Genomic DNA, 141959 nt, shown 5'->3' with positions numbered 1-141959 from the left:
AGTGTAAACATAGCATTATAGCTAGATACATTGATTGGTGGTTTACAATCAAATGGGTACACTGAGAACACAGTGTCTCCACTGTATTTGAACCAGTGTCTTCCTAGAGGTGACGATTGATGAACACGTGCTATTGGAAGTGTTAAAGACAGGTTATTGTTACCCTGAAGGCCTACTCTATGCCCCTAGCTGTATCTTTGGTCGCAGCTTACATTAGCACAATCCTCCGTTTATCTATTCCATTGTCAATAGTAAATGCTGTTTAGTTCAAAAGGTTGTCTGTGGGGTCACCTATACCATAAAACGACATGCAATTAGAACCAATTTAGGACCGTTTGACTCATGTTCATCACATTTGCGCTCTTCCTAGTTGAGAGTTATTGAATATGAATATAACAGGTGAAGGCCGAGTGTTGTATTCACACAAGTCACACACAGTTTATACTGGCATCTGGTGGAAAGATAAGTGAATTACATACTCAAAGTTTACATTGTAACAACATTGTAGGCTATGCATAATACGTTTTCATATATCATTGCAAATATGAAGTGAATCATTAATTGATCACCTACGCCCAGTAGCGTACATGCAACGAACGTCGCCGTGTGTGCCAAGTGCGTAATTGTTGCGCCAAAACCAGGTGAGCGCAATTATCAAGCGCCTACAACATTAATCTTTGAATGGTCACTAGTTTGCTAACAATAGTGTGTCCACGTGGCGCTCTGGACAACGGATTTTTTTTTCCTGCGGCTATGGTCACGTTGAACATGGCACAAATTGCGTGGATGTTTTGTCTATTTGTATGGATTTTCTTCTGCCTTTCCATTCACACAAGTATCAGCGGAAGCTGATTTTAACGTTGACAGATGGGGTGGTCAAGAGCATCAAGACTGCCAATTTGCGGAGCGGCACCTCCCGGGCAATATACCAGTGCGTGAGGTGATCAGGCCTCGGATAGGGGAAGACGATGCCATCGGTGCCCCTCGGTCAGAACCACCATACTACTTCCTTCCATTGTTTCAGCACTCTGCGGTTCCCGTCGTCGATAGGGACTTGTTCAGACCAGTCCTCGAGAAAATACGTTTCCCCAGTATCTTGACCAACTTCTTCCTTCCGCCACAAAATAGTCCAGAGCGCAACCACTTCTCTCCCGTGCGTAATCCGCGTGGAGTGGAGGTGTGGTGCGGGTACAACCAGATCTCCGTGCGCATCAACAGAGGCCAGCTCAGGTTTAGGTGTCTGGCCTCCATGCTCTTCCTGGGCACTTGCCCCGTCACCCCACTTTTCTTTTACTTCCATTATGACCTGAATGACGGTGGCAGTACTCAAACGGTAAGATGTTTTGGGATACATTTTGCCCTCACTATCCATTTGGAGCACACTCTAAACTGACCCTAAAATATCTACTCTTTATTCTGTTAATGACTTCCAGACCATGAATGGCCAGCTGGTGTACTCCAGCTCACTTACCTTTTCTCCAGAACCACAAGGGCCAATGATAAGAGCCATACCTCTCAACCTCCTCATTCAGTGCATATATAACCAGTATAGTGCCCAATAGACTAGCCTACAGTAGACATTTATACTTCAGTCTTACTACTGTGTGAATGAGTGTTTTTTGTTGTTGCCGTTAACCATCTATTTCCTTAAGATTCCACTACTACAAAGTTGGCTATGTACCTGAGGTGCATGACCGCACTCTCTTGAAGAGTATGAATGGCAAACGCATCTTTAGGCTCACTGCATGCAATGGTAAGTAAACATGTCCCATTACAAGAGTTGGCAAGTTGATTTAAGGTGCAGAGAATGAGGGGAAAATATTTTTCTCAACATCTAGAGAGATGGGAACAATTGTCAGAAGAGAGCTACATGCTTGGGGAGCTAATGTACTTCAAAGCCTACGCAGCTTTTGTCCCCAGAGATGGGTGTGTTTGTTGATTCCTGCTTTGTTACGACATCCAAGGACCCACATACCACACCCCGCCATGAAGTAATTCACAACTTTGGGTAATCAAACACTTAAGTTCTCACACACTGATGTAGCTATGATGTAGCTATAGCATTTGTATCTATTCTAGTGGTGGGTATATCCGCGTGTGTGTTTTAGATGTATGGTGGACAGCAAGCGGAAAGGCAGTCAGTCTCTGTTCTCCCGAGAGTCAAATGTCCTGCGTTTCACTGTGGATGCTTTCCTGTTCCCACAAATCATGTGATTTTTATGGTAAACGTTTCCACAACGGTAGTGAATAGTGATTTATATCATCCGTACTCTGTTCCACAGCGTCTCTACCTGCACTGTACTATGACTGTCATGAAATCCACTTCAGAGCGCAGCGCCAAATCCCGTACAATAGCACAGTGGGAAGGTAAACTGTCTTTTTAGCGTCTCAACAGTAACCTCGACCAATCTGATCTATTTCTATATCCAGTGGTGGGAAAAGTACCCAATGGTCATACTTGATTAAATGTAAAGATACCTTAATACTCAAGTAAATGTCACCCAGTAAAATACTACTTGAGTATTTTATTTTTAATATACTTAAGTATCAAAAGTAATTTTTTTCAAATTCCTTGTATTATGCCAACCAGACGGCACTATTTATTTATTATTTATGGATAGCCAGGGGCACACTGACATCATTTACAAACAAAGCATTTGTGTTTAGTAAGCCTGGAAAATCAGAGACAGTTGTGATGACCGCGAGTTCTCTTGATAAGTCTGTGAATTGGAACATTTTCTGTCCTGTTATGCTCTCGAAATGTAACCAGTACTTTTGGGTGTCAGGGAACATGTAGGGGAGTAAAGCGTTTTTTTTCCCCCGGAATATCTGTAGTAAAATAAAAAGTTGTCAATATAGATAGTAAAGTACAGGTATCCCCAAAAAGTTGTACTTAAAAGTATTTTTACACACTGTCAATCATTCGCTCAATAATTACGTCACAAGTTACATAGACGGTGGTCATGATCAGTGTGTAGGACACTGATAATAATAAAATCATTAAGTCATTTAGTTGTCATGCATTGTTTTTTGCACTGGTTAAGTAGAGGTTTATTCACTCGAAACCAAACGGAAGCTAACGAAACAGGGAGAGACCTACATGAATTTGTCCAATAGAAACTTGTTACTCCGAACTGAAATCTCCGTTGCAAAACGTTTTGGACTAATGATTACACCCCTGGTTGTTATGTCTTGTTAGGTGGGAGGAGCTGTATTGCCCTCCCTCTGTGTGATTCTGTCTGTGAAGTGTCAGAGTTCTGTAAGTATACAACACAGTTAATGCTGGACCACCTTTTTTCTCTTTAATTCATCTTAGATGAATTAGTCAATACAATGTATGCTGATCTGTAACCTGTGGTTCTCCCTGATGTAACCAGGGCCAGCCTTGAAGTATCCTTCAGTGAAAAGCCTGATCACCAGTGAACCCTGGAGAGTTGGAGGAAAGGGAGAAGAGTTTACCCATTCAGGCTGAGGAGAGACAGCCAGACAGCGAGGAAAGGGTGAAGGAGACCTTGGTAGTCACTTATAAAGAGGAGGAGAAGGTGAAGTTTAAAAGTTTGGCAGTCACTCCTTGGGAGGAGGAGAAAAACATGTCAGTCGCTGTTATGAATAAGGTAGAGGGGGTGCAGTAAGGGATAGAAGTGAGAGAGGGGGTGGTAGCCAGAAAATAAGGGGGTGTGGAGGAGCTGATTGGGGACAAACGGCGCTGAGAAGGAGGTGGTGGAGGCTGAAGAGAACGGCACAGGCCAAGTGACAGCAAGTGTAACTTTGGAACATGTACCCGAGGAGGAGAAACCTGAGGGTACAGAGGTGGAGGTAAAGATTGGCAATATTCCTGAGGAGAATACTGTGGTTAAGGAGGTAGCTCAGTGGAACATGTTGAGTGTTGTCACCACAAATGCTAAGGTGTCAAAGAAAGCTAAGGAGCAGGTTGCTGGGATAGAAGGGTCAAAGGTTGAGAGAGTGTCGGTTGGACAGATGCCTTTGGTGGACGAAGCAGCAGCGTTTCTGCAGGGGTTAATATCCTTCCTGTTTGGCCCTGTCCGGGGGTGTCCTCGGATGGGGCCACAGTGTCTCCTGACCCCTCCTGTCTCAGCCTCCAGTATTTATGCTGCAGTAGTTTATGTGTCGGGGGGCTGGGGTCAGTTTGTTATATCTGGAGTACTTCTCCTGTCCTATTCGGTGTCCTGTGTGAATCTTAGTGTGCATTCTCTAATTCTCTCTTTCTTTCTCTCTCTCGGAGGACCTGAGCCCTAGGACCATGCCCCAGGACTACCTGACATGATGACTCCTTGCTGTCCCCAGTCCACCTGGCCATGCTGCTGTTCCAGTTTCAACTGACCTGAGCCCTAGGACCATGCCCCAGGACTACCTGACATGATGACTCCTTGCTGTCCCCAGTCCACCTGGCCATGCTGCTGCTCCAGTTTCAACTTCCACCTGACTGTACTGCTGCTCCAGTTTCAACTGTTCTGCCTTATTATTATTCGACCATGCTGGTCATTTATGAACATTTGAACATCTTGGCCATGTTCTGTTATAATCTCCACCCGGCACAGCCAGAAGAGGACTGGCCACCCCACATAGCCTGGTTCCTCTCTAGGTTTCTTCCTAGGTATTGGCCTTTCTAGGGAGTTTTTCCTAGCCACCGTGCTTCTACACCTGCATTGCTTGCTGTTTGGGGTTTTAGGCTGGGTTTCTGTACAGCACTTTGAGATATCAGCTGATGTACGAAGGGCTATAGAAATAAAATTTGATTTGATTTGTTAATGGAGCCTGCCGAGTGGAGAGAAGATTACCAAGGACCAGCCCTAGAGGAGGAGCTGGGGAGGTTTTGGAAACCATCCACAAAGGTTAGTTTTCATATAGTCTAGTCAATGTTTCAATGCCGCCTACTTGAGTTTCAATGTCAGTTTCAGTTGCAATCATTTCAAGTGTTTGTCATACCAGCCATTTTAAAATTGACCTATTTCTTCTTTTCAGGACAAGCTTGCTGTGCTGGAAACTTCTGTCCCTATTGGAACATTGACATAAATTAACTTAAATATTTGATAAGAATTACACCTAAGTGTCCTTGTAGGTTTGAATATTAAATTACTCTTGTTATAAGCTCTGAACGTTTCTATGGTAGCTGGACATTTGAGGGATTTATTTTTGTGTGGGTGTACAGTGGCTTGCGAAAGTATTCACCCCACTTGGCATTTTTTCTATTTTGTTGCCTTACAACCTGGAATTAAAATGGATTTTCTTTGGGGGGGGGTGTTTGTATAATTTGATTTACACAACATGCCTACCACTTTGAAGATGTAACAGGAAAAACAGGAAACTTGAGGTTACATAACTATTCCCCCCCCCTATAAGCGTGGCACACCTTGCCACTGGGCTTTTTGCCTATTCTTCATGGCAAAACTGTTCCAGCTCCTTCAAGTTGGATGGGGTTCTGCTGAGGTACAGCAATTTTTAAGTCATACCACAGATTCTCAATTGGATTGAGGTCTGGGCTGTGACTAGACCATTCCGAGGCATTTAAATGTTTCCCCTTAAACCACTCAAGTGTTGCTTTAGCAGTATGCTTAAGGTCCTTGTCCTGCTGGAAGGTGAACCTCCGTTAGTCTCAAATCTCTGGAAGACTGAAACAGGTATCCCTCAAGAATTTCCATCTATTTAGCGCCATCCATCATTCCTTAAATTCTGACCAGTTTCCCAGTCCCTGCCAATGGAAAAACATCCCCACAGTGTGATGGGGATGATGTTCTCTGGGTGATGAGAGGTGTTGTGTTTGCGCCAGACAGCGTTTTCCTTGATGGTAAAAACCTCAATTTTAATCTCATCAGAGTACCTTCTTTCATATGTTTGGGGAGTCTCCCACATGCCTTTTTGTGAACACGAAATGTGTGTGCTTATTTTTTTCTTTATGCAATGGCTTTTTTTTTGTTGGCCACTCTTCTGTGAAGCCCAGCTCTGTGGAGTGTACGGCTTAAAGCGGTCCTATGGACAGATACTCCAATCTCCGCTGTGGAGCTCTGCAGCTCCTTCAGGGTAATCTTTGGTCTCTTTGTTGCCTCTCAGATTAATGCCCTCCTTACCTGTTCTGTGAGTTTTGGCAGATTTGTTGTGGTACCATATTCTTTCCATTTGTTTATAATGGATTTAATGGTGCTCTGTAGGATGTTCAAAGGTTCAGATTTTTTTTTATAACCCAACCCTGATCTGTACTTCTCCACAACTTTGTCCCTGACCTGTTCGGAGAGCTCCTTGGTCTTCATGGTGCCGCTTGGTGGTGTTGCAGACTCTGGGGCCTTTCAGAACAGGTGTGTATGTATAGAGCTAACGTGACTGGTCATGTGACACTTAGATTGCACACAGGTGGACTTTATTAAATAATTATGTGACTTCTGAAGGTAATTGGTTGCACCAGATCTTATTTAGGGGCTTCATAGCAAAGGTGTGAATACATATACACGCACCACTTTTCTATATTTTTTGAATATTTTCTAAACAAGCAAATTTTTTTTTTCATTTCACTTTACCAATTTGGACTATTTTGTGTATGTCCATTACATGAAATCCAAATAAAAAATCTTTTAAATTACAGGTTGTAATGCAACAAAATAGGAAAAATGCCACGGGGGATGAATACTTTTGCAAGGCACTGTATATTAAAGATTTAAACAGAATGCCATAACTATTTTACACACAAGACTGCAGAACTAGGGTTGCAAAGCCACAGGTAATTTACCAAAGTTCCTGGAACATTCTGTCATTTTGGTAATTAACATGTAATCTATGGTAACATTTTCATTTTATACTTGAATAACTTTTTTAAATGCATTCGTAGTATTTTTTAAGTGTATATTTGGGTCCATATTGTCCATGAGTTTCTGGTGGATACACCTTATGAGAAAATAGCCTAATGAATGAAAAAATCTAAACAATGGCATTATTTTCAATAAACTCTGCAACTCTTCCAACTTGATTGTCTTTCACAACTGCCACCAGTTGGGTGCAAAAACATGAACAGAGATAAGTTTGTAAAATAAATAAAGGATATTTAATGCTGAAATCCTCATATTAAATACCAATGGTATTCACTAAGTTAAATGGTTTATATTGAGGAAAATGTTTTACAGCTTGTCATTCTATTTATTTAAATTTTTAAATCATGTTCTTATTCATTTATCTATTTACATGTGACAAGGCCACACAGAGGGCCAGAGATAGACCCCTGTGATAATCAGAAGTACCCAAAAAGGCCACTAGAAGTCCTGTGATAAAATTCCAAAGAAACTTGAAATTACCCAAATTCTGGTAGTTTACTGGTAAACTTTGAAGGTTACCAGTAATATACCCTCCCATTAAAATTGTATTGGTCCAATCTAGCATTTGGAACTAGAAACAGAGCTGCCATGTCTTTCGGAGCCACCTTGGTCGCTACATGCAACCCTAGGCAGGACTGATGTAAAACTCTGTTTCAAGCTATAATGTGGGGATGGCAACAAGTGGTGAATGAACAGTGCCTTTCAGATGCAAATGTTGATGAGCATATGTAAATTGCATAGTACAGTGTGGGAGAACTTGCTCTCTCTCACACACACACACACAAACTTTACTCTTTCAGCATAGTTGGCCTACTTCTCCAATAGAAATCCGAGATGACGCTTGTAGGCAATGTTATGGCGAAGTGTGCTAGCTAAGCTCATGTACAGAAACTCGTCATCAGGTCTTATTCGATCACGCCGACAGCTTAAAATGGTACGCAGCATCATCTGGATATTTGTGCAACAAAAGTTCAACATTCACCTTCTACCATTTCTGTCAAGCCGTCTAAGCATACAGTTTGACTCATACGTTCGATAAATCCAACATATGCACCATACAGAACGCCCTGCAATGCTGCAAGGCAAACGCAGCGTTCCATTGGAAATTAATAATTCTGGTGGACCAAAATGCAAGACGCAGTCGGTGTGATCGAGGTGTAACTGTCGTCTTGCGCTGAACTGCACATGTGCAGGCCGTCAAGTCAAATGCACTCCTTAAAAAAAGGAAATCTTGTCACTTTCATGAGGTTGGCGTAATAACATGTTCAACTACTTAAGACATTGGTTCAGATCTAGATTGTGTCTTTAGATTTTGAGAAAATTAACTAAGGAAGAATTTTTCACTTCTCATTGACTTCTCAAACACCAAACCCCATCCTGTTCTGCTTTGTCTGTTTCGCAAGCATTCCCGTAAGTCTCACAATGATGTGCCTCTGGGTTTAAAAACGTATTGAAAATCAGGAGGCTGGTGGGAGGACCTATAGAGGGATGGGCTCATTGTGAAATACAGTACATTGAACAAAGTCAAAGGTTGTTTCCATGTTCGAAACCATTCCATTTATTCCCAGTGGTGTGTATTCATGGATGCAAAGGAAAGCCAGGTTCCCCCCAAAAATACCCCAAATCTCACCGGAGAACGCATCCGAGTGAGCTAAACAGCACTGTCTGTCTCTGTATGTGTAGGCCATTTTTCTGATGCTGTCTGGTCCAAAAGAGTATGAAATTAATTGTGCCAGGAACATTGAATGCAAGGCAAGCCTTTTGTATAAAATAATAGCCAATCAGTATAGAGCTCAACTGTGAGTGGTCCTGGCGCACACATAAAAAGTGTCAAGGGAAGCCCGTTTGGATTTGGCTTCACTCCAATCACATTGCATCGAGAGCAAACATTGACCAAAACTCGTTGTGCATCTTATTGTATTGTTGTCCTCTGGTGGCCAGAGAGGATGGAAGTTCAATGTGTAGCTAGTTGTAGAAGGCTAATGTTAACTAGCTAACATTGCCCATGAAATGAAATTAGGCTAGCGAGCAAGCATTTTAGCCAGGGTAACCTAGGACATCAAAACATGAAAGTGTGTACTGTATGACAGAGTGATAGACCGTTTCATCAACATGAGAGGAGGATGGCATTGGCGTTTCTCTACAAGTAGGGTGAGTCAATATGTTTTTTCTATTTGCACGAACGCGCATGGCCACATCATATTTAGCTTATGTTGATTGGACTAAATTGTTTTTGGTATCTTTTAGCTGTCACTGTATTAGACAAAGCAGAGGTGATTTGATAATGTTGAAGGTGAAAAGGTGCTGGAATAGTGGAGGCAGCTCATGTTTCCTTTGCGGCTTGCGGTAACTCACCACGGTTCTAAATCAATAGTTGTTTAGTGGTCCTAAAATGTCAGAATCAGTAACTTGCTTGACCATGCTGTAGGTCATGTAACGGATTGTTACATGCAATATGATTTGTGGACTGCACCAGACAGAGGTTGAGACAGAGGTTGCTTTCTGGTTTTGTGATGAAACAAAGGTGTGGTTGAATTTATTCTGCCACTGTGTCTTCTTATTGTCTTGGCCTAAGGCATATATATCACAGTTGCAAGGCATATGAACTAACAGGTTATAGAGCACAATGCAATTATCACAACACAGGTTGTAATATGGCTTTTTATTCTGGCTTGGCTTCCCCAGTGATTTTACCCACGCACCGCTACTGTTTATTCCATTCCATCCATTAATGTGCCCGTCCTCCTATAGCTCCTCCCACCAGCCTCCTCTGGTGGAAATGTCTAATTATTTTGTATAAAGGGATATGTGAAAGATATTTTCATAAACCTCAAGACATTTTTCCATAATAGCCTAACCATGGATAGGTGGATGTGGTTATCCAGGTATCTGGGGCATGGAACACGAACAAGGAAGTAACGCAACATGTAAAACAGAGTGAGATGATTGGTATCAGTCACCTCAGTAGATGGAGAGCATTTCAGCCTCTGCTCTAACAACTCTCTCTTACTTAGAAACCAACAATGTTGTTTCTTGTGGTGATGGTGTCATTTCACCTGGTGAAACAAAGTGACACATGCTCCTCTTTACCACGACTGAGCCTGGATGGAGACTACATTGTGGGGGGACTATTCCAGCTGCATGAGAAGTATGGAGGGACTGGTCCAGCGACTGACACTGAAAACAGAAAACCTGAGGTGCTTCAATGTCACAGGTAAGGCAAAGTCTGCTTTCACCACTGGGGGAAAAAAACATACTGTAAATGTCAAACTTTTTTTGTTGCACACATGGACAGTAAAACTATGCAACCTTCTATATCCCAGGTTTAAATTTTCCTCAGCAAGCTACCAGCAGATTCAAGTCATGAGGTTTGCTATTGAAGAGATCAACAACTCCACATTGCTGTTGCCTGGTGTCAGCCTGGGCTATGAGATTTTTGACTACTGCTCTGACTTGCTCAGTTATGGGGCTGCTCTGGAATTTCTGACCCAAAAGGGAAGAGGAGCCATCCCCGTGTGGAACGGTACAAACTACAGACCTAAAGTCATCTCAGTCACTGGCCCGTTTGGAAGCAGCCAAACCATCAGTGTCGCCCCTCTGTACATGTCTGAGATGATTCCAATGGTAAGTAGTATTTTATGGCACAATATAACCTCATGATGGTGCTATTTATACAGTAGCTGTCTTGTGTTTGTACTCTTCAGGAATGGTTCTGTAGAACACTGCAATATAAATGTACCTGCACTGTAATGCTTGTTCAAATAAGACAATCCTTGTTCTCACAAAAGCATTATCGTTTTGTGTTTTACTTCAACAGGTGACTCATGGGGCAACAAGTGTCCAACTGAGCTCAAAAAACAGATTTCCCTCCTTTTTCCGAACCATTCCCAGCGACAAATATCAGGTGGAGTCTATAGTCCGTATACTCCAACAGTTTAACTGGAACTGGGTGGCTTTCATCGGTGGTGACAATGACTACAGCAGAGATGCCTTGACAGTTTTTCAGGATAAGATTAGACCAGCTAACATCTGTTTGGCGTACCAAGACACCATTCCCCAAAACCAATCCTTAATAGGGCGTCTATTCAACAACATAGCCATGTTCAATGTCCAGGTTATTGTAGTCTTTGCCAATGTGGAGTTTGTCATTCCTTTCATCCAAAAGGCCATAGATCTCAGAGTGAAGGAGAAGATATGGATCGCTAGTGAGACATGGTCCATGAACCAAGAGTTGATCAAGAAGAGTCAGATTGAGAGGATAGGGACGGTCTTAGGTGTCACTGTACGGAGGCACAAGGACCTGAGAGGATTTGATGAGTTCATTAACAACACAGTAAAATCCAGACATGAGAATGCATGCACTGACATGGACTTGAAGGAAAGATGTGGTCAGATTTGCTCAGACTGCAACTCCACCAGTGCCCAGACAATTATTGGAGAGGACCCGACATACAGCTTTGTCATCTACTCTGCAGTGTATGCTGTGGCTCATGCACTCCACAATGTTTTGCGATGTGGGACACGGAACTGTGCCAACTCAGAATTCATTGCTTATCCTTACATGGTAAGTGAGCTGCATCTCCTTCAACATGAAGCCTTATGGTCAACCACATCACCAAAAATATGATTATTAATTGACATGATCTTTTATTTGACCATTTTGTGTTGCATTCCCAGGTCACTGAGGCACTAAAACAGGTCAAATTCAAATTGGACAATCAAAGTATAGAGTTTGATGAGAACGGGGACCCACCGGCTCATTACGACATTGTACACTGGGACTGCAAAAATAAAACATGTTCTAATGTGGACATTGGCTCATACCTTACCAACCCCACACCAAGCTTCCATATTAATGAAACTCTCATACATTGGTTTGAGGGCACAAAGGTTTGTACTACATTCTTCAAAAACATGCAAGTATACATTATACACCATCAAAACACTGTGGTATTCAAAGGATTGATAACTGATGCTGGTCTTTTCCAGTGATATTTTAAGCTGTTCCTACTTCTTGCAGGCTCCAGTTCTGCAGTGTTCTAGTGAGTGTAAATCTGGCTCCAGAAGAGTTCAAACTGGCTTCCACACCTGCTGTTTTGAGTGTGAGATCTGCTCTGATGGAAAGTACATCAACCACACAGGTACTGAGCAACATGACTTTCTGTTTTTGCCTAGAGTTTTTTCTGGACAGGTCAAGAGGTCAGAAAGAACACCTATGAATCATATGACAAGAATGATTGTTATCTGTACACATATTAGAATCTGTCACCGACGTTCTCTTCCCTTCCTCTCCCAACAGCCGATCCCTACAGCTGCATAGCATGCCAAAAGGATGAGTGGGCCAGGAATGGCAGTACCTCATGCACTAAGCGCTCTATAGAGTATCTGCATTCTGATGCTCCGTTGGCCATTTTTCTGATGTTCCAGGCCAGCTCCATCATCCTCATCTCAATGGCCATCTTGGTTCTGTTCCTTTGTAAGAAGGACACCCCTGTGGTAAAGTCAGCTGGTGGGAGGCTCTGCTTCTTCATGTTGTGTTGCTTGTCCATGTCCTCTATCAGTGTCTTCCTCCACATCGGCAAACCCACCGAGGCCATCTGCACCGTACGCAATTCTGTGTTTGTAGTCTTCTATGTGGCCTGCCTGTCCTGTCTCGCTGTTCGCTCCTTCCAGATTGTCTGTATCTTCAAAATGGCCGCCAAACTGCCCAAAGCGTATGATTTCTGGGTCAAGCATGGTGGTCAGTGGATCACTATTATCACAACCACTGTCATAATGCTGTTTCTGTGCATTTTGTGGATAGCCATTGAAGGACCCAAGCCCAATCAGATAACATTGTATAGCGAGATAATTTTGGATTGCACATATGGAGTCATCCCCATCTTTTATGTGATAGTACTGTTTGCCGTTTTGCTGGGTATTGCATGCTTTAGTTTTGCCTACATGGGAACTGACCTGCCCAAAAACTACAACGAGGGTAAATCTATCACTTTCAGCTTGCTTATCTTCTTCATCTCTTGGGTCATCTCTCTGACGGTGCACCTGTCTACCAAAGGAAAGCACACACTCTCTGTCAATCCTTTCTCTGTGCTGTGCAGTCTGTATGGTATACTCTTTGGTTACTTCTTTCCTAAATGCTATATCATTATCATTACACCTGAGCGTAATACAGCAGCCTATTTTCAAACTGCAATCCAGAGTTACACACTTCAACCTAGATAATGTACATATGTTGAGACATATTGTTGTGTGGCACTAGAACTGCCAGTTAGTCCTGTGATGTTTCTTTTCAGTCAATATCTATATTTTTTAATCCCATACTGTTTTCCTCCATTAAAGCATTTGAATTGTTTTCCCATTAATAAAACACTTTCTAAATTATTGTTTGTGTCCAATCAGATGACTAGGTTAAAAACAAGTAATAGCGAGTATCAAGTGCATTTATTATTCAAAATCCTTTCAAAGTTCACCCACTCACTCTACAAGAGTACAAAACTACTCTGCATTGTAGCAGGGATTCACCATATTAAAACAGGATGACTGAAATAAGTATTATGAAATATTATGGCACGCTCTATGAAGTGCTTAAAATAAGCTGTTGAAGTTTGACACGGCTGTACAACAAGCTGGGTGTAAACTAACAGCACCATGCCTGTAATTGTTTTCTCATCTTGTTTGGAAATTCTTTACGTGAAGTTAGAGATGAGTACAGAGGCTAAGTAACACTAAAGTCCAACTGAATAACTGAGGACTCTGTGATAAACCAAATAAAGGCTGATTTAGTTCCATAGAGCCTCCCTGTGGTCAGTTAGTTTCCTTGATTGGAGGCAGAGTTCAGACGTCTTTACGAGTTTTTCTGAGGGACCTTGATCGTTACCTGAGGTAAAGAATAAAATATGTTTTGAAGCTTTGACATTAACACATTTTGTGAACATAAGTAGCTGTATCTATGAGATGTTGCTGTTTATTACGTATGCAACGTGTGGCATTTACGTATGTGGCCCAATGGGGCCTGAACATTTTCTCCTACAGTATTGTGGTGGTTATGGGGTCCTTACCGTTTTCACTTCAGTGTAGTTGTCCAGGCCATACTCTCCCAGCTCACGACCGTTACCAGAATATTTGTAGCCACCGAAGGGGGCTTGTGCTCCAAACACATTATAGCAGTTAATCCTTAGGAGAAAGAAATGGACAAACCACATACACAATTATCGTATTATAATGGGCCAACTTCAGCCAACCTCTGGACCTTAATACTACGGAAAGAAATGGATCATTTGAGAGACATAATGTAAAATAAACTAAGCTAGAAAATCAGCATACCAGACAGTGCCAGCGCGAATTCCGCTAGAGATGTAGTGGGCCTTGTCGATGTCTTTGGTGAAGACAGCAGCTGCCAGGCCGTACTTTGTGTCGTTGGCTCTCTCAACCACCTCCTCCAGAGTCTTAAACTTCAGGATCTGCATCACCGGCCCAAAGATCTGAACACAGACAAAGGCAGTGTTATAGAGGAGAAATTCATTTAAAGAATAGAATCTAAAGAGATCTGTTCTCTGAATCCTTATGTAAGCTTGCATCCTTATGTAATACATGTATCACTAGCCACTTTAACTATGCCACTTTGTTTACATACTCATCTCATATGTATATACTGCACTCAATACCATCTACTGTATCTTGCCTATGCTGCTCTGTACCATCACTCATTCATATATCTTTATGTACATATTCTTTATCCCCTTACACTTGTGTCTATAAGGTAGTAGTTTTGGAATTGTTAGCTAGATTACTTGTTGGTTATTACTGCATTGTCGGAACTAGAAGCACAAGCATTTCGCTACACTCGCACTAACATCTGCTAACCATGTGTATGTGACAAATAAAATGTGATTTGATTTGATTTTGAAGAGAACATGTTACACATGTATGAGCTTGTCTGGCTACTTTCCTTAGAGCTAGAATACTTCATTGAAACAAATGTGTTCTCCTCGCCACAGTTTAGCTAAAAAGCTAAGGGATGGAAAAAAATATAACCACTCAAATTCATAGACAGTGCTATGGATGCAAGAACTGACCATCCGTGATATCCCATGTATAGTTTTAACCATGTTTGTTTACATTTGTTGTTCACAAACACTGGAGTAAAACAAGCTTATATTGTAGGTTCTGATGGGGTATGAACTAAGCTCATGAGGCATTTATATGTTTTATTCTGTAAGAATCAAATGGGTGTACAGTTGATTTCGGGAAGTTTACATACACTTAGGTTGGAGACATTAAAACTAATTTTTCAACCACTCAACACATTTCTTGTTAACAAACTATAGTTTTGGAAAGTAGGTTAGAACATCTACTTTGTGCATGACACAAGTAATTTTCCCAACAATTGTTTCCTCAGATTATTTAATTTATAATTCACTGTATCACAATTCCAGTGGGTCAGAAGTTTACATATACTAAGTTGACTGTGCCTTTAAACAGCTTGGAAAAGTCCAGAAAATGATGGCTTTAGAAGCTTCTGATTGACTCAAATGATGTCAATTAGCCTATTGGAGGTGGATGTATTTCAAGGCCTACCTTCAAACTCAGTGCCTCTTTGCTTGATATCATGGGAAAATCAAAAGAAATAAGCCAAGACCTCAGAAAAACAATTGTAGACCTCCACAAGTCTGGTTCATCCTTGGGAGCAATTTCCAAATGCCTGAAGGAACCACATTCATCTGTACAAACAATAGTACGCAAGTATAAACACTATGGGACTATGCAGCTGTCATACTGCTCAGGAAGGAGATGTGTTCTGTGTCCTAGAGATGACCGTACTTTTGTGCGAAAAGTGAAAATCAATCCCAGAACAACAGCAAAGGACCTTGTGAAGATGCTGGAGGAAACAGGTACAAAAGTATCTATATCCACAGTAAAACGAGTTCTATATCAACATAAACCTGAAAGGCCACTCAGCAAGGAAGAAGCCACTGCTCCAAAACCGCCATAAAAAAAGCCAGACTCCTGTTTGTAACTGCACATGGGGACAAAGATCACACTTTTTGGAGAAATGTCCTCTGGTCTGATGAAACAAAAATAGAACTGTTTGGCCATAGTGACCATCGTTATGTTTGGCGGAAAAAGGGGGAGGCTTGCAAGCATAAGAAGAACACCATCCAAACCGTGAAGCACGGGGGTGGCAGCATCATGTTGTGGTGGTGCTTTGCTGCAGGAGGGACTGGTGCACTTCACAAAATAGATCATCATGAGAAAAGAACATTAGGTGGATATATTGAAGCAACATCTCAAGACATCAGTCAGGAAGTTAAAGCTTGGTCTCAAATGGGTCTTCCAAATGGACAATGACCCCAAGCATACTTCCAAAGTTGTGGCAAAATGGCTTAAGGACAACAAAGTCAAGGTATTGGAGTGGCCATCACAAAGCCCTGACCTCAATCCCATAGAACATTTGTGGGCAGAAGTGAAAAAGCGAGTGCGAGCAAGGAGGCCTACAAACCTGACTCAGTTACACCAGCTCTGTCATGAAGTATGGGCCAAAAGTCACCCAATTTATTGTGGGAAGCTTGTGGAAGACTACCCGAAACATTTGACCCAAGTTAAACAATTTAAAGACAATGCTACCAAATAATAATTGAGTGTATGTAAACTTCTGACCAACTGGGAATGTGATGAAAGAAAATAAAAGCTGAAATAAATCATTCTCTACTATTATTCTGACATTTCACATTCTTAAAATAAATTGGTGATCCTACCTGACCAAAGACAGGGATTTTTAACGAGTATTAAATATCAGGAATTGTGAAGAACTGAGTTTAAATGTATTTGGCTAAGGTGTATGTAAACTTCCGACTTCAACTGTATATCATTCATTTACAAGTTCAAAAATGAATGTAGCAACTAAGGATTCTAGCTTCAGAATAGCCACACAAATATACTTTAGACAACCAAAATATACAGGCTTTTCTTTCCATTTTCATGGGTTCTGCCAAGGCAGCCCCAGGAGCCAAAATGGTGAATCTTGACAGAGTGCGTTGTTAATAAAGAAAATGCCATGCTGTACCTCCTCACGGGCGATCGTCATGCCGTCCTGGACATCTCCAAAGATGGTTGGTTGGATGAAGTAGCCACGGTCTGCAGCCACCCCTCCCCCGCACATCAGCTTGGCCCCCTCACGCTTCCCACTGCTGATGTAGCCCAGAATCTTCTTGAACTGTTCCTCATCCACCTAGATAGGGAACCGTTTTACAGTGCTCGTAAGTGGGTGCCTTATTAATGTGTTAGGGAGAGAGCTATAAACCAAACCAGACTACATGTGCTTGTGTATATGTATGCATGCAAGTGCGTTTTTGTAGTTGTTTTCTGATAAAGGCTCTGCATTTGGAAATGCTGGTACCACAGTTATTTCAGTACAATAGAGTGTGCAGCTCTTATATTTTTATCCAGTGTCTTATGTTTGGGTGTGCGTCTTCAACTCCTACTCTGCTCGTCTGGGTGTGCGTCTTCAACTCCTACTCTGCTCGTCTGGGTGTGCGTCTTCAACTCCTACTCTGCTCGTCTGGGTGTGCGTCTTCAACTCCTACTCTGCTCGTCTGGGTGTGCGTCTTCAACTCCTACTCTGCTCGTCTGGGTGTGCGTCTTCAACTCCTACTCTGCTCGTCTGGGTGTGCGTCTTCAACTCCTACTCTGCTCGTCTGGGTGTGCGTCTTCAACTCCTACTCTGCTCGTCTGGGTGTGCGTCTTCAACTCCTACTCTGCTCGTCTGGGTGTGCGTCTTCAACTCCTACTCTGCTCGTCTGGGTGTGCGTCCTCAACTCCTACTCTACTCGTCTGGGCGTGTCTTCAACTCCTACTCTACTCGTCTGGGTGTGTGTTTGTGCAGTATTTCTAACCTGCGGTCCCTGCTCAGTCTTCATGTTGAAGGGGTCTCCCACCACCCTGCTCTTGGCCCGCTCCACACTGCGCTCCATAAACTCATCATAGATGGTGTCCTGCACGTATGTACGGGAGCCGGCACAGCAGCACTGGCCCTGGTTAAAGAACAGGGCAAAGTGGGACTGTTCCACCGCCTCCGCCACTGCAGAAAGAGAGAGAGAACACAGTCATACATAGCCGATATGTTTCCACTTGACGTTTTGCAGCATTGGACTCCATGAAATTGACACCTGGCCTTGGGGTGAGTAGCTGCCGGAAGTGTTGTGGAATCCAATGGGCTGCTTTAGCATTAGCTAGCCTAGCATGCTGACGAAAAAGGCAGTTTAAAAAACTAGCAGTATTTCAATCTTCTCGGTTTTCCATGTCGGATAATGGGATAATTAGGAGTACTGTGACATCTTCCATCCCTGGACTGAGGTATGTTTTCTAGCCCTATCCTGCATTTGTCACTGCGGTGCAAACATTATAGCTGAGCAAAGTTTTGACTTGAAGCGGAAGGTGTATAACCTCAAGTCAAAACACATCAGCTAAGTCAGACACAGCAATCAAACAAATAAAGACCCACAGGCAAACATGCACATGCCTTCAGAGGAGGCTGGTGGGAGGTACTATAGGAGGACAGGCTCATTGTAATGCTGGAATGGAATAAACAGAACGGTATCAAACACGTCAAACATATGGAAACCACGTTTGACTCCGTTCCATTACAGTCATTACAATGAGCCTGTACTCCTATAACTCATCCCCCCCAGCCTCCTGTGGTAGATGTCCTTTGTTGTAAAAGTAGCAGCTGCCTGCTGCAATTGGTACTTCATAACTAAAACGGACACCACACTTTGCTTAAGATATTGCTAAATGATCTGTAACTGACTATCCAAATGAAGGGTTCCCATTTTTAACATATTTCTAACTGGATTCCCATCCCAAAAGTAGAGTCGCCTCAAGCCTTACTCACTGTTGGCATCAGACATGATTATGTTGGGGCTCTTTCCTCCCAGCTCCAGAGTGACCTTCTTCAGGTTGCTGGAGCCAGATGCCTGCTGGATCAGGTGACCTACCTGGACACATAGAGCATGGAGCTGCTTAGACAGTACAGGGTTCATTCTCATACACACACTAATACACCAAAACACATTGGCCCTTTGAAAGCAGTGACTCAGTTCTTTGAGATGCCTGAGGTATGGGCGGTCTGTCTTACCTCAGTAGATCCTGTGAAAGCCACCTTATCCACATCCATGTGGGAGGCGATGGCAGAACCAGCAGATGGACCCATACCAGGCAGGATGTTCACCACACCTGGAGGGAAACCAACCTGAGAGGAGAGAGAGAGAGAGGAGATAGAGAGAGAGCTTAAGGAATGTGGTAAGGAGGGTGTGTGTGTGTGTGTGAGTGTATTAGTGTACCAACCTCCTTGATGAGACTGGCCACATACAGGGCAGTGAGGGGGGTCTGCTCAGCCACCTTCATCACCACAGTGTTGCCTGTAGCCAGAGCTGGCCCCAGCTTCCATGCCTGCATCAGCAGAGGGAAGTTCCACTGAGGGAAGATAGAGGAAGACAGTGAACGGTAGAGTGAAGACAGACCATATCAAACGTGTGCATAAACTCATGCAAAGTACACAGACATAAATCCATGCAGGCACTCAACACATTAAAGTCCAGGCTGCCACTATATTAACACAACACAGCCTTGCAGCTCTACCAGGTTTGGAGGGAGGGTGTCGCCTTAAATTACATATTGAGAAAGTATATTGAGAATGTTGCTTAAGATTCATCAAGGAGGTCCATCTCTAACCCCTGAACGGTTTAAGATTCATCAAGGAGGTCCATCTCTAACCCCTGAACGGTTTAAGATTCATCAAGGAGGTCCATCTCTAACCTCTGAACGGTTTAAGATTCATCAAGGAGGTCCATCTCTAACCCCTGAACGGTTTAAGATTCATCATTCCGTCCCTGGAAGGGGTGCGTCACCTGAGTGGGTTGATTCACTGATGTGGTCATCCTGTCTGGGTTGGCGCCCCCCTTTGGGTTGTGCCATGACGGAGATCTTTGTGGGCTTTACTCGGCCCTGTCTCAGGATGGTAAGTTGGTGGTTGAAGATATCCCTCTAGTGGTGTGGGGGCTGTGCTTTGGCAAAGTGGGTGGGGTTATATCCTTCCTGTTTGGCCCTGTCCGGGGGTGTCCTTGGATGGGTCCACAGTGTCTCCTGACCCCTCCTGTCTCAGCCTCCAGTATTTATGCTGCAGTAGTTTGTGTGTCGGGGGGCTAGGGTCAGTTTGTTATATCTGGAGTACTTCTCCTGTCCTATTCGGTGTCCTGTGTGAATCTAAGTGTGCGTTCTCTAATTCTCTCCTTCCCTCTTTCTTTCTCTCTCGGAGGACCTGAGCCCTAGGACCATGCCCCAGGATTACCTGACATGATGACTCCTTGCTGTCCCCAGTCCACCTGGCCGTGCTGCTGCTCCAGTTTCAACTGTTCTGCCTTCTTATTATTCGAACATGCTGGTCATTTATGAACATTTGAACATCTTGGCCATGTTCTGTTATAATCTCCACCCGGCACAGCCAGAAGAGGACTGGCCACCCCACATAGCCTGGTTCCTCTCTAGGTTTCTTCCTAGGTTTTGGCCTTTCTAGGGAGTTTTTCATAGCCACCGTGCTTCAACACATGCATTGCTTGCTGTTTGGGGTTTTAGGCTGGGTTTCTGTACAGCACTTTGAGATATCAGCTGATGTACAAAGGGCTATATAAATAAATTTGATTTGATTTGATCAAGGAGGTCCATCTCTAACCCCTGAACAGTTCCTTCACTCACCGGGATGATCTGGCCACACACACCGATGGGCTCATGACGGGTGTAGCAGAAGAAGTCTCCATCGATGGGAATGGTCTTCCCCTCCCACTTATCTGCCCAGCCTGCACAGTACCTGTGCACACACAGACAGTAAACACTTGGACTCAAGAATCCTCAAAAATATTACACCTTTCAGATACATCAAAAGGGATTTGGGGGATGTCAATATTTCTCAACTGCATTAAGTACTCACTACATTCCATATTCAGTAAGTACCAGGACAGTAGACTCAGTAGGGCTACCAAGTATAAATGTTTATTATGAAATAGATCTGCAGCAACTATAGTTTCAGATATCAAGAGTAGAAGGAAATGTGTATTTTTTTCTAAGAAGGAAACTGTAAATTAGTCTATTTCCAATCCATTAAAAGGGAAACAGACAGTAGATTGAGATAGTGATTGGATCCACAGTGAGTATACAGTAAGCAGTCTAGGTCATGGTGCTGTGTGCCAGCCAATCAAATAAGGGAGGTTTGGCAGCCTGCAGTCACATTCTTTTAAGAACTAATTCACAGTCAGTCTCCCCCTCTTTCCCACCATTCGGTCTCTGCTTTGCCCTACAACTTCACACACACTTGAAATGTAACAAACATTCAACCATATAGCATAACGCCACATCTGGCACTTAAGATTCATGACAACTCATACATTTTGGTTTGCAGAAAGTAATAATATATGTATTACATTTGTAAAGCCCTTTTCAATATACAGAATAATATCAAAGTGCATAAAATAAAAACCAAATAGAATGTTAGAAGGCAACTGACACAAAGAACACAGCTGACTACAAATGACAAGGTCACCAAGGAGCACAGCTATAAACAGAAAGCCTTCCTAAAGAGAAAGGTTTTTAGGCCCGTTTTAAAGGAGCCCAGAGTCTGGTGCCTTCAGCTGATCCGGAAGGGGCCTTCCAGAGGCCGGGGGCAGTTGAGCTGAAAGCCTGATCCCCAAGGATAAAATGCATGCGTGCATTTCACTGCTCTCACACATACACACTGCAATGTATATTACTGTGACTGACCTGAGGCACTTGACCACCATGGGCACGTCCACGCTGTAGGATACGGCATAGGGCTTCCCATTGTCCAGGGTCTCCAGTTCCTATGGCAAAATAAGGTCAAAGTGTCAGAGTTCCGCCATGGCCTAACTGATGAAGTTTGATTGAGGACAGATAGTAGCAAGGCTGTATTCTGTATTACGTAACATTGTCAAACAAAGGTGTCATTGTACACGGATGATTCATGTTTTCTTTTAAGTCCACAATTTGGATCCCTCCACAGCCTCAGAGGATCTAGATGGCAGCATAAATAGTACCTGAAAAAGCCATATCTCAGACTGGCCATTAAAAAGAAAATATTAAGATGGGCAAAAGAACACAGACACTGGACAGAGGAACTCTGCCTAGAAGGCCAGCATTCTGGAGTCGCCTCTTCACTGTTGACGTTGAGACTGGTGTTTTGCGGGTACTATTTAATGAAGCTGCCAGTTGAGGACTTGTGAGGCGTCTGTTTCTCAAACTAGATAGACACTAATGTACTTGTCATCTTGCTCAGTTGTGCACCGGGGCCTCCCACTCCTCTTTCTATTCTGGTTAGGGCTAGTTTCTGCTGTTCTGTGGAGGGAGTAGTACACAGCGTTGTACGAGATCTTCAATTTCTTGGCAATTTCTAGCATGGAATAGCCTTCATTTCTAAGAACAAGAATAGACTGACGAGTTTCAGAAGAAAATGATTTGTTTCTGACCATTTTGTGCCTGTAATAGAACCCACAAATGCTGATGCTCCAGATACTCAAATAGTCTAAAGGCCAGTTTTATTGCTCCTTTAAATCAGCACAGCAGTTTTCAGCTGTGCTAACCTAATTGTGCTAACATAATTGCAAGAGGGTTTTCGAATGACAATTAGCCTTTTAAATTATAAACTTGGATTAGCTAACACAACGTGCCATTAGAACACAGGAGTGATGGTTGCTGATAATGGGCCTCTCTCTGTACGCCTAAGTAGATCATCCATTAAAAAGAAAAATCTGCTGTTTCCAGCTACAATAGTCATTTACAACATTAGCAATGTCTACACTGTATTTCTGATCAATTTGATGTTATTTTAATGGACAAAAAAAAAAGCTTTTCTTTCAAAAACAAGGACATTTCTAAGTGACCCCAAATTCTTGAACGTTAGTGTATATATACATACATACATACATACTTTGTTTTTTACCCAAAAAATATGGGGGATTGGAAACAATGCAGACAATTACATTGCTGGAAGCCATCTGCAATAATAAAGCTGATCTACCCCCTAAAAAAAAATTATTAAAAAAATGTCAATACCTTCCTAGAAAGATCTAATAGATATCCAGTGTTGTACGCAGAAGCATTAGAATCCAAAGCAAGACAAAAACCCGGGGAATTAATTGGCTCATCGCCAACAGAGTGAATCAAAGATTGTCGTTGTCCACGCACCATTTATTTGGCTTGGCAAATGGGAACAAAAGGGTATTTGTGGTCAACATAACACACACGACAAAACGTATCTAGATACAACATTTACAACCACATACAGTTCATGTTGAAGACATTGGACTGAACTTACTTAAACAGATTGGCCAGTTTTACAAGTACTGACGAGTCACTGGCTTGGCTCTGGACAGAATCCCTCTCAAATACACACCATATCCATATTTAACATGTAGGTGGAGCCAGTTCAGTGGACAGAATCATTGCTATTTCCAGTCCTGATGGACCTTGCACCCCTAATAAGCCAATCTGACAGTAGTTAATCAAGTTCAATCTAAATACTGTACTAACAATCATACTGTCTTGTAATACACCACACACACTAAGAAGCTTGTTTCTCTCTCCAAGAACCAATCCCTTGCGTAAACAAAAGGAAATCTGATTTTAGCAGGGCCTCATTTACCAGGCAAAGTAGGGCAGCTTCCTATGCTGAAGCTGTTCATTCTTCTATCAAAACAAGCCCAGAGAAAACTCTTTCACGACTATAGCCTTCCCCCGTTTACTTTCACCAAACAACACCAACAAATATGTTTTGTGTATGTCTTGTAAGAGCAGCACTAAGGAATTATTTTATTCCACTTCCTCAGCGGTTTCTCGGTGTTGATCATGTGACCTAGCCGTGACCCTGCGTCTCTACCTCTGCCATGTGACTTCAGCGTGGGAGCTGCTCAGGTCAGCAACCTGTGGAATACAGGACTAACAGTGACTCTGCAAAATATGGCGCTGCTGTTTTACAAGCCAAATAAATCTATCTGAACATACTTTTTTTGAAGATAATATTTCTGAGTAAAACGTTTCCACCACTGGAAGGTAACATTTGTCATCAGACAAAGCACTGTGCCACACAAGTAAACTCTAATACAACCCAAACAACTGCTTTCTTTGGCATGGGTGCCAGACCAGGAATGTTGTGCATCTAATTAGCCGCTCATAACACCACTTCAGGTGAATCATTTCCATTGACCAGCAGTAATGGGACGGCGTCACTGACCGCTAGGTAGGCTGTGTCCCTCTCGATTGCGTCTGCCAGCCGGCTCAGGAGCAGCCCGCGGTCCGACGCGTCCATGCGTCGCCATGGTGACCCAAACCGGAAGGCCTCCCTGGCAGCCTTCACAGCCTTGTCCACATCTGCCTGGAAAGAGGGAGAAGGAGGCCAGAGGGAAAACAGAGGGAGATGAAAAGACAAGCAAACCAAATCAGAAATATTAGATTATATAATTTAAAAAATGGAAAACAGAAAGGAAAACAATGCACACTGCTGCAATTGTGCTCTAATTACACCTGTTGTTACAGTTAACTTTTTCCATGTTTATTTTACCCTCTCGTCCACCTACCACACCGAATTGTCATGTTTCTGCTTCAGGCAACTTGTTGTTGTCTTAGCATGGCAAGGATGTAGTGTTGTTGAATACAGAAACAGCGAGGGGCCTGTTCAGATGCTTTGAAAAATGCCACCTTCCTTCCTCCCTTGAGACAGTCATTACAACTGAATAGGTCCAAGCTATGTAGGCTAGTGGAACACCTGCTTTCACCTATCCAATTATATTAGATCAGTGATTACTCCAAGGAATCGAGAATGTAAGTCTTGTAATTAGACAGAACAGCTCCAGGTTTCAAGGCAGTTCCAGCCACTGACCTTGTCTGCCTCTGCCACCTGACAGATGACCTCTCCTGTGGCTGGGTTGATGGTGGGGAAGGACCTCTTGCTGACTGCATCCTGCCACTCGTTATTGATGAACAGCTGTAATGAGACAGAGGAGATTTGATTAGGCTCTATGTTTAGATTACATATGTTATCACAACTCTTTGATCCAATAGACTGAAAATAAATTGTAGCCAGTATAAACACTATTGTCCAGTTACATCCCATTACGTCCCTTCAGTTTTTAATTTGTGCAGTATTGTAAGATACTGTCTCTGACATAATATTACAATGGATGAGAAGTCTCTTCATACATTTCTCCAAAACAATTGAACAGAAACACATGCATGTACATTATGTGTGTTGTGGCTCTCTATGTACAAGCTGGTCTTTCAACTCTAGCAAACGTTGTATTAATGCAACCCAGGAAGGTTTCTGGCTGTCTGCCACATTACAGTTTTGCATAACACCATCATACCAACAATTATCTAGTGTATATGGAATTCAGTTGACCCAATGTATCAGATAAGTACGTTCTCACAAGGTTCAATCAGGTCAAGTGTTTTAATGGCAACAAGAGTTAATAATAATGCAGCTAGTCCAAAAGATATTGCAATTCTCACGTATACCTAGTTGCCTTGCAATGAATTGCACATGACAGAAATACACTAAACCGATCATTTCAGTAGTGTGCAAAAATGATAATAGCTACTCAACAGGTCATTCAACAGGTCAATGCTTATCGCTTACCTTGTTATAATGGACTTCGGGCTGTGCGCTTGGAACCGGGATGGCGGCCGCCGAATACTGACAATTGGAAATGCCAGAGATCCGAGGAAAAGTTCGGGATAACACAACTCGAAGCATGGTTCTTCTTCAACACAAATGTGTTTGTCAACCAGGGAGAGCGGAGAGCGGGCTTTCACAAAGTATTGTACAGTGAAGTCGATCGTCATCTGTCACCCGCCCCCAAGAGCATGCGTAGTAGAGCCTTCCTTAGATTACGTTTTCAAAGTGAAATGTAGGCTATAGTGCCTGCATCAATATCGTTCAAGTTCATAAAGAGTGAAACAGTGGGGTAAAACATAACATAAATTAAATAAAAATAGCAAATCAGACGTCAAAAACACATTTTGTTACAATATTTCACTTCATCTTTGCAACAGCCTCCCCAACATCCAACATAATGGAGAGTAAACTATTAAGGGAAACATTAACAAAGCAATATTATAAATGAGGGCACATTTTCAACACAAGAAACCATGAGCAAAAACAAGCAGACAGGGTATATGCACACCCTCATTCCCAGTGGTGTCAAGTACTTAAGTAGTGTAGGAGTGTGCCCATGGCTATCCATACATTTCAAAAACATTGTGCTGTCTGGTTTGCTTAATATAAGGAATTTGTAATTATTTATACTTTTTCTTTAACTTTTGATACTTAAGTATATTTTAGAAATTATATTTACTTGTGTATACTTAAGTACTGTATATTTAAAACCAAATACCTTTATGATTTTACTCAGGTAGAATTTTAGGGTGATTATGCAACTATGGGCACTATTATGTCCTCTGGTCAATTTTGGGGATTTTATCAAAATAAAACAAATACTTGTATGTTAAGTTCACATTGGAATCACCCCATCATTTTTTAAACATCTCTCTATCAAGTATTCTAGCTACTTTTCAGATGCATTTTATTCTTCAATTTCACTATTTTGCCCTTGTCCCTGACCCAGACTTTTAAGCTTCTACTATGTCTTTCTATGAGAAAACATTAATAATTACACATTATATAATGTTATGTACTACAGAAAGAGTCAATTAAATTAAATCTATATTAATATTTGTGAGTATGCCCTTTATATTGTTTTTTTACACAAAATAGACCTGTCCTTTGGGAGTGGTGTCCTTTCCACCACTGAGGACAAATTCCTCATTAATAAAAAAAAATCAAGAGAATGTTAATTTAGTTACCATGGAAAACATATTGTGACACTGACCCACATGGCTGCAGTGGACAGTTGTTCCAGATGTGATGTTCAGAAGTTGAAGAAAAATCGAGGTAAATATTGCTTGTGTAGAGAATATTTTAATTGTCAGTCATTTCCAAACAGGCTTTAATTTCTTTAATTTGTTATTCTTTCATTTGATATTTTATGTATTTAGTGTAAATGATATGCTAGCTGTAATACTAACCAAAGCATGCTAAGCAGTCTGTTAATTTTCCCCAGAAACTGTAGAAGTGTCATTTGCATCACAGTCATTTCCAAACTTAATTGTGGTGAAAATTACAGAAAGTGGTGGAAATGAGACTAATCCATTATCTTATTCGTTTTTACTTTACCTTTTTATTTTTTTAAACTTTAGGCTTATTTAACCATGTTTGAAATTCATTTAATCTAGAAAATGCTCCAAGGGGTGCACAAGTTGAAAACTAAGTAGTATTTGTGTTTATTTTTAGAAGATGCCACATAAAACAGCACAGAGGTCACAGACATAGAAACAAAATAAAAAATGATCCTATACGATACCAGGGACATGAGATGGCAATGGAAATGTAACCAACGGAATAGAAGACAGACTTTAAAGAGAACAGTTGCAATGGATACCTACCTATCAGCCAACACACCACCTCAGTCACCAGATGACCTGCAGCCAGAACATGAGACCATCATACCTGCCCCTAACTCACCTGCCCTGATACCCCTTCCTCATGGTCTGCAACAGGAATGAGAAGTCGAATACTTGCTGGAAGGAAAAAGGTTGGAAGAGATCTCTCAAAAGCATACAGAGATCTTAGTATGACAAATGTCAAACTTGATAATGCTTTACGGAAAGCTGAGAAATACACAAAAAGTATGATCGACTGATGAACAAAATGGAGAGACACGATTTCCCAAAGACAAAACAGAAAATGAAGGGAACTCAGAAGAACTTGAGAACTTTTTGTTTCAAAATACCATCCTTGTAGAGTTAACACAAAAGTATTTTTTTTAAAGTGCAGTGCCAAGGTCAAACAAGTGGCTTCAAAAATTCTCATGGGCAACATCCTGAGAAAGTATGGCCTGGTGAAAGCCGCAAACAGAGATTTTTGCTTTTCAGCAAAAGCAATGAGGGCACATGAAAACAGGCCATCAAGTCTTCAATCCTCCAGGAAAAATCAGTGTAACAGAATTAGCACAGCCACAGAAGAGAAAAATCACTAGATTCTATGAATGTGATGACAACTGCAGAGCAACAACAGGGAAAAAGGACACACTAACGAGGAACAAGAAGAAAAAGCAGAAGCACTTCTTGAATGGCACAATTCAGAACCTTTATCAGATGTTTGAGGGAATATTCAGAAATTCCAATTTCCTACTGTGAATAATGCAAAAAACGTCCTTTTTGGGTTGTCAAGCCAACAGTCCAAGATAGGGACACATGCCTCTGCAAAACCCACGCCAACCTTCAGTTCATGGCGGACAAACTACAGCATCACAAAGTGATAAGCTGCAACAACAATGAGAACCTTAATGAGTCTTTCTGCTGTGAGAACCTGAAGAAAGACTGCATGTACACAGAGTTCTCCCTTTGCCAAGCCAAAGAGCTTAAATATCTGAAGAGCTGGAGAGAGAGAGAAGGAAAAACAAGGAGGGAAACATGGAAAAGTTCACTGTACATTTGACAGTTTAAGAAAAGGTGTGAGGCACACTACATATTCTACTGGAGGACTTCTCCAAATGATTGAAAGAGAAGTTGGGGAAACACATGTAGAACTTTTGACACCAATACTCCAAACTGAGAGAATTAAAAGATAATCTGCGGAAAGAGGAGATCATCGTGCATATTGACTTTGCAGTTCTGAAATAGCATTTTTGTCCCCTCCAGTTTTGTCCCCTCTGAGAGGTCGGGTATGCTTTTTGGATTGTTTATCCAATTGGATAAAACAAATTATAATAATTATTCCCCCCCCCCCACATCTAAAACCAAAGTTTGCCACTGAGAGAACTACCTGCATAAATACACCGTGAAATCCAAGCAGTTCACTTTGGTTATTCTCACATGCAGGTGACCCTCCACACCTGTGTTGGACATACCACAAATGATACCGTTTCATTTTGCTCACTGAGCTCTTCTGTGCGGATGACCCCTTTGCAATCTGGGCTTATCTCTCAAAACCACTGACCTACTTCCTTAAGCTCTGCCCACTTTTGGAATCTTACTTTTTCAACCATGTTCTACAATGGTTGTTGTTCAAAATGTTTGCAATAAAATATTATTTTCATAAGTTTATTTTTTACATAATGTCATTTCCACTACACCTTGTCATTTCCACCACACCCATATTTTTTGGGTAAATTAGTATATTGTGTATAATTTACATTGATTTATTTGTTTTAGATAGGGAAATCATATGGTTGTTATCATCATATGGTTGGTATCATCTCACAAAAAGGTTGAGTGGAAATGTCTTATTTTATGATAAATAAATATTTTCAGCTGTCACAAAGGCAAGTTTATACATTCAGGCATTGTGTTGAATTATTTACTTTAGGAAAAACTTAAAAATATAATAAAATAAAAATAATATTCTATGCAAGTTAATGTACAAATGTATAAGAAATGTGTTGTAAAATATTTGTATGATATTGTATTTTCAACTAAAATGGATGTTTAATGATGTGATGGAAATGACATTTGTCTATGGCTGTCTGAGAAAAATTACGAAAATATATAAATTCCTGAATAGTACAACCGCAAGCCATGATCAGATATTATTTCTAGACAAATCAAAGACGATTATAATACAGGTAAAATGGTGTTTCAAAACATTTTAATTTGTTAAAAATTGCTGGGCCAAGGTGCCTGAAGTTGCAGAATCACCCTTTACTGGGTGACTTTCACTTTTACTTGAGTCATTTTCTATGCATGTATCTTTACTTTGACTAAAGTATGACAATTGGGTACTTTTTCCAACACTGCTCATTCTACAGAAAAGTAGCCAATCACCTACATCGTCCATAGTCCAAAGGCCGGCAAATGGTGATATTGAGTTGTTTCGTTTTACCGTCCTCCACCATACTAGAGTGCCTATAATTCCTAGGACTGTTAGTCCCAGATGTGGCGTTTAGCCAATCAGGTTGCAGCGGTCTGTTGTTTAACCCTGGCTGAAGGCTGGCGCAACATCTTGAAGAAGCATTAGCCGCTCTAGCATGGTAGTGGAAAATAGTGTTTCATGAAGAAAGTATGCTTATTTTCCCCGTTTTTTTCTCGCTTTCTTGCCATTAAATCGAGTTAAGGAGGACATCGACAACTTTGCAACCTGAATGATGAATGTTTAATGTATGAAGCGGTCCACAGGGGATACATGTGTGTAGCCGGCTGCATGCATTCCCTTTGGATGGTAAAATGAAACGACTCAATATCGCCATCTGCTGGCCTTTGGGCTACACCTGGCTTAGCTGTCACGAGAACAATGGGCAGGTTAGGGATGGATCAGAATTTACAGAATCGTTAATTGGAGGAAAATGGGGGAGGGTCATGCTTTTTCAATTTCAGTCAAGGGGAGGGTTTAGTATTTTTTAAATCTAGTCCAGGGAAGGGCCGTGTAATTTGTAATCAATTACATTTCAATATTTCTCAGTGTTTTAGAATTAGTTGCTTATTAGGTTATAGATAGCCTATCAATGTGTGCCAAGTGCAGCCCCCCATCTCTGATTCTTAGCTGGTCATGCAATATCATGGACGCGTGCGCAACTATAGGGCAAGACAGGGTTGGCTTAGATTGGTGACAACATGTAAACTATATATAGTCTCCCATGTTTATTGAAAACAAATACATTTGCACAATGAGGACTTGTCTCTCAAATACATAATTACAGTTGTTGGTTAGCCAGCTAGCAAAATATAGCCCTATTAGCATTGACAGGAAATCAGTAAAAACACCTCAAAACAAGATATGGTATCAAGAACAAGATGAAATTAGCTGAAACAAGCCACTTATATTCTCCACATGGCAGTTTGTCATTGTTGCTAGCTATTTAGCCATCCAGAACCACAAAAACTCAAACTTCTGCCCCATTAAGGGAGTGAACATGTACATTGTTTTTGTGCAGTTGTCAGCTAACCAATCTATAGGCTATTTAGTGTTGTCTAAATCAAATTATCCATAGTCTATAGCCTATAGGCTACAAAGTGCAGTTATATTTCTGGGATGGTGCAAATACAACTAGGCTGCATTACACAATGTAATGGATATTCAAACCCTGAGTCCCGGCCTGCTCTGCTCTTGCTGATCAAAAACCTTTTTGTGTCCTCCCTAACCAATGGCTGTGCTGTGTAGGCCTAAGGTGGCAGTTCAGGGGGAGATTCCAAAGGCTTCTTCAGAAAATACATTTTGATTAGGCCTAGTCTAAAAAATAAAAAAGCACTCTTGTGCACGGACTGGCCTATAGACATCTCATGTTGCTGAAGGTATGCAAATTCGAGTAGGCACAGTCTTCATTTTAGACTTTACTAACAACAAGAGGGCTTTGTGTTGGAGCATATTTCTTCCTATTTAAGAAATAAGAGATAGGTCTACCTGTTTGACAGACAACATTAGGCTATAGGCTGCAATATCCACAGATTTTGTAGGTCAATTCCTCCACCCACCATGCACTCTTTAAATAGCCTACCTCCGTGTCAGTGAAGGGCTGTTAAGTTAAAACCAAGACTCGAATTGAGGGGGTATGCCATAAGCCTACCTTTTATTAAAGAAAATGGTAAAAAGCACAGGCCCACCCCTTGTTAGCTTAAGAAGAAGAAAATAAAACAAGGGTTTAGGTAAATATATTTAGCTGAAGAGAGGGCCAGTCATGTTCATTTCAGAGAGGTACGAGTTTCTCCATGTAACCCTTATTATAAATAGCACGCACTCCCTTAATGGAGCAGAAGTCTATGAGTTGTTGTGATTCTGGATGGCCAGATGGCTAGCAACAATTGTTATGGGTGTAAGATGGCACAGTGATGCCATCTGTTGGTAAATGTGACATGAAACTGCCTTGTGAGGAATTGTAAGTGGGTCGTTTCAGCTTGTTTAATCTTGATACCATATCTTGTTTTGAGGTGGTTTGACGGATTTCATGTCAATGCTAATATGGCTAAAATGAGCTAGCTAGCTAACAACTGTAACTACACTACCAATCAACATTTGGTGTCACTTATAAATGTCCTTGTTTTTGAAAGAAACACATTTTTTTTACCATTAAAATATAAAATTGATCAGAATTAGATTGGGAACTAATTCAGGCCACCATAGACCTACATATACCTAGACATACCAAAACCCCATAAAGAAAACAAAGATAACTAAGGTCAGGGCGTGACAGTAACCCCAAAAAGGTGCGGACTCCCGGCCGCAAACCTAAACCTATATGGGAGGGTCTGGGTGGGCATCTATCCTCGGTGGCGGCTCTGGTTCTGGACGCAACCCCCCTTCTTTACCCTGAGTCCGCTCTTGTAGCACTGACCCGTGGATCATCGTTGGAGGCTCTGGACTGCGGATCCTCGCCGTAGGCCCCGGGCTGGGGACCCTCGCTGAATGGCCCGTCGCCGGACGCTCCGGATTGGGTACGGTCGCCGGACGCTCCGGACTGTGGCCGTCGCTCCGAACTGGGTACGGTCGCCGGACGCTCCGGACTGGGTACTGTCGCCGGACGATCCGGACTGGGTACTGTCGCCGGATGCTCTGGACTGGGTACTGTCGCCGGATGCTCCGGACTGGGTACTGTCGCCGGATGCTCCGGACTGGGTACTGTCGCCGGACGCTCCGGACTGGGTACGGTTGCCGGACCGCCGGACGCTCCGGACTGGGTACTGTCGCCGGACGCTCCGGACTGGGTACTGTCGCCGGATGCTCCGGACTGGGTACTGTCGCCGGACGCTCCGGACTGGGTACTGTCGCCGGACGCTCCGGACTGGGTACTGTCGCCGGACGCTCCGGACTGGGTACTGTCGCCGGACGCTCCGGACTGGGTACTGTCGCTGGACGCTCCGGACTGCCGAGGCGCACTGTAGGCCTCGTGCGTGGTGCCGGCATTGGTGGTACCGGGCTGGGGACACGCACCTCAGGGCGAGTGCGGGGAGCAGGAACAGGGCGTACTGGGCCCTGGAGGCTCACTGGAAGCCTGGTGCTGGCGGTACTGGGCTGGTGACACGCACCTTAGGGCGAGTGCGGAGAGGAGGCACAGGATACACTGGACCGTGGAGACGTATTGGAGATCCAGAACATAGAGCTGGCTCAATACGTCCTGGCTGGATGCCCATTCTAGCCCGGCAACAATGTGTATAAACCCTGGAATGCTAATGCCATGTAATGGCCAATGAGAGGCTTTGAAGCTACTGGCTGCCATATTGGTACTCCCCAGAAGGAGCAGTCCTCCATAGGAATTAATGGAATTGTACTATAATTTGTTTAAATGTTTCACGGACAAAATGACATGTATTTAAGTATTTCTTTGTTCTAGTGGGGACAGTAACATTTGTAAAACAGAAATGCTATCAGGAATATTTTTTTATATTTTTATTTTGAATTTTCAGGTTCAATTCACTTAATATCATTTAAAAGTATGCATTATGGTGTCTGTAATAGAATATACTTGTCAAAAACAAATACAGACATGAATAAATACATTTTATAGCATCGAAATGGCTGCGTGGTGGCTTCAAAACAGCCCCCCTGCCAATATTGAATTAACCTTAGTACTACATTCGGGAAGGTATGGTAATCCTTGAGGCATAGTAATCCTCTATCTGCTGTATCTACGGCCAGGAACAAGTTGTTTCACCCCACCCCAGACAAGGGTGCTGGTTCTAGGCTGAAGCAGTAGCCCGGGGTGCCCAATGTTCCTATGTGGGAAGGTGGGACAGAGGTGTGGAACTGTAACTGAACTTGAACTAGGAGGACCGTGGACGGGACCTCTAGAGATCATTCAGCTTCTGCTACTGTGATGCCTAGTCACTTTAACCTGCCTTTATGTACATACATGCAAATACCTCGTACCCATACACAGTGTTATGTTTCTGCTACTCCCTGTCTATAGCTTCATTCTTTTGTATTTTATTCTTCTTGTGACATATAAAATGATATTTGATTGATTTGATTGGATTTGGTCAGCAGTACTCTGCAGAGTGGGTTAACTACACTGAGTGTACAAACATTAGGAACACCTTTCTAATATTGAGTTACACCCCCTTTTGCCCTCAGAACAGCCTCAATTCGTCAAGGCATGGACTCTACAAGGTGTTGAAAGCGTTCCACGGGGATGCTGGCCCATGTTGACTCCAATGCTTCCCACAGTTGTGTCGAGTTGGCTGGATGTCCTTTGGGTGGTGGACCACTCTTGATACACACGGGAAACTGTTGAGCGTGAAAAACCCAGCAGTGTACTACCATACCCAGTTCAAAGGCACTTAAATATTTTTTCATGCCCTTTCACCCTCTGAATGACACACACAATCCATGTTTCAATTGTCTCAAGGCTTAAAAATCCTTATTTAACTTGTTTCCTCCCTTTCATCTAAACTGATTGAAGTGGATTTTTCAACTGACATCAATAAGGGATCATAGCTGTGACCTCGATTCACCTGGTCAGTCTGTCATGGAAAGAGCAGATGTTCCTAATGTTTTGTACACTCAGTGTATACTTTGTGACACCAAGTTGTTTTGGTGTAGTAACTGTATGTTCAGTATGCCACCTGGTGGCGTAGATGTTTAACTGCAGCATCAAATACAACATTACCACAGAAATGAATTAGTATAGAGTACCACACCGTTCATTTTTCCCATAGGGATTTTTGAAACACTTAAAATAAGGGCTGTGTGTTGTGTAGGCATACCCTGAGGTAGTAATCTCTGGATTAACTATCTAATGTTAGCTAAATGTAGTAAATAATAAATTGGCTACATTTCTTTAAATTGACAATCCTGTGAACTGTCTTGTGCAAGTTTTAAATTGGCACAATACCTGTTAGAAAAGGTGTCAGCTAGATATGACCTGCAGAAGCTTGCAGGGATTTGCAGTCTTGCAATGATGTCTACTTTGATGATAATTAGCATTTTCGAAACTGAGAGTAAATAATGCCGAATATATTGATAAAAGTTGTTCGAGAGATATTTACATTGTTTTAAAAACGTCTTGCCAGGCAGGGTAAGCCTACATGAAACACAGCCCTTATTTCCCTATGGGAAAAATGGTGGAAAAACGATTAGAACCATTTCCCTGTTTGACCGCTAGGTTTTATGGGTGTTACAACACCTCCACTGTGGGGCTCTATTACACAGAACCTTTAGAATGGTATTTACTGATGTATGAGCAAGTCTGTCTGTTAATGAAATAAAATAAACACACCTGTGAAAATACATACTGAATGGGTGGGGGATGAGATCCCATAAATAAATCCTTTGTTTAGATTCATTTTTATTATTTGATTTATTTATTACATTACAGATCACATCACATCACAGTACACCAGTCAAAAAGTTACATATAGTATAAGAAAGGCATATACATCTCCATGCTGATGCTTCACCCCTAGATGGCGACATTACCTTCTTTTTCCTTGTATAGCAGCACCAGCTAATGTCCATATAAATACCTTAAGAGGTTTGCCAATAAAAAACTTTCCTAGGTTGAATATACTGACCATGATGTCTATGATACTGACCCAGAAAATGGTGTCATGCACTGTTCCATTCAAATTCACTTTATCCTTTCCACACGTTAACAGCTCCCTCAACATAACTTTCAGAGCCAGAAGCATGTTAAAATTAAGTCTCTTTTATAAATAAATTAATAATTCCCTTCAACTTTCCCTTTTTCCATTTACACATTGCTGATATCATTTCCTCTGATTTTACATTTTACCTCCAACGTCCTACATTCATTCTTCCCTTTCAACCCCTGAAGGAGTGTGAAAACTCACGTGTTGGGGATATAAGACTAGATGCCCTGAAGTTAACACGGATAGGTTGGGAGACCTTAGGTAAGTCCTTAGTGATTTCGAAAATCTCCTGTTTATCTGAACATACTCCTTTGGCGATCGTCTCAAATTCCATGATAGACTTGTACTCTGATGGAGAAGGTGATCTGTACAGGTCTTTGGATGGGACGGCTTTGCTGGGAGTGAAGATGGGCACACGGATGGCGTTCTTGTACGGCAGCTGGTACTCCTTCAGCATTCCACCCCTTGTGCCCATCTTGATCCTCTGACTGGGGTTTCTCTGGACCAAGAAATGAGCCACCTGTTTCTGCTTGTAGGTCTCCTTTCTCGAGGAGTCGTTTTCAAACAATGTGGTCCTGGAATCAAGCAATAGCATTTTTTAAAGAGCAGTTTGAAAGTGTCCTGCTGTTGTTGCTGTTCTTAGACACTTTATTTGTAAGACCAATATAATCTTTGTGAAAATGTGTTCATTTAGTGAATGATGATAATGAATTTGTGGCACACATTGAACATGACCCCCAGCACTCGGCTGGAACAGTGATTAAAAGCTAAATTTGATGAAACTCTCTATCATGCTAATATACATACTGTTGTTCTGGTCTTGTTTCCATCACCAAGTCCAACCAAGTGGCCTGGTAGGACTCCTTCTTCTCCTGGTCCTTCTCCTTTACATCGCAGTGGGCATTTACCAGATACACATCCCCACTGTTTAGACTGTTAATCTTGTGTGTGTAGAGCATAGTGGAGACAGAGATGAGAGAGTTGACTGACTACCTGTTAGATGTGCTAATCTATAGGCTTCTCTGGGACTTGATTTTGGATGGAGATGAAGGACAGTTGGTCTGTGTGTGCGGTTGTGTGTTGTACTGTGGTTCTCCAGAGCCTCTTATAATGTTAAGGTTCTATTTTTATCCTACTACATCATACCATTGCCAATGCTGTCACCGTGGTTGGCTCAGGTTATTTGGCGTTTCAGGTTGGTTTACAGCTGTCCTGTGAGGAAGGCGACCAGTGGAAAGAGTGACGAACACCACTTTAATTTCATTGAGTTGTATTAGCGTTGTATTAGCCAGTCCAAACCACACAAAGAGGTTAAAGGTCAGTCATGCTCCTCAGACTTCTCAGATATCTCATAGGGTAAATGCTTCAGGATATTGCTCAATGTAATAGGACCTCTGGTGGCAGAATTGCGCACATAGTATACATTGTATTTCATCTTTCACCCAAATGTCAGAGCCAAAGTACAGGGAACATTTTCACCTTCATCTGAATGTATTTAACATTCATTCATCATCTATTTTTCCCCCCAAAGAATTGTACAGTTGTATAAATAAACCTAGGTGGAGACTTAGAGTAATGTTCGGAGTCCATTGTTCTTGTATCACGCGTCAAAGTTGCAATTATCAGTGCATGTATTAGTGGACAGATTACCCAGGTATTCCTCAGTAAGGGTTGCCCTGTAGTTATATTAGTACAATAATTCCATGTGATGATGTTGAGGTATAGATCCTGGAAATGCTAGCATGCTATCTGGAAGTTTTGCAATAGATGGACCTCTCTTTACATTGTCCTTTAACAATACTTATTTTGTCACTGAACAGATTTGACCAGATTTGAGTAGTAAAGAATATATTTAAGATATTTTCAACATCAGGGCCTTTTTAGCGATGCCATACGTGTTATCTAGATACTTTTCTGAAGAAAACAGAGAATTGTACAAGTTTATGTGTCTTTATTGATCACCAATCATCACTTTAGACAAACAATATGTTATGCTACATTTGTCATAGAACAACTGTGGGTCTCACAAGCAAGTTGTTGTGTATATAGTGCCTTTCTGTTAAATGTGATCTTTACTTTACACCATTTTAATAACAACATGGTAGATTAATCATCGAAACTATGAACTGACTATTTAGATGTGATCATTTTCTTCTAATCATAGTTTTAGGGAGGAATACAAATACCAATCAAACTACACTGAACAAAAATATACAGGTACAGCTCATATGGGGAAAATCAGTCAATTTAAATAAATAAATTAGGACCTAGTCTATGGATTTCACATGACTGGGCAGGGGTGGTCTGTGGTTGTGAGGCCAGTTGGACGTACTGCCAAATTCTCTAAACCGACGTTGGAGGTGGCTTATGGTAGAGAAATTAACATTACATTTTCTGGAAACCGATTTGGTAGATATTCCTGCAATCAGCATGCCAATTGCCCCTCAAAACTGTGGCATATCTGTGGCATTGTGTTGTGTGACAAAACTGAACATTTTTTGTGGCCTTTTATTGTCCCCACTACAAGGTGCACCTGTGTAATGATCATACTGTTTAATCAGCTTCTTGACATGCCACACATGTCATGTGGATGGATTATCTTGACAAAAGAGAAATGCAGGGATGTAAACAAATTTGTGCATCAAGTTGAGAAAAATAGGCTTTTTGTGCATATTTTTTATTTCAGCTCATGAAACATGGGACCAACACTTTACATGTTGCATATATATATATTTCAGTATACATTGATAAATCATGGCTGATGGGTCTATGAGACAGTATAACGACCTCTTTAAGATTGAGGAACATCAAGTGCCCATTGGGGAAATGATTTGGGGTCATTCTGTAAGGTGCATGGTCAGGTTTCAGAGTCATTGCCAGATCAACACAGCCTCAGAAACAGACACCTTGGCTGTCAACCTCGGCAGCTATTCCCCAGCCCCAGCCACTTTCTGAAGCTATGTCCCAGCAAGCCTCTGCGCTATTCACTTTCCGTCCCACTGAAAAGGACACTATGATGAAACAGCTTCATGCCATGAGTTCAGCGGGTAGGCATGTGAGCAATGATTGATACAGTGATGGAAGATTGACGATGCCTCCCTGAACTGACATTCTCTGCATACCTCAATACCAACTTTCCCTCTTTCCAGCTTTGAAAATGTACTATCGATGATTCAGGAACAGAACAGCCAAAGTTGATTATGTCATAATTCAGTGCCACATGCCATTGTCAGCAACAGGTGCTGCAGCTGTTATCATGCATTGCTCCAGGAAGCTACATTGGTGTCATAAAGCTTAGTACTTCAAATACATCAGCAATTCTTCAGCCCAACTTCACATGGAAAATGAAATGAACAAGCTGTCACAGGCTATGGCGTAGGTTCTTTGGCATTACCCTCTAGCCGTGAGGCTGAAACTTAGTAAGCTGGTATTGGGCAATGACAGTTAAGATTCCTCCCAATGAGAACAGCCTGTTCTGTTGAATCCATCAGTTCCCAAGGAAAATATGTTTGATGCAGAGTTATCATGGCACTGAAAGTAAATGAGCAAAGGTTCATTTCAAACAACAAGAGAGCAAAATGTTACTTCTGATTGAATCTAAAATAATGGTTATCTGTTTCCTTTCCGCATATAATGCTTTTTATAACTTTATAACATATAAAATATGATGCATCACCCTCCAGGTAGGTTGAATAGGCTAAGTAAGAATTTTGTCCACAAATGCACTGACATTTCTATTATATGTAAATATTTTATGATTAGTGAAAGCAATAATGTAGCTATTTTGTTAGATACTTCACCCTATTAGCAGAAATCGTATTTTTTTCAAAGTCATTTTAGCTGTCGGCTGTGGCATTAGCTGTTCGGTCTGAACTGATTCAAACTGATTCACAAATCATGGGAATGTATGGTGCTTTGCAGACTGACTCCCAGAGGCCGGTGTTGCTAGGCAACCCCCTGCACTTGGGGCAGGTGGAGCCAATGTGAGAAACGTACCATTAAACATTTGTGCTATGAAACAAAATAAATACTGCACGCTGACCCACAAACATTATTTGCTAGATTCATGATAGTGTTGTTAGACAAAGCAAGGAAAGTAAACTTCAAAACTTGATGATGTTTTATTGGAATTTGCAGCTGTTGTTGGTAAGTAATGAATCTGCTAGCTTCTGCGTTGACTTACTATATCTTTAATTTTATGATATCGCTGATTAAGACATTTCAATTAGGTCTCAATGGTGAAGAAACTTGATAGGGTTGGTGGACATAGATGGAGAAAACAGGACATACTCCAAGACAAGATCCAGTGGGATAATCAGAAGAGTGAAATACATGTGTGATTAAGTTAAAGATGCAGTTCGGGATCTTATGCACAACACATTTGTGACATTGTACGAATTGGATTCATAAAATTTTTATACGAATTGCAAAAATGTAACATATCTTATGAAATGAATGAGAAAGTACACCATTGGATTCCATAGTTCACAAAAAAACGTAGACCATTTTTGGCTTGTGAGCACCGCATTCAAAACTACAGGCTGAAATAATCCAAAAGTTCTGGAGCATCACTTTAATGTTTCCCTGATGACAAACTGAATTATTCAGCTCCATTGTTCCTACAAACCAACGTCAGTGGGCGTGGCGTAGCGTTTCGACGGAGTAAGGACTTCCGGTAGCCAGGTATCTTTAATGTTGTACGATCATGTTTCAGTGGTCGTCCACTTAGGGATACATGATGGAGGCTACTTGGGTGAAAGAAACAGCTGCTGATGGGACAGCGTGAATATAAGTGTTTTTCAAGTAAAAGGTTTTCTAGTAAATATTTATTTGCTGAAGGCAAGTCTAGTGCTATGCTGCAAGACCCAATACCCCCATTTCAGGAAAAAGTGAATGGGCAGCACCTTTGACCAAAATTAGAAGGTATAGAATGCAGCCGAGATTGTACGCAATTATTGTGATAACATGTGACCCTCCAAACACGACAGTTACTGTAGTGCACTGCCTCTCATTTGTTTTTTTTATAACCTGATAGGCCTACTACCTAGTCGCAAGGTGTCTCAACTCAAGACTTCTCATCTTTATGTGTCTAGATGTCTCCAGACATCAAGATGAATATGATGGCTGAGTCCTATGCATGACATTTAGATTTTTGTAACCGATTTTTGTCCCCAAAATTGGCTACAATATGATACACTGTAGGCCTATGCTTCGTAGAACCATTCCTGCCATCTGCTGGTGAAACCAATCAATCACATAATACAGCCATGATCAGCATTTATTTGTGACATTTCATCTGTAGCCTTTTTACGTGAATTTTGTGTCTCTAATGTACAACTTGAATTCTCCCCTTACAGTGAAAAATATAATAATGTAAGAAACGTCATAATTTAATTGTACAAAGTTGATACAGCGTTATGATGCATGTATTATCTGAGCTCGAGGACTATCCATCTTGGAATAGTACCATTATAAAATACATCAGGTTTTTGGCTACACTGTCTACGCTTGATAACAGCACCTGCAAATAACAACGGCCAATATTTCCCCGGATAATTACTGTATATGGGTGTTGTATCGAATACGGAGACAGACAGGATGTGGAGCTGAAAGAAAGAAAGAAGGCGGAGAATAGTTGAAAGTCGTTGGAAACGTCGCAAAATCCGAAAGGATTGCAATGGAATTATGTCCTTTATTTAGGAAAAACTAACAAAGAAAGGGTAAGTGTAATTGATGTAACTTTTCTGTCCTTGTCTAAACAAATGTTACATTTTAAACTTATCGAGGCCCTTTCCAAGGCATTGAGACAGGGATATTTACTAGTCGCACTTCCCGAAGTTGGCTGCCAGACATGGGGGACAAATGGAGTTTCCGAATTCCCATTTAGGGGAAACATAGGAAGGAAATATACCTATTCTAAGTATTTTTCTATGTATTTTTTCTTAGAGTAATTTTCTTAAACCTTTGATAATAGGTTTTATTCTGAAGTAGTTGTTTTTTACATTAAGAATGAAAAATCTGTGTTAAAATTTTTTTTTTGTGATTTGTGACCAAGTCAAAACATTTTACTATTCAATAGCCCTTTCTCAGTACTATTTTTGTTAGTAGCCTAATTTGGGAATCGAATATGTTTTTTGGCTGGCTGAACTATTCTAAGCTACTGAACATAATGGAAAAAGTCATGAAGGGGTTCGTATGGTTCGCTATATGCCAATCGTATCGAAACATTCGATTGTTTGGTGAAGTCATAATAATAATCATTACATCAGTTTTGATTGATTTGTTTATTTCTAAAGCAATTATCTCCACAGCTCAAACACATGTAAACTAAATAAAACAACAAATAAACAACCATACAAAAGTGCAAATGGCTATTGCAGCAGATTAAAAAGTGAAATAAGTGATTTATGTTCTGAGGTACTGCAAATTATACACTTATTGAATGCAAACTGCATGCATTCCAGACAGTGCTTTCTGTGAATGATTACCTGTGTGAGATTAGATGGCATGGCATGCTCCAATCAGACATTGTTACATACCAAGCTTCAAGCATGTATCAACAAGCTGATGTTGTTATTAAATTAGTCTGCAATTCAGTGTGCAATTCCACCACATAATCTTTTCCCCACTGCAGAAGAGACTGGACAGAGGTATTTCTCACTAGCAATAATCCACTCAGATCAATATGAATTATCTGTGTGTACCCATTATTTAACTAGGCAAGTCAGTTAAGAACAAATGCTTATTTATAAGGACAAGTTTATCAGTAATTTTTAAAATATTGACGTTAAAGGCCCAATGCAGTGAGATAACGTGATTTTCCTGTGTTTCATACATATTTCCACATAATAAGGTTGGAATAATACTGTGAGATTGTGAAAATTATGATAATGCCCTTTTAGTGTAAGGGCTGTTTGAAAACACCGACTGAAATTTCAGCCTGTTTTCATGGGATGGAGTTTTGGCCTGCCTGGTGATATCACCAGTTAATAGACCAATAAGAAAGAGAGTTCCAAACCTCTCTGCCAATAACAGCTAGTTTTTAGTTTTCCCCTCCCCACTGAGACCCCTCCCAGACAGTCCTAGCAAATATCTTCACTAAGAAGCTAATAATTTTTGGGGGACCACTTTATTTGAAAACAATCACAGTAAAGGTACTTAATTGTTAACCAGAAACTATTTGATATTGAGATAAAAACTGCTGCATTGGACCTTTAAATGCTTTGGAACCAAACTCCATACTAGCCCTTCAAAACACACCAGATAAATTATACTCTGTTCTTTTTTAAAGCTTGGGATTTCCGAACGTGCCACCGTGCTGATGCCGTGGTGGCTGATGGGGAATGTTTTACCTGTCGTTACTCCTTTTGTCTCCATGGATAGGACCCCAGCAAGCCTAGAGGAATGTGGATGAAGAGTGATCCGGCCTCCAACATAAAGTTATCCCTCCACTGAACCAAATAGAGCTGTTTATACACAAATAATTTTGCCTAGCAACTGGCTGCCACCATAATGATACCTAGGCTGGTCTGGGTGTGCCTGGCACTGATAGGGGCGAGGAGCTGCCACGCCCACAGTCTGTTTACCTGTGAACCCATCAAGGTGCATCGCTGCCTGGGGATGCTCTACAACATGACCTTCTTCCCCAACATGATGGCGCACTATGACCAGGACATAGCAGCCAGCAGGATGGAGGTGAGTGTTTCTCACTGTGATAAAACCCTTAGATTTCCCATCAGACTTGGAGCATAGAGGGAAAAATGACTTTGCAGTTTGTTACAGATGTAGGATCTTAATTTGAGCCAATTTGCTACAGCAGGAAAATTATCCCAAAATAATCCTGCAGCAACAGGAAATGTGAATTATTTATTATGTTGATTATAATTAATGGACATTTTTGTAGGGTTTGATACATTTTTCGTAAGGGAAAGTCAAGTCTAAAATGTCAAAATGGAAATTACAACCTACAAAAGCCTTTTTAAACCTCTAAATGTGTGCCATGAATCCAACAGGTGCAAAAGGATCATTGTGTATTAAAATAACTAGTTTCAAACCATTCTCTATGAACCTGCTAAGATGTAGAGGAAATGCAGTCTTTTAATGGATAAATATTTTCTTAACTTCTTGAACTGCACTGTTGGTTAAGGGCTTGTAAGTAAGCGTTTCACGGTAAGGTCTACACTTGTTGTATTTGATGCATGTGACAAATAAAGTTTGATTTGATAGCTGAGTATTGAAGCTTGTGTGTCTTAGCATTCTCAAAGGTCTTCCATCCTCTCTCACTGTAGCTGCAGGGTTCAGTTCAGTAATGTAGTTTACGAAAGTTCAATCAGAAGACTGAACGCTTGTTTAACTTCATCCAGTAAGCATAACATAATTCGCTTTTGTTTCCTATTCCACAGGCATATTGGGAGTGAGTACAAACGTATCATCGTCAGCATAGCGTCTTGTTTCTTCTCTTTCCTATTAGCCATGTGTGGAATGTCATTTACCTAATAGCCTATAAACACGGCACAAAAATGCACATTACTCATGCTTGCTGTTTAACCTATGGACTCACTTTTGCAATTATCACCTTCCTCTCTCTCAACCAATGGGTGTATATCTAGGAAGGTATTTATATGTCAACTTACCCTCGTTCTCTCACTTGCTGTTTTTCAGCAACAGTTTTCGACAGCCATCCACCTCCCCACCACCACCAGCTATAATATCCTTAAGGACCGTCACTGGAACTCCTTTCCCCCAGTGGGGGGGGGGGGTTCCGATGTCAGCAGTCCCGGCTACCTGCCATCATTGCCAAAAGAGACCCTACTGTTATGTTTTTTTTACACAGAGCAGCACATAGGTCAGAACGCAATCATGGTTACATTAAGACATCATGGAGTCGGCGTGAGATATGGGTTGGAAAAGATACCTCAATGCAGGGATGGGATATACCTCAACTTCAATAGAGGAGTCACTACCGTGTGAATGTTCTCTTTTGCTTTGAAATTGTACTCCAAATGTTACCTTTATCCACACTGATGCACCAAGAAGATTGAAATACTGCTAGTTTTCCCCCAAAAAATTCATTTTTGACCTCATGCTAGCTAGCAGTAGTCACCGCAGCCATTTTGGAATGGCAGTGTCAGCCAAACAGCGCCTTTTGTTGTTCATTCTATAATAGCTGCTGTGGCTACTGGTAGCTAGCATGAAGACAAAAAATGGCAGTTTTCCAGGAAAAGTAGCAGTATTTCAATCTTCTTGATGGAACAGTGTGGATAAAGGTCAAATTTTGACTACAATTGTATATCCTATCCCTGCATTGAGGTACATTTTCCGACCCGTATCTCACACCGGCTCCACAGTGTTTTCATGTAACCATGATTGAGTTCCAACCTCATTGTAAACAAGCGTAACGGTATGGTCGGTATCCTTTGGTAAGCTGCCATCACATCATCTGGCTTTGATGATCTTCTCTCAGAGACAAGGCCATTCCTCAAACTATTTCATAAAATGTCATATTGCATTCCATCTTTATGGTTAATTCAGTTAAGCCTGTACTCTATTTAAATCAGTGTGGGGCAGACAGTGATATGCTGGAGGACTCTTTGTGTGATGTATATCTATCAGGCTGAGCTGAGGTGCTCCTCTTATTTCAGGACAACCTCAGGGAGCCACAGGGAACTCTGGGTACTTTGTTGTGTGGGGCGTCCTTTGATTTAGGAGAGGAAGGGGAGGGAGACACACCTACCTCACACAAAGACTAGCCAGCATTCCTTCTACACTGTACTCTCTCTCTCTATTTCTACCCCCCCCCCCACTTCCTTTCTTTGTCTTTCACTCCTTCACTTCACTTAAAAATGTCAGTGTTAGGTATCTAAAGTAATAGATACATGCAGTACCTACTGCTGACAGACAATCTGACCAAATGGCCTGTTGGAAAGTGTGCCATAATGGGATCTAGGTATTGTTATGAAGTTGACTCTCCTGTTGCTCTTCTGTTCAGTGTTATTTGATAGGATTTTCCGGGATGAGGACTAGCCCTTTCCTTTAGGGGCATTGTTCCTGTTACGATGTCAATGTGCCAATATTCCTCTAGTATTTGGCAGCTTAGTGGTAACACTTTCAGCACCTGTAAGGAAATAGACCTAAATAGAGTGAAAACTAGTATATGTTTTTAGTATACATTACATACTCAAACATTGCATTTGGAAGTTAGGATGCCATATTGCGTAGCCAGCCCTTTCCTGCAGTCAAATGACCAAATCGCCGTCTAGTAGCCTTATGGGTGAAATGTTATACATATTTTCATAATTTAATAATTAACAAACATGTTTTTTTTTAACTGAAGGAAATCCGGTGTTTCTATGTCAACCTTTTTGTTATATTTCAGTTTTCTGTAATGTATATAAAGTGTAATATTGGGATGCAAAATTTAAATTGAATACATTTCAACTCTATATCTGACATGGTACAGGTGTTTTTGTTTTTTAAAGCCCATAACCATGTGTGTGAGGTGTATACTTTTGTTTCAAAGTAGATTTGTTTAAGGTCTTACCAAGAAACACTCTGTGTGACCCTGATTTAGCCCACTGCAGTAAAAGGTTCATTGAGTCATTGTTATCCATAGTTGAGGGACCTTGAGTGGAAATCCACAGTAGAGGGATCATTCTTTTTGAATGAGGACATACAGAGGCCCCAATTCCAATACATAATACATGTCTAACTATTTACAGTGGCTCCACAGAAAAATACAAGAAACGGCAGATTGTAGACGAGCTCTTTGAGATGGAGTTTGGGACCTCCGAGTTTGGGACCTCCGAGTTTGGGACCTCCAAAGAAGTGAAACAAGGACTCATACAGTCGGAGAGCCAGTTCCCCAGCCCCAGTCTAGATCTGGGCTGCAGCCAGCCTGGAGCTGGGGAAACCGTCAGGGAGAGAACGTTGAATAGTGTGGTTGTTAGATTGGTCCTGTGCTGATGGGGAAATGTTGCTTATACAGTGTAAACATGGTCTGGATTCACTGCCTACAACAGTCATAGTTCTTTCTGCATAACTGCATTTGTAAACTGAACAGGACTGTTTGATAATATGGTGTATCTGATCCAAACCAAGTGGCCCTTAGATTAAGATGGCCACATGATACAGTCTGTAGTCTTTGAATGGTCCAGTTATACTTGTTTTGTTGAATGATTTGCGGCATTCGTTACAGATGGTATCTTAAGATTTTGTGATATGGTCATTACTTCGACAAGATCTGTTTATTTGGATAAACTCTGTTTAGCGTCACTCAACAATGCCACATATAACCATTCATGCTTTGGTAAAAATCACTGTGAACTCGAACGGTTGTTAGATCAGAGCTGCAGTTTTAGTGTGATGGAATGGATACTGAGCAGAAGCCCAACAGTTCCATCCATTCCAGTCAACATCCCTCTCCTTGTTTCCAAATAGTCCCAGAGTCATTTCCTGATGCCCCCCCCCCCCCCCCCCCACTCAAATCTGTTGAAATGAAAGAAACTGAGACAGCCTGTGAAAGGAATCCTTTGTGTGGCACCATAATACAGTGCATTACAGCCTCTTATGTACTGTAGCCTTTTAATCTTTTGCAACCAAGTCACGTGTACAGGAAAATAAAACTATTCTATTTCTGGATCTGCCCATGGCAAGGGAACTGCATGGACTGTATTGTGGCCGTGGGTGACAGTATTAACCTCACGTTGACTGACTTTTAATTACAAACTGTTGTGATGTCTAGATGAATCTAGTTGAAATCAATATTGGTTGTTGGATTAAAAACATGTCTGACCATTTGTTCAGCTCCATTCTTACAGGTACAGCTACAGTGTTAGTATTTACTAGGGTAGCGAAATTCAGGTCATTTTCACAGGTTTTCCCCAAATCCTGGTTGGAAGATTCCTAGAATTAGGACAGAAAGACACAAATCAAGAAACTACAACCAGGACTTCTGGAAAACCTTTGAATTGAGGAAAATATACTGGAATTTTGTAACCCTAGCATTTACTGTATGTTCTTGATCCATAGATAAATTCTGATCTCCCTTTCGCTCCCTCATTCTCCCTCTTTCTTTCTCTCTTCCTCTTTCTCTCCCTTTCTCTCTCGCTCCCCCTCTCCCCTTCCCTCCCTCCTGTCTCCTTAGCCCTTCATGCCGTTGGTCAATCTGCGCTGCTCTCCAGACGTACATCACTTCCTGTGTCAGGCCTTTATCCCAGCATGCACTGAGGACACCAAAGTGATCCAGCCATGTCGTGACCTGTGTGAGAAAGTGAGGTCAGACTGCAGGAAGGACATCGGCACCTTCGGCATCACCTGGCCTCCGGAGCTGCAGTGCGACAGGTAAATGTGACTGACTGAGTTTAACTCAATTCTCCAGGTCTCAGGCAAGGTTACTCATCCCGTGTGCAAGGTTCACTGAACCACAACATCAGTTACATACATAGGCGTGTTGTACTGTGCCAAGTTTTATAGATGAAAAGGCACATACATGTCTGACATTTTTCAGGTGACCAAATAGTAAACGTTTATAAACTGCTTGAAAACAGACAGTTGACCAGTTATTACATTTATCAGCACTACGTTTTGAAATGGTATTCATTTAGTTATGGTTTTGACTCTTTACCCTACTTTTTCTCCTCTAGATTGGAGTATTGCCTCTACTCTCCTGATGGCTCAGTCCTGCCACCAACCAGACTGACCACACCCAAGACCTCTCTGTCTGCCAAGAGGGACATGGGCTTCTGGTGCCCCCTTCAGCTGAAGACCCGACCCGGCCAGGGATCCACGTTCCTGGGTGCCGGGGACTGCGCTCCCCCTTGCTCCAACATGTACTTCAAGCCCCATGAGATCGAGTTCGCCAAGACCTTCATCGGGGTGTGCTCCATCGTCTGCCTCTGCGCCACGCTCTTCACCTTCCTCACCTTCCTCATCGATGTCAAACGCTTCCGCTACCCCGAACGGCCAATCATCTTCTACGCCGTGTGCTACAGCTTCGTGTCGCTCATCTACTTCATTGGCTTCCTGCTGGGGAACAATGCATCCTGCAACAAGGTCTGTTTATGTCTGTGTCTGAAATGGCAACCAATCCCCTGTATTGTGCACTACTTTTGACCAGTTCCCCCAGAGCACTATGGACCCTGGTCTAAACTATTGTAATACAGTGCATTCGGAAAGTATTCAGACCCCTTGACTTTTTCCACATTTAGTCTTATTCTAGAATTGATTTAATTGTTTTTTCCCTCGTCAATCTACACACAGTACCCCATAATGACGAAGAAAAAACATTTTTGGTTAAAAAAAAATTGCTAATGTATTAAAAAAATATAAATATCACATTTACATAAGTATTCAGACCCTTGACTCAGTACTTTGTTGAAGCACATTTGGCAGCGATTACAGCCTTGAATCTTCTAGGGTATGATGCTACAAGCTTGGCACATCTATATTTGGGGAGTTTCTCCCATTGTTCTCTGCAGAACCTCTCAAGCTCTGTCAAGTTGGTTGGGGAGTGTCGCTGCACAGCTATTTTCAGGCCACTCACGGACATTCAGAGACTTGTCCCGAAGCCACTCCTGCATTGTCTTGACTGTGTGCTTAGGGCCATTGTCCTCTTGGAAGGTGAACCTTTGCCCCGTTGGAAGGTGAACCTTTGCCCCAGTCTGAGGTCCTGAGCGCTCTGGAGCGGATTTTCATCAAGGATCTCTCTGTACTTTGTTCCGTTCATCCTTTCCTCGATCCTGACTAGTCTCACAGTCCCTACCACTGAAAAGCATCATGCTTCACCGTAGGGATGGTGCCAGGTTTCCTCCAGACATGATGCTTGACATTCAGGTCAAAGAGGTCAATCTTGGTTTCACCCGACCAGAGAATCTTGTTTGTCATGGTCTGAGAGTCCTTTAGGTCCCTTCTGGCAAATTCCAAGCGGGCTGTCATGTGCCTTTTACTGAGGAGTGGCATCCGTCTGGCCACTCTACCATAAAGGCCTGATTGGTGGAGGGCTGCAGAGATGTTTGTCCTTCTGGAAGGTTCTCCCATCTCCACAGAGGCACTCTAAAGCTCTGTCAGAGTGACTATCGGGTTCTTGATCAACTCTCTGACCAAGGCCCTTCTCCCGATTGCTCAGTTTGGCCGGGCGGCCAGCACTAGGAAGAGTCTGGGTGGTTCCAAACTTCTTCCATTTAAGAATGATGGAGGTCACAGTGTTCTTGGGGACCTTCAATGCTGCGTAAATGTTTTGGTACCCTTCCCCAGATCTGTACCTCGACACAATCCTCCTGTTTCGGCGGCTCTATGGACAATACCTTTGACCTCATGGCCTGGTTTTTGCTCTGACATGAACTGTCAACTGTGAGACCTTATCTAGACAGTTCTGTGCCTTTTGAAAGGCTGTCCAATCAATTGAATCTACCACAGGTGGACTCCAATCAAGTTGTAGAAACATCTCAAGGATGATCAATGGAAACAGGATGCACATGACCTCAATTTCGAGTCTCATAGCAAAGGGTCTGAATATTTATGTAAATAACATATTTCTGTTAAAAAATTTTAATAAATGTGCAAAAATGTCAACCTGTTTTCTCTTTGTCATTATGGTGTATTGTGTGTAGATTGATGAGGAAAAACATGAATTTGAATACATTTTAGAATAAGGCTGTAATGTAAAAAAAAAGTGGAAAAGGTGAAGGGGTATGAATACTTTCCGAATGCACTGTATGTAAGGAATAGGGTGCCATTTGGGACACAGCCCATGTCTGGTGATATATGTCCTGTGATGATATCTGAAGTCATATAGCTATATATTGTGATGTTTATATGTATGCTAGGTATACCTCTTCTTTTCCTAGAAAACTTCTCTACGGGACATAAAAGTTATCATTCATTCGTTAATCTATTTAATCATTCATTCATCCCAGGCGGTGCACCCGGCTGCCATGGACACGGTGGTGCTGGGCTCCCAGAGTAAAGGCTGCACGTTACTCTTCATGCTACTCTACTTCTTCTCCCTGGCCGGCATCGTCTGGTGGGTCATCCTCACCATCACCTGGTTCCTGGCCGCCGGGCCCAAGTGGAGCTGCGAGGCCATCGAGAAGAAGGCGGTGTGGTTCCACTCTGCCGCCTGGGGGATCCCCGGAGCACTAACTGTCATGCTACTTGCTCTCAACAAGGTGGAGGGAGATAACATCAGCGGGGTGTGCTTCGTGGGGCTCTATGATCTGGATGCGCTGCGGTACTTTGTGCTGGCGCCACTGTGTATCGGGGTTGTGGTTGGGCTGTCTCTGCTCCTGGCTGGGATCGTGTCGCTCAACAACGTGCGTCAGGTGATCCAGCACGATGAGAGGAACCAGGAGAAGCTGAAGAAGTTTATGATCCGTATCGGAGTGTTCAGTGGTCTGTACCTGGTGCCCCTGGTCACTCTGCAGGGGTGTTATATCTATGAACAGAGCCAGCGCTCCACCTGGGAAAACACCTGGATCAATGACCGTTGCCAGGAGTACAGCATTCCCTGCTCACACAAGGTAACACACGCTCAGCACTAGAACTTTTTCATAATAATTTGATATCTCTATGAAGATATGCCACTGCAAAATTAATCTAAAATTAATAGTTGTTAAAAATCATTGCTGTTCTTATGCCTTCTTTCAGCCACAGTAAAATGTATGAATATATTTGGCAGATGTTTAAATGGAAATGGTGTCATTAAGCAATAAGGCACGAGGGGTGTGGTGCTCTACAACATCCGTAGAGGACGACCCTACCTCACACAGGAAGCGGCGCAGGTCCTAATCCAGGCACTTGTCCTCTCCCGTCTGGACTACTGCAACTCACTGTTGTGCCATCAACCCCCTGCAACTTATTGAGAACATTGCAGCCCACCTGGTTTTACAACTTTCCCAAGTTCTCCCATGTCACCCCACTCCTCAGCACACTCCACTGGCTTCCAGTCAAAGCTCGCATCCACTACAAGACCATGGTGCTTGCCTTCGGAACACTGCCTCTCCCTACCTATGCTCAAGCCCTACACCCCAACCTGAGCACTCTGTTTTGCCAACTCTGGTCTCTTGGCCAGCTCCTGCTCAGCCCAGTCCAAGCTCTTCTTTGTTCTGGCACCCCAATGGTGGAACCAGCTTCCCCCTGACAGCAGAGTCCCTTCCCATCTTCCGAAAGCACCTGAAACCCTACCTCTTCATAGAGTATCTTAAATAATCCCCCTCCCAAAAAGGATAATAATAAAATAATCCTGAAACAACACAATTGTTCTTGAACCCCCCACCTTCTTTCTAGCTTTGCTGATAGCTACTTTATTGAGCAAAAGTATACTTACTGTGATATGTGGTTGTTCCACCTAGCTATCTTAAGATGAGTGGAAGTCTCTCTGGATAAGAGCATCTTCTAAATGACTCAAATGTAAATGTACACTACCAGTCCAAAGTTTTAGAACACCTACTCATTCAAGGGTTTTTCTTCATTTTTACTATTTTTGACATTTTCGACATCAAAACTATGAAATAACACGTATGGAATCATGTAGTAACCAAAAAAGTGTTAAACAAATCAAAATATATTTGAGATTCTTTGCTTTGATGACAGCTTTACACACTCTTGGCATTCTTGGCATTCTCTCAACCAATTTCACCTTGAAGGAGTTCCCACAGTTAGCTGCTTTTCCTTAACTATGCGGTCCGACTCAACCTAAACCGTCTCAATTTGGTTGAATTTGGGGGATTGTGGAGGCCAGGTCATCTGATGCAGCACTCCATCACTCTCCTTCTTGGTAAAATAGCCCTTACACAGCCTGGAAGTGTTTTTGGGTCATTGTCCTGTTGAAAAACAAATGATAGGCCCACTAAGCCAAAACCAGATGGGATGGCATAATCGCTGCAGAATGCTGTTGTAGCCATGCTTGTTAAGTGTGCCTTGAATTCTAAATAAATCACAGACAGTGTCACCAGCAAAGCACCCCCACACCATAACACCTTCTCCTTGCTTTACAGTGGGGAAATACACATGCGGAGATCATCCGTTCACCCATACCGCGTCTCACAAGGATATGGCGGTTGGAACCAAAAATCTCAAATTTGGACTCCAGACCAAAGGACATATTTCCACCGGTCTAATGTCCATTGCTCGTGTTTCTTGGCCCAAACAAGTCTCTTCTTATTATTGGTGTCCTTTAGTAGTGGTTTCTTTGCAACTATTCGAACATGAAGGCCTGATTCACGCAGTCTCCTCTGAACAGTTGATGTTGAGATTTGTCTGTTACTTGAACTCTGTGAAGCATTTATTTGGGCTGCAATTTCTGAGGCTGCAACTAATGAACTTATCCTCTGAAGCAGAGGTAACTCTGGGTCTTCCATTCATGTGGTGGTCCCCATTAGAGCCAGTTTCATCATAGTGCTTGATGTTTTTTTGCGACTGCACTTGAAGAAACTTTCAAAGTTCTTGCAATTTTCCGTATTGACTGACCTTCATGTCTTAAAGTATTGATGGACTGTCGTTTCATTTTGCTTATTTGAGCTGTTCTTGCCATAATATGGACTTGGTATTTTACGAAATAGGGCCACCTTCTGTATACCACCCCTACCTTGTCACAACACAACTGATTGGCTCAAACGCATTAAGAAGGAAATAAATTCCACAAATGTACTTTTAACAAGGCACACCTGTTAATTGAAATGCATTCCAGGTGACTACCTCATGAAGCTGGTTGAGAAAATTCCAAGAGTGTGCAAAGCAGTTATCCAGGCAAAGGGTGGCTATTTGAAGAATCTCAAATATAAAATATATTTTGATTTGTTTTAACACTTTTTTTGGTTACTACATTATTCCATATGTGTTATTTCATAGTTTTGATGTCTTCACTATTATTCTACAATGTAGAAAATTGTAAAAATAAAGAAAAACCCTTGAATGAGTAGGTGTTCTAAATCTTTTGACTGGTAGTATATGTCTAATATTTCACCGCTAAGGGGTTGGCCATATACCACAAACCCCAGAGGTGCCTTATTGCTATTATAAACTGGTTACCAACGTAATTAGAGCAGTAAACAGTATTTTTATGTCATACCCGTGATGTACTACGGCTTTCAGCCAATCCGCATTCAGGGCTCAAGCCACCCGGTTTATAACACTGTAATGTCTGTTGCAGACTACAGAGTCTGGTCGTCCAGACCTGTCCCTATTCCTAATTAAATACCTGATGACCCTGGTGGTTGGGATCTCAGCTGTGTTCTGGGTCAGCAGCAAGAAGACCTGCTCAGAATGGGCCTTCTTCTTCAACAGGACCAGGAAGAAAGAGTAAGGACACTTCACTAATGCCTGTCTCTCATCTGCTGAAACAAATCATATTCTTCCATGGATTGTATCCCAAATGGCACCCTAAGGCAAAAGTAGTGCATTATATAAGGAATAGGGTGCCATTTGGGAAGCAACTTGGTTTTTTACAGTAAGCAACATTCCCAGATTGCAGATCGATATAATTCTACTGTGTTCTAATTATATTTCTCTATCCAGCCCCATTAGTGAGAGCCGAAGAGTTCTCCAGGAGTCCTGTGAGTTCTTCCTCAAACACAACAGCCGTGTCCAGCACAAGAAGAACCACTACAACCCCGGCTCCCACAAACTGAAGGTCATCTCCAAGTCCATGGGCACCAGCACCGGTGCCTCAGCCACAGGCAACCACTGCACCTCAGCAGTGGACAACCATGAGGCCATCCGGGGCCAGGCTTCTTTCTCTGAGGCCAGGGGCTCATCTGATGCCTCTGCCAGGGAGAAGCTGGAGAGGGGCAGCTCCACCCGTGGCTCCAGGCTGGGGGAGAGGGACAGGGAGAGGCAGCCCAGTGGACAGGCCCTGTCTGGAGGGAAAGAGAGGGCAGAGAGACGTAGTAAGAAGGGCAGCTCCAGCAAGGTTAGCAGCCGCTCAGAGAGCTTCCACAGAGTCCCAGAGGGAAGGTAAAGACAGATACTTTCACCCTTTTGCTCAAGTACTTTCTGACCTACACATACGTACTTCAAAAGGTTTTGTCCGCTCCACTGTTTACAGGTTGTTTTTTACAAACTTGTCTTGTAGGATGACTCCCCGGAGTGAACAATCAGAGACGAGACAGATGCCCAGTGGACAGCACCTGGCTTTAAGCCACTCCCACAGCGGCAGTGCGAAAGGCTCCGTCCCTCACCTGGTTCGCCAGTTACCAGAGGAGAAAAAGGAGAAGGACAACAGCTGCTGAGCCCAATCAACAGGGTCCTATGATACTTAACACCAACAGAGACAGGCAACTCTGGTCCTCAGGGGCTGGACTGAGTGTCTGCTGGTTTTTGTTCTTCCTTTCAAATGAGCAACTGATTTAGCCTGTCATACCATACCAGATGTGTAAACTCTCAGAACAATCAGTGATATTAGTGGATCGATTTAAGTACCAGAGGGAGAAGAGAAAACCAGCAGGAAGTCGAGAAAATTCAGAGGACAGGAGTTTTCCTTCACACCACAGAGACAGGAAGGAAGAGACTAGGTGGGCCACTAGGGTCCTAGAGAGTTCCCTTCAGTGACCGACCCAACAGGTGTAGCTACTGTACATCAGTCAGCTTGACTGGATCACTGGCCACATCAAGGTGAATGATGTTAGAGAATCATGCAGCTCTTCGACCAATGGTTGCATTTCCCTGCTGTAAAACAGTCACTTCGGTTGACATATTGTTTATTTACTTATGAAAGCTGTACTTTTCTGAGGGTAGATTGATATGTAAAGTGTGTAGAATATACACTGGCAATATTTATGTAAACTATTTTATTTTCTATCACTGGACTAGTCTTTACACTGAGTTTAAGCGCTTGAAAATCTGAAAATCGTGAAGGTTTCACCAAACACCAGAACTTCAACGATATCTAGCCTTGGTGGTTAAATCTATTTTATTTTTGTATTCAAATGGTCAATGTCATGTGAATGTAGACAATTCCATCATGAAACAATGAGTAGCAAGCATAGCAGTTCTGTAATTAAAGTAATTGCAGTAGACAGGAGGTTCTCACTACCAATACACTCAGTATGCTACTCTACTTTCATTCCATTTCCAATACAGTGTTTTTCAGTATTTTTATAAATAGTTACATAAGCATTTTTCAATTTAGCTGACTCTCCTCGTAAACTTCATTTCCTGTGAATCTGAGTGGAGCATGTGTTTTGTTATACTACAGTTCCTTGAAGAATGTGCCCCATGAACTGAATCATGGTCTTCAGATAACCTACTTTTTGTCTGTCTACCTACAGATGCTTTACATGTGTGATATAGTCATTCCATGTGTGCATTCATCTCCAGTGAAATATGTGGACAAAGTAACCAGGCATATTTCTGGCTCTTGACCAACAAGTTGTTGTGGTTGGACATCTCACTACACTAGAGGAGTTACCACTTAAAGATGAACCCAGTGCAAAGACGGATTGATAATGTACAATTTGTACTGAGATAGAATGTATTTTTTTAAAGTTTATATTTCTGCTACGCAATTATCTTTAAACCAAATATAGTAGTATATATACCTAACATAACTGATGATACAATATGAAAACACCAGTAGAAAAATCAGAGACGAAATCCAATCCAATGCATGTACCTAGTTGAGTTGATCTTTTTTGACAAATGTGTGGGTTTTGTTCAGTATTTCAACTGTCATGATACTTACCAGTAATCCATGAACTGTGTTTGACTACACATTTTTCTTGCAAGCATTTTCCCAAAAGGCCTGTTGGGAATAAGTCTTGTACACTGTATTAATAAAAACCATGTATCCATCCATACATACTCACAATAATTTGATAAGTATTTGAATCCCTCCATGCTGTATTGTTTTATTGTCTTTAATCTGACCCTGTCCTTGATCTTCATACATATCTATTGTATATTATTATGTGGCTATCAGAAGACAAAGGTTCCAGCTAAAGGGAATGTGTTATCTTGCTTCCACTCCTTCACACATTAATAATATAACCACTACTCATCCTTGATTGCATATAGACTTGTTAGGCTGTAGAACATTTTTATTTTAAATTCCCTATACATTTTTGTGAACTTTTGTAGTGTTATGTTGTATGTACTATTTTGATATATATTTTGTATCAATTTGATTTCCTTTTAATAAAAGAATAAACTGAAATGTAATTTGTCTCATGAATGGATGCCTGGTTTTGTATCGCCCATACAGACGTTGAACCATGTTGTCATGTCTGTGTTACTTGTCACGTTCAAAACAACTGGGAACTTGGAAATCTCAGACTTCTGACTTCAGTGTGTTCAAGATGGGAAAAAACTAGCTCCGACTGGGAAAAATCTTTTTGAACGTTCATCCAACTTGGAATTACAAGTCGAGAAACTCTGTCTTTCTAGAGCTCAGATTTTTTGACCTGAAAATAGCTGACGTCATGATTTGACCTTGTTCTTTTCTGGGTTCCTAGTTGTCTTGAAAGCACCAATAGACATAAGCTATAATTGTTTGTAGTCATCAACATAATCATCATCAACTAGCCTACAGGAAAAATACATAGGGAACATCTCAATTAAATATGCCTCCTTCTCAAAACCCATTGGAGGAGAAGATCAGACGGGCGGGACCTCTGACTTTCTCATCCAATGGGTTTTGAGAAGGAGATGAGGCGAGAGGACACAAGGAGTATGCCATATTATTCCCAATTTCATGAAATAACAGACTAGGATACCCACATATAACTGATTCCATACCATGATGTGGGTCTACAATAGATGAGAAAGTACATAGTTCCATTTCCCCAATCTGTTATTAGTGGTGGGGCACAGGGCAGCCCACAACAACTGTAAACAAGCTTAAGCATAATCAATATGTTGGGTTCTATTCAATCTATAACGCTGAAGACGTTTCTTCTTTTGTTCTTTATTGCTCCTCTAATATTCCTCAAGCAAGGTGGGAGGCCGATGACATCACCGATTCCCATCACACCAACTCCTTGAAGTTTGCAGTTGTGTCTAAAAAAAACACTATTTTGCTCAAAAGTTTTTTTTTTTCTTCCCTTTAGTGTGTGCACTTTACGTTATTTATACTTGAGATATCGCTTTTCAACAGTAAAAGTTCCAAATTCGCTGGAGCCCTTTGTTATAGTGAAACAATTGAGGGGGAACAAATAGCCTAAAACGGGTCTTGAACAAGTGACCACGTGGTTAACACACGTTCCAGTTCCAGACCAATTGACACGCAGTAGGTTCACATTAAGATCATTTATATTTTCAAATAAGATGTTATTTCCCGCCCATGACAACATATGAGAAGGTCCAGACATTTGACAAAGTTTAGTGACAAAAACGCATGAATCATACGCTATGTGAGAACACATTTATAGGCAGAGCATAGGCGCGCTCTAAACTTCGCTCATCCACACTCACTTGAAGTACCGAGCAGCAGAGCAGCAGGGAAGTGCTGTGGTCTCTCTCGATCTTTTGGGAAAATAAAATATGGTATCAGCTCTAACTCGTCTGCTGCTCATCACCTGCGTGATTATACCTTTCCATGGAGCAGAGAAATTGAGAAAGGCACTTGACAGGAAGGATGTTGAATACGAAAAGGTAAAAAAAAGCATCTCAAATCAACTATTGTGGGTTAAAGCTACACATCCCTCAAAGTGCCGCAACTACCGAATCTCATCCCGATTAATTTAACCAATGTTTAAGCCTTTAATTGTTGCAATTTCCTTTCATTATTTCATCCTTTAGAATATTAAAACGTTTTTTTTCAAAGATGTTTGCTTTTTAGTGATTTTCAGTTCTATACCTACTATCATCATTTTGAATGTGGATGATTGGTGCCACGTTGACCAGTGGCCACTCGCTAATGTTCTTTCAATATTATATGGCATGTTGGGCATAACTGATGCAAACAAGAAGTTGACAAAGGTCCAGCATGCAGAAGAATAACAAAGACCCAGACAGAAGTAATATGAGTGGTCTGGCGGGTTCATTGTTTGTTCACTGGGCACAGACGAAATTTCAACGTCTAGTTTGGATTTACATTTGGTTCAGTTGTCAACTAACGTGAATTCAACGTGAAATCCACAAAAATGTCACCATGTCATTGGATTTCGGTTAAACTTTTTTTGGGGAAAAAAGACGAAATTCCATTATGTTGATGACTTTTTGCAAATCCAATGAGTTTTCCACGTTGATTCAACTCCTCACATTGATTTAGTTGGGGTTGGAACTGCATGGAAACGACATTTTCAACCAGTTTTTGCCCAGTAGGTTTAGCCTACTGTAAAATAGTGTGTGGGTCCTTTAGTGTACTCCTAGTCTGACATCTGACGAGCAGTAAAGGACTGCATGGTAATAACTGAGTAATGTGATTTGATGAACAGCATCTTGTTATTATCTGTCTAGTGTACTGGAAACGATGCAGACAAACCAAACTGCACCAGAATCGCTGCTGAATCCGATTCAAGAACCTCTTATTTGAACAACATGGTAATAATCTCATCCTTTCCAGATCATATAGCTTTTTTTCTTGCCAATGCAACGTTACTGTGTATTCTGTATGTCTTTAGCAGCATGCTCTCACATTGGCTTGAAGTCTGCACACTGTTTGCTGAGACATCACTTTTTTCGCTATTTTAGGTCTTCTTGTCCAGCTCGTTTGAAAAGTTTGGATCTGTGTGTGGTGTGTTGGGGATTTCCCAATGTTAGTCAATGGTTTCAATAACAGTCACTTTCTCTGTTATCACAGCAGTAGTATGTTTGTCTGTGTAAAGTATAAACGCTGTATATTATACAGTAGGCTACTGCAGTTTGTTCAGCACGTTTCAGAAACAGAGGTTCCTTTCATGGCTTTTGAATTCTCTCCAGAAATAAATCAAACCCGAATAAACATCTGAGACATTCAGTCCCTCAACTGTGGTCTTATAATGATATTGTATCCAGTCCTGTATGGCTCAGTTGACAGAGCACGGCGCTTGTAATGCCAGGATTGTGGGTTGGAGTCCCTGGACCACCCATATGTAACAAGGCATGGATAAAAGTGTCTGCTAAATGGCATATGTGAATAAAGGATAATAACCACATTCAAATATATGTATAGTCACAGATGCATTTACATATTGTCACTTATAGGCTACTTACTGTATTATGTATCTCAAATCCCATGCCTGTGCTCAAGTGCTTTTAGGAGAATACTTGGTTTATCTGTCATTTCAAAGGCATGACCCTGGTACTTTGTTTGGTAAGCTGTGGGACCCAGACACATCACTCCCCCAGTCAGAACAGACCCCCAGGTGACTCCATCATTGCCACTTAATGACAAAAATAGACTGGGGTCTCGTTTTCCAATAGCGATGGAATGTAGGCGAGTGTTTTAACGATGCATCTTTCCTACAAAGGCTGAAGATATATCAGGCGTTTCCCTAAACACCATACAGAGAGAATCGTCGCTAAGTGTATCGTTGGAGCACATGTTGATACTGTTAGGATCGAAAGAAAGCGAGTGCTGCTCTTGCTGCTCTCGGATCAGCTTTCTCCATCAAAATCTTTCCTAAAAGTTATAATGATTTCACAATACCGACGACGGAACAGTTCCTAGACCTAGAGAGATATTACTACTTATGGCTGGAAATATTGAGGGGTATTATTCTAATGATACATTTGCACAAAATCACAGATTTGGCAGATCATTGTACACATGTTAGGCTACACATCATAAAATATGTTGAGACAAATTAAAGACAGCAAAATATAACACATTTTATTAAACATGAAATGTATTTCAATATGATTGAAATAGGCCTATAGCTTACTGTTTATATTTTAATGCGATCATCTCTCATTTGAAACACATTTTTATAGGTCGCTAGTTTGTATCATTTGCAAAAACAGTGGCAACTTAGAAGTTTTGTTCTGAAGTTATCATGCTCACAGAGACAGATGTGATTGATTCTATGTTTAGCGGAGATCTTCTGTGTATAAAGTGAAGTGGGAGGGCAAAAAAGCATCTTACGGCTCGCTTAGCTGTTCTATGAGTGGTCTGAGGCAGGCGTTAGATTTCGAGTGTTTTCAAGTGCAACGTTAATAACGATGGTTTTGGGAAACAGCTCGGAGATATAACGATGCTCCTACGAAGGTTCTAACAATGAACTTAACCTTAAGATGCTTTTGGGAAACCGGGCCCAGGTCTCTTCAAGCCTGGTATATTGCTCACTATACCATTTGTGTCTCGACAGCTGGAATTTAAATGCAACATGTAATTCCATAGTCTACCCCATTTTATATTTGATTTTGGCATTCCTGAAATTCTCATTGTCTAAAAGTAATATGAACAATATCAGCTCAAGTTAGTTCTTGAAATAACCAGTTCACTGTAATATAAGCTGAAGTTGTCTTTGGTTTCTTTTTTGTTATAGAAGACTCAGGCTTTGCACAGCACAGCTGCATGACTAATAAAAAGCGGACATTTTCCTAGCCGATTCTCAACGGTTACTAATGACTTCATTGAGCACTGGCAAATTCTTTCCTATGTTTGTTTATATCTTTTGAGTGAATGTTCTTAATCTGAGAACATGGCTACATTATTTATTCTGATACATTGTGCTTAGCTAAGAGTATCACAAGTTTGTATGTTAAATACTGGACTCTAGGCCTAGTACATTAGACAACAGCACAGAAAAATACTTCCTGATTTCCCCCGATTTACATCTACTCAGTTGCAGATTCACCAAGTATATCTACGTATCATAGTCTTGCGATAAACAGTCATGTTAGAGAAGCATGGTTTCTCTCTCTGTGTGTGGTATGGTTACTCTGGCCAGCCAGCCTGTCTGTATGTGTTTGAGTCACTGTGAGTAAGAGGGAGCATCTGTTTAAACAAAACAGAACTGGACATTGAATCATGCTGGTCTGTCTGTCTCAAGTCACTGACTGACCACAAACACAGAAACACAGATTTACCCTCTGAATTCCTGATTCATTCACTCTATCACTCACGTATTTTGGTCACAAAAGGCCCAGACATTTGACATCTTCTTTTGCACTTTTGTGATTGGGAGTCAAGTCCCCCTGGACACAAACTGGTTAAATCAGTGTTGTTTCCACATCATTTAAACAAACAAAAATGAATGTGATTTTAATTTGCAAAAAGTCATCAACATAAAGGAATTTCATAAATGTTTGTCTTTTTTTTACGCAACTTTTAGCCTAAATTCATGACAAGGTTCACATTTCTGTTGATTTCAGATTGAATTCACATTAGACAACTCAATCAACTGTAAATCAAAACTAGACATTAAACTGACGTCTGTGTCCACCATTATCCATTGCAGGTCTAGATGTTCATTGTCATGAATGTGGGCACATACATTTGATGTAGTTCATATGATGCTTAGATGACAACCTGGTATTTCTTATCTCTAGGTGGTATGTTATTAGTGTGGTTATTAGAACAGTCTGTCTCTCCCTCTTGTTCCCCATTATAACAGTGTCTCTTTCTCTCCCTCCATCTCTCATTCTCCAGTACAACAGCTGCCCCCAGGGTCCGGCTGGCACCCCTGGCAGGGAGGGTAACCCTGGCACCAATGGCATCCCTGGGACCCCTGGCATCCCGGGGCGCGATGGAATAAAGGGGGAGAAAGGAGAGTGTGTGAGTGAGGTGTTTGAGGAGCCCTGGAAACCCAACTACAAGCAGTGTGCCTGGAACTCACTCAACTATGGGATCGACTTGGGCAAGATAGCTGTAAGTGGCTGGCAATGCTCATTAGACAGGATCGGGGGCACAGAGTAATATAGTTACATCAGCATTATTACTATATTGATCATCCATAATAATGTTGATTGTGTTCGTTTAGAGAAAAGCATTCGTTAACATGTAATTTTAATTAGCTCTTAAGCCTGTGTACTAACTGTATAATTACTGTTAACAACATTGTATTATTCACACTGAATTGAAACCAGACATGAATACAAAACATAAAACATTGAAGATGCTATCATTGGATGCTAGTGTCTCCACCTCTCGTGTCTCCCCTGTAGGACTGTACATTCACCAAGCTGCGTTCAGACAGTGCCCTGCGTGTGCTCTTCAGCGGCTCCCTGAGGCTGAAGTGTAAGACAGCCTGCTGCCAGCGTTGGTACTTCACCTTCAACGGAGCTGAGTGTACAGGACCTCTGCCCATCGAGTTCATCATCTACCTCGACCAAGGCAGCCCTGAGCTCAACTCCACCATCAACATACACAGAACCTCATCTGGTAATCAACCTTACACTCACTATACACAGAACCTCATCTGGTAATCAACCTTACACTCACTATATACAGAACCTCATCTGGTAATCAACCTTACACTCACTATATACAGAACCTCATCTGGTTACAGATTATACCACCAACATGTATAGCTCATCCGGTAAGTGGAACGGAGCTAAACTGAGCTATTGTAGCTAGTGGTAGCCATTTGTTTTTGGTGGTATTTTGCTTATATATCTCAAATGTGAAATCTATTGTAGCCGTTAAAATATGAATAATATCTCTACTATTACTGTTTAAATTCTACTGTGAAGCAAGACATTTGGCATATGCATGCCCACTTCATAGTTTTCTGTAGCTGCCAAGTTCACCAGTGTAGCAAGACCAAAACAAAGCCATTAACAGCCCTCGTATTGGCACACATACGGCAGTGTGTGTTCAATGTAACTCAGGAAGTTGTCTTGTAAATATATGAGCTTAATGAGCTTAGTACTTTTCTCAGTGACACTTTGCCTTAAGTTGCCCTTATACCCTTTTAACTATGCATTAATGACTGTAGAAACAACACTTTGTTAACAGTCATTAGAGTAACTCCTCTTCTTGTCTTGTCCCAGTTGAAGGGTTGTGTGAGGGGATCCGGGCAGGCCTGGTGGACGTGGCTATCTGGGTGGGGACCTGTGCTGACTACCCCAGAGGAGACGCATCTACAGGGTGGAACTCTGTATCCAGGGTCTTCATAGAGGAGCTGCCCAAATGAGGCCTTCTTTATTAAGTGATGGGACCAGGCCCCATAGAGAAAGAACCCCTAACAATCCTTCTGAAGCCTTTGACTACATATCAGTTTAGTTTCTGGATGGGTTCCTAGTCTTTGACAATGTCCTCTGGCCAATCAGACAACTTCAGTTGTGGCTAAAGCCTACTACAGTATCACTGATGTTCACTTGAATGTTTTGTACTACAACACCTGGGTAGGGTCTAGTTTATTGGCCACCTGAAATTAGATTTATTCCTCATTAGTCCCATTCCTGTTTAATAAGGCAAGATTTTGAATTACTGTCAATTAAGTCATGTATTATATGAATCATGCATTGTGTTACTCATTACACTATAACATGTTTTCCTATCGGATATATGTTTTTTGAAAATTGGTGAATTCATAAAGAAATGCATGGGTAGATATATTTTTCAAGTGACAAGTTAACACGACACAGCTTTAAAATTTCATCTGAAGCAAAAAAAGCTAACAAATGTGTTCCTATCAGAGAAGAACATCATTTGAACATTGGTTTATGCATTACCAGGTAAATTAATAAAGAAATGCATGTGTTGATATCTTTTTCCAAGTGAAAAGTGAACACAGGACAGCTGTTAAATGTAATCTGAAGCTACAAAAAGCTAACAAATGTTTATCTATCAGAGAAGTTTTGTTGAACATTGGTTTATGCATGACCAGGTGAATTCATTAAAAAATGAATGTGTTGATATCGTTTTGAAATGACAAGTGAACATAGCACAGCAAAATGTACAATTATCTGAAATGCAAAAGCAACATAAAGCATTCAACTTTAGTAGAACATTTTACCTGAAAATGAACTAATGCCAATTAAACACTGATATTTCAGATTAAGACTTCTGAAATTAACATTATTTCAAAGATGTTAAACGGTGCAATCAGTCATCTTTGATCATTTCCTATGACATAATTATATGTACTACAGTACACCAATACATTAAATAAAAACAAATTGGGCGTACATTAGTACCCTGAAAATAGCAAGTATGCTCTTTTAACACACACACACAGTACTCACATCACAGCCAGCAGCATTGAAATGGTTCATTTTGCTTTGATGTTTCACACGCACATCCTGTATAGTACCTCCAGTGAGGTCTGTTCTTCTCTGATGCATCCAAGGAAGAGACAGAGACCAGTCTTTAATTATCAGCATTGTCAACATCATGTTTTGACTCGGCTGCCAGAGGTGCATCCAGGTGACATGTCTGCTTCAGTTGTCCAGTTACCTGCTGTGACAATTCTGGAGACTTCAGTTGTCCAGTTTACCTGCTGTGACAGTTCTGGAGACTTCAGTTCATGGCTTATCTTATCTAGCGCCACATACACTGTCTGAGTCCCTTCCTTTTTGTGGTCCTTCCATGGCTGTCTCCTTAGTCCTCCTCACTTCTGGCCCATCAGGAAGCGAGACACGTTCTCATAGACCACGAAGGTGATACAGCAGGCTGGGGTGACACGGATCAGGTTGGGCACCATGCCTTTATAGAACCCTACAGCTCCCTCATTCCTGTGGAGGATGGGCCAAAATAAACACAGTAGTCACTATGTGGGAGGGAAAAAAACAGACTGAAATGGCAGCATTGGAATGGGCGTTAGCAAGCTTTCTCATGGCTCTCTGTAGGGTTAAGAGTTTGAAGCTGCAGATCTTTGTTGCTTCACACTGTTATGTTACCTAACCCATGAACATTGTTATATGCCCTATACCAAGTTTTGGCAAGTTAACCTAAAACTAGCTGTTTTCCCTGTATGTACAGTTAACCAACAGTGTGGTCTTGGCCTACCTCCATGTCCTCCTGACCACATCCAGGACTCCATTGTATTTATTATGCTGGTCCTGCAGGCGAGCCCGCACCACCTGGTAAGGGTATGTGGTAGCCACAGCAAATATTTTGGATAGAGCTGCCATTGTGATATATTCCAATGGATTCTGGTCAGACCGAGAGAGAGAGAGGTTGGAGGAATGATGCCTGTGAGTCACTTCTTTCATAAGCATTACGGTAATTCTTCCAGAAATCCTGCAACACTTTGATGTGGGTTTTCTTTATAAGTACTTTAAAGGTTTATTCCCCATATGGTTGAGTCATTAAAACTAGGTGTGGTTATAGAAGTCTTAATGTTTCCTCACTCTGCAGTCTGCACTCACCAGTTTAGCTTCTGAAGGCATTTTCTTGTATTTGTTGTAGTCTCTCTTCAACTCCTCATAGGCCATGAACTGCAATGCCCCGTGTGACGTGCCAAATAAACCAGGAACATACCCCTGGAGGATTAAACACTGGGGTCATTATCTGTACCTGACAAATACACTTTGAAATTAAATGTTATATATTACCTTCCAAATCCAATTGATATGATCATGGTATTTAGAATATTGAAAAATACTTATAGCTGATTTAAAGACACTAATATCTCGAAAGACAATTTATCCAATCGACTATCCAGGCTGTTCAATTCCAGTCCTGGAGGTCCGAAACACTTCTGTTTTTGTTTCTACCTGGTAGTTAATTGCACTCAACTGGTGTCCCAGGTCTGAATTAGTCCCTTATTAGAAGTAGAGGATGACAACCAGAAGTGTTTTGGCCTTAGAGGACTGACATTGATCAGCCCTGCCCTGTGCACGATCTACTCTTACTAACACTACTAACTACTTTATTGAGGAAAAAATGTACTTATTACTATGACTGTGAACAGCTGTGTAAAGTAGAAAAAATACTTTAAAAATACTTTAACATACTACTTAAGTAGTTTTTGGGGTAGCTGTACTGGTTTGGTGCAGTCTGGATTGCCTAATATAAGGAATTTGAAATGACTGATTATTTAGCTTTTTATACTTAAGTATATTTTAGCAATTACATTTACTTTTGATACTTAAGTATATTTAAAACCAGATACTTAAACTTTTACTCAAGTAGTATTTTAATGGGCGACTTTCACTTGAGTCGTTCCCTATTAATGTATCTTTTCTTTTATTGAAGTATCACAATTTGGTACTTTTTCCACCACTGACTGAAATGTTGTTGTCTCACCTAGCTATCTTAAGATGACTGCACTAAATGTATGTCCCTCTGGATAAGAGTGTGCTAAATTGCTCAAATGTAAAATGGATGTACTGCCCCCTAGTGGTAGTCTACAAGACATACATTCAAATTTTATGCAACTACAGTACATACTGTAAAACTTCAATAAAAGCAAATTACCAAATTCACATAGAAATTTGAGTTATAGGTATGTCACTCATTGAAAGCAAGTCTAAGAAGTGGTACATCTGTTCTATGTGGCTATTTCTATGCTTCTTGTTCTTAAGTTTTGTTTTGCGTCTTTTACTTTCGGTTTTGTACACCAGCTTCAAACATCTGAAAATACAATATTTTGGGGTATGGAAAAGCTATTTCACAGCGGTTTAGATGGTACAATGATTGTCTACACTACACTAAATTAAATCAGGCTAACTCAAATCAAATCAAAGTTTATTTGTCACGTGGGCCAAATACAACCGTACAGTGAAATGCTTACTTACAAGCTTTAACCAACAGTGTAATTTCAACAACAACAAAAAATGTATTAGGTGAACAATAGGTAAGTAAAGAAATAGAAACAACCATAAAAAGCCAGTGATAAATAACAGTAGCGAGGCTATAAAAGTAGCGAGGCTATATACAGGCACCTGTTAGTCGGGCTGATTGAGATAGTATGTACATGTAGATATGGTTAAAGTGACTATGCATATATGATGAACAGAGAGTAGCAGTAGAGTAAAAGAGGAGTTGGCGAGTGGTGGGACACAATGCAGATAGTCTGTGTTGCCAAAGTGCGGGAGCACTGGTTGGTCGGGCTAATTGAGGTAGTATGTACATGAATGTATAGTTAAAGTGACTATGCATATATGATAAACAGAGAGTAGCAGCAGCGTAAAAGAGGGGTTGGGAGGGGACAATGCAAACGGTCCGGGTAGCCATTTGATTACCTGTTCAGGAGTCTTATTAGAACTATTAGAATTTGAGCAACAAAGAAATGTCAGAGAGATTTCTGCATCTTTAATAGCCGTGGTTTCTATTTGCTTCAATCACTGAACACAATCTGTGCTTATTAGAGAGAGGTTTCTATCTGAGCCAGGCAACTATGTCCTTAATCCACACAGCTTTTGCTCAATCAAAAGTTGAAAGGACTACCACACTGTTTATTGTGACCAGTATGACCAGTATAAACATTATAATAACAAATTCATTGTAGATCAGACTTGCAAAGACTAGCGTGCCTATCATACACCCTAATTTCACGCATCAGCTCCATAGAGAGCTCCATTTGATCTCGTGTTTTCTTTTTGGTGGCGCCATGGCTGGCAACAATGACAGAATAAATGTAAAAAATGTTGACTGTGGGAAGATCAGAGCTTTGTCCATGGTGACCTCGTAAACAATTCATTTAGACCCAGCGTTGATTTGAAACAGGCGTTTATTTGCTGAAGTGTTTGCCGATACCCTGCTATTAAAAAGGACAGGTGGCTATTTGAGACAGCGTTAAATTGAAGTTTTATGGTACATTGCCTAATTTTAGGCTGTGAGGGATCATAAGGAGAAAACATGTTTACATATGACACCATTCACATGTCCTGCACATTCACTGGACCTGACCTGTAAGCAGACAAGAGTCCTAATAAGCTCTATTCAGGATACAGCCATCATACATACAGATGACAAAACCTGGGTTATACTGAGCCTCACCCTGTACAGTCCAGGTATCCCCTCATGCCGGTAGATCTTCACCAGTGCATCCATCATCCCTTTATACTGTTTCCTGGTGGGATCAGCGTTATACTGCAGCACCAGGCGAGTCTTAGTCACCCAGATAGGGTTGGTTAGGGTGAGAGTCAATACACCTGGAGACAGAGGAAGAGGTGAGTTTCTGAGCTATCACACACACACACACGCGCGCACGCACACATACACACGAGCACGCACGCACGCACACACATACATACACACACACACACACACACACACACACACAGCTGCATAAGTGTACAACATGAATTAAACCAAACTACAAGCTCTACGCTACATTACATGGAGCCTGTGAAGCATGGAGCTGGTGAAGACATCCCTATCTCATTAAGTTGAATTAAAGTCACTTGAAGTTGGTAGAACACGACACAGAGCAGTCAGTGTCTTTCTTCCCTTTACCATTGTCTGGCAATGAGTGCAGTGCATTAGTTTATTCCACTGAGCTCTCTAACATCATTAGGCTAGGGTAAATCAAATCAAATGACTGTATATAGCCAAAATAATAATAAAAGGTCAGAAAATTGACCAGTAAATGTATACATATGTACTTTTTCCTGAGTCAGAAGAGTCAAATATTTTATCCAACAAGTCAGTCACACGCCTGATTCAACTAATCAAAGTCTGGACTAGAGGAGCAGACTATGATATGTTTATTTAGCTGTGTAACGGTAACTGTTTGATTGGAATGAAAGCATGGACTGACCCACACTGGTCCTATGTGGATAGATCAAACAGTGTTGACCTTGGAAGTTATGGTTCTAGACATCGTATTGACCTCACGCCACCACCAGTGTGTGTGTCCCTGGGGTCTAGCCAAAGGCAGTACTAACCTGCTTGGGCGGCTGACAGCAGGTGTTCTGTGGCACTCAGTTCAGACTGACGCCCTTCCTTAGTGTATGCCTTGATGGCATTGTAACTGTGGGGGAAGGTAACACAGACAGTACAGAAAATTAATTGGACACTTCAATAGACAAATCCCTAAGCTACCATTGCTATTTAAAAGTGCTATTATCAACAGTCATGTTAAGATCAGGGGATGATAGATCAGGGGATTTCAAACTGGGCTGGGGGGGGGGTTAATGTGAAAAATAATTATTTTATGAATATCGCTAGCTGCAACAGAATACCATCGTGGATACAATTTTTTACGTCTCTGTGTCCAGTATGAAGGAAGTTAGAGGTAGTTTCACCAGCCAATGCCAACTAGAGTTAGCGTAATGACTTGAAGATTACACTAACAGTTAGCATGCTAGCTGTTTTGTTCAACCCGCTCTGGGGAAGTAGATAAATGCCAAAATCACAAACTACCCCTTTAAAATGGAGGAAATAACAGTAATTGGAGCTAATTCGTTTTTTTCTGTATAGAAAATTCTTAGGCGGGCTGTGGTCATTTTCAGGACAGGAAAACTGTTTCAGTGTCAACTTAAACAACCAAAACCAGGTAGAAAACATGCAGAAAATATATTGAACTATATATACACAGTACCAGTCAAAAGTTTGGACACACCTACTCATTCATGGGTTTTTCTTTATTTTTACTATTTTCTACATTGTAGAATAATAGTGAATATATCAAAACTATGAAATAACACATATGGAATAATGTAATAACCAACAAAGTGTTAAGGAAATCAACATTCATTTTATTTTTGAGATTCTTCAAAGTAGGCACCCTTTGCCTTGATGACAGCTTTGCACACTCTTGGCATTCTGGGGCGGCAGGTAGCCTAGTGGTTGGGCCAGTAACCGAAAGGTTGCTAGATCGAATCCCCGAGCTGACAAGGTAAAAATGTGTTGCTCTGCCCCTGAACAAGGCAGTTAACCCACTGTTCCTAGGCCGTCATTGTAAATAAGAATTTGTTCTTAACTGACTTGCCTAGTTAAATAAAATATATTTTAAAATTCTCTCTCCACCAGCTTCATGAGGAATGCTTTTCCAACAGTCTTGAAGGAGTTCCCACATATGCTGAGCACTTGTTGGCTGCTTTTCCTTCACTCTGCGGTCCAACTCATCCCAAACAATCTCAATTGGGTTGAGGTCGGGTGATCGTGAAGGCCAGGTCGTCTGATGCAACTCTCCTTCTTGGTCAAACAGCCCTTACACAGCCTGGATGTGTGTTTTTGGTCATTGTCCTAGCGAAAAACAAATGATAGTCCCACTAAGCCAAAACCAGATGGGATGGCATATCGCTACAGAATGCTGTGGTAGCCATGCTGCTTAAGTGTGCCTTGAATGTTAAATACCAGCGAAGCACCCCCACACCTCCTCCTCCATGCTTCAGCCACACATGCAGAGATAATCCGTTCACCTACTCTACGTCTCACCAATACACCGCGGTTGGAACCAAAAATCTCAAATTTGGACTCATCAGACCAAAGGACAGATTTCCACCCGTCTAATGTCCATTGCTTGTGTTTCTTGGCTCAAGAAGGTCTCTTCTTCTTATTGGTGTCCTTTAATAGTGGTTTCTTTGCAGCAATTCAACCATGAAGGCCTGATTCACGTAGTCTCCTCTGAACAGTTGATGTTGAGATGTGTCTGTAACTTGAACTCTGTGAAGCATTTATTTGGGCTGCAATTTGAGGTGCAGTTAACTCTAATGAACTTATCCTCTGCAGCAGAGGTAACTCTGGGTCTTCTATGGCGGTCCTCACGAGAGCCAGTTTCATCATAGCGCTTGATGGTTTTTGCGACTGCACTTGAAGAAACTTCAGAAAGTTCTTTACATTTTCCAGATTGACTGACCTTCATGACTGAAAGTAATGATGGACTGTCATTTCTCTTTGATTATTTGAGCTGTTCTTGCCATAATATGGACTTGGTCTTTTACCAAATAGGGCTATCTTCTGTATACCACCCCTGTCACAACACAACTGATTGGCTCAAATGCATTAAGGAAAGACATTTTTTTTTTTTTTATTCCACAAAGGAACTTTTAACAAGGCACACCTGTTAATTTAAATGCATCCCAGGTGACTACCTCATGAAGCTGGTTGAGAGAATGCCAAGAGTGTGCAAAGCTGTCAAGGCAAAATGTGGCTACTTTGAAGAATCTCAAATATAAAATATATTTGTTTAACACTTTTTTGGTTACTACATGATTCCATATGTGTTATTGTGTTATGTGTTATTGTCTTCACTATTATTCTACAATGTAGAAAATAGTAAAAAATAAAGATAAGTAGATGTGTCCAAACTTTTGACTGGTACTGTATATATTTTAAATAATACCATATTTGAGCACTAACAATCCAATAATAGCTAGACAGTCAGGGATTTTGTTATAATGTCTGAGCAGCAGAACACAGCATTAAGCATGGCAAAATGCATAGAATTGCTGGAAATTAGCTTTAAAACTGCAGAATTGTCTCTTAGCTCCATGCCAAACGGTGTAGAATTGCTGTAAACTAGCTTCAAATCTTCAACATTTTATGTCAGCTCAATGGAAATATTTGTAGAATTGCAGAAAATTTGATTTTGTAAAAATAAAATAAAAATGTCTGCAGTTTACCTGGTGAAGAAAAGTTTAAAAAATAAAATAATTTAAAACTGGGATAGACTATTGAAATTAAAATATATGTCAGCTGATGGACTGTCATGTCATCCAGCGTCATATTGTAAAGTTATTATCCCTGAGAAAGTAGACCGGTTTTACTTCTTCTGATTATACATACAAGAAGAAGTAGAGGCCCCATGATGCCCCAGCACCCCAGATGTTGGGGGTGACTCCTTGGTAGAGTCCTCGGACCCCCTCCTGCTGCCACACATTTCTCAAACAATGAATAATGCTATTATATTTAGGTCTCAGGTCCAGTCCATCACTCACTGCAGGAAAAAGACAAGGCAGGGGAAAACATACACTGTCAGAGTCAACAGAACATCAACTGTCCATTCAAGTTATAGCCAGGTAGCAAGCTACTCCTATGTTATTACCATGTGCCGATTGCATAATTTTCAGGTTCTTACACCTGTCAAAGGTAGAAATTAGCTAGCTGCTTTAAATACTTTTTAGTCAGGACAAATAAACACCTTGTAGCTAAGAGTTTTAGAGCCACACATTGACATAAGTTACCTGCAAACCTGATTTTGACTAGGTCAAGAGGGTGAAGCACCAGTGTTGACACGACTCCTCCACTGAGTCCTGCAACCAAATTCTCTATTTTGACATGGCTATAGACTTGCTGGATATGTCCTGTTATGGAGAAAGGTGTGCTACTTCCAGGGGATCCCGAAGAAGCAGGAAGTCCTGTAGCAGGACTCATGTTTATCTAGTTATTCTGTGAATTTAGCTAGAAGTTAACGTCAGCTAATGTTACTTGATGCTTCCGATTTGATTCAACTGAACGCGCACGCTATCGTGCTACTGTAAAATCTAATCCCGGAATCCAAAAGGCACATACTTGAAGTAACCACGTCATATTTTAAGGCGTTTTAGTGACCCACGTTTTTGTCATGTGGTACAAGCTACATTTATGTTTGGCACGACCTTCCCAATGACTAGTTCGCAGCAGATATGCCCAGTTCAAAACAACTGGTACTCAGACCTCGGAAACCTCCGACTTCCGTGGGTTCAAGATAATTGGGAACTCGGAAAAAAATAGCTCCAACTGTGAAAATCGTTTTGAACGTCATCCAACTCGGAATTCCAAATCTGAAACTCGGACATCTTTCTAGGGCTCCAAATTTCCTACCAGAATATCACTGACTTCATGATTTGACCTCGTTTTTCCCGCGTTTCCAGTTTTCTTACGATGCAGTGTTCAAACAACAGCCAACCCGGAAATCTCAGACTTCCGACTTCAGTGCGTTCATGACAACTGGGAACTCGGAAAAACGAACTCCGCCTGAGAAAACGGTCATCCAACCCGGAATTCCAAGCGGGAACTTCGGCCTCCTTCTCGAACTCGGTCATTCCGACCTTAAGATCACTGACGTTTTTTTTTCGAATTCCCAGTTGTCTTGAACGCACCAAAAGCGCCAATACGTTTTAGGAAATGTGACGCAATGTGGAGGACTTTACTATCCCACAATGCAACAGTAAAAGGAACACCCCCAACCACCATCCACAAATCCTCTAGATGGCAGTCTGCAGATTTGCAACAATCGCAGCTTGTGTTATGAAGCTGTGTTTACGTTGGTGAACTAAAATTGTAAACAAAATGAGTTGCTTATGGATGGGTAACGTAAGTCCTGATATGTTATTATAACAACTTTGCATGCATAGAAAAGCATTAGCATATCCTAGCTTTTGTGTGACTCCCACTTTAGGATAGCTAGTGTTACCTCCCCTCAGTGCTACCACCGTGATAACAACTAGCTCGTTAGCTAATAGATGCACCCTCACTGACAAGCCCCAAAGAGCCTAGAGCCTAGTCTAGTGAAGACTGTCATTTCCAGGTGATAAAGACCACACCAAGTCAGTGACCCTGAACGTTTGAGAATATGTTCAGTTGAATGTAGCTAGCTAGCTAGAGTACAGAGTGTAGGCAACTTACAGTAGCTAGCTAGAGTATAGGTTTTCTGTTAAACTTAGTGTTTTTCTCTCATCCCCTGTAGTTAGAGCCTTATATGGACGAGAAGTTCATCTCTCGTGCATTCGCCACCATGGGAGAGCTTGTGGTGGGGGTGAGAATCATCCGGAACAAAATGAACTGGTAAGACGGGAGAACATTAGGCTACTACAATAGGAGGGTTATGACTGATGCAGACTTTTTTTTGTCTTTGGGGATGTCTTGTAGCTACTGTATTACTATCACTATTCAATAACAATAAATTGCACAACCATCAAACACGACACCTATGTGTTTTGGTCCTTCTCCACCTTGTCTAGGGGTGCGGCAGGCTATTGCTTTGTTGAGCTGGCAGACGAGGCCACTGCTGAGAGGTGTCTCAGGAAAGTTAACGGGAAGCCTCTCCCTGGAGCCACACCGGTACAGGGCCACCACACACACACACAGCACTTAATGATTCCACATTGATTTCCAATCCCGAATCAACCCATAGCCCCTACCTACTACACCTATTTCAGGCACTCTGAGAGGATTGGATATGTATAGGGCATATGGTGAACTATTGATATACCCATTAACTTTATTAGAGATAAAATAACGTCTGGAATAATCCATTCTGAACAAAACACTCTCTTCTCTACAGCCAAAGAGGTTCAAACTAAACCGCGCCACGTACGGAAGGCAAGGAGAGAACAGGTATGTACTGCATGCCACTGAACTGACTTTGTCCAGGGACTAACAGAGCCTCCCTTCATATGAATAAACATTATATTTTTCTTTCCTGTAAAAACAGAGGTGGTTACTCAGACAACAGGTACAGTCAGCCATACTCGTACAACAACAACAACCAGTACTACCAACAGTACCCTGACTACTACTCCAACTGGGGCTATGACCAGAACACAGGCAGCTACGGAGGTTACAACTACAACCACTATGACTATAGCAACCAGGTGTGTTCTCCCAACCCCTCTACTCAAATCAAATCAAATCAAATGTATTTATATAGCCCTTCGTACATCAGCTGATATCTCAAAGTGCTGTACAGAAACCCAGCCTAAAACCCCAAACAGCAAGCAATGCAGGTGGAGAAGCACGGTGGCTAGGAAAAACTCCCTAGAAAGGCCAATACCTAGGAAGAAACCTAGAGAGGAACCAGGCTATGTGGGGTGGCCAGTCCTCTTCTGGCTGTGCCGGGTGGAGATTATAACAGAACATGGTCAAGATGTTCAATGTTCATAAATGACCAGCATGGTCGAATAATAATAAGGCAGAACAGTTGAAACTAGAGCAGCAGCACAGTCAGGTGGAAGTTGAAACTGGAGCAGCAGCATGGCCAGGTAGACTGGGGACAGCAAGGAGTCATCATGTCAGGTAGTCCTGGGGCATGGTCCTAGGGCTCAGGTCAGTTGAAACTGGAACAGCAGCATGGCCAGGTGGACTGGGGACAGCAAGGAGTCATCATGTCAGGTAGTCCTGGGGCATGGTCCTAGGGCTCAGGTCCTCCGAGAGGGAGAAAGAAAGAGAGAAGGAGAGAATTAGAGAACGCACACTTAGATTCACACAGGACACCGAATAGGACAGGAGAAGTACTCCAGATATAACAAACTGACCCCAGCCCCCCGACACATAAACTACTGCAGCATAAATACTGGAGGCTGAGACAGGAGGGGTCAGGAGACACTGTGGCCCCATCCGAGGACACCCCCGGACAGGGCCAAACAGGACGGATATAACCCCACCCACTTTGCCAAAGCACAGCCCCCACACCACTAGAGGGATATCTTCAACCACCAACTTACCATCCTGAGACAAGGCTGAGTATAGCCCACAAAGATCTCCGCCACGGCACAACCCAAGGGGGGGGGGGGCGCCAACCCAGACAGGATGACCACAACAGTGAATCAACCCACTCAGGTGACGCACCCCCTCCAGGGACGGCATGAGAGAGCCCCAGCAAGCCAGTGACTCAGCCCCTGTAATAGGGTTAGAGGCAGAGAATCCCAGTGGAAAGAGGGGAACCGGCCAGGCAGAGACAGCAAGGGCGGTTCGTTGCTCCAGAGCCTTTCCGTTCACCTTCCCACTCCTGGGCCAGACTACACTCAATCATATGACCCACTGAAGAGATGAGTCTTCAGTAAAGACTTAAAGGTTGAGACCGAGTTTGCGTCTCTGACATGGGTAGGCAGACCGTTCCATAAAAATGGAGCTCTATAGGAGAAAGCCCTGCCTCCAGCTGTTTGCTTAGAAATTCTAGGGACAATTAGGAGGCCTGCGTCTTGTGACCGTAGCGTACGTATAGGTATGTACGGCAGGACCAAATCAGAGAGATAGGTAGGAGCAAGCCCATGTAATGCTTTGTAGGTTAGCAGTAAAACCTTGAAATCAGCCCTTGCTTTGACAGGAAGCCAGTGTAGAGAGGCTAGCACTGGAGTAATATGATCAAATTTTTTGGTTCTAGTCAGTGCTAAATACGGCTGCTAGAATCCTAACTGAAGTTTATTTAGTGCTTTATCCGGGTAGCCGGAAAATAGAGCATTGCAGTAGTCTAACCTAGAAGTGACAAAAGCATGGATTAATTTTTCTGCATCATTTTTGGACAGAAAGTTTCTGATTTTTGCAATGTTACGTAGATGGAAAAAAGCTGTCCTCGAAATGGTCTTGATATGTTCTTCAAAAGAGAGATCAGGGTCCAGAGTAACGCCGAGGTCCTTCACAGTTTTATTTGAGACGACTGTACAACCATTAAGATTAATTGTCAGATTCAACAGAAGATCTCTTTGTTTCTTGGGACCTAGAACAAGCATCTCTGTTTTGTCCGAGTTTAATAGTAGAAAGTTTGCAGCCATCCACTTCCTTATGTCTGAAACACATGCTTCTAGCGAGGGCAATTTTGGGGCTTCACCATGTTTCATTGAAATGTACAGCTGTGTGTCATCCGCATAGCAGTGAAAGTTTACATTATGTTTTCGAATAACATCCCCAAGAGGTAAAATATATAGTGAAAACAATAGTGGTCCTAAAACGGAACCTTGAGGAACACCGAAATTTACAGTTGATTTGTCAGAGGACAAACCATTCACAGAGACAAACTGATATCTTTCCGACAGATAAGATCTAAACCAGGCCAGAACATGTCCGTGTAGACCAATTTGGGTTTCCAATCTCTCCAAAAGAATGTGGTGATCGATGGTATCAAAAGCAGCACTAAGGTCTAGGAGCACGAGGACAGATGCAGAGCCTCGGTCCGATGCCATTAAAATGTAATTTACCACCTTCACAAGTGCCGTCTCAGTGCTATGATGGGGTCTAAAACCAGACTGAAGCATTTCGTATACATTGTTTGTCTTCAGGAAGGCAGTGAGTTGCTGCGCAACAGCCTTCTCTAAAATGTTTGAGAGGAATGGAAGACTCAGTACTCTACCGCTCTTTACATATAAATAAGCTGTACCATTCTAATGACCACTGAATATGTGATGTTAGAGGTTAATAACCGTGGTTCTCAGGGTTAGGGTATTGCTGTTGTGAGTAAAGACCTTTCTTTTTGTTTTAGGGTTATGGGGAGACAGAAGATGATGGACTGGAGTGTGAGTGCTCTGTTTTCTTTCATTTCTCTTTCTTTCTCATTTCTCTCTCAAAAAAGCAGCTTAATTATTTGACACTTTGACATAATGTATTGAACCCAGGCCTGGAGTATAGCCTTCAAACTGTCCAGTCTGTCTGATCTTTAAGGCTCTCGGGCTGTGCCCCTTTGTCTGTGTGCCTGACTGTGTGCCTTGTGCGTGTGCCTCCTGCAGACCCCATGGTGGCATTGGATGTGATGGCTGCCAACAGGCAGTACATGGAGGAGAGTGAGGAGCTGTATGATGCCCTCACAGACTGCCACTGGCCTGCCCTGGAGCCTCCTGGTCCTACTGCTGTTGCACCATCCAAGGCACAGTAGAGCTAGCAGACCCCCTGGTCGACAGACAGCAACAGTTAGATTCTCTCAACCTCTCGATGTGGATTGTTTGGAACAGCCCAGTGTGAAGGTTCAAAGGGTAAAGGCATCTCGTCCTGCCTGCCAAGAGTAGCTGGTCTTCAGTGTATGGTACTCTTTCAATGGGCTAAGCTAAGCGAACAGACCACAGTGTATGATTCGTGTGATTTGTGTGAACCCAGCTCCAGTGACTGAAAGGATGCTCCCCTCATGTTTGAATTTTTATTGCTCACCCCCACTCATTTCTTTTGGGTTATTGGGCACCGGTTTTGTTCCAATTGATTGCCCAATGAACAGGCTTGTTTCGGTGCTTGATGTCTTTGTAATCATCTTAAAGGACCGCAGTGCGAGTATGAGCCTCTGTCTTTTCCCTCCCTCACATAGCTTCCTTTTCATATTTATTGTCCACACCGGAAAATAGAATAAGATTGAAATATAATCCCTATTCGACACCCTATTCTACCTATTGATTATCTATCTAGGGTCACTTGCTTCTTATTGTGGAGTGGAAGACTGTGTAGTGGGTGTTTTAAACCTTTCTCCTCCATGTTATAATTTGAAAGCTGTGGTACAGACAGGATTGTTGATTCTGCTTTGTGTAAATATTCTTCAACAGAAGACAATGTGGAGGTGCGTGTATTCATTCTCAATTCATCAGTAGCACTTTATAATAACTTACATGAATAATACGTTATAAATGCTTCATAAATTAATATATATGCTTTATCGTGTTTTCATATAATGAAATACTTTAAGTAGGTTATGAATGCTTATTCATTAGAGTTATTATAAAGTGGAACTGTTTCATCAATGTCAAATGGAATGTCCTGTTTAGCAGGATATGATGGTATTCTTTAAGGCTAGTCTACGGATCACCTCATATTACTGTAGTAGAAATACAGTATCAGATCAGCTTGTTCAGTGTTAATTAGCTCCGAGACCACATGCTGACTACAGCAAAGAGTATCAGTATCTACAAGCTCACATCACCAGTGTTCATATGTCTTGCTTTTGAAGATAAATACGTGTGACATTGATGCTCTGAGACCGACATGTATTAAAAGCTCATTTTGATACATGTAATTAATTATATAACATATTTGGTTGTGAATTTATTGCATTTTTTTGTCTTTTAATTAGTTATTTTTCAGGAGTATAGCTATGTCTTGACAATGTGGAACAACCTAATTCCGAAACAAACTTTAGGGCCCTAAAATTATCTGTTACTCTATTTGAAAAGATGAACTAAAAACCTGCTCCTGTAATAACAGAGTAGAGAAGCACAAAAAAATATGATATATGTTTTTGCTCCATGCACATGAAAATCCATCTTTTACTAGTTTCAATTCACCAGATGGGGGGGGGGGGGGGGTATTCCGTTCGAGAATCCTCCTCAATTATAGGCTGGAATCAGTATCCTGAAGTGAAACAATAGTGAAACAGAGCCATACACGTTGCATCCAGGTACCTCAATCATTCCACACACCCAGCCCCAGAGAGTGTCTATCGTTGCAGACTGTTCTCATAGACTAGATGTAGCATAGTATACGTACATCTGGGACACTCAAATGAGTAATGTTTAGTTTGGTATGCTCACATAAGGGTTCTTATGGCAAAAATGAAAGTAGGTTGGTCGGGATGGATGGGATGGGATGGGGTGGGGTGGGGTGGGGTGGGTGGGTGGATAATGTAAACGTCTAGCAACCTGAAGGTTGCATGTTCAAATGTCATCATGGACAACTTTAGCATTTTAGTAAATTAGCAACTACTTAGCTTGTTAGCTAACCCTTCCCCTAACCTTAATCCTTTTAGCTAATCCTTCCCCTAACCTTAATCCTTTTAGCTAACCCTTCTCCTATCCTTAACCCCTAGAGCTAGCTAACATTAGCGTTAGCCACAACAAATTGGAATCTGTAACATATCATATGTTTTGCAAATTCGCAACATATTGTACGTTTTTCAATTGGTAACATACGAACTGGATGATGCACATTAACAAATTAATACATACCATATGAAACGTAACATATACTAAATTAGTGGTCACCAACCGGTCAATCTACAAGGCATTCCTAGTCGATCACCAAACATTTCTGTAAAAATGCCAACGATAAAGCCTTGTGTTCCTATTTTTTGTATTTGTTTCACGCTGTTGGCGGTAGGTGCACTTGATTCAACAGCCCTAGCACCGGGAAGGCAAAGTGTTCCCATTTTGAACCATTTCATGTGTCTGAAGGCAGAACTCTGCCTACCCGGCAGGCCCAGAGAGCGAATCAAGTGCATCTATAGAACTACAGTTTGCCAATCAGATGGCTCAGATTACTGTCTGCACAGTTTATCGAGCTATAGACTGGAAAAAAAGAAGCATTGAACGCACAGCAAAGTTGATACTGACATTTAAAAACTTTTACAACCTGGACTAGAGAGAGACAACGAATACAGCAAAGAGCTGCTGTTTTTATGTGTAAGTTCATGTTTAAGTTGTTATTCAGCACTGTCAACACTTTGTTCAAAACCGTTATAAGCCATTAAATGTGCGTTCGCCCTATTTCCAAATGCTACAAACAGTACTGCAGCTGCAATGAATGAGTTTTGCAAAGTGTTCCGATAAACTTGGGTTGTTATTATTAGCGGCTTATCTTTTTAATATCGAGGAATATTTCACTTTCTCTGGTCAAAGGATTAACACCATGAATTGGTGCATGAGGCAGAAATAATGCAGTGTGACTGTAGTTTTGCCATCAGCTGGAAGACTGTCCTCTTTTCTCATCTGATGGTCAGTCTGAGGGGAAGGAGGACAGAGGACAGAGGGACAATGAGTCGGATGAGAGGCAGTCTCACCGCTGGTCCTTCCCCTCAGACTGACCGTCAGATGTAGGCTATCAGTCCAATAAAAATGTAATAAAAAAGCACTTAGCGGTGCTTCATGAGTAATACAACAAATTGATCATCTACCTGTTTTTCCCCCACCAAAATGGTCTGAGAAGAACAACATTGGCAGGGCAATTCCAGCATTGCCAATATGCAGTGATGATGTATTGGGCCTATAGCCTACTGCACAAACCTCATTGCTACAGTACTGTTTTAATTGGTTAATGTTGCATAGGCTTATGTTTTTTAATTAATGATTTAAAAAGTCAGCGGTAGATCTCCGCTTGCATTTTGACTGAATGGAGTGTCACAGATTTACGTACAGAATCATACAAAATGCTCTGAGACCATGTTGCAAAATCCTACCCACTCAATCTGTTCATGTCCTACTAATGGGCCTGACACTGGCTGGTCATGTGAGTGAAGCTCAGTGCAGCAGCCTTTGGGATCCATTATAAGAAGCAGTGTGAAAGTCATGGGACAGGCACAGGGCAGCCTACTACTGCTGGTCTCTATTAAACCAAAAGGCTTAGTTATTCTATCGTTAGTTATGTTGACCTAGATTTTAGGACTGAGTGATGGATGTTGCTCATAATATGGATGGATGTTGCTCATAATGGATGTCTGATAATAATGAACCTGCACACTGAGCTGCACTCCAATCATATCCCAACCCTCATATCAGAGATACGAATCTCTCATCAACATAGAAAGTAGCCTATAACCTAACATAAACAAATCAGAATTCACAAAATGAGTTACTTTTCTATAGGGATACATTTGACCCGAGGTTACTATTTTACTTATTTAGTACAGATCTAGTATGTTGTTTCAGCGTATGAGTTTTTGTCTGCTGCCTCAGAATATGATCAGAGTAGCGACTTCGACACAATCACATCACAATCGCACACTGAATTACTGTGACCAACAACCAACGTGTGACGTCACATTATGGGCTCGGTCTTAGATGAAATCTCATAATACGGAGACATAAACGGGAAACGACGCATTATACTGCAATCGCATTAAAAAGTAAGGGTTTTTATCATAATATTCTATCAACCATTTTACATATGTAAGTAGAAAACAGATTTATGTTGATTGTCTACACTGGTAAAACCACCCAGAAAGTAGGCTACGTTGCGACTGCCAGTGCCTATAACTGTCAGTGATTCAACTGGATAGGTAGGCTACGTTGTATCTACAGCGTTCAACACATAGTATGGAACTGGTTACAGTTGTTTCTGTGTAGCTGTAGCTGTTTTCTTAATTAAGTTGAATGCTTGTCTTCTGCCTTTCGATTTGAATTATCCTAGTGGCCTATATGCTACAAACCCATTGAAACCAATAGCCTATATGAGCATGTCAGACTGACTGAGGGCTCTCCATAAAAAATGTTTAATGTAATGCAGGCTTGTCGCTGTCACTTTATAGTTTTTAACTGATATTTCAGATGTTATGGCTGAATAATAGCGTTAGACCGAGGCTATTCTTAAATAGTCATTCATGTTCAATTGGGCTATACTATAGCCTACAATCATGAAATGAGCAGCTCACAGAATTGTGTAATTAATAATCAGTTCAAATTATAACGTGACCTCATATCTTTGTCATGGTTGACCCGCTAAATAACGTTTCTGGGATATTTTTTTGCAACAGTAAGATACTGTTATTTGGGCCATTACAATGAAGTAGCGCGCCAAATAGAATGGCATTTTTGTCATGTGCACATGGATAGCCAGCCTACAGTCGGCTCGGTTGCCTGCCGAACCTTCGCTCTGATTGTAAACAACCTGCGCTCATGACGAAATGTGGCCTAGCCTATGCGGCAATGTGCACTGTAAGTAGTCGATATATTATAGCCCACCAATGTGGTCGGATGGAGGATAAACCACAACTATCTCTGTCTTTCCATCCTTACTTAGTCGTATGTAGCGTCAAGTGATGATATTATATGCACTCTGACAATGGTGATTGTTTGAATATATGAAGGCTGCTATATGTGACTGTATGACAGGTGTGTCCAACAATTCAGTCCCCATTACGGAGTGTGACAGACGCCAGGAGCAAGGATGTCATACGGGAGAACAGACAGCTACCACTCGCAGCCACGAGACTTCAGCAACCTCACCCAGACATGCAGTGTCAACATCCAGAAAATCACACAGAATAGTGAGTGGTGAAATGAACAAGACAGTGACAGAACCCAGTGTTCTACTGCTGCAAGTGACATGTTGCAATGCACATTTCCCTATATGGTATATGACCTACCCTAACACCAGAAAGTAGGCATATTCTATTCTATAACCTACCCTAACACCAGACACCCACACTTTGGACAATTGACTATCACAAATAAGTCTAGGTGGCTTGATGTTTTGGGTCTATTTGTGTCTTCCACCTACTTCTGATCTCCTCTCTTGAATTAACTAATATTAGGCAGAGGTGTCTGAAGTTTTAAAAAATGAACTTCTGAGACAAGAATAGCCTGAGTATGCCTACAGTATATAGTGCTCTATTTAGAGAGAGAGAGAGAAAAAGAGAGAAAATAGTTGTTCTATCCTGCTTTCTCAGTTCCCCCTTCTCTTAGTTCAGCTCACCTCAGTGTTTGTTTTGCTATACAGCTGGGCAGATCAAAAACATGCTGTACCAGATGGGGACGAGGCAAGAGACCCCAGAGCTGCAGGACAGACTGTGAGTACTACTGACACTACTGCTGACTATTACTACTGACTGCTATTCAGTACTACTGCTATTCAGTACTACTGCTATTCAGTACTACTGACACTACTGCTGACTAATACTACTGACTGCTATTCAGTACTACTGCTATTCAGTACTACTGACACTACTGCTGACTATTACTACTGACTGCTATTCAGTACTACTGACACTACTGCTGACTATTACTACTGACTGCTATTCAGTACTACTGACACTACTGCTGACTATTACTACTAACTGCTATTCAGTACTACTGACACTACTGCTGACTATTACTACTGACTGCTATTCAGTACTACTGACACTACTGCTAACTATTACTACTGACTGCTATTCAGTAACTAAGTAACTACTAACACTAACTGACTACTTCAACACTTAGCCTTTTCCACCACTGATGGGGACAACAAGAGCATCACTAATGAAATATATGAATGTGTGTGTGTGTGTGTTTGCTACTCACAGCCAACAGGTACAGCACTACACCAACCAGCTGGCCAAAGAGACCAACAGACACCTGAAAGATCTGGGCTCCCTGCCTCTCCCTCCCTCGGAACAGGTGAGTGGAAGTTATATGCATAGATACTGTATATTTTTTATAGTTCTTTGGAAGAATTCCACATCTATGGACTGGTCCCAGATCTGTTTGTGTAAGCATATCTGGGACCAGGCTACATCAAAGTCCTACTAATGCTAACATTTTAACTAACTGTATGTCGATAATCTTGTGTTCTATTTTCTGATACAGTATATCATCTTATCTAACAACCCAAATGTGTAAATCATATCTAACTCTGGTGAGAACATCTCACCATACAGTATATTCTACTGAATCTATTCTATTCTGCTCTGCACTACTCTGTTCTGCTTTACTCTATTCTACTGTACTGTACTCTACTCTGCTCCATTCTACTGTACTCTACTCTGCTCCATTCTACTGTACTCTACTCTGCTCCATTCTACTGTACTCTTCTCCTCTCTACTTTGCTGTACTCTGCTCTAATCTACTTTACTGTATTGTGTGATTGATCCTTCCAGAGACAGCAGAAGATCCAGAAGGACCGGCTGATGAATGACTTCTCTGCAGCGCTCAACAACTTCCAGGCAGTCCAGCGACGGGCGGCTGAGAAGGAGAGGGAATCAGTGGCCAGGGCCCGGGCCGGGTCCCGCCTCATGGTAAACACCCTGCTTTCTCATAGGCCTAGAATTAGCCGCCTGTCATAGTCACTCACCAATAGTATTATTATAAAAAGGCAAAATAAAACACAGTTTCATTGTCATATTACAGTATGATGACTGATTAGTGTAATGCAATGTGAATGAGAGTGTTTCAATGATGGGTTTGTTTTTATTTCAGCAGGAAGATGAGGGGAACGTCGATGAACAACTTGTGACATTTGAAAAGTAGGTACACAGTGGAGGTAGAATCCTATCAAATATACTGTTAGAATAAAAATGTTAAGTTGTAACAAAGTTGTGTGTTTGTGTGTGTCTGTGTCCGTGGGTTTGTGCGTGTGTGTGTTTGGTGTGTGTGTGTGTAGAGATTATGATGACTGGAGTCAGAGTCAGACCCAGCAGCTGGAGGAGCCAGGGGTCACAGAGGAGGACCTGGAGGTCATCAAGGAGAGAGAGACCAACATCAGGCAGCTAGAGGTACTCACAGCTACCAGCTCCACTCACATTCCATACAGGAATCACAGAGCCATATTACATTTACATTTGAGTCATGTAGCATACTGTTGAACTCCAAATCAACCCTTTGCCCAAACTCTCTAGACAGTGGAGGCTGGTGGGAGGGGCTATAGGAGGATGGGCTCTGTGTAATGGCTGGAATGGAACGATATCAAACACATCAAATATAGGCAATTAATGCATTACACAGAGCCTGTCCTCCTATAGCTCCTCCCACCAGCCTCCACTGTCTCCAGTATAGCCTGACCTTTAGCCCCTATTCCCGAGTATAGCCACTCCTGTAGATCTGACAGGACTGGGGTAGGGGCTAGGGAGTAGGTTTCGATTTGGACTTCAGCCTAACTAACCCTCGTGGTGACTTTCTCCTCTCCCTCCAGTCTGACATCATGGATGTAAACCAGATCTGACAGGACTGGGGTAGGGGCTAGGGAGTAGGGTTTGATTTGGACTTCAGCCTAACTAACCCTCGTGGTGACTTTCTCCTCTCCCTCCAGTCTGACATCATGGATGTAAACCAGATCTTTAAGGACCTGGCAGTGATGATCCACGACCAGGGAGAGATGATCGGTTAGTAGACTTGACATGGATTTTCTCCCTCTCTGCTTTTATAACATGCTGGTTCAGAAGGTTGCTGTATGTGAAGGTTTAGAACTCCATCTGATACTGTATCAGTCCTGGCTCCTGTGACCCTGTCCTTCACTATGTCTCCTCTCCTCTCTGTTTCACAGACAGCATTGAGGCTAACGTGGAGAGTGCAGAGGTCCATGTAGACAGAGGGACCGGACAGCTCCAAAGGGCCGCCTACTACCAGGTAGGGCTGTGACAATTATGGAATGACCACCATTATTGAAAAATGTTTGAGCTTATAATGCATCTTTGAAAACTAGCTATGGCATACCTAATGAATACTAGTCTAATAAAAAAACATGAGCTAGCACACACCCAGAGAAAATGATTTAGTGTACAGTCGTGGCCAAACGTTTTGAAAATGACACAAATATTAATTTTCACAAAGTCTGCTGGCTCAGTTTGTATAATGGCAATTTGCATATACTCCAGAATGTTATGAAGAGTGATCAGATGAATTGCATTGAATTGCAAAGTTCCTCTTTGTCATGCAAATTAACTGAATCCCCCAAAACATTTCCACTGCATTTCAGCCCTGCCACAAAAGGACCAGCTGGCATTCTCTCGTTAACACAGGTGTGAGTGTTGACGAGGAGAAGGCTGGAGATCACTCTGTCATGCTGATTGAGTTCGAATAACAGACTGGAAGCTTCAAAAGGAGGGTGGTGCTGGGAATCATTGTTATTCCTCTGTCAACCATGGTTACCTGCAAGGAAACACGTGCCGTCATCATTGCTTTGCACAAAAAGGGCTTCACAGGCAAGGATATTGCTGCCAGTCAGATTGCACCTAAATCAACCATTTATCGGATCATCAAGAACTTCAAGGAGAGTGGTTCAATTATTGTGAAGAAGGCTTCAGTGCGCCCAAGAAAGTCCAGCAATTGCCAGGACCGTCTCCTAAAGTTGTTTCAGCTGCGGGATCGGGGCACCACCAGTACAGAGCTTGCTCAGGAATGGCAGCAGGCAGGAGTGAGTGCATCTGCACGCAGAGTGAGGTGAAGACTTTTGTAGTATAGCCTGGTGAAGGGAAGCAAAGAAGCCACTTCTCTCCAGGAAAAACATCAGGGACAGACTGATATTCTGAAAAAGGTACAGGCATTGGACAGCTGAGGACTGGGGTAAAGTCATTATCTCTGATGAATCCCCTTTCCGATTGTTTGGGGCATCCGGAGAAGCTTGTTCGGAGAAGGTGAGCGCTACCATAAGTCCTGTGTCATGCCAACAGTAAAGCATCCTGAGACCATTCATGTGTGGGGTTGCTTCTCAGCCAAAGGAGTGGGCTCACTCACAATTTTGCCTAAGAACACAGCCATGAATAAAGAATGGTACCAACACATCCTCCGAGAGCAACTTCTCCCAACCATCCAGGAACAGTTTGGTGACGAACAATGCCTTTTCCAGCATGATGGAGCACCTTGCCATAAGGCAAAAGTGATAACTAAGTGGCTCAGGGAACAAAACATTGATATTTTGGGTCCATGGCCAGGAAACTCCCCAGACCTTAATCCCATTAAGAACTTGTGGTCAATCCTCAAGAGGTGGGTGGACAAACACAAACCCACAAATTCTGACAAGCATTGATTATGCAAGAATGGGCTGCCATCAGTCAGGATGTGGCCCAGAAGTTAATTGACAGCATGCCACGGCAGATTGCAGAGGTCTTGAAAAAGAAGGGTCAACACTGCAAATATTGAGTCTTTGCATCAACTTCATGTAATTGTCAATAAAAGCCTTTGACACTTATGAAATGCTTGTAATTATACTTCAGTTTTCCATAGTAACATCTGACAAAAATATCTAAAGACACTGAAGCAGCAAACTTTGTGGAAATTAATATTTGTGTCATTCTCAAAACTTTTGTCCACGACTGTAGAGGTGCTGACTAATGGAGAATATACCTAATGTTGTTTTTATACCTAATGAATACAACACAGCCTTGGTGATACCCCTGTCTCAAAAACAAATGGTTTTCACCATTTGGAGCTTTTGGAAAGGAAGCTTTTCCTCCCAAGCTTGCCGTTATGCTCGTAAAATAACTTTACCCTCTTCATATAATAATGAAAAACTGCTATTGGGTGAACTATTTGTAAATGAAAATAAAGTGTCATCCCCCCTCCTAAAATGAATGTATTAAGACGACTATGACAATATTTTTGGTTATTGTCCATAATTGTCGGTTACACAATTATACGATTATTGTGTCAGCCCTACTACTAGGTATCAACAAAACACCATCACAACATGGGCCGTGTTTGATATGTAGATACGTCCGAATGATCTGTCGATGATCAGCGTCCTTCATTTAATCAGGCAAATCAGTTAAGAACAAATGATTATTCCCAATCACCAATCACGGCCTGTTTGTGCTCCCTCCCCCTGTAGAAGAAGTCCCGTAAGAGGATGTGTATGCTGGCCATGGTGGTGTCTCTGGTGGTCACCGTCCTGGCTATCATCATCTGGCAGGCCATCAAATGAGAGGACAGGAAGAGCACCGGGGAAGGATTTTAATGGCACATCGCAATGACAGCCTAGAATGGCTTCCAATGGAGCGTCTGAGTGAGTGACTGTGTGTGCGGGTGTGCGTGCATGCTTTCAAGCAAGATATAGACAGAGGCGTAAGGAATAGATTGTATAAATTCTCTTCCCCATCTGTATATATGATATACTAACTGATCTAACACAGCCCTGCACTTACTTCCATGTCAGCCATGCAAATCATCTCTGTCATCATTACATACATTACTGTGTTAGAATATGTCTTATCTAATGCAATGCTGCACAAGTTTGTATGTATATAAATGCCATGGGTACGGTTTGATATGGTTTATTTTCTGCCTCCCTATTCTCTTCATGTTGTAAATGTCTGATTCTCTTCCAGATGTCTTATAGTCTATAGTACTACCACAAGGACATGATGTAGTTGAGATAAGGAGGATTCCTTTGATAGCACACAAACAACAAACAAAATGATGATGATGATTATTATTATGCTCACTTTCATTAATAAAATCAACTGTGCAAAGAGTCCTGACTGTGTCATGCAGGGCTATGTACTTTCCACATGATGGCGCTGTTATGCCTGTATTATGAGGTCAACGGGTAAGGTGTACAAGCATCATGTAGTCTACCATGCTTTTATTTAGCTATTAAACAAGTCAAGATATACTAAAGCGTGTAGTAGTCTTGCAATTTTGCAGTAGTGTTTATGATGTGTGGTAGGTTGGTTAACATATTGGTACCTTAATAAAACATGTTTACTATATGTTTATAAGACACTGTCCTGCTAACTATACACAAAATTAGGGAGCATTGTCCATGGTACTGTCATGGGGATTTGCAGCGGTGATGACGGTTATTGTGGAGACTGTGTCATGCTCGACTCACACCTCTCTCTTGTGATTAGGGAGCTAGCTTAGTTTACCCCTGCTTCAGGTTTATTACCTACGGGTGTTGCCTTGACAGGTCTTGTCCCGATGTAAGTGCCCTGCTGATTCCAGCTGCAGCACCAGCCTTACAGTCAATGATCGCCAGAGTGGGAGAAACCTGTATTAAAAACCACTCAGCAAGACAACTAACTCAGGAGATAGGGCGACCTGTCACGCCCTGATCTATTTCACCTGTTCTTGTGATTGTCTCCACCCCGTCCAGGTGTCACTTATTTCCCCCAGTGTATTTATCCCTGTGTTTCCTGTCTCTCTGTGCCAGTGTATTTATCCCTGTGTTTCCTGTCTCTCTGTGCCAGTGTATTTATCCCTGTGTTTCCTGTCTCTCTGTACCAGTGTATTTATCCCTGTGTTTCCTGTCTCTCTGTACCAGTGTATTTATCCCTGTTTCCTGTCTCTCTGTACCAGTGTATTTATCCCTGTGTTTCCTGTCTCTCTGTGCCAGTGTATTTATCCCTGTGTTTCCTGTCTCTCTGTACCAGTGTATTTATCCCTGTGTTTCCTGTCTCTCTATACCAGTGTATTTATCCCTGTGTTTCCTGTCTCTCTGTGCCAGTGTATTTATCCCTGTGTTTCCTGTATCTCTGTACCAGTGTATTTATCTCTGTGTTTCCTGTCTCTCTGTGCCAGTGTATTTATCCCTGTGTTTCCTGTCTCTCTGTACCAGTGTATTTATCCCTGTGTTTCCTGTCTCTCTGTACCAGTGTATTTATCCCTGTGTTTCCTGTCTCTCTGTGCCAGTGTATTTATCCCTGTGTTTCCTGTCTCTCTGTACCAGTGTATTTATCCCTGTGTTTCCTGTCTCTCTGTACCAGTGTATTTATCCCTGTGTTTCCTGTCTCTCTGTACCAGTGTATTTATCCCTGTGTTTCCTGTCTCTCTGTGCCAGTGTATTTATCCCTGTGTTTCCTGTCTCTCTGTACCAGTGTATTTATCCCTGTGTTTCCTGTCTCTCTGTACCAGTGTATTTTTCCCTGTGTTTCCTGTCTCTCTGTACCAGTGTATTTATCCCTGTGTTTCCTGTCTCTCTGTACCAGTGTATTTATCCCTGTGTTTCCTGTCTCTCTGTACCAGTGTATTTATCCCTGTGTTTCCTGTCTCTCTGTGCCAGTGTATTTATCCCTGTGTTTCCTGTCTCTCTGTGCCAGTGTATTTATCCCTGTGTTTCCTGTCTCTCTGGGCCAGTGTATTTATCCCTGTGTTTCCTGTCTCTCTGGGCCAGTGTATTTATCCCTGTGTTTCCTGTCTCTCTGTGCCATTGTATTTATCCCTGTGTTTCCTGTCTCTCTGTACCAGTGTATTTATCCCAGTGTTTCCTGTCTCTCTGTGCCAGTGTATTTATCCCTGTGTTTCCTGTCTCTCTGTGCCAGTGTATTTATCCCTGTGTTTCCTGTCTCTCTGTACCAGTGTATTTATCCCTGTGTTTCCTGTCTCTCTGTACCAGTGTATTTATCCCTGTGTTTCCTGTCTCTCTGTACCAGTGTATTTATCCCTGTGTTTCCTGTCTCTCCGTGCCAGTGTATTTATCCCTGTGTTTCCTGTCTCTCTGTACCAGTGTATTTATCCCTGTGTTTCCTGTCTCTCTGTGCCAGTGTATTTATCCCTGTGTTTCCTGTCTCTCTGTGCCAGTGTATTTATCCCTGTGTTTCCTGTCTCTCTGTGCCAGTGTATTTATCCCTGTGTTTCCTGTCTCTCTGTACCAGTGTATTTATCCCTGTGTTTCCTGTCTCTCTGTGCCAGTGTATTTATCCCTGTGTTTCCTGTCTCTCTGTGCCAGTGTATTTATCCCTGTGTTTCCTGTCTCTCTGTGCCAGTGTATTTATCCCTGTGTTTCCTGTCTCTCTGTGCCAGTGTATTTATCCCTGTGTTTCCTGTCTCTCTGGGCCAGTGTATTTATCCCTGTGTTTCCTGTCTCTCTGGGCCAGTGTATTTATCCCTGTGTTTCCTGTCTCTCTGTACCAGTGTATTTATCCCTGTGTTTCCTGTCTCTCTGTACCAGTGTATTTATCCCTGTGTTTCCCGTCTCTCTGTACCAGTGTATTTATCCCTGTGTTTCCTGTCTCTCTGTACCAGTGTATTTATCCCTGTGTTTCCCGTCTCTCTGTACCAGTGTATTTATCCCTGTGTTTCCTGTCTCTCTGTACCAGTGTATTTATCCCAGTGTTTCCTGTCTCTCTGTGCCAGTGTATTTATCCCTGTGTTTCCTGTCTCTCTGTACCAGTGTATTTATCCCTGTGTTTCCTGTCTCTCTGGGCCAGTGTATTTATCCCTGTGTTTCCTGTCTCTCTGTACCAGTTCGTCTTGTATGTTTTCAAGTCAACCATCGTGTTCTTCCAGTGCTCCTGTTTTCTATTCTCTTTTTCTAGTCTTCCCGGTTTTGACCCTTGCCTGTTTTTCTGCACTCGGTACCCGCCTGCCTGACCCTTCTGCCTTGGACTCAGAACTGGTTTTGACCTTTTGCCTGTCCATGACCATTCTCTTGCCTACTCCTTTCGGGTTATAAAAAACAACAAAGACTCTGTGTCTGCATCTGGGTCTCGCCTTGTGCCCTTATACGACCAATAGTTTCCCAGACTCTCCTAGGACTATAAGACACTTTCTCCACTCGGCAACTGTCATTATTAAAATAATTTTTACACCTACAGGTGCACGCAACAAACCCTTCACCTGAGGACCTGGAGTTACTCCCTGTAATGGAACTACTGTTCCATGAGAGGTATAGTTACCGTCAGGGTTGGGTAGGTTACTTTCTAAATGTAATCCGTTACAGTTACCTGTCCAAAATTATAATCAGTAACTTAACTTTTGTATTACCCAAACTCAGTAACGTAATCTGATTATATTCTGTTACTTTTAGATTACTTTCCTCTTAAGAGGCATTAGAAGAAGACAAAAATGGATGTTACCAATTAAATGACATTTTATTGCAGGATAAATCAATGTTAAAGTTTACATAGCTGGTCATAAATGGATTTTAAATGGTACTTTATGGGTTGATTATGTAGGCTTCCTCTAACCCATCGCTTTCTACTACATATGATTATGTAGTAGAAATTCCAGTCATTCCAATAAATGTAGTAGAAATTCCAGTCATTCCAATAAATGTTAAACCTCTTGATCTTCTAGAAAAGGACATTAAAATATGGAAATATAGATTAGCCAAATTGTTTTACCGGAGCATGACGCCAAAACTAAGGAGCCAGCCCTACTCTGTTGTTTATGATTTTGTTGTCATGGAGGACTGATTTGGCTCATTGATTCGAGTTGAAAATAAATGCTGCTCTCATGGAATGTCATGCTTTGAGCACTACTGAAAAGTGCTGTTTACATGTGAAAAATGAATGCCATATGCTGCATTTACTATAGGACTGTTTACCTTTCTGTTGGTGACACTTTGATATCTTGATAATATGCAGCTGTTTAAAGGGTAAATCCACCGATGAAAAAATAACAAACCACACCCCGCCTCTGTTTTGGTAAAAAGCTGAGGGGTGGGCCTGGAGAAATGTAACCACTCTCAGATTAATAGACAGACCTATGGATGCAAAGACTGACCATCCATGATAAATCCAAAAATGGATGTAGCAACTACAGATTGCCCCTATCAAAAGTGTGCAAATTTGAGCATGTGTCCATTAGGCCTATGGATTCCTTTTTTTATCACCATGAATTAGATTGAGCAATAAAAAAAACACTTTTATTCTATATGCTTGGATCTGCACTATGCAGCTGTTGCAAGAGCACATTTTTCACTGGCTGTCCACTGGTTTCAAAAACAATGATTGATATGGCAGCTTAAACTTCTTGAATTCAACCATTATTGGGTTCAAATACGCATTTAGATTGGTGAACAGCAATCCACAACACCGACAATCTGTTAGGCGCAAATAGCTACATTTATAATCCCTTACATGCAATGGATTACATGTAATCTGTTACTCCCCAACCCTGGTTGCTGTGTCAGTTAGCCTTGTTCCAAAAAGTTAATCTAAAAACAGCAGTAAAATAGCAAAATAATCCAAATCCCCTCTAAGCAAAATACCCCAAAAGGAAAGCGATTCTATCCCTCAAACAATGATTTATATACTGACATACCCTTTAACTCCTACTTCAAAACTGGTTATGTCTGGTTCATATTGGACTCACCCACCCCCAAGCCCCATTTTTCGTTGTACTTGTCGATCTCCAGAAGGACGTCAAAGGAGGGGTTGGAGGAAGTTCATGTTCCATTGCCCTTTCTTCAACCTACCTTTCTGGTTCAAATATGACAGACAAAATGAGAAAAAAAATCCAGAAAATCACATTGTAGGATTTTTTATGATTTTATTTGCAAATTGTAGTGGAAAATAAGGATTTGGTCACCTACAAACAAGCAAGATTTCTGGCTCTCACAGACCTGTAACTTCTTCTTTAAGAGGCTCCTCTGTCCTCCACTCGTTTCCTGTATTAATGGCACCTGTTTGAACTTGTTATCAGTATAAAAGACACCTGTCCACAACCTCAAACAGTCACACTCCAAACTCCACTATGGCCAAGACCAAAGAGCTGTCAAAGGACACCAGAAACAAAATTGTAGACCTGCACCAGGCTGGGAAGACTGAATCTGCAATAGGTAAGCAGCTTGGTTTGAAGAAATCAACTGTGGGAGCAATTATTAGGAAATGGAAGACATACAAGACCACTGATAATCTCCCTTGATCTGGGGCTCCACACAAGATCTCACCCCGTGGGGTCAAAATGATCACAAGAACGGTGAGCAAAAATCCCAGAACCACACGGGGGGACCTAGTGAATGACCTGCAGAGAGCTGGGACCTTAGTAACAAAGCCTACCATCAGTAACACACTATGCCGCCAGGGACTCAAACCTGCAGTGCCAGACATGTCCCCCTGCTTAAGCCAGTACATGTCCAGGCCCGTCTGAAGTTTGCTAGAGAGCATTTGGATGACCCAGAAGAAGATTGGGAGAATGTCATATGGTCAGATGAAACCAAAATAACACTTTTTGGTAAAAACTCAAATCGTCGTGTTTGGAGGACAAAGAATGCTGAGTTGCATCCAAAGAACACCATACCTACTGTGAAGCATGGGGGTGGAAACATCATGTTTTGGGGCTGTTTTTCTGCAAAGGGACCAGGACGACTGATCCGTGTAAAGGAAAGAATGAATGGGGCCATGTATCGTGAGATTTTGAGTGAAAACCTCCTTCCATCAGCAAGGGCATTGAAGATGAAACATGGATGGGTCTTTCAGCATGACAATGATCCCAAACACACCGCCCGGGCAATGAAGGAGTGGCTTCGTAAGAAGCATTTCAAGGTCCTGGAGTGGCCTAGCCAGTCTTCAGATCTCAACCCCATAGAAAATCTTTGGAGGGAGTTGAAAGTCTGTGTTGCCCAGCAACAGCCCCAAAACATCACTGCTCTAGAGGAGATCTGCATGGAGGAATGGGCCAAAATACCAGCAACAGTGTGTGAAAACCTTGTGAAGACTTACAGAAAACATTTGACCTCTGTCATTGCCAACAAAGGGTATATAACAAAGTATTGAGATTCACTTTTGTTATTGACCAAATACTTATTTTCAATGTGATTTTCTGGATTTTTTTTCCTAATTTTGTCTGTCATAGTTGAAGTGTACCTATGATGAAAATTACAGGCCTCTCTCATCTTTTTAAGTGGGAGATCTTGCACAATTGGTCGCTGACTAAATACTTTTTTCCCCCACTGTATATCCCATCCTTCTCCCTCCAGCTCTCTCGGGTCACCCCACTCCTCGTGAGCCCAGCGAGGTGTGCTCTGTACCTCAAGCTTTTTGTACCTTTCCACATCTACCTCCGGCAACTGGTCCCTGAAAATCCACAGTCCCCACCGAACCTCCTCTATCACTGTAGACCTCTCCACACTGTAGACCTCTCCTCTCCACACTGTAGACCTCTCCTCTCCACACTGTAGACCTCTTCACACTGTAGACCTCTCCACACTGTAAACCTCTCCACACTGTAGACTTCTCCACACTGTAGACCTCTCCACAATATAGACCTCTCCACACTGTAGACCTCTCCTCTCCACACTGTAGACCTCTCCACACTATAGACCTCTCCACACTGTAGACCTCTCCACACTGTAGACCTCTCCTCTCCACACTGTAGACCTCTCCACACTGTAGAACTCTCCACACTGTAGACCTCGCCACACTGTAGACCTCGCCACACTGTAGATCTCGCCACACTGTAGATCTCTCCTCTCCACACTGTAGACCTCTCCACACTGTAGACCTCTCCTCTCCACACTGTAGACCTCTCCTCTCCACACTGTAGACCTCTCCTCACTGTAGATCTCTTCTCTCCACACTGTAGACCTCTCCATACTGTAGACCTCTCCTCTCCACACTGTAGAATTCTCCACACCGTAGACCTCTCCACACTGTAGAACTCGCCACACTGTAGACCTCTCCACACTTTAGACCTCTCCTCTCCACACTGTAGACCTCTCCACACTGTAGACCTCTCCTCTCCACACTGTAGACCTCTCCACACTGTAGAACTCGCCACACTGTAGACCTCTCCACACTGTAGACCTCTCCACAATGTAGACCTCTCCTCTCCACACTGTAGACCTCTCCTCTCCACACTGTAGACTTCTCCACACTGTAGACCTCTCCTCTCCACACTGTAGACCTCTCCACACAGTCAGTACATGGTGGTTCCCCCGGGGTCAACCATAGGTAAATCCATACATGGGCAATCCTGCATGTTCCACAGTGGGCCTACAGAAGCAAACGGCCATTGTTAGCATGTAAATAAACCCACGAGCGACTGCGACCCCTCATGAGTTCAGAATGTTTGTGTCCTCCATCCCCATCGAAGTTGGAGCTCCAACTTGTTCGCTCTGTATAGAGGATACCGTACATTATTAAACATAATCAGTCCATTTATTTGTAATATAATCCAGTCTAATGCTGTGAACAATCCCAACACCAGCAGCCACCCAGGGATCTTACACACAGCCCAGTAGTATCTGTCACCACAGATACACACCTGTCTGCGGTACACTCCATTGTTACGCGCTGTTCCCAACCTGCCTTGTTTATGCACATTCTTGCTGCCCATGTTCACACACACCACCATATGTATTCCTAAATACACCACTATCAGTGCTTCTATCACCCACAACAGTGGCCTCAGGGTTCCATACCATTCTAATCCTACGTCCACAGCTTGTCACACCATAAAGACTCCCCATTTGTAGCACTGGTCCTTGTCTTGTTCCATAGGGCATCTCCTCAATAGGTAAACCATAAACCAACTGCATTAGTTGGTGCGGCAGGGTAGCCTAGTGGTTAGAGCGTTGGACTAGTAACCGGAAGGTTGCAGTTCAAATCCCCGAGCTGACAAGGTACAAATCTGTCGTTCTGCCCCTGAACAGGCAGTTCATTGGCAGTTCATTGAAAATAAGAATTTGTTCTTAACTGACTTGCCTAGTTAAATAAAGGTAAAATAAATAAATAAATAGTACCTCCAGGGTGCTCCCAACCATATCCGCCCTCCTAGTTTGATGTTTCCTCCTAGTAAAATAACAATCCTAATTCCCCAACCCTCCTTCCATGAGCCCTGTACACAGTATCCAAACCAAGGTATAGTCTCATTCAGGTGTGTCTCGTCCTTAATGTAATTGCCCTCATTGTTGCTGGTGAGGTTAGCCGACATCTCACCCCTTGGCTCCTATCCTCTCAAGTGCATCCCTCACCTACAACACTTGACTTATATCACTTTTCCCCCTTCAACAAGTAGTGAAACTGCTCTATCTCTACTTCGCTTTTCTGCATACAGAATTTTTTACTGCTGACTCGGGGGCTATTTTAGCCCATTCTGTCAGAAATTCTTACACTCACCAAAAACTGAGCCCCTTCCTACACGCGGGAGACCAGATTCAGTCTCTGATGGGATGGGGAGCCACTCCCAGCTATGCTCCCTTCCACCAAGACTATTATTAACCTGATTACTAACCTGTTTACTAACTTCCCTAAGGTCTCCTCCATTCCCTGGTGCTATATAGCCACCTGGCCCGGAGCGTGTGGTTCTGTCCCCACCAGCCCCCTTGAGGCCCTTTTGGCACAGCTCCACTCCAGTGGTTATTTTCCAACCCTTTAGCAAAACAGCCAGATCCTCCCGGTTACATCCATCCCATAGGTCAAGACAACTGTAGCTAGTGGTTGTCGTGGAGACAGTGGAGGAGATAGCTATGCTGCTGTTGAGGTGCCATGAGTGGTCCTCATCACTGAGAGATTATCTGTCATTCCTCCCCCGCTCTCTGTCTCTGTTACAGGCAACTTTGGCACAATGGCTCAAAGGCTTATCAAATCAAATCAAATTAAATCAAATGTATTTATATAGCCCTTCGTACATCAGCTGATATCTCAAAGTGCTGTACAGAAACCCAGCCTAAAACCCAAAACAGCAAGCAATGCAGGTGTTGAAGCACTTTGGCTAGGAAATACTCCCTAGAAAGGCCAAAACCTAGGAAGAAACCTAGAGAAGAACCAGGCTATGGTTCCACAGCCCCCACACCACTAGAGGGGTATCTTCAACCACCAACTTACCATCCTGAGACAAGGCCGAGTATAGCCCACAAAGATCTCTGCTACGGCACACCCCAAGGGGGGGCGCCAACCCAATCAAACCGCCCTCCCCTCCTCCCCTTCATCTACAGTACACTGATTGGGAATGACTTGCTAGGTGGAAACAATATGGTGGACGCTCATCATTAGGCTGGCTTTCACGTGGTCAGGTCTTTCAAATCAGTGCAATGAAGGAGAGGAGGCAAGGAGAGGACAGACTATTAGACAATGGAAAGAGAGCCGGTGAGTCAGTCCTCTTGTGTTAGACACACACACACCTCCCTGGTCCTCCTAGCTGTGACTATGCAAGCAGCTTCCTGATTACTGGAGTGGGACCTACAGGTACACTGACTAATGTAGAAGACAAGGAAATGAAGACTCTCTCCTCTGCTCCTGGACATGTGTTCACATGAGTGTGTGTGGGAGAGATGGAGAGTTTACTGAGTTTGACTTGAAGCAAAGCAGAACCAATGGCTCTAGCTAGCTACCAACTATGTGAAGCTAGTTCGGATGTTTTTAATGCCAGTACTTTATGTTGGGGACATATTCAGAGTGATGTGTGTGACTGGAGCTTGAACTCTGGAAAGTGTGTGTGTGTGTGTGTTTATACACTCTTAAAAAAGGTTCCAAAAGGGTTCTTTGGCTGTCCCCATAGGATAACTATTATGATCCAGGGAGAACCCTTTTTGGTTCCACATAGAACCGTTTTGTAGAACCCTCTGTGGAAAGGATCCTACATGGAACCCAAAAGGTCTCTACCTGGAACCAAAAAGGGTTCTTCAATGGGTTCTACTATGGGGACAGCGGAAGAACCCTTTTAGGTTCTAGATAGCTCCTTTTTTCCCGAAGAGTGTAGGAGCCATACTGGAAGACACCGCTCACCTTTTCTCTTTTTCTTTAAGTCACAAAAAATAGAAGAGTCTCTTGTTCGTCAGAAAGAATGAACAAATGAACGTCTTTGGAGCACAGAGAGAGAAAAGGCCAGATAAGAATCCCCCGTCTGAGTCTCTCTCATTATATGAGAGGAATGAAAAGAGGCACCTCGTTTTCCATATTCTCTTTTATCAGAGGCCAGTCCCTTTTTTTCCTTTTCCCTTTCCCTTTCCCTTTCCCTTTCCCTGTCGTGTGTGTGTGTGTGTGTGTGTGTGTGTGTGTGTGTGTGTGTGTGTGTGTGTGTGTGTGTGTGTGTGTGTGTGTGTGTGTGTGTGTGTGTGTGTGTGTGTGTGTGTGTGTGTGTGTGTGTGTGTGTTGTATAGGCCCAGACACATATCGGTGAGGCTGATCTGCTGCATTGATGGACACGTACAGGTTGAAGACAACGAGGAGGAGGAGGATGGCCTGTTTTCTCTTCTCCAATACGAGATGCAACAGATTCTCTCTGCAACAGGAAATCAAAGTAGGCTAATACATGGCTCTTTTTGAGGTAATGACCATTTAAAATGTCTTTAGTTCCACTCCCAGGACAATGTCAGTCCTCCTGTCAAATCTGGGCTCTGGTAGCCTATCAATATTTTGCTGGTACCTGTAGTTACATTACTTCATTTGTGTTTGTATTTATTAGGGATCCCCATTAGTTCCTGCCAAAGCAGCAGCTACTCTTCCTGGGTTCCAAACACATTAAGGCACTTACATTACTCATTAAACTAAATATAAAACAGTACATCATGTAACATTATTACACCACTACATATCTACAATACAAAATGTATAATACCACCGTAAAACAATATTACAATGTACGTGTGTGTAGAGTGTGTATGCTAGCGTGTGTTCATGATTTAAATTAAACACAATATTATCTTCCTTCATAGAATACGTGTCATAATATAATTGTAAACCAGTACTGTTATAGCCTCGTTGTAATATAAGGCTTTCAGAGACAAACAAACCCACACCACTTTCCTCCTCTGATCTGCCACTCACCCCCACCCCTCACCTCTCACCATACACCCCAGCTCAGCTCAGTCCATCTTTCTGCCTGTCCTCTCTACTTACCCCTGAAATCTACCTGCACCCCACCCCTCCTTACATATCCCCAGTTCTGTCCCCTTCCTGTAGCTCTGTGTTCCCCTAACACGGTGCAGCAGGCCTGTCACCCTGCATTTGTAGAGCTGGACTGCCTCCTGGGAGTGTGTGTGTGTGTGTGTGTGTGTGTGTGTGTGTGTGTGTGTGTGTGTGTGTGTGTGTGTGTGTGTGTGTGTGTGTGTGTGTGTGTGTGTGTGTGCGCGCGCGCGCGCGCGTGCGTGCGTGCGTGCGCGCGCCTCCCAGGACAGTCTGACTCATTTGTCTGCAGGAATGGGAAACTATCAGTTCCGTGGAAACAGGGGTCAAATCATAGCAAATCTCCGTGTCGCCTGTCAGTTAATGAGGAAATCAATTAGTTCATCATCCAGTCTCCCAGATGAAGGAAGGAACACAGCAGAGTATGTGATATGTATGAGAGTTTGTGGTTAATAGTTATGGGCTTGTAGTTAATGGCTGCATCTAATGGAGAGTAATGGGACACTATCACAAGCTTATCCCTTGTCGGACTTATCTTATCTATCATGGTGTGTGTGTGTGTATGTTTGTGCCTATGACAACATACATCAGTGTATCTTTGCATGAGTAGAGTCATTAGAGTCGGCCTACAGTGTGTGTGGTTTCCTCAGTCAATCCAAGGTCCAGGGTCTATATCTGGGGAGTCTCTAAAAATAACACTATTGACAGTGCTGAGAATTCTCTGAAAGAGATAAATTACGCCTCGGTTTGAGTTCACCGGTGTTGTCTGTGTGTGTCTGTGTGTGTGGAGGTGGGTGTATTTGTCTGACATACTTTCTCCTAACCAAAGATAGTACCAGACATCCAGATATCCCTACATGCTCATACTAATTGGCATTTTTCATACCCACCTACTCTCTCTCTCTTCTCTCTCTACCTCCTCTCGGACAGATGAAGACCTAAGGGACAGATACTTCTCTCCACTCTCTCTGCCAAGGTTGTTTAATGCCATGGCCCAATTAACACCATCCCTCTCTAAATTAATGAGGGAGAAGGTCCACCATTTGTCAAACCTGAACATATACACACACACACACACACACTAGTGTGTGGAGGGTGTAGTCCTATTTATAGATGGGTTGGGTTTCTGATAGTCTTTGTATAGCTGCTGGTAGCTGGCACAATCTACATCACATTCTCCCTGTGTGTAAATGTAGTTGCACACTCACGTACACACAGTGCTTGAATTGGTCCGGTGCACAGCAACACCTCTAATGTTGTACTGCTAGAGTACGGGTTATGTTCATTTCAGACTGGAGTGTGTCCCGGGGGATCAACACTGCTCCAATATTTGCTCTACAATATGAACATTGGTACTGTAAAAGTACCAACGCCTAAAGTGAGTTGCACCTCTTTTATAATGAGATTGAGTTTGATAACCAGGGTAGGGTGTTGGTGAGTGTGTATGTTTAGTGTTCTGAGCAGCCCGTGGTGCAACCACAATGTTGACCTTAGACTGGAGTGTGGGAAAGGGGATAACCACTCCTAGCATCAAGTTAGTCACAACAGCTGAAGCCAGGGTTCGATCCCACCACTACATACCTTCAGACTGTCCCTTACTGTTTCCCATCTCCCATAGACAGCTGTGGTAACCATCAGTTTGAAAAGAGGGCAAGAATTCCTCAGAGAGAGAAAGAGAGAGGGGGACTGAGTGAGACAGAGGTGGAGGGCTGAGAGGGAGAGCGAATTTGAGAGAGAGGGGGTGGGTTGAGTGAGACAGAGGTGGAGGGCTGAGAGAGAGCGAAAGAGAGAGCGAGAGAGAGCGAGAGAGCGAGAGAGAGAGAGAGAGAGAGAGAGAGAGAGAGAGCACTCACACAAACAGAGGATGTATCTAGCTCTGTCTGTCTGACATACTGAAGGATTTGGACCCAGGGGATCTCTGCATGTGATTGCAGCATGTCCTAAATATTTCACACTTCCTGAGTTTTCAGTCCTCTGCAGCTCTGTGATTCTCAATGTCACCTTGACTGTCTGGTCAGGTAGGCAGCAGCTCACCAGGGGAAACTGCAGTGGGTTATTTTAGCCCAGATAGATCACTGCTGCCTCCCCACTGCTAGTCTACCACTGTGATTTATGATGTACTGGTCTGAAAACAGAGATCAAGGAGTGGGAAAGACACACACACACACACACATACACACATACACACAAACACACACATACACACAAACACACACACACACACACACACACACACACACACACATACATACATACGTACACACACACATACACATACACACACACAAACACACACATACACACACACACACACATACACACACACACACAAACACACACACACACACACACACACACACATACACACAAACACACACATACACACACACATACACACAAACACACACACACATACATACGTACACACACACATACACATACACACACACAAACACACACATACACACACACACACATACACACACACACACACACACAACCTCTCATTAGAGTTGAGCTGTTTCATCCCCCAGGGTCCATCCTACTCACATTTACACCTATAGCAGAACAAGAAACAGGTAGAGGAAAATGATACAGCCCTACTATCACAATCTTCTCTTGATCAGGCAAATCATAACACCATCATCACAGTATATGTTTAGTGAGTTTGAGAATGATCAGAGATTTGCATTGAAGGGTAAACATGTTAGGCCTACTTGGTGGTGTTGTGTAATGTCATTTGCTTAGGCTGTAAGTTGATGAATACGTCATTTGATATCCGTACATCTCAATATCGCATTTCAATTATTGGATATATCCTAGACGTCATGTGCATAGAAAATATGGTTTGGATGAGCCGGATAGAGCTTTAAACAGTAGGACGTCAGGACCAAGGGGAGGAGTTACTTAGCCACCCCCGTCCCGATACCCGGGTCATATTTTAAGAGGTGATCTAATCAAAACTTAGGGCGATTACATTTTAGGGTGGAAGTCTCCGTGACGTTTCACTTATTCGTTTTCTCTTACCACCTCTCAGTTTTCTGAAAAGTGACGTGCTCCACACGCGCGACAATGGAGGCGCCAGAATTTTTCCCACCTTCTGAAAACTTGACGGCGGCTGTCGTGCACCCGCTATGCGAAGAATGGAAGGGGGGATCCGAGGGTGCCATCTTCCACCTCGCCAGTATCTTCCTTGTTTTGGGGTTCATGGGAGGGAGCGGGTTCTATGGGCTCCTCTACTTGTTTACCTTTCTGACGCTCGGTTTCTTCTGCACAACCATTTGGTCATGGTCGGACGCGTGCACCACTGACACCTTTTTGTGGAATTTCGCTCTCTTTGGGATATGTGCGGTTCAAGTTGTGCACGTCGCCTACCGGCTGAGGAACGTTACTTTCGAAAAGGAGTTTCAAGATCTGTACAGCTACCTGTTCAAAAAGCTGGGGGTGTCGCTCACCCACTTCGGCAAGATAGTCGCCTGTTGTGAAGGGGACATCCACACTATAGAGAAAGACCACTGTTTTGCCATGGAGGGCAAGACTGCTATTGATAAGCTGTCCGTTCTTCTGTCCGGCAGGTGCATTTCAACTTCACTTTGACATTTTATCCAATTGTATTTGGTGTTACGTCATATAACATAGCCTAATGTCCCACTTTTTTTTTTTTACAGAATTCGTGTGACAGTAAACGGAGAGTTTTTACATGACATATATCCTTTCCAGTTTCTCGATTCACCTGAATGGGACTCTCTCCGGCCGTCAGAGGAGGGACTTTTCCAGGTAAATAGTAAACTGATCGAATAAAGCAAAATGTGGCTGTGTCTGGCATATACACTGAGTATACAAAACATTAGGAACACCTTCTTTTTCCATGACATAGACTGACCAGGTGAAAGCTACTGTATGATCCCTTATTGATGTCACTTGTTAAACCCACTAGGAGGTAGGAGACAGGTTAAAGAATGATGTTTAAGTCTAGAGACAATTGAGACTTGAATGGTGTATGTGTGCCATTCAGAGGGTGAATGGGAAAGACAGAAGATTGAAGTGCCTTGGAAATGGTGGTATGGTAGTAGGTGCCCGGCGCACCGGGTTGTGTCAAGAACTGCAAGCTGCTGGGTTTTTCACGCGCAACAGTTTCCCGTGTGTATCAATAATGGTCCACCACCCAAAGGACATCCAGCCAACTTGACACAACTGTGGGAAGCATTGGAGTCCACATTGGCCAACATCCCTGTAGGGAGTGCAACTCAGTAGTAAGAAGGTGTTCCTAATGTTTGGTATACTCAGTGTATAAGCATTCGTGTTTACTTTCCCCAGGTGACCCTGCGTGCAGATAATTGCTGTAGGTACGTTTCTTGGAGACGTAAGAAACTGTACCTACTCTTCGCCAAACACCGCTACATCGCCAAGGTCTTTGCGCTCGTGGTGCGGAATGACATCGCGGACAAGCTGTACTCCCTCAACGACAAGGCGTTCGACAGCCGCGGGTTCCGATATGATCTCCGGTTACCCACCTACTGTCACGTGTCCCCGTTGCCAGAATTAGACCGGACAGATGGGTTCCTACGAGTCCCAGCGCAATATGACCGTGGCCACCGTGGCCGTGTCCCTATAACTATAACAGCACCCGAAGAGACTGACTAGTGACTGGAACGGAAATTTTAAATGTTTGTTTTTCATTAATGGATGTTATTTTTGTCTGTTTGTTATCCTCAAGTCCTTAGGCTATGGATATGGCATAAGCTATGTAGTTTACGCATCAACATAGAATACATTGTAGCACATCAAGTAACCATCCACTTGGTTTGCCAGGCAACCATGCAATAGGCGCACGCGTGTGTGTGTGTGTGTGTGTGTGTGGGGGGGGGGGGGGTGGGGGGGTTACAGTCGGTGGTTATGATACGATTTCGTTACACACTTTTCAGTTTAATTTCCAGCTCTACCACCACAGTATCTCTCCATTCTCTCCAAAGTATCCACTCATTCACTCCCTCTCAAGGATTCATATGCATTGAATTGCTTTTAGAAATATGATAAACACTTTAGTGAGTGAACGAGTCCACACATCGTGGAGAAGGGGGAGTGGCTGTGGTAGTACAGCTGGGAAAGACACTGAGTAGAGTGGAATAACATCATATGACCACTATGTTGGTGGTAGTACAGCTGGGAAAGACACTGAGTAGAGTGGAATAACATCATATCATATGACCACTATGTTGGTGGTAGTACAGCTGGGAAAGACACTGAGTAGAGTGGAATAACATCATATCATATGACCACTATGTTGGTGGTAGTACAGCTGGGAAAGACACTGAGTAGAGTGGAATAACATCATATGACCACTATGTTGGTGGTAGTACAGCTGGGAAAGACACTGAGTACAGAGGAATTATATCATATCATATGACCACTATGTTGGTGGTAGTACAGCTGGGAAAGACACAGAGTAGAGTGGATATGATAGGGGGGATTTTCTCTACATCAAAATACCAGTGAAATGTTACCCCCTGATTCCTGTTTATGTTTTATAGTGTACTTTACTACCTGTCTGTCTTGAATTGAGACTGTATATTCAATTGCCTTACTGAGTTTCTTTTGTCAATATTTGTGTTGAATCATAAAACAGTATTAACAATGCAATGTGGCCCTATACGTTTTGTATCTCGAATAACTTTCATTAGGCCTGCAACATTTTCTTCGGAGAGCGTGAATTTCTGTGGAGCAATCAACAGGTGAGTGTCAATCACTTTCTCGCGCTGATCATGGCGCTGACCTTGGTGCTGATCTCATTAATATCTGCTCTTGTCAACCTCATCACGCAGCTCATGTCACCTCTGGAGGGTGAAGGAGCACTGTTCAATTAGGTTTACCAACACCTCGAAACACATAACACGATTCACTCGACTGGCTTCGTAATATTTTCAAGGAGTTGCTGGCTGCTAGGCTATATTTTCAGTTTTCAAAAAGGGACATTTTACCTCCCCCTGTTGGCGTGCCTGGACTTTGCAGGTGCGCAGCGGCGGGTTGTGTTGACTGCTGTCCCCTCGCCTCTTGCCCATTTTAGTCAATGCCTGTCAGCACGCTGGAATGTGCGAATCACATTGTGCAGTCCCCCAGCTCGCGAGGACCTTACATTTATAGCTCCTCAATACTTGTCCATTGCATTCTATTCCTGATCGATTGTTGTCAGATTGGTAAGTTACATCTCCCATTCTCTGTTATTTTACTCTGACTGAGGGGTGAAAGGAAAGTTAACGCTCAAACAAATTACGCTATTTCTTAAAACGTCAGCCGGTAGGTCCCGTTCATTTTCTACAAGCAGCATATTGTAGCCGACTAATTTCGCACATTTTCCATGTCATTTCATAATCTATATCTGAGGGACTGGCAGTCAAATATTGTTGCGCGTTGGTCGGCAGATCCGTTCAAAACCCAGTTGAGGTTGGTATTTTCCCACACATTTGTTTGCGTGGCTGCAACGTTAACGTGAAACCTTTCAATATCACTCCAGTGCTGTATGATCGGTATGATGAATTCCCGGGCTATTTACAGTATTACATCAGTTAGTTGCTGAATCAAATATGAACTTGACAGTGTCAGTAGGCCTATAAGCATCTAAAAAGTTATTCTAACGCATTACTACATCAAAGAAAACATTTTGAAATACAGTAATCTGTTATGACAATCTATTGAAACCTGAGGATATTGCGATTGTGATAGTGACAAATTGATGTACACTATGAAAACAGCAGCAGCGTGAATTGACATTTCAACTGCAAAAATCTGCTGTTTCTACCACCAATCCTGTAACACTTAACTTGAAAGGTACCAGAATATATATTCATAACATGTACATACCCCATTCATACGCAGTACATAAACAACCACAACACCCTCCCCACCTCTCTCTAGGTGAGGATCAGGATGTCTTCCTCTCCAGAGATGACCAGTAGCCTGTTCTACACCACCCTGGCCCCCCTGCGGTCGGCAGTCCCTGGGTCTGTACCTGGGGCTGGAGGTGGAGGTCTGGTGATGCCCACCATGGAGCCCAACATAACCTCCTGTGAGGAGTGGGAGGAGGCCCACCACCTGCTCTTCCACCTGGGGAACCTGTCTCTCCTCCTGGGCCTGGTCATCCCCACCACCCTGACCCTGCACATGATCCTGCTGCGCCTCATGCTGATGACAGGTGGGTCCATACTGGCCTCTGCTGGCCCAGATTACAGTCAAACTCGGTGGTCATGATACGATTTCATGACACACTTTTCAGTTTAATTTCCAGCTCTACCACCACAGTATCTCTCCCTTCCACTGAGCAGAGTGGAATGATATCACATCATGTAACCACTATGTTGGTGGTAGTACAGCTGGGGAAAGGGACTGAGCAGAGTGGAATGATATCACATCATGCGACCACTATGTTGGTGGTAGTACAGCTGGGGAAAGGGACTGAGCAGAGTGGAATGATATCACATCATGTGCCACTATGTTGGTGGTAGTACAGCTGGGGAAAGGGACTGAGCAGAGTGGAATGATATCACATCATGTGACCACTATGTTGGTGGTAGTACAGCTGGGGAAAGGGACTGAGCAGAGTGGAATGATATCACATCATGTGACCACTATGTTGGTGGTAGTACAGCTGCCTACTGGAGTTTTCTCAAGCTAATTTAATAATTTACAGCTATAGGGCAATATGAGGATAAAACTCAACCAATAACAACTCAAGTGTGCTTTATTACTTCCTGTTCCTGTCCCTGACAGGAAGCTGTCTGTTCATCACCTGGGCAACGCTGTACCGGTGTAATCTGGATGTCATGGTGTGGAACGTGGTCTTCCTGCTGGTCAACTTCATGCACTTCTTCTACCTGGTCTACAAACGCAGACCTGTGAGTTCTGCCCCAACCCAACACAGTCCAGTTAGAGGCAGACTGTGGTCCATTTGTATACCGTACATACATACAGCTTAGAGTAGGTACAAGTTGCCTGGAACAGTTATTTTGATGAGGAATTTTGGAGATGAGTTTTCCATTGTGTCTCTCAGCGGTGAGACAGCCAGTCACATCCCCCTGGCGTTGGGGCCACTCTGTCTCTCTCTACCTAAATGAGATGCAGGTCTTTCAAATGCACTGCTGCCACCAGGGGACTTTCAGTGTGTAGGGGGCCTTCACATACCTGACCACCTCTCCTCATAACGAGAAAGGAAGTTATCTACACATCTATACTGCTGTCCTCTTCACTCCCATGTCTCCACTCCTCCCTCCACCTACTAACACTGAATGACATACATGAGTGAATTATGTCCTATCAATTCAATATCAAGGATGAGTAGAACTAGGTGGCCCTCACTTTATGTTGGCTGCTGTGGTGACATTGTATTAAAGACCCTAAAATATACTTCATGCCTGGTCCTTTATGATACGCCCTGTGGTCATCCACCCTGAATCAGGAGCCTAGCTCAAGTCACGTCAATCATCCATCATAACGCTTTATATTCATCTCTACCAGCTACAGACAATGAGCTGTAACCGTGCTGTGTCTTCTGTCAGATTAAGATTGACAGGGAGCTGAAGTCAGTGTACAAGCGGATGTTTGAGCCCCTTCATGTGCGCGAGGCCCTGTTCCAGAGACTGACGGGCCAATTCTGCACCATCCAGAGCCTGAAGAAGGGACAGGTGTATGCTGCCGAGGACAAGACCTCCGTGGATGAGCGCCTCAGTATCCTCCTTAAAGGAAAGTAGGTATCACTCTGAGACATCTCCCTGTCACCTATCTACCATGTCATTCCACCCCAGGTTTTCCCTGAATGATGATCACTAATGATAATAATAATGATCAATAAGGTTAAGCAGTATCTGTGTGCATCTGTGTGCATTTGATTCGTCATGGTCATCCATGTTGACTATACGTTTTTGTGTGACAGAATGAAGGTGTCATATCGTGGTCATTTCCTCCATAACATCTACACCAACGCCTTCATCGACTCCCCTGAGTTCAGATCAACCCAGATGAACAGAGGAGAAAAATTCCAGGTATATATATAGGTGTTCCTATATAACGCAATTTATCATTTAACCCATATTCCAGTTCATAGTGTATCCATACTGGGTAAAACCAAACAACACAAGTACAGTTGGCATGATTAGGTCATGATAGGGCAGGTTTATTACCGTGACAACCTGTGACTTGTTGATTCATTTACAGGTGACCATCATGGCGGAGGAGAACTGTAAGTTCCTGTGTTGGTCCAGAGAGAGGCTCACCTACTTCCTGGAGTCTGACTCCTTCCTGAACGAGGTGTTCAGGTACCTCATTGGCAAAGACATCACCAATAAGCTGTACTCGCTCAACGACCCCACTCTCACTGACAAGGTGGGTTTAGTCACTGTTCAGAAATTGAGACACTGTAGTTTGTATTGTCTACAAACATACACGGATTGTACAAAACATTAGGAACACCTTCCTAATGTTGAGTTGCACCCCCCTTTGCCTTCAGAACAGCCTCAATTCATCAGGGCATGGACTCTAGAAGGTGTCGAAAGTGTTCCACAGGGATGCTGGTCTATGTTGACTCCAATGCTTCCCACAGTTGTGTCAAGTTGGCTGAATGCCCTTTGGGTGGTGGACCATTTTTGATACACATGGGCAACTGTGTGTGTGAAAAACCCAGCAGGATTGCAGTTCTTGACACACTCAAACCGGTGCACCTGGCACCATACCCTGTTCAAAGGCACTTAAATCTTTTGTCTTGTCCATTCACCCTCTGACTGGCACACATACACAATCCACATCTCAACTGTCTCAAGTCTTAAAAGTCCTTCTTTAACCTATATCCCTTTCATCTACAATGATTGAAGTAGATTTAACAAGTGACATCAATAAGGGATCATAACTTTCATCTGGATTCACATGGTCAGTCTATGTCATGGAAAGAGCAGATGTTCCAAATGTTTTGTACACTCAGTGTAATTGTGATTTGGTCATTAACCTTCCTAAATTATGAATTGTCTCCTTAGATTCAAATAACAATGATATGTAAGAAATTATTATGATGATGGTGGTGGTGACACCGATGATAACAATGATGACGATAACAATAACGATGACTATGTTTACATGAACAGGCAGCGAAGAAGATGGAGCGTCAGCCCAGCCTGTGCTCCCAGGTCTCTATGATGCAGATGAGGAACAGCATGGGCAGCACCAGTGACACCGGCGACATCCTGAACCAGATCCACCGTGGAGGCTCCAGTGGATCCTCACATCGTAAGTCTCACCACCTCCCATCAAGCTGTGATACTATTGGCCCATCTGTCAGTGTCTAACAACCTGATTCGCTATTGAGTCTGAAAAAGACTTACAGTATGATTCTTGTAATGCCAACTTTTAATAGTGACAAAGTTTCGACTCACAGTGAATCTTTGCCAGGTCAATAGTAGCTGTTATAGAGTCACTTAATTTACTCAAATCATGAGGCATTCTGGGTTGAGTCCGTCTTCATCGTTTACCCCTCATATCCTCTCTGATGTGTGATGTTAACAGTCACTAAATCCTTGTTTATTAGGGGTTTAGCTCCAATCTGACAACATTGTTTACTAAGTGTTGTGTTCTAGTTAGAGTTGTTCTCTGACATTGTTTCTCCTGTCCCCTCCTCCTCCACCTCCTCTAGCTGTGAATCAACCCACTCTCTCAGATCACACCTTGCCCTGAAGGGGGTGTAAGACTATCTCTCCCCCCCCCCCCCCCCCCCACAGCCCTCAAATTCACCTTCCTAATGCCTGAGTCCCAGATCTGTTTGTGCTGTCTTGTCAACTATCATTTGACGTGACAATGACATAGGAGTTGGCAAGACAGTTGAAACAGATCTGGGACTCAGGCTAGTTCATTCCCTCAAACCCAACCCTAAATATTTAACCCTTCAGCTCTGCACTATGTTGCCTGTTCTAAAACGAGTGATCCCCGAGTAACCTGGTTTGTCGTTTTAACATCTTCAAAGTTCAGTGTTTAAGAGTAGGACAGCATTCATTCATATCATCCATCCTGTAGTAATAGTGCTGCTGTACAACTCCTACTGGAACATGTTCAGTATTTAGACATACAAGACACTCTTTAACCCCAACAGCTTCTACATTATCCTGTTGCCATTTCCATATCAAATGTAGGGATTGAATAACAAATGTGAGGGATATGTCTGGAAAAGGATTGAGTGCTTTTGTTTTCTTACCATGTTGATTTAACTTCACACTGTCTTCCCCCTGTCTCCAACACAAACACACACTATGTGAAATTAGGGCCTATCTGTGTATTCTGTCAAATGTGTGGTTGTGATTCTGTTTTGTTGTTAAAGCATTGTCATATGAGTCCGAATGAAGGCTTGTGGAATTTGTGATCTGTGACAACGTCGTTTGTGCCACCTTAATGGTGTGTTCGTCTGTGACCATATGGAAACACACACGGTTACATTAAAAAAACACACACACCTCTTTTCCCACCCTAATCGTTGTGTCCTTCTTTCCAGAAAAATCTCCTGGCTCCAACACATCCAAAACGATGAAGCCCATTGAAGAACAACTGGAAAATGACGTCTTTACAGAGTCTGAGCCAGACTCTCCTGTTAAGAAACGCCACACCCACTCGACAGCCATAGAGGTGTAAGATGTGACATTATCCTACAACAACAGTGCTGACCACCCACCTATCCTGTAATCTGATACAGACCCTGGTTAGTTATGGTAGAATAACTTAAACAATAGCTTGAAAAAGGCTTTTACATGATCAAAATATCTATCTACGTGTATCTAGAAAACAGAACTGCACATTTTGGCATCTCACTTTGTCTTGTAGTGTTTGGTATTATTGTGAGTTTGTAGCTGTTGTACTTTTGAAATCCTGTTTGATTGGATGTTGTACAATGCCTTTGCTGTTCATCCCTACACAGTGAGAGTTCAAAAAAGTATTACGTGTCACAACCAAAACATTTTAGTGTAAGCACAACCTCTGAGGAAGGTTTCTTTTAAACCTTTTACTCATTGTGTGATAAATTATCTTATTTATGCACTGAGCTTCTGCACGGTTGTGTGTTGATGAATGTAGAGATCTAACAAGTTAAATCTTCTGGTCAATGCTAACCATTTGAGGCTGTTATGCTGTTTTTTTCACGGCTATAAGCACACAAGCTTGGGATCACTCTTTTATGCCATGATCGTTACCTTATATTAATTACTCAGAGGGAACACTTGAAAAATAAATTAACAGAATTGATGCATAGCTCATAGACCTCTGCTTTTTATCCTCTAGCGCCCTCTAGGAGCTATCATGAGTACTACCGGTTTCTTTTCTCATTCTAAACTCCTGTCACCGTTTAAACCAGGTCAATGTTCAAACTCATTCCATGGAGGGCATGTTTTGGTTTTTCCTTTCAAATAAGATCTAGACAACCAGGTGAGGGAAGTTCTTTACTAATTAGTGACCTTAATTCATCAATCAAGTACGAGGAGCCAAACAGAAACTCGGCCCTTCGTGGAATGAGTTTGACACGTGGTTTAAACCGTCACATCCCTGAAAGATCAACCAGACCAAAAGAAGATGTAAGCAACAGGCTTTATTTTTCAGTCAAATAAACCTTTTGAATATCCAGACAAACCATGATTGGTGTAACAAAAAAAATGACGTTGAATACAATGAATGAATGACAGGCCAACAGGAAAACAATCCAACAGATATCAGTGCTCTTTCGAGATGTTAAGACAATCTTCTGCTATGGACAAACACTTGATTGTTTTATACAACCACAACACTGAAAATACATACATACATACATACACAAGCTTTTAGCTTTCTGGGTTGTCTTTGGGGCATATATCTCCACAATAAGTGCTTTGGTTCAGTCTGCATCCACAGGGCTGTCTCAACTATTACAGAAATGTTGCAGAATAGTTGGGGTCAATTCCATTTCCATTCAGGCAGTTCAGGATGTCAACTGAAATTTAAATTCCATTTTACCCAATTGCTTTCCAAATGGAATTGTAATTTTAGTTTCCAACCTGAACTGCCTGAATTGAAATGGACCCCTACCATGTTACAGAACCACGAGATAGCGATTCACTGTTGCTTATCTGTTATGAATTGATCATTAATACACCCAATTAGATGATATGATCCATAAAAGGTTCAAACAATATCAGTAGTTCCATCAATCTCTGAGGATCACACATAACAGAGGATAAAACACATACTTCACTGAGGTGTTAAAGTTGCCATATGACTAAATAATACCTTTTTTTGGCAGATGAGTTTGACAGAAACCCCAGTTCCATATGTCCAGCAGTGATTTGATATACACTGACTGTACAGAACATTTCTTACATAATCATCTTTATTTAAATGGAAGGAGAAATTCATAACTTAGAAGGATAGTGACCAAATCACAATTACACTGAGTGTGCAAAACATTAGGAACCCCTGCTCTTTCCATGACAGACTGACCAGGTGAATCCAGATGAAAGCTATGATCCTGTATTGATCTAACTTGTTAAATCCACTGCAATCAGTGTAGATGAAGGGGAGGAGACAGTTTTAATTAGGATTTTTAAGCCTTGAGACAAATGAGACATGAATGGTGTATGTGTGGCATTCAGAGGGTGAATGGGCAAGACAACAGATTGAAGTGCCTTTGAATGGAGTATGGTAGTACGTGCCAGGTGCATCTGTGTCAAGAACTGCAACGCTGTTGGGTTTTTCCCGCTCAACAGTTTCCCGTGTGTATCAAGAATGGTCCACCACCCAAAGGACATCCAGCCAACTTGACACAACTGTTGGAAACATTGGAGTCAACATGGGCCAGCATCCCTGTGGGGAAGGCTTTCGACACCAGTCCATGCCCCGATGAACTGAGGCTGTTCTGCGGATAAAAGGGTGGTGGGATGGTGCAACTCAATATTAGGAAGGTGTTCTTAATGTTTTGTACACTCTGTGAACAAGGCCCGTGTGTAGGATTTCAGTTTGGTCCTTTGTCTAAGTGGTGTGACCAATGAATGCTAAGACAAACAGAAACCATAATGTAAACAGAATATAAATGACCAGAACTGACCACTAGATGGTGGTATGCACTTACAATAACACACAGGTTCACACAGATGTGGCCATGTCCATTTACAATGTAACATGGACATAATAACAGTATACCTGGAACTCAGAGGTAGTTACTAAGATCAGTACATAAGGCTATAGAGTCGAACACTAACTCAATATCACATGGTTTGCTTAAAACAAAAACACATTTAGTTCTATGATGATGATTCCCCTCAAAATGAAAAGTCAACTTTTTGGTAAGTTCCCTGAGAGCATTCTTTCTCCTGCGAGAAAATATAAAATTTGAGTCCTCCAGGGATCTAGTTTGGTTTGTGCTAATGTTTGATTATATATACGATCTATGAGTATAACACGTATTCACTGTCAGTAAACATAGCAGAGCCTAGACGTTCAATTCATAGCTGCATTACAGAACATATCTGGGCTTTGTTTCATGCAGTATCATGCCCTTCAGTCACGCAGTCAAAGGATTGAAGGCAAACATTTCACCCCATTGATTATTTGTCATCTTACACTTCCTACTAAGGTCATTCGATTAGATTAAGTTTGATTTGTCAACACACAATAAGAAGTGACTGCTCCGCTGACACACTGAGAATCCCTTTTCACAGTCAGTCAGTGCAGCTGTACCCTGTGGGAGAGAAAGTACTGTATGGTCATGATATATGGTGTGGGTAAAGTTAGAAGAAACATAAACCGTGTCTCCTTATAAATGCATTCAACATACATCTTAATATTTACATGGAGTATTCTTATTGATGAGGATGAATGAGACCATGAGGAGGCATACTACTTCTTCACTGCCCTGAACAGACAAATGATCATATTAGCATTGGTTTAGTTAGAAACAGTTTCCCAGGCACAGATCTAGTCTAGTCATGGACTAAAAAGCACGTTCAATGACAATCACGATGCTCCATTGAAAGGGCGTTCTAGACTAAGTCTAGGTTTAATCTTTGTCCGGCAAACCGGGCCTAAGAGGTATGATTGGGTTTGGGTGTCTTTGGCTACCGTCTGATGAAAAACGCACAGAGAAAACAAAGGCTTCAAACCGCCCTGTGTAGTTCTCCAAAATAGAGAAAGAAAATCTAAGAAATACTTCCCGTTGGAACAGGTGAATGGTGAATCCAGGTGAATCCAGGTGAATCCAGGTGACTCCAGGTGAATCCAGGTGAATCCAGGTGACTCCAGGTGAATGGTGAATCCAGGTGAATCCAGGTGACTCCAGGTGAATCCAGGTGAATCCAGGTGAATGGTGAATCCAGGTGAATCCAGGTGAATCCAGGTGACTCCAGGTGAATGGTGAATCCAGGTGACTCCAGGTGACTCCAGGTGAATCCAGGTGAATCCAGGTGACTCCAGGTGAATGGTGAATCCAGGTGAATCCAGGTGAATCCAGGTGACTCCAGGTGAATGGTGAATCCAGGTGACTCCAGGTGAATGGTGAATCCAGGTGAATCCAGGTGAATCCAGGTGAATTTGAACAGACTGAGCTTTGGGACAATAGACTTCAGATGAGGTAAATTATCAAAAAAGAAAGAACAAGATTGCTTTGGCTGTTTGTGTGTCAGTCCCATTCCCAATTGATAGTAGAGTGGATGTCAATGAACCTGACTGAGTGATGGATACACAAGGGTGACTGACCATCCCTACCAGTCTGAGGTAGATGAGGCTGAATCTGGTCTGAATCTGGAGGTAGCTAAAAGTATAGGTCTATCTATGTGGAGATGGATTAAGTTAGCCCAGGAGGTAGCTAAGAGTATAGGTCTATCTATGTGGAGATGGATTAAGTTAGCCCAGGAGGTAGCTAAGAGTATAGGTCTATCTATGTGGAGATGGATTAAGTTAGCCCAGGAGGTAGCTAAGAGTATAGGTCTATCTATGTGGAGATGGATTGAGTTGGCCCAGGAGGTAGCTAAGAGTATAGGTCTATCTATGTGGAGATGGTTTGAGTTGGCCCAGGAGGTAGCTAAGAGTATAGGTCTATCTATGTGGAGATGGTTTGAGTTGGCTCAGGAGGTAGCTAAGAGTATAGGTCTATCTATGTGGAGATGGTTTGAGTTGGCCCAGGAGGTAGCTAAGATGTACACAGTTTAGTAGAGGGAGAATCTGGGAGGGATTGGGGAAGTAAAATAGATACTTTACTGTCCATTTGGTTAGAAATGTGGATCTGCTTGAGGTTGCTCAGGATGTAGCTCAGGATGTGTCTGTGTGAGGAGGAGACTGATCAGACTGAAGGAAGGTGGTTTTATTGGACCGGAGGTAATACTAACAGGTGGCATCCGTCCATGGTGGATGTGGATCAGGATTGTTTCAACCTGTGGTGTCCTCCAGATCTCCTCTGGATCTGTGCCGGGTCTTCCGGAGAGCTGGAGGACTTGCTGAGGGGGGAGGAACTGTCCTGAGAGGGCTGGGAGTGCCTGTTTCCCTGCCTGGGACTGGAGCTGTAGGATGTGGTGGTGAAGGTAGAGGGGTACTGGTCCACAGTAGTGCGTCTTCCCTGAGTGGCTGTGGCAGGGCCGGGAGACAAGGGGCCGGGGGGCCGGTGAGGACAGTGGGCCACCATGTGCGTCGCGCTCTGGCAGTAGTGGCACTTCTTTGGCTGGGGCGGCAGGCCACACTCTTTGGCATGGTGGTCTAGTTCTCCACAGTTATAGCATCTGAGACACAGAGAGATGAGATCCTTGTCACGTTCCAATTCACAAACAAGCAATTTCTTGGGCTTAACAAGCAACTTCAGGGATTAAAGTGCGTATTTATTCTGTTATAAAAGAATACAACCTAGAACTTCTTATATGGGATATCATTACATTTTCTCTAGAATGTAATATGGTACAAATACAATTATAACATGCTTACTAGATTGGTTTAATTATATTTACCTAAAATCTGTTGGTCCAAATGTATCCTTTAGATGGCAGCATTTCACATAGAATACACCATAGAATATGCATAGAATACACCATAGAATATGCATAGAATACACCATAGAATATGCATAGAATACACCATAGAATATGCATAGAATACACCATAGAATATGCATAGAATACACCATAGAATATGCATAGAATACACCATAGAATACACCATAGAATGCAACATAGAATGCAACATAGAATATGCATAGAATACACCATAGAATACACCATAGAATATGCATAGAATACACCATAGAATACACCATAGAATACACCATAGAATAACACCATAGAATACACCATAGAATGCACCATAGAATACATCATAGAATGCACCATAGAATGCACCATAGAATGCACCATAGAATACACCATAGAATGCACCATAGAATACACCATAGAATATGCATAGAATACACCATAGAATAACACCAATACTGAACCTTTAAGAGAAAACAGTTAAAGTGACCAATGCAAATACAATACTTCTCATATGTGTTCTCATCATGAGATGACAAACCAAATAAATAGATAAATAGCTTATTATTTTCTCTGCTAAAATGCGCTTTAATAACACATTTGCACACTTGCTGATATTTATAGCTTATTGACAAATGTCTATAGAAATGCAGTATGTCAACAACAGGCCTAAGGCCTGCAATAAATAACCAAGCTGCTTACGGGTGGAAACAATGACAAGGCGAAACATTGATGACAAGGCGAAACAAAGCAGGGTTCCACACAGGGAACTAAGTCGTGTCACTCCAGCCTGTCACACACAGTCTGTTTTACTGAATCAAATAGGAAGCTATTCAATTAACTGGTTAATATAAGAGCAAATCATACCAATTACTTCGCAATAGACATTATTAACTTGCAGTCAGATTTTATACGGCTACATTTCAGGCCGGTCACCCAGTCAGATGTTATACGGCTACATTTCAGGCCGGTCACCCAGTCAGATGTTATACGGCTACATTTCAGGCCGGTCACCCAGTCAGATGTTATACGGCTACATTTCAGGCCGGTCACCCAGTCAGATGTTATACGGCTACATTTCAGGCCGGTCACCCAGTCAGATGTTATACGGCTACATTTCAGGCCGGTCACCCAGTCAGATGTTATACGGCTACATTTCAGGCCGGTCACCCAGTCAGATGTTATACGGCTACATTTCAGGCCGGTGACTCAGTCAGATGTTATACGGCTACATTTCAGGCCGGTCACCCAGTCAGATGTTATACGGCTACATTTCAGGCCGGTGACTCAGTCAGATGTTATACGGCTACATTTCAGGCCGGTCACCCAGTCAGATGTTATACGGCTACATTTCAGGCCGGTCACCCAGTCAGATGTTATACGGCTACATTTCAGGCCGGTCACCCAGTCAGATGTTATACGGCTACATTTCAGGCCGGTGACTCAGTCAGATGTTATACGGCTACATTTCAGGCCGGTGACTCAAAAAGTTACATATTGCAGCTTTAACTCTTTCAGATGGAAACGAAGTGTTTCGCATGACTGAGCTGGAGGCTTGCAGGGGGTCCCTCACGGTGGCATCTTCAATTAGAACATGCAAGGGGGGAGAGGGAAGGAGAGGAGAGGGGGAAGGGCATTGGAATTTAGGTTTCATCCAGGCTAGTTCGCTTGCTTGGGAGGTTACCTACCAATACCCCCTCCTCCACTCCCCAACCCCCACCACATAGACTCCCATTCTAGCTGGTAAGAGTGAATAACCAGTTTTCACAAGACAAGCTGCCATGCTGGTCGTAAATGTGTTTATAACATATCAACCACATAGACAGGCACTGTTTAGGCACATGGTTACATAGTTCCCACAACGTTTATGTTTGCATCATTTCTAATATTTGCACAGAACAACAAATCAGCTGAGGTTTGACTTTCAAGTCAACCAATAACTCAAGTGAACAGAAAGGTGTTGGCTCAATTTATTTGTCAATTCCAAAATGTTCAAATATTGTCAATGTTTATAAGATCGGGGAGCCAAGAGTTTAACTGTGTAACACTGTAATACATCAACCCATTAAATAAAAAATGTAATAAACCCAAAAAATAAAAGCTGGTGGATGTTATTAAAGGGAATGTAGTGTTTATAAAATGTTTTTATTCTGCCTATTTGGATCCAACCAGCAGCTCTGTTACTGACCCAGAAAGGTTAGGGGTTAGAAGTCAACACACTGACCTCAACATATTTCTATTCCTGCCTTTGAAGAAAGATCCCTCTTACATTATAACAATGGGGAGGGAAATTAGGATGAAATGTCCACACAAAAAATAAGTATACATTGTTAAATAAATGTGATAATTGATGTAGCATAGGCCTAACTCAGGTCATACAATTAGTATCCACCATAACGCAACATGATGCAATATAACATCACCTAACGATGAATAAAAGGGCAATCCTGTATAAAATAAAAAGCCTGTTTCTGACAATTCCTCTTCAGTCTAAAGTGATATTTGCTATACATTACAACATTGCATCTGGTTGGGAAACAGCTGTTAAAACAACCGTTCCTATCACCAATGTATGTCAGTGGGGTTAAGGACAAATCTGTATTCAAAGCAAATAGCAGCCAGCAGTAGAGCCTCAAAACCAACCATCACGGAAATAGCAGCACTTAAACCGACTAGACCTCCGTCATACAATATTGCCGTAAAACCATGGCAACTGGAGCCCTATAGAATAATAGTTTGGGTGGAAATGCAGCGCCACACAGGAAAAGGTACAGCACAATCACATTCATTATTTATACTAAACTCATGGTACATTTGAACTCTAAAGGAACACCATGTAACAGAACCTCTACAAATGTGGACCTTTGACATAATGTAAATAATGCAGCAGGTATAGTCCACACAGAACCTCTGAATCATACACAGGTAAATATGAATATGCAGCTACTGCTAAATAGATTACATCAATGCACACATACACAGGCACACACACGTATGCACATACAAACACACACACACACACCACTAATGATCACCGCAGCACTACCCTGTTCCTTCCAACATCATTGTCTGTTCTGTTGCTAGTCTCAATTCCCTCCCTGCAGCAGCAAGTCTTACCCACTCTATATTCACTCATAACAGAACATGAAAGGAAAGTCTGTTCTAGTAATTCTATTTCTATGGTTCACTCACCGGTCTCCTTTTGGCTTCCATCTCTGCTGTGGGGCTGGGGGCTTGGGTTTCTGTCTCCTCTCACTGCCCAAGCAGGGGCCTCCCCCGGGGCCTGTGACTTGTACAGACTCCAGGCCCCTGAGGGACATCTGGAAAGTAAACTCTAGTGGCTCTCCCTCCCGCAGGCTGCGAAAGCCCTCCATGTGCAGCTTGCTCTGGGACAGAAGGAGGAGGATAGGACAGGATAGGGAGAAGAAGACACAGGTTACACAGGAATCTCCTGGTCTAGTCACACACAGTAAACCTAAATCAACCCACCTCTCCATCTAGGTCTCAATCAAGCAGATGGATGAATCAAATTCATCTATCTACATCACATTTGATCATTTGCTACCAAGTATCCAAATACGTGCTTGAGGACTACTCCGTCATAATGGCTGATCCCTACAATCACTTGCTCCCTGCCATTCCCTGGGTCTGTCGCTGTGGACTGAGCACATTGGTTCACTTCCTATACCAGAGGATTCAGATGGACCTTAGCACACTACAGTAGAACACTAGACTTTTAGAATAGACGCACAATCTCTCCACGTCTTTGAGGGAATTTTAGATCTTTACACAGAGCCACAGACCCACAGAGCCACAGGAAAGCAAATAGCTGTACTTTGAGCAGGATATTGTTAATAACAAGTAGAAAACGAGGTATGGTTGGTGTAACATTTACATTCTTTACATTTTAGCACATGCTCTTATCCAGAGCAACTTACACTTAATGCATTCATCTTAACATAGCTGGGTGAGACAACCACATGTCACAGTCGTGGTGAGTAAAACTTTCCTCAGTAAAGCAGCTATCAGCAAAGCCAGTGCTAGTAAGAAAAGTCAAGTTTCAGTCTTACATGATGATTTATGAGCTCAATCATCGGAATCTTAGGCATTCAGTTGCTAATATAGATCACAAAATGTTTCTAAAACAATTTAATGGCAAGTGAAAAATGATTTTGGTGTAAAAAAAAATGCATTTGTTGTATATAATCTTGTAATAATAACAAATCTATTATAATTACTGCTATTATCATCACTATTGTCCCATTATAAAATACAAAAAAAGTATTTTTACAGTATTTAAAATATGTATAAAAAATATATATATCTTTTATTGTTTGTGAAACTTTAAAACAGTTTCTTCCCTTTCCATATTTGTTAAAAATATAATTGTATGTATGATCTATTCATTGTATCAAATAATAATAATTGCTTGATTAAGGTTCATGAGTTCTTTAAATAAATTTAATCCAAAGAAAAACACAATTACCAAATACTATTTTACAATTATTTTATTATAAACATGTAAATAATAGGCATATATAGTATATAAATGGTAATACTATTTATATTTTATCAAATTAAACACAGATCATTTAGGTTTTGAATATATTCAAAATATCCTAATAATCTCTCAATTAGAGCTTTATTCCTTTTCTTAAACAACGGGTCTTATTAACTTTGACATCTAATTACATTTTCATGGATCTTGTACAAAATAAATGTTTACTAAATTAATTAATACATTTACAGTAACTGTTACCTCAACAACAGCATTAATTAAGCCAATTTACCCCCAGTTCACAATAAATCATAACTTTTTCTAATACACAAAAGGAATACCACTGATTAAAACAAATGATTTGATTTCTGTGAAAGTTGTTTACAGTAATGTAAATTATTGCATGTCTGAACGACTGCAGCGACAAACCCCCCTCCCCTAAAAATTAGTAACTCAATCTAGCAACGAATAAACCCCCCCCCCCCCCCCCCCCCCCCCACACACACATATTTGAGCCATCAGCCCTCAGCCCAGGCCAGCTCTCTGTTAGCCCAGGCCAGCTCTCTGTTAGCCCAGGCCAGCTCTCTGTTAGCCCAGGCCAGCTCTCTGTTAGCCCTGCTGGAGCCTCCTAAACTCTGGGCTACCACAGACCAACCCAGCACAGCAGCCATTTTGCCTGTTTTCGGTTGGGGGATGTGGGAATGAAAAAGGGCATAGAAGAGAAGGGAAAGACAGAAAAAGTGAGCAAGGAGAAAGGAGGGACATGACAAAGAGTGCGGGGTGCGGGTATATACAGTGCATTCATTTCATTTCTCCAGCACATGGTCTGTTTACTAGCTCTTCCAATAGTGGAGGGAGCTTTTGCCACTGGACGGCTTGATTGAGAGAAATGTGATATGAATGACAGGGTTGGAGAGGACATACATGTTGAAAAAAATGACAAAACCCTAGAGGTCAGGCTGGGTCAGGCTTCAGCAAGTTTAACTCCTGAATATACCACAGGCGTTTGTTGAGCTTCAACTGTTTCATCGTCAACATATCACAACTAATTCCCAGTTTAAAGAGAGAAGTTCCCCCACTTGAAGCAGTTATTCAGGCCATTCTACAAAGCCATATGCGGTCTCTCCACAGTCCTGTCTACAGAAGCCTCCTGTTAGTCATTTGTTAGTCACATTCAAGCTATGCAAGGAAACCTACAGTATATCAATCCACGCAACTTTGTGAAACATTTCCAGAAATCAGTCTCAGATTCATGCACCAAATATTTCCCAGTTAAAATGAATCTGTATTGGAATTGAAGAGTGAGTAAATCATGCATTGCAGTAGTCTCAAAAGCCCGTGGAGACAGTGATTCAACATCAAACAGAAGCAGTGGTCAAAAGCACAGACAGATAACATACTGCAACTGCATTGCTCCAAGTGTCGGTTCGTAGTTAGCTGCACTGTCGTCATAGGCATTTCATCAGCTGGCCATAGAAACCAGTCTTCTCTACAATCAGTCCCTCTATCAATAGATGACTCACTGTAAGAAGGAAGTCACGTGAACACAAGTAGGTAGGTAGCTTTTTTTCTTCTTCTTTCTCCCCTTTGAGGGGGAAAAAACACCAGGAAGAGGAACAAACAAAGACTGATATTAGCCTAGCCCTGGAAGGAAGGAGGAGCCTGCCAAACACACAGTGAGATGAGATGGACTGATGGGCAGTCATAATCAAGGATCCACTCCAGCCGGTCTCCCATCGCATCATACACTACATCTTCCACCATACCACTCCCCAAACCTATGCTGCCCAAGAAAATCCTACCACATTTACATTTGAGTCATTTAGCAGATGCTCTTATCCTGAGCAACTTACATACGTTTTCGCACTTGTCCCCTGTGGGACTCTAACCCACAACCCTGGCATTGCAAGTGAAATTCTCTACCAACTGAGCCACACGGGATGGGGACTTGGCAAGCTAAATCGAGCACACCTAAAATGTGGCAATTTTGGGGTGGATTTGATGGAATTCTGTCTCTAATTGGGCTGGAAAGTGTCAATAGAATCTAACAACATGGCAAGAGATGGTGAAGGAAAGCAGTGCTATAACATACACAGCCCAAAGCCCACACAGGAGTGAAATAATGTCCAACATCTAAACCTGGTTGTGAGGCTGGTCTCTAAGCACATGTTTAACCTGACCACTACCATGCACCACCTGTCTTTTCTTTGGCTTCAGAAAACCCCTTCTTATACAGAGGCCCTTCCCCCTGTCTTCTGGGTCTATAAAACAAATCACCCGTTTATCCATTGCAAAACTACTTCACTATAACAATCATTTTCCGAATGTTCATTATTTCCTGTAGTCCTACAGACATCCTACACAGAAGCTCATTCATGAGGATGCTACAACTTAGGTGTTACAATGTTACCACTGCCCCTCACAATGTGCATGTGTCTCAGAGATATGTGGTAGAGATACAAACTATCCAATAGCCTGCACTGTGTGGTCACCTCGTATAGGAGTGGGAGAACTTGTATCCAACTCGTGTAGACATGAAGGTTCAGCTTGACTATCTATCAGCTGATTATTTGTATCCATAGATGGTTCAACTTAACTTACTTGGTGAACAAATACATCCATAGGAGGATCTACGGGAGTTCCCCCACGACTGGTCATGGATATAAATCCGAAGCCCATCCGCACATTGAACCACTTGCAGTGGCCTGCGCCGTGCATGGACTGTTGCTGCCCACCCTGCAAGGATCCTGGCTCCTCTCCTCTATCACCACCTTTGCCCACCCCTCCTGAAAGCAAGTTGAGAATACAATGTTAAAACATCAATGAAATCACTTCCCATTCGTTTCAGTAAACCTTATTTGGGCAAATGATTCCAATTCTAAAAATGTATTCTGTCTTGTACACAATTCATATGCAAAGTACTTATTTTCCAGAGCAGGTAACCAACTCATAAAGAACATTAAAAAAACTTTATTTACATGATTTGCCAACAGATGGAATTTGCTTTGCTTTGATGGCTATCTGATAAATAGCCATCATAGGCTACTCCAACTTGGATATTGAAGTGTTTAAATATCAACTATGAACTTTCATCTGCACGTGCGTCACTTTTAATTTTCTAACAACAAAGGTGAAATAACTTTGTATTTGACGCAAAGGACAGGTGTAAACCTCACCCATAAACCCGCAAAAAGCGCACAAAAAACCTCGAAGTATATAGCAAACGCTGTGGGCGGTAGGCTACATAACACAACATCTTGGAAATAGATACCCAACAACATCTCGGAGGCTACAGTCAGTCCCCTCTCCTTTCCCAGGAAAGAGGGACGCCAGAGAGACAATCTAAGCAGAGATACATAGAATATAGAATAACCTTCGGCCATGTTTCCCTGCCAAGTTTCCGCTCCAAACTTCGGTGATATAAGCCCTGCTGTTCTTGATATTGTTTATTCCTCTGCGTCAGTCGAATATTCTGATTCGAGCGACCATACTTTTGCGTGCATGATCCAACGTGGGTTCCCCCATAGATTTTCAGCATATTCTTCTATGGATTTCTCTTGCTCTGTTCACGTGACTTTGTCAATTTACATGCTTTCTGGCGACTATTTTGTTCGGTCCGTGCAATCAGGGATCCTTAGGATGTCCCTAACCATTTGAAGTTGAAATGTAAAATGGTTACGGTAGTGGTTAAGGATAGGGTTTAGTAAGGGTTATGGTTAAGATTAGGGTTAAAGTAAAGGTAGAGGTTAAGATTAGGTTAGGGTTTAGGGTATGGACGTCCCAAGGATACCAGATAGCAGTGCCATTTTTTTCCTCCTCGAATCCAGGCAAAAGAGTTCTTTCGGAGCACAGAGATAACCAATCGTCGTTCCACAAACCGAACATCAACATATTTGTGTAGGCCTATTCCACGTTTATTTATTCATTAGAAGTTTCAAAACATAAGTATTTGGCACGCAAATGCTTGAGTTGTCATTTCATGCCAAGAATAAACTGAATGATTACCCTCATATATGTGTGTATTACGTGGTTATGTTAAATACATAGGCATATCCTCAAGTCATGATATATACAGTACCAGTCAAAAGTTTGGACACACCTTCTCATTCAAGGGTTTTTCTTAATTTTTGTACTATTTTCTACTTTGTAGAATAACAGTGAAAACATCAAAACTATGAAATAACACACATGGAATTATGTAGTAACCCAAAAAGTGTTAAACAAATAAAAAATATTTTATATTCTTCAAAGCAGCCACCCTTTGCCTTGATGACAGCTTTGCACAGTCATGGCATTCTCTCAATCAGCTTCATGAGGTAGTCACCTGGAATGCATTCCAATTAATTAATTCATTCATTTGTGGAATTTCTTTCCTTCTTAATGCGTTTGAGCCAATAAGTTGTGTTGTGACATGGTAAGGGTGGAATACAGAAGATCACCCTATTTGGTAAAAGACCAAGTCCATATTATGGCAAGAACAGCTCAAATGAGCTAAGAGAAACGACAGTCCATCATTACTTTAAGACATGAAGGTCAGTCAATCAAGTGCAGTCACAAAAAACATCAAGTGCTATGATGAAACTGTCTCTCATGAGTACCGCCATAGGAAAGGAAGACCCAGAGTTACCTCTGCTGCAGAGGATGCTTTCATTAGAGGTACCAGTCTCAGAAATTGCAGGCCAAATAAATGCTTCACAGAGTTCAAGTAACAGACACATCTCAACATTAACTGTTCAGAGGAGACTATGTGAATCAGGCCTTCATGGTCGAATTGCTGCAAAGAAACCACCACTAAAGGACACCAATAATAAGAAGAGACTTGCTTGGGCCAATAAACACGAGCAATGGACATTTGCACATACTATACATAGATTTTTCTATTGTGTTATTGACTGTGTGTTTGTTTATGTGTAACTCTGAGTTGTTGTTTTTATCGCACTGCTTTGCTTTATCTTGGCCAGGTCGCAGTTCTGAATGAGAACTTGTTCTCAACTGGCCTACATGGTTGAATAAAGGTGAAAAAATAAATAAAATAATTAGATGGGTGTAAATCAGTCCTTTGGTCTGATGAGTCCAAATTAGAGATTTTTGGTTCCAACCGCTGTGTCTTTGTGAGACGCAGAGTAAATGAACAGATGATCTCTGCATTTGTGGTTCCCGCCATGAAGCATGGAGGAGGAGGTGTGATGGTCAAATATAAAATATGTTTTGATTTGTTTAACACTTTTTGGGTTTACATGAGTCTATATGTGTTATTTCATAGTTTTGATGTCTTCATTATTATTCTAAAATGTAGAAAATAGTACAAATAAAGAAAAACCCTTGAATGAGTAGGTGTGTCCAAACTTTTGACTGGTACTGTATATATCAATAAAAACTGTGATCACATTTAACTCCAAGGTAACTATTGCACCGAATTAGGCTTCTTCTTATTATCGGTTCAAAATTAATGTCTCTGCAACTGTGATATATCACACATATGCCTATCCTTCCTGAAATGTTTATGGGAGTAGACTAGTCACAGGGTTGATTTATGTGATAGAATAATAACTAGTTAAGATAGGGTTTCTGTATCTAGGTTTGAAACATGGTGGCTGACATTAATCAATCTGGTGGGTCCAGTCTTTCCGGAGATGGACAAGTCATTAGCCTAACTACTTTGTCAGACTCCTAAAATATATATCTACAAGCATCATCACAGCCACAATGCTTGGGGCATTAAAAGAAACCTATTTTCACAGGTATCACAGTTGTCTCACAAAGACAAGCCAAAATTACCCTCAACTGACTTTTAATTTGTATTATTATCTATATTATTGTTATGATGATTATTATCACTGCGTTGTTGGGAAAGAGTTCTCAAGGTAAGAATACCACTCTACTGTTTTACACCTGTTGTATCCTGTGCGCGTGGCGAATAAACTTTGAAACTTGAAACTCACCAGGTAAAGTGAGTTTAGGCTATTTATCACAAAATATGGAAATTCGTATTACTTACAAGCTAATCTGTGTTGACATGTATGAGGCAACAACAGATGGGCCTAAATATATATCTACCGCGTAAAAATAAACTAAGAACAAAACAGGCATGACCTGACATTCCTGTGCTGTTCTCGACCATAGGTTATCATTTTAGCAAAACCAATCAAGATCAGGTTAGCAGAAATATCTCACAGATAGGCGTATGTGTTCCTTGCATGGTACACATTTAACAGGCCACATAAAGGCTATTCGTGCATATTAACACCTGGTTTTCATCGAATTGCCGAAATAAAAACGATTCCCTGATAGATAATTAGACTATGGGATAAATAACATGACAGAGGGTTCAATACACAGAGATAGACCAGGACGAATGTTAGGGGAATTCTTTATGAAGGGGATTGGGGGAGAAATACTCCCAATACATTGTAAACACGCCCACACTACTGCAGGAATCCTCTGATGGACCCCACCTCACACTTCAATCCGCCTTCAAACTGTGTTTGTGAAGATGCAGAATACGAGAGAAATTGGAGCTCAGCACAAACGCAGCGTGCAACATTGGGCCAGAATGACCAGGCAACACCCGTATCAGATGTTACAGAAGCAGGTATTTCCTCAGGTATTATAAATGAGGGGACAAATGCGTCAAACTGAATCAGCGCCTATTTGGAAGATTGAGGAGGATACAGAGTTATGTGTTGTGTGTATGATATAAAAGGTGAGGACAGAGTAAAACATCAGACCATGTATAGTCACAGTTATGAGGTGAAAGAATCCATGCATAATTGGTAATGTGATTGGTACTTATCAGTTATTTTCAACCAGAAATGCCGGAGAGCCTCCCCCCTCTCTCTCGTTCTCTCATTTTATCGAGTTCATTGGGTTTCATTCCATTTTCTACCATTGAGCACTTTTTTGCAGTCTAGCGTTTGAGTGCCAGCAAGGCTCATATTGTTCAAAAAATCATTAGGCTGCTACTAATATTAACAACTCTAAGACATGTAGAAAACTACAATTTAACTGTTTAAACTACAATGTAAAGTGTAAATATATCAGAATCGGATTGTACACAATATATTTAGATCGAATGTCTCTTTTTGAACAGTTTTGTGGAAAAACCATTCGTAAAATGGGCTCTACATCCATATAGTCTTTGCGCAAATGTCGATTGTATTGCCTAATCTTGCAACCCCTTTCGAGAATCTGAGATCATTTCGGAGTGATATTGGGGTACTTATGATGTTTTGGTGATAATCAGGATTTTTTTCCCATGCAAAGTAAGTGGCTGGGAGGGGCCCGGGCATTGATGGAAGGGAGGCAAGGGTAACGTTAAGGGGTTGTTCTCTTCCAATGCCTTAGCAGATCGAGATAGTGAAACTGGGGAATGAACGATTCGATTTAAAATAAACGCAAGAAATGCGCAATTGGAATGAAATTAAGATTGTGGAACTTTTATTTAGGTGCATGTGTAAAATATTGTTCGTTCTGAGGCTACCGCTTTGCTAAACTGTTGAGCTCAATGAGGTTATATCTTAGTCCATCAAATTTTTAAATACACAATTGTGCCCAATATATCAGATTATGGAGTTTAAAACGTTATGTTAAAACACATTAAAGGGAAATTAAATATTGGACAATGAATCTATTTAAACCATACGGTAGAAGAACTAAGTCTCAAACATACTGAACAAAAATATAAACCCAACATGTGAAATGTTGGTCCCATGTTTTATGAGCTAAAATAAAAGATCACAGAAATGTTCCATAGGCACAAACAGCTTATTTATCTCCATTTCTTGACACAAATGTGTTTACTGCTCTGTTATTGAGCAATTCTCTAATAAATAATAAAGAAAATTCATCCACCTGACAGGTGTTACATATCAAGAAGCTGATTAAACAGCATGGTCATTACATAGATGCACCTTGTACTGAGGCCAATAAAAGGCCACTCTAAGCAGTTTTTTCCCCCAACACAATGCCTCTATCTCAAGCTTTGAGTGAGTGTGCAATTGGAATGTCGAATGTCCACCAGAGCTGTTTCCAGATAATTTAATGTCATTTTAGAGAATTTGGCAGTACACCCAACTGGCCTCACAACCGCAGACCACGTCTAACCACCCCATCCCAGGACCTCCACATCCGGCTTCTTCACCAGCGGGATAGTATGAGACCAGCCACCTGGACAGCTGATGAAACTTGTCGGTTTGCACAACCAAATCATTTCTGCACAAACTGTCGGAAACCTCAGGGAAGCTCACTGAGCACACTGGAGAAGTGTGCTCTTCACAGATGAATCCCAGTTTCAAATGTACAGGGGAGATGGCAGACAGAGTGTATGGCGCTGTGTGGGCGAGCGGTTTGCTGATATCAACGTTGTGAACAGAGTGATGGGGTTATGGTATAGGCAAGCTGCGGACAATAAACACTATTGCATTTTATCAACGGCAATTTGAATGCACAGAAATAGCGGGACGAGATCCTGAGGCCCATTGACGTGCCATTAATCCGCCACCATTACCTCATGTTTCAGTATGATAATGCATGGCCCCATGTCACAAGGATATGTACACAATTCCTGGAAGCTGAAAATCTCCAGTTCTTCCAAGGCCTGCATACTCACCAGACATGTTACCCATTGAGCATGTTTGGAATGCTCTGGATCGACATGTACGACAGCGTGTTCCAGCTCCCACTAAAATCCAGCAACTTCGTACTGCCATTGAAGAGGAGTGGGACAACATTCAACAGGCCACAATCAACAGCCTGATCAACTCTACGAAATATGTGTCGCACACACACACAAATATTATTGCACAGCTAACCTTGTGGGGACATACAATTCAGACCCATTCAAAATCCTATTTTCTCTAACCCTAACCTTAACCAAAAAACCTAACCTTAACCCTAGCTCCTAACCCTAAAACTAACCCTAGCTCCTAACCCTAATTATAACCCTAACTCTAACCTTAACCCTAAACCCCCTAGAAATAGCATTTGACCTTGTGGGGACCGACAAAATGTCCCTAGTTGGTCCCCACAAGTATAGTTAGACATGTACACACACACACACACAACTCTCAAACACACTCACACAAAGCAGCTTTTATTGGAATGGATTGAGTTACACTCCCCATATAAAAACTTATCGCATGCATAATGATTTTTAACAGTTTCCTATTTCAGAATAATCTGAGGCATGGTGACCATGATGCACTTACTTGAGGTTGTCCCCTGTGAGGTCATACCCCTGGATATCTGTGAAGAAGAGCAGGGATGTTTATTAAATAGGCCCAGAATGCATCGAATGTCTTGTGTCTAGACTACACATGCATTTGGGACATCATTGAAGAGGGTGCATTTTCATAACCAGTTGTTGAATGCCCAAGATAATTGAAAGTAAATGTATGAAATGTGGAAATATACAGATTCCACCGTTTCCCATTCATATCAACTATAGCATATAATAAATTACTCCACCAAGGGTAAACTTTGGAAATTGACCATGCATTATTTAAAAATATATATTGTACAATTCAATAGGGATGGACGCCATCTCGTCCCCGGAGTCTGAAACCCTCAATCAAGCTATGGAGGTAGCGGTCTGGCAAAGGTTAACATCTCAGCGTAGCGACTGGAGACTGAATGAGTTTCGCCACAGAGTTTCTAAACCCAGAGGCGCAACATCGCGAGACTACCGGGAGCGCTTGCGAAACAGACCAAACAGACCAGGCCAATGAGTCAATGAACGAAGTAAAAAATTCTTCCTTAGTTGTTAATTTTCCTGAAATCTAAAGGTACAACCTAGATTCGAGCCAATGTTTTAAGTAAACGAATATATTATTACTCCAACCTCGTGAAACTGACAGGTTTGAATTTTTCATAAAAAACAACCTATATTGAAGAAGTGCACATGCGCAGTTTGGCGCGAGACGAACGTTAGACGTGTTTCTACGCATGCGCTTAGCAAGCAGACGTCGCCATGACATCGCCTACAAGTGTGATCGGGGATTTCTATTGGAGAAGCAATTTTAGCCTATCTTCATACTGTGCTGCCTTTGGTTTCGCAGCTGTTTTTCCTATTGCCCCTCCATCTCCATCTTCAGAATATAGCCTTTTAGAAAGTATAGCCTAATTTTGGTTTCGCAGCTGTTTTCCAATTGCCTCTCCATCTCCATCTTCGGAATATAGCCTTTTAGAAAGTATAGCCTAATGAATGTTAATAGAATTTAGGCAAGAATGTCCACATGGTAACAAACTGTTTGGGTGCTAACCAACGGCATTTTTTAAAAAGCCTATAAGAACCCGGAAGAATTTGAAACAAATCTAATATTTTTCATTATAGTAACATAATCTCCGTTTTGGCTCATTTGACACCCCCTCTCCAGTCTCTTCGTTGCCTGGTCCAGAATCAAAGCATACTTGCATCATGTTTATGGTTAATTAATTGCAGAACATTAGGCTATAGGAAGAAGTGGGGAACACATATGCAACAATTTAGCTTACCGATTGTTCACCATTGCCGAGAATATAGCAACTGATGGACAGGCTATACTTCCTGAGGAAAGATGGAGAGGGTAGTTTGTATCGATACTTGTCTATTGGTAAGCTGTTTGCAGCTACCAGCTGCGCTGTCCAGCCAAAGCGCCTCTGCGCAGCCTCACGTTCTGCTACTTTCGTGGCTGATTGGATGCCTGTACAAATAGCGCCAAATTGGAACAGTGAGTGTTGCCCCTAGGAACTCAATTCAATCATGTTGATATAGGTAACAGCGTAGCACCATCTAGTGTTAATTTCATTACATTGAAAGAAAGCCTAGTACAGTAATGTGTAGTGTGTAGCCTATTGGAAATAGGCAGCAATATATTTAATATTATTTTCTCCCCCCCCAAAAAGCCTTTGTCATAATTAGATACTTCAATATTGTTCAACTGTGTGTTGACTGTAATTGTTTCTTTCGATGTGTAGTTTCTATTTTAGACCTTCACAGCAATAGGTAGGCCTGGGTATCTATTTAATTTCGGAATGTGGAATTTACATTAAAGGTTTTGCTCTCTTGTGTCATCTGGTGGTTGCTGGGGATTGGCTCTCTAGGATGCAGCCGTAATAAATGTAGTGAAATATATCATGTGAATAGTAAACCATACAATAACTACAATACAATTCACAATCGAACAGTCTACATGTTTTAAAATAGATAGTCCTGTTGTAGAAGAGATTCGATTAAGATCAAAGTTGTTTGATTATCCTATAGTGTTTGGGTAGCTATCAAGCAACGTGCATCGATGAAGAAGAATCTAAAAGTAGATTTTAAAAACAAATTAAACACGCACGTTGTTTTTATGAAACTTAAATTCCAAATTAGGGATAGCCTACAAGACTAAGAGTTTTAGGACAAAGTCTAAGTATTTCGATTGGAACGAAACTTTTTGATCCTCCTCACAGATATATTGTTCATACAGAAGCTTCACATCTCAATTTAAAGCAGACAAAACTTAATTTCATTCATCTGAATCACAGAATCGGACAATAAAAACGACAACAATGTATTCAAATGTTTGTCTAAAATGATGTATAGCATCTAAGAATGTTTGAACAGCCCTTTTTATAAAACAAATGTAAAAAAATAAGTAAATGCACAAATTACCTGCAAATATTTCTTGAAGACTAAATTCATTAAATTCGGCATGAAAAAAAGGTACATTCCCATGTGAAGATGTTGCCAAAGGTGTAAAAGAGAGAAAGAACAAGAACAAGTTCTGGTGCCGTTTTGGTTGTCAACAATTATATTAACAAAATATTAATATTTCAGAATTTCTAGAAGGAATTTAGTTCAACTCCTGGACATAAAATGGACATGTAGGCCTTTCTAAATACAACACATGTTCTCTCTTTCAGATACAGGGCTCATTTTGATCAACCTGAAAGAAATGTACAATTTCTATCCTTTCCTGCATTAATTAATTCCTTAATTGTTTACTTGATCTTATAATTTTTGGGGATTTTTTACTGTTTTATTTTATAATAAAATATTTCCAGTGATGGGAATTGAGCAACAGGTTGTTATCAATACACAAAAGAATTCATGGCTGACTATTACTAATTGATAATATCTGACATTTTAGCTCAAAATGTATTACTCTAATTAAAATTAATAGTAACAGAGTGAATTTTATGTCCAATCCAAATGTTGATTTTCATAATTTATTGTAACTTTTAGTATAATCTACTTGGTTAATCTTTGGATTTATTATACTACTCATAATGTCTTTCTCTTGGTGAATTTTTTTTTAAATCACAAAGGTTAAAAATATAAAATGTAATGATGATGAATAAATATTTCAATTAATCAATGCTTTTTTTTCTCAAGTTTCCCACACTTTACTTGTCATATAATTTACATTGAGACATTTCTGGCCTCAATCCTTATGCTTACACATTGAAAAAGCATGCGCATCAGAATTTCCAATGCAAACAAAGTGTGGCGGTATGAAATGCATGATATTCTTAGTGTTTTCGCTGATGAGGTGGTTGGGCTACACATGACTGGCACCATAGCTTGGAAGCCCTTTATTGAGAGTCACTGGAGGGTGAAGCATGGTCGCCATTTTGTTCAAGCATGCCTCAACTTTAGGTTCTGCTTCTAGCTCCCCACACAGTGAAGGCTGCTGAGGGGAAGACGGCTCATAATAATGTCTGGAACTGAGCTAATGGAATGGCATCAAACACATGGTTTCCATATTTGATACCATTCCACTCATCACTCCAGCCATTACCACGAGCCCGTCCTCCCCAATTAAGGTGCCACCAACCTCCCGTGACACACACATTATTCATGTCTTGGAATACAACTCCAAGTTTTCAATTCTAGTTTCAAAATCTTTTTTTAATGCAAAAAGCCACATTAAAAGTCAACAGAATCATATGGGGTAGAAAGGTGTGAAGGCTAGAGAGGTTTACTACATGTTGGTGGTTTGAAACGCAGGTTTTTTCTGAAGACATATCAAACCTGAAAGTTCTATCCAAGTCAAAACAATTTAAGAGAACATGACCATAAGTAGCGTGACGCAGAGGTGTCATTGCATCCATTCAATACCAATTAATGAAATGAAAAAAATGAACAATTAAAAACATTACAAGAATAATATCTTATAGAAATGAATGATTTGCCTTTTTTGTCAAATTGGATTTTTTACACATTAGTCAGTTCTCTATGGTTGAAACACAATACACATTCTGACAAAAAAACGAACATTTTAACAGCATAGTTCACTAAACAATAAAGAGACATACACATTTGATGATTTGATGATGAATGAATCAATCAATGAACCGTCATACAATATGAACCACACATATTGAACCCGAAAACTACAGTACCCAGACCGCATTGCCATAGGACGTAATGAAAACAGGAAGAATGAGACTTGACACATGCAATGTTCACGAATGAAGAGGGTAGAGATCGAAAAAGGGGCAGCCTAATGTACATTTCTCGGCGGCTCGGTGGATTACATCGAAGCCAGAAGCACCCTTTTAGCGGCAAAATAATCTTGCTCGAGGCTTTGTACCCTCGGTTTTGTTCCCGGTTGTTGGTACACCTATGATGGAACGGGCGATGGAGCAACTAAACGTACAGCTGACCCGCTTTCTGCGTCGCGCCAGGACCGTCGATCTCCCGGAAGGTATAGCCTATCGACCAAAGGACACACATAGTCGACAGAGCATAATAGGAGGCTTTAGCTATATCTATAGCATACTGTACATTAAGGCTAATACATATAGTCATTAAATGTTGGAATTACAGTATCATCTTACAGTTTGTCAACAAGGCGGAAGCCAGCAACCCTTGAGGGCACTAGACATTTCCCTGTCTACAGGCTGTATGCTGGATAGGGTATTATGCTAACCATGTAATAGTAATAATATGATATGAATCTAGTGAGACCAACTGATACATACTTTGTCACTGATAGTGGTTGTACATCAGTAGTTATGATGGCCCTAAGTATTGAGTCAGTAGCTTCTACATAGAGCGCTCTAAGAGTACTGATTTTAGCAGAGGAAGATCTTTGTTCTTTAATTCCACAATTATCAATGACACACCCTCTCCCTGTTGCTCCCCTCACAGACAATGAAACCGCAGTCTACACACTAATGCCAATGGTTATGGCTGACCAGCGTGTGTGTGTGTGTGTGTGTGTGTGTGTGTGTGTGTGTGTGAGGAAGTTGTTGTCAACATTGGTTCCCTGTAGATAATTATCTGACATGTCTGTCTTGTACTTGAAGATCGGTTTCTGAATTACTCCTCAACTCCAAGTTTGATGTGAACTACACTTTCGGACGAGTCAAGAGAAGTCTACTTCACATTGCTACCAAGTAAGGAATGTTACATTTTTTATCACTGATTGTTCTAATTGTTCCATTGTTTTGTTAGAAACCAACCAGACAGCATAATCTCTCCAGCATCTATTTTTATCACAGTGGTGTCTCTGATGAAACTCGGTATCTGGTGTGATGTGTCTCTGTGTGTCTTGGTGGGTCTGTGTCTTTCTGTGTGGTTGTGTGTCTTTCTGTGTCTGTGAACTTGTTGGTTATTGTGTTGTAGCTGTGGATCAGTGGAGTGCCTGGTCCTACTGCTAAAGAGAGGAGTGAACCCTAACTACCAGGACATCTGCACCTGTCTGCCAGAAACCGGTAGGATACTGGACATTACTGCATGTTCACTATAGTACTCTGCTGCCCCCCTTTGGTAGGGAGGCAGAATACACCTTTACATTGCAATCACAGATCCCTGCCAGCCCAGTGAACATGGTTTAGTGATGTTGATGATAATGTTTACCTTATTATATCTGATACTTAATGAATCCACCTCCTCATCTTTCCTCCCTATAGACAGAAAAGTGTATGGGAAGACTACTAGAATACAATGCAGACGTGAACATTTGCAACAATGAGGGACTGACAGCTGTGAGTATCACTGTGAAGTCATGTGTATAGACAGACCAGTACTGCTGTTAAATTCTGTCATATCTCAGGGATGTAGTTCTATTAAAAATGGTGAACGCAGGTCAAGACTGCGTACAGTAAATGCCATTTACACAATAAAAATGTGTGTATACAGTTTACTTATGTTTATGCTTTACTACATCCCTCTTCCTCATCCTCTTCCTCCTTCTCCTTCTCCTCCTCTAGATCCACTGGTTGACTGAACGGGCGGACTGAGCTGCTCCATGACTTGGTGCAGCATGTGACTAACGTGGATGTAGAGGATGCCATGGGACAGACCGCCCTTCATGTAGCCTGCCAGAACGGACACAAGAATGTGAGTAGATAACACGCATATATCAACCAAGACCTGTATGGAAGTTCCAACATTTCCGTAAAACGTTCAGTATACAGTGTTCATCATAGACACAAGGCTGGGAGTGTACAGAACAGGTGTCACTTTTGATATCTCAGAAGTCGTAAATGGATTGTGTTCATTTGGAACCTTTGCCAGTGTTGTTATATAATCAAGTATCAAAGTTTATTAATCATAACTTCATGATAAGTTCCATGGTGAATAACATGATTAATACCAGACAGTAGTGTTGATGATGGGTTTGTTTCTCTTCTCACTCTCCCTCTTCCTCATTTGCCTGTGTGTGGTCGATGACGTCATCAGACGGTGCAGTGCCTGCTGGACAGTGGAGCAGACATCAACAGACCTAACTGCTCTGGGGCCACACCCCTCTACTTCGCCTGCAGGTCACTACGTACACTAGTACAGGAATGATGATGCAATACTTCCTCTCATCCTTCTTCCTATTGTCCACTTAGAATTGTAGATGGAGTATGAACTATTCTTTGTCACACATTGGTTCGTCAATTGAAATGCAAAGGTGTTGTTTTGATTCAGTGTGGCTGTAAACATATATTTCACGGCATTGTACAAGGCTATTAATGGGAGGAGGAGTTATTGGAAGAGGAGGAGGAGGATGCTGAGTGATGGAATATGAAGAGACCAAATAACAAGGATCACAGCCAGACAGCTGTTCAAAGATATGTCCCAAACTTCAGTAGCACACTCCTATCCCTGTCAGGCCTCTGATGGTCTCTATGCAGCCTGTCTCATTCAGATGATAAGAATAGGCACGAGGAAACTCATCCCTCAGCTTCAGAGAGATGGAGAATGATGAGGTTCCTATTAATTCAGGACATAACAGTGACAACACCCCAGCCTTCCTTTGAGTGCTATGTATTAAGCTCCACACTCAAACACACGCACGCACATGCAGAGACACACAAACACACATGCAGAGAGACACACACATGCAGAGACACACAAACACACATGCAGAGAGACACACACATGCAGAGACACACAAACACACATGCAGAGACACATACACACATGCAGAGACACACATACACAGAGGATGAGCAGGGTTGGAGATTGCAGTGATCGTATAATCCTCTGATCTTTTGTTTTGATTATGTTTCACTTGTACATTAGTCAGTTCCCATTAAGGAGGCTCAATCTGAAAAGCACTGTGATTAAAACAATTAATCTGTAATGAACTGTGGATAAATGAAATGTTGTTTTACTGTCAACTGACTGCATGTATATCAGTCGAAATTAGGTGCCTGGCTCACCAGCTAATGTACCTGTCTAGTGAATGAAATAATACACTGAACATCTTGATTTGGTACAAGCCCTTCTCAGATCTCCCACCCTGAGTTCAGCCGTCTATTGACCACCACCTCTTAACGTTAACCCTTATCTTCTGAAATGTCATTATATATTGTTATATAGAGTTTAAACCTAAACCAACACTAACTTGTTATCTATTTTTAGAACTCTGTGTGTATAAGCCTTAGTCATAGTGGCTAGAGTGTTCCAGTTAAGTTTACCATTTGTAGGTACGATGATACAGTTGAAGTCGGAAGTTTACATACACCTTAGCCAAATATATTTAACTCAGTTTTTCACAATTCCTGACATTTAATACTAGTAAAAATTCCATGTCTTAGGTCAGTTAGGATCATCACTTTATTTTAAGAATGTGAAATGTCAGAATAATAGTAGAGAGAATGATTTATTTCAGATTTGATTTCTTTCATCACATTCCCAGTGGGTCAGAAGTTTACATACACTCAATGAGTATTTGGTAGCATTGCCTTTAAATTGTTTAACTTGGGTCAAACGTTTCATGTAGCCTTCCACAAGCTTCCCACAATAAGTTGGGTGAATTTTGGCCCATTCCCCCTGACAGAGCTGGTGTAACTGAGTCAAGTTTGTAGGCCTCCTTGCTAACACACGCTTCTTCAGTTCTGCCCACAAATTTTCTATATGATTGAGATCAGGGCTTTATGATGGCCACTCCAATACCTTGACTTTGTTGTCCTTAAGCCATTTTGCCACAACTTTGGAAGTATGGGGTCATTGTCCATTTGGAAGACCCATTTGCGACCAAGCTTTAACTTCCTGACTGATGTCTTGAGATGTTGCTTCAATATATCCACATAATGTTCCTTTTTCATGATGCCATCTATTTTGTGAAGGGCATCAGTTCCTCCTGCAGCAAAGCACCCCCACAACATGATGCTGCCACCCCCGTGCTTCACGGTTGGGATGGTGTTCTTCGGCTTGCAAGTCTCCCCCTTTTCCTCCAAACATAACGATGGTCATTATGGCCAAAGATTTCTATTAATGTTTCATCAGACCAGAGGACATTTCTCCAAAAAGTACGATCTTTGTCCCCATGTGCAGTTGCATACAGATACTTTTGTACCTATTTCCTCCAGCATCTTCACAAGGTCCTTTGCTGCTGTTCTGGGATTAATTTGCACTTTTTGCACCAAAGTACATTCATCTCTAGGAGACAGAATGCGTTACCTTCCTGAGAGGTATGACGGCTGCGTGGTCCCATGGTGTTTTATAATTGTTTGTACAGATGAACGCGGTACCTTCAGGCACTTAGAAATTGCTCCCAAGGATGAACCAGACTTGTGGAGGTCTACAATTTTTTTTTGCTGATTTCTTTAGAGATTCCCATGATGTCAAGCAAAGAGGCACTGAGTTTGAAGGTAGGCCTTGAAATACATCCACAGGTACACCTCCAATTGACTCAAATGATGTAAAGTAGCTTATCAGAAGCCTCTAAAGACATGACATTTTCTGGAATTTTCCAAGCTGTTTAAAGGCACAGTCAACTTAGTGTATGTAAACTTCTGACCCACTGGAATTGTGATACAGTGAATTATAAGTGAAATAATCTGTCTGTAAACAATTGTTGGAAAAATTACTTGTGTCATGCACAAAGTAGATGTCCTTACCAACTTGCTAAAACTATAGTTTGTTAACAAGAAATGTGTGGAGTGGTTGAAAAACGAGTTTTAATGACTTCAACCATGTAAACTTCCGACTTCAACTGTGTATTTATATATATATATATACTGCTCAAAAAAATTAAGGGAACATTTAAACAACACAATGTAACTCCAAGTCAATTACACTTCTGTGAAATCAAACTGTCCACTTAGGAAGCAACACTGATTGACAATACATTTCACATGCTGTTGTGCAAATGGAATAGACAACAGGTGGAAATTATAGGCAATTAGCAAGACACCCCCAATAAAGGAGTGGTTCTGCAGGTGGGGACCACAGACCACTTCTCAGTTCCTATGCTTCCTGGCTGATGTTTTGGTCACTTTTGAATGCTGGCGGTGCTTTCACTCTAGTGGTAGCATGAGACGGAGTCTACAACCCACACAAGTGGCTCAGGTAGTGCAGCTCATCCAGGATGGCACATCAATGCGAGCTGTGGCAAGAAGGTTTGCTGTGTCTGTCAGCGTAATGTCCAGAGCATGGAGGCGCTACCAGGAGACAGGCCAGTACATCAGGAGACGTGGAGGAGGCCGTAATAGGGCAACAACCCAGCAGCAGGACCGCTACCTCCGCCTTTGTGCAAGGAGGAGCACTGCCAGAGCCCTGCAAAATTACCTCCAGCAGGCCACAAATGTGCATGTGTCTGCTCAAATGGTCAGAAACAGACTCCATGAGGCTGGTATGAGGGCCCGGCGTCCACAGGTGGGGGTTGTGCTTACAGCCCAACATTGTGTTGGACGTTTGGCATTTGCCAGAGAACACCAAGATTGGCAAATTCGCCACTGGCGCCCTATGCTCTTCACAGATGAAAGCAGGTTCACACTGAGCATGTGACAGACGTGACAGAGTCTGGAGACGCCGTGGAGAATGTTCTGCTGCCTGCAACATCCTCCAGCATGACTGGTTTGGCGGTGGGTCAGTCATGGTGTGGGGTGGCATTTCTTTGGGGGGCCGCACAGCCCTCCATGTGCTCGCCAGAGGTAGCCTGACTGCCATTAGGTACCGAGATGAGATCCTCAGACCCCTTTTGAGATCATATGCTGGTGCGGTTGGCCCTGGGTTCCTCCTAATGCAAGACAATGCTAGACCTCATGTGGCTGGAGTGTGTCAGCAGTTCCTGCTGTCACGAACCGGCTCAACGCCCGTAACAAAGGGAGACAACGTGGAGATAAGGAGTAACAAAATATATATTTATTAACTAAAGCAACTAAGGAAAATATACAATGGTGTGTGTGTAATCAGTAATCAGTAGTGTAAGTGAGTGTTTTGCATGAATGTGATAATGCAGGGTGTTGAAAGGTGCCAAAGCAAACAAACAAAAGGCCACCAAGAACCACAACACAATCTACAAAGGTGTCTGCATGGAGAGAGTCTCCTCCATGAATGGGGAAGTGGTGTATTTATCCTGGGAGACACCGGGCCCAGGTGTTTCCCATAAAGCTGACGACCCTCCCAACTCCGCCCACCAGCATCCTAATAAGGAAATAACAGAGAGAGAATACAGCAGACAGAGTGGGAGGGTCGTCACATCCCCCCCCATAAAACCGGGGACCAACAAGGACCCCGGAACAAAATACCAGCCTAAGTTCCAAATTGACACAGCTTCTGCGCCACAAATTGACGAGGGGTTATGTGTTCACACCTCCACCTGCACCAACCAACCTCCTCCCCAGACCTCAGCAACCTTTGTGCATAGGAAGCAATATTTAAGAGGAAAGAAGAACACACGACCAGGAGGGAACAGACAGGAAAGATAGAACATGACAACCCGAAACAATGGTCAGTCACGTAAACATTTAGGAACAGGGCGCACGAGAGAGCGCATCAGCAATCACGTTTTCAGTCCCCCGGATGTGCCTCACATCGAGATGGAATGATTGTAAAAATAAACACCATCGCATTATCCTCTGGTTTGGACACATCATGGACCTCAAAAAAGTGAGGGGGTTATGGTCGGTGTAGACCACAATGGGCACAACCCCCGACCCGACATACACTTCGAAGTGTTGTAGCGCCCAAATGAGTGCTAGCGCCTCCTTTTCAATAACCGAATAGTTCAACTGATAATCGTTAAACTTTTTGGAAAAGAAACTAACAGGCCTCTCAATCCCAGACACATCTGCTTGCAGCAAAACTGCACCTGCCCCCACATGACTAGCATCCACCTGCAAGGTAAATGACAAATCCACGCGAGGAGCAGCCAGCACCGGAGTTGAGGTCAGCAACCTCTTTGCATCTTCAAAAGCGTGTTGACAACGAGTAGACCAAACGTAAACAGCCTTAGCTTTCAGCATATCTGTCAAGGGAGCGACCACAGTAGAGAAGTTC

The 141959-nt window shown here is 42.0% G+C and overlaps 11 protein-coding genes, 1 long non-coding RNA gene and 1 pseudogene across 17 annotated transcripts; 9 read left to right on the top strand and 4 right to left on the bottom strand.

Moving 5' to 3' along the window:
• Positions 1-4675: 4675 nt before the first annotated feature.
• Positions 4676-5210, top strand: LOC116376704 (uncharacterized). Its single transcript, XR_004212133.1, has 2 exons — positions 4676-4853; positions 4984-5210. It is a non-coding gene; the product is annotated as an uncharacterized LOC116376704 (long non-coding RNA).
• A 4344-nt stretch (positions 5211-9554) lies between these two features.
• On the top strand, positions 9555-13198 carry LOC109901668 (taste receptor type 1 member 1). The gene is made up of 6 exons (XM_020497658.2): positions 9555-10032; positions 10142-10442; positions 10636-11382; positions 11496-11708; positions 11839-11959; positions 12118-13198. The coding sequence occupies exons 1-6, from the start codon at positions 9842-9844 to the stop codon at positions 13038-13040; spliced, it is 2496 nt and encodes an 831-aa protein (XP_020353247.2). The 5' UTR covers positions 9555-9841; the 3' UTR covers positions 13041-13198.
• Positions 13199-13242: 44 nt separating this feature from the next.
• LOC109901850 (aldehyde dehydrogenase 2 family member) lies at positions 13243-25728 on the bottom strand. Its single transcript, XM_020497841.2, has 13 exons — positions 25513-25728; positions 24757-24861; positions 24112-24252; positions 21627-21706; positions 20568-20679; positions 19161-19289; positions 18952-19065; positions 18709-18811; positions 17711-17895; positions 16882-17046; positions 14142-14299; positions 13877-13991; positions 13243-13695 (listed from the first exon to the last, which is right to left on the bottom strand). The coding sequence occupies exons 1-13, from the start codon at positions 25627-25629 to the stop codon at positions 13663-13665; spliced, it is 1557 nt and encodes a 518-aa protein (XP_020353430.1). The 5' UTR covers positions 25630-25728; the 3' UTR covers positions 13243-13662.
• Positions 25729-35186: 9458 nt separating this feature from the next.
• Positions 35187-36599, bottom strand: zmp:0000000930 (telethonin). The gene is made up of 2 exons (XM_020497421.1): positions 36318-36599; positions 35187-36085 (listed from the first exon to the last, which is right to left on the bottom strand). The coding sequence occupies exons 1-2, from the start codon at positions 36467-36469 to the stop codon at positions 35683-35685; spliced, it is 555 nt and encodes a 184-aa protein (XP_020353010.1). The 5' UTR covers positions 36470-36599; the 3' UTR covers positions 35187-35682.
• A 4315-nt stretch (positions 36600-40914) lies between these two features.
• On the top strand, positions 40915-56664 carry LOC109901851 (frizzled-6). 2 transcript variants are annotated; one of them, XM_020497843.2, is made up of 8 exons: positions 40915-41230; positions 42894-43205; positions 47653-47849; positions 48152-48560; positions 50423-51025; positions 53656-53804; positions 54021-54458; positions 54577-56664. In XM_020497843.2, the coding sequence occupies exons 2-8, from the start codon at positions 43023-43025 to the stop codon at positions 54731-54733; spliced, it is 2136 nt and encodes a 711-aa protein (XP_020353432.1). In that variant the 5' UTR covers positions 40915-41230; positions 42894-43022; the 3' UTR covers positions 54734-56664. The 2 variants fall into 2 exon arrangements, with proteins under 2 accessions (XP_020353432.1, XP_020353431.1); XM_020497842.2 differs by having other exon boundaries at positions 42802-43205.
• A 1125-nt stretch (positions 56665-57789) lies between these two features.
• LOC109901853 (collagen triple helix repeat-containing protein 1) lies at positions 57790-64513 on the top strand. 2 transcript variants are annotated; one of them, XM_020497848.2, is made up of 5 exons: positions 57790-58091; positions 58899-58982; positions 62014-62232; positions 62529-62745; positions 63357-64513. In XM_020497848.2, exons 1-5 carry the CDS (start codon positions 57981-57983, stop codon positions 63497-63499), a joined length of 774 nt encoding a protein of 257 aa, XP_020353437.1. In that variant the 5' UTR covers positions 57790-57980; the 3' UTR covers positions 63500-64513. The 2 variants fall into 2 exon arrangements, with proteins under 2 accessions (XP_020353437.1, XP_020353438.1); XM_020497849.2 differs by lacking the exon at positions 58899-58982 and having other exon boundaries at positions 57795-58091.
• LOC109901852 (mitochondrial folate transporter/carrier) lies at positions 63793-73247 on the bottom strand. 2 transcript variants are annotated; one of them, XM_031787060.1, is made up of 7 exons: positions 72387-73110; positions 71989-72139; positions 69144-69229; positions 68254-68408; positions 65679-65792; positions 65317-65462; positions 63793-65042 (listed from the first exon to the last, which is right to left on the bottom strand). In XM_031787060.1, exons 1-7 carry the CDS (start codon positions 72574-72576, stop codon positions 64919-64921), a joined length of 966 nt encoding a protein of 321 aa, XP_031642920.1. In that variant the 5' UTR covers positions 72577-73110; the 3' UTR covers positions 63793-64918. The 2 variants fall into 2 exon arrangements, with proteins under 2 accessions (XP_031642920.1, XP_020353435.1); XM_020497846.2 differs by lacking the exon at positions 71989-72139 and having other exon boundaries at positions 63904-65042; positions 73006-73247.
• Positions 73248-73277: 30 nt separating this feature from the next.
• Positions 73278-78914, top strand: LOC109901854 (tRNA selenocysteine 1-associated protein 1-like). Its single transcript, XM_020497850.2, has 7 exons — positions 73278-73497; positions 73871-73968; positions 74145-74244; positions 74468-74520; positions 74618-74777; positions 77378-77411; positions 77622-78914. Exons 1-7 carry the CDS (start codon positions 73474-73476, stop codon positions 77765-77767), a joined length of 615 nt encoding a protein of 204 aa, XP_020353439.1. The 5' UTR covers positions 73278-73473; the 3' UTR covers positions 77768-78914.
• Positions 78915-81580: 2666 nt separating this feature from the next.
• Positions 81581-88884, top strand: LOC109901430 (syntaxin-12-like). Of its 3 annotated transcripts, none has more exons than XM_020497424.2 (10): positions 81581-81706; positions 82692-82846; positions 83299-83368; positions 83864-83957; positions 84437-84574; positions 84759-84802; positions 84940-85051; positions 85585-85657; positions 85819-85901; positions 88102-88884. In XM_020497424.2, exons 2-10 carry the CDS (start codon positions 82747-82749, stop codon positions 88192-88194), a joined length of 807 nt encoding a protein of 268 aa, XP_020353013.1. In that variant the 5' UTR covers positions 81581-81706; positions 82692-82746; the 3' UTR covers positions 88195-88884. The 3 variants fall into 3 exon arrangements, with proteins under 3 accessions (XP_020353013.1, XP_020353011.1, XP_020353012.1); XM_020497422.2 differs by having other exon boundaries at positions 84756-84802; XM_020497423.2 differs by having other exon boundaries at positions 81611-81706; positions 82710-82846; positions 84756-84802.
• A 13830-nt stretch (positions 88885-102714) lies between these two features.
• LOC109901431 (popeye domain-containing protein 3) lies at positions 102715-105429 on the top strand. The gene is made up of 3 exons (XM_020497425.2): positions 102715-103356; positions 103450-103558; positions 104099-105429. Exons 1-3 carry the CDS (start codon positions 102854-102856, stop codon positions 104423-104425), a joined length of 939 nt encoding a protein of 312 aa, XP_020353014.1. The 5' UTR covers positions 102715-102853; the 3' UTR covers positions 104426-105429.
• A 450-nt stretch (positions 105430-105879) lies between these two features.
• On the top strand, positions 105880-112419 carry LOC109901855 (blood vessel epicardial substance). The gene is made up of 8 exons (XM_020497852.2): positions 105880-105975; positions 106694-106970; positions 107546-107670; positions 108331-108518; positions 108705-108813; positions 108986-109153; positions 109906-110047; positions 111300-112419. Exons 2-8 carry the CDS (start codon positions 106706-106708, stop codon positions 111434-111436), a joined length of 1134 nt encoding a protein of 377 aa, XP_020353441.1. The 5' UTR covers positions 105880-105975; positions 106694-106705; the 3' UTR covers positions 111437-112419.
• Positions 112420-113583: 1164 nt separating this feature from the next.
• On the bottom strand, positions 113584-124829 carry LOC109901856 (protein lin-28 homolog A-like). The gene is made up of 4 exons (XM_020497854.2): positions 124644-124829; positions 123872-124056; positions 119965-120158; positions 113584-116532 (listed from the first exon to the last, which is right to left on the bottom strand). The coding sequence occupies exons 1-4, from the start codon at positions 124651-124653 to the stop codon at positions 116175-116177; spliced, it is 747 nt and encodes a 248-aa protein (XP_020353443.2). The 5' UTR covers positions 124654-124829; the 3' UTR covers positions 113584-116174.
• Positions 124830-134660: 9831 nt separating this feature from the next.
• LOC109901669 (E3 ubiquitin-protein ligase HACE1-like) overlaps positions 134661-141959 on the top strand; it is a 22863-nt pseudogene continuing 15564 nt past the window's right edge.

This window comes from Oncorhynchus kisutch, linkage group LG13 (assembly GCF_002021735.2).
Source record: "Oncorhynchus kisutch isolate 150728-3 linkage group LG13, Okis_V2, whole genome shotgun sequence".
Taxonomy (NCBI): domain Eukaryota; kingdom Metazoa; phylum Chordata; class Actinopteri; order Salmoniformes; family Salmonidae; genus Oncorhynchus; species Oncorhynchus kisutch.
The sequence above is the reverse complement of the archived record's forward strand: the minus strand, read 5'-3'. Positions and strand labels throughout refer to the sequence as shown.

Bases quoted from the DNA above. Each gene is read 5' to 3' on its own strand.
- LOC109901668 (XM_020497658.2), top strand. From the start codon at position 9,842: ATGTTGTTTCTTGTGGTGATGGTGTCATTTCACCTGGTGAAACAAAGT. The intron at 11,383-11,495 runs GTAAGTGAGCTG...TTGCATTCCCAG, and splicing joins TCATTGCTTATCCTTACATG to GTCACTGAGGCACTAAAACA. The intron at 11,960-12,117 runs GTACTGAGCAAC...CTCTCCCAACAG, and splicing joins AAAGTACATCAACCACACAG to CCGATCCCTACAGCTGCATA.
- LOC109901850 (XM_020497841.2), bottom strand. From the start codon at position 25,629: ATGCTTCGAGTTGTGTTATCCCGAACTTTTCCTCGGATCTCTGGCATT. The intron at 14,300-16,881 runs GTACAGCATGGC...GTCTGTGTTCAG, and splicing joins TGACGATCGCCCGTGAGGAG to ATCTTTGGGCCGGTGATGCA. The intron at 13,696-13,876 runs GTAAGGACCCCA...TCTTTACCTCAG, and splicing joins ACTACACTGAAGTGAAAACG to GTAACGATCAAGGTCCCTCA.
- zmp:0000000930 (XM_020497421.1), bottom strand. From the start codon at position 36,469: ATGCTCTACACACACAAGATTAACAGTCTAAACAGTGGGGATGTGTAT. The intron at 36,086-36,317 runs GTATGTATATTA...GCTTGATTCCAG, and splicing joins GAAACAAGACCAGAACAACA to GACCACATTGTTTGAAAACG.
- LOC109901851 (XM_020497843.2), top strand. From the start codon at position 43,023: ATGATACCTAGGCTGGTCTGGGTGTGCCTGGCACTGATAGGGGCGAGG. The intron at 48,561-50,422 runs GTCTGTTTATGT...CATTCATCCCAG, and splicing joins ACAATGCATCCTGCAACAAG to GCGGTGCACCCGGCTGCCAT. The intron at 53,805-54,020 runs GTAAGGACACTT...TTCTCTATCCAG, and splicing joins AACAGGACCAGGAAGAAAGA to CCCCATTAGTGAGAGCCGAA.
- LOC109901853 (XM_020497848.2), top strand. From the start codon at position 57,981: ATGGTATCAGCTCTAACTCGTCTGCTGCTCATCACCTGCGTGATTATA. The intron at 62,233-62,528 runs GTAAGTGGCTGG...TCTCCCCTGTAG, and splicing joins TCGACTTGGGCAAGATAGCT to GACTGTACATTCACCAAGCT. The intron at 62,746-63,356 runs GTAATCAACCTT...GTCTTGTCCCAG, and splicing joins CATACACAGAACCTCATCTG to TTGAAGGGTTGTGTGAGGGG.
- LOC109901852 (XM_031787060.1), bottom strand. From the start codon at position 72,576: ATGAGTCCTGCTACAGGACTTCCTGCTTCTTCGGGATCCCCTGGAAGT. The intron at 69,230-71,988 runs GTATGTATAATC...CTTCCCCCACAG, and splicing joins TGGGGCCTCTACTTCTTCTT to TTACAATGCCATCAAGGCAT. The intron at 68,409-69,143 runs GTTAGTACTGCC...CTCTGTCTCCAG, and splicing joins GCTGTCAGCCGCCCAAGCAG to GTGTATTGACTCTCACCCTA.
- LOC109901854 (XM_020497850.2), top strand. From the start codon at position 73,474: ATGAGTTGCTTATGGATGGGTAAC. The intron at 73,969-74,144 runs GTAAGACGGGAG...CACCTTGTCTAG, and splicing joins ATCCGGAACAAAATGAACTG to GGGTGCGGCAGGCTATTGCT. The intron at 77,412-77,621 runs GTGAGTGCTCTG...TGCCTCCTGCAG, and splicing joins AGAAGATGATGGACTGGAGT to ACCCCATGGTGGCATTGGAT.
- LOC109901430 (XM_020497422.2), top strand. From the start codon at position 82,747: ATGTCATACGGGAGAACAGACAGCTACCACTCGCAGCCACGAGACTTC. The intron at 82,847-83,298 runs GTGAGTGGTGAA...TTTGCTATACAG, and splicing joins CCAGAAAATCACACAGAATA to CTGGGCAGATCAAAAACATG. The intron at 83,958-84,436 runs GTGAGTGGAAGT...TGATCCTTCCAG, and splicing joins CTCTCCCTCCCTCGGAACAG to AGACAGCAGAAGATCCAGAA.
- LOC109901431 (XM_020497425.2), top strand. From the start codon at position 102,854: ATGGAGGCGCCAGAATTTTTCCCACCTTCTGAAAACTTGACGGCGGCT. The intron at 103,357-103,449 runs GTGCATTTCAAC...TTTTTTTTACAG, and splicing joins TCCGTTCTTCTGTCCGGCAG to AATTCGTGTGACAGTAAACG. The intron at 103,559-104,098 runs GTAAATAGTAAA...TACTTTCCCCAG, and splicing joins CAGAGGAGGGACTTTTCCAG to GTGACCCTGCGTGCAGATAA.
- LOC109901855 (XM_020497852.2), top strand. From the start codon at position 106,706: ATGTCTTCCTCTCCAGAGATGACCAGTAGCCTGTTCTACACCACCCTG. The intron at 106,971-107,545 runs GTGGGTCCATAC...TGTCCCTGACAG, and splicing joins GCGCCTCATGCTGATGACAG to GAAGCTGTCTGTTCATCACC. The intron at 108,814-108,985 runs GTATATATATAG...ATTCATTTACAG, and splicing joins ACAGAGGAGAAAAATTCCAG to GTGACCATCATGGCGGAGGA.
- LOC109901856 (XM_020497854.2), bottom strand. The intron at 120,159-123,871 runs GTAAGTTAAGTT...CTTCTGTCCCAG, and splicing joins TGGATGTATTTGTTCACCAA to AGCAAGCTGCACATGGAGGG. The intron at 116,533-119,964 runs GTGAGTGAACCA...TCTGTGTCTCAG, and splicing joins TGGAAGCCAAAAGGAGACCG to ATGCTATAACTGTGGAGAAC.